The sequence below is a fragment of the Dipodomys merriami genome, unplaced genomic scaffold (assembly GCF_024711535.1).
Source record: "Dipodomys merriami isolate MVZ:Mamm:240054 unplaced genomic scaffold, mDipMer1.0.p SCAF_25, whole genome shotgun sequence".
Lineage (NCBI taxonomy): Eukaryota > Metazoa > Chordata > Mammalia > Rodentia > Heteromyidae > Dipodomys > Dipodomys merriami.
The window spans coordinates 10,022,994-10,167,172 of NW_027203937.1; positions in this window are offsets into that span (position 1 = coordinate 10,022,994).

Genomic DNA, 144,179 nt, shown 5'->3' on the forward strand with positions numbered 1-144,179 from the left:
GATTAAGTCAGGTTTCCAGCCCAACATTTAACTAGGTACTTTGGAGATGGGGTCTAGTATGCTTTTCTATCCAGGTTGTCTTTGAAGAGAAACACTACTGATCTGAGTCACCTGAATAGAATCAGATGACAAGTGTGAGTGGCTGGCACTCTGCTCTAGCCTTGATCTTGTGATTCTTCTGCCTCAGCTGCCCAGGTACCAGGATTACAATAGTACGCTGCCATTCTCAGTTGCAAAAGTTTTTTCATGTCCTTTTGTTTCCCTACATAGATCCACAGAAGCCCTGTTCATTACTGGCTTGATTTTTTTTCCTTAATCAAGTTTAATATGATGAAGATTAAATATTGCATACTTCTTTCTAGAATGTTTTTGCTCAGTGTAATATATTTGTCCTTATTTAGAATGTTTGTTAATATCTGGTCTTTTGTTATTTCTAAGTAGCTTCAATTACTTATCTCTGTCACATATTTTTATCCTTCTAAAGTGTTGATCGACATAAAAGTTGTTCTGTTTATTAAAGTTGTGTTATTATGAATTAAAATTCTGCAAAATAAATTCATAGATGTGTGTTATGTGGATCTGAGCTTTCCTTTCTCCTGAAGTGAAAATGTTAGGTATCTGTCCATAGTAACAAGATAACTACACTTCTACTGTAATTTGCAATGTATTAGGACTTCAACAGTCACTTCTGCTTGATAAAACATGACATTGTTTTATTTAATTTTAGTTATTCCAATACTATATACTAGTAGATATGCTTAATAACTACTCATCTATTATCTTTTGTGACATCTCTGTTCAATTTTTTGAATGGCTTCTTATTTTAAGTCACAAAATTATTATGTATTTTGTATGACTTCATTGCCAGGCAGATATATTGTCATAATTTTTCCACATTATATATTTCTTTTTTAAATTTTTTTTATTTTGAAAATACTGTACAGAGGGGTTACAATTACATGGGCAAGATAATGAGTACATTTCTTATCAAGCATTGTAGCCGTCTCCTTTGTTTCCCCTTCCATCCCCACATTATGTATTTCCACTTTGACACCTTGATAGGTTATAGGATAAAGGAATATTTATTTTGCTGATAGACTTTGAAATGTGTTAGTTATATTATTTTGTTCACTTGTACTCTTCTATTATTTTCTCTTTCATTATTACCTTTAAGTAGTTATAAAAATGAGTTGCCATTTAACAAAGCACTTTTTAAATACAATGCATCTTGATCAGTGCCACTCTTTTAAGTATTTTCACCCCATCTACCCCTTCCCTCACTTCACTTAATTCTGTAGGATATATATGGAAAATTTTTCTGCATTCTCCCTTGCTTCTCCTCTTTATTCATCCCTTGACCACAACTCATCCTTTCTAAGTATTTTCATTTCTCTGGTCAGTTAATTTTATTTCTCTGGGTTAGTAGAGAATGAATTTAGATAGTTTATTTAAAGTCTTTACTTTACCTTGCTTTGTAGAGTTACAGCTAGACATCTAAGCAATTGCCTCTAAGCAATACTTAACTGAATTCTGAAGTGTTTCATATGTTCTATTATCTTCCTTGTGTTAAAAAGATTTTCTTACTGGGTGGTGGTGGCTCATGTCTGTAATAGTAGTAAGCTGAGATCTGAAGATCTCAGTTTGAAGCAAGTCTAGGTAGGAAAACAGTATGAATCCTGTCTCCAAAGCAGAAAATGGAACCGTGGCTCAAGTGGCATAGTGTTAGCCATGAATGAAAATGCTAAAGGACAAGCTCAGAGTTCAAGCTCCAAGTGCAATGCCCAGGATTGGCAGACAGACAGACAGACAGACAGACAGACACACACACACACACACACACACACACTTAAAAAAAAACTAAAAAAAATCTTCTGTATCTGGATACCAGTGGTTTATGCCCCTATACTAGGTTAATCAAAAAGTTGAGCCAGGCTCAACTGGCTCTTGCCTGTCAACTTACCTACTCAGGAGGCTGAGATCTGAGGATTGCTTGGACTAGCTAGTCCAAGCAGAAAAGTCTGTGAAATTCTAATCTGTAATTAATCACAGAAAAAGCCAGAAATGGAGCTGTGGTTTAAATAATAGAACACTAAGCTTAAGCAAATGGACCTCAGGGACAGCGCCAAGGCCGAGTTCAAGCCATGGGACCAACAAAAATAATAATAAAACTACAAAAAAAAGCAAAACTGAGACCTGTAGAATAATGGTTTGAAGATAGCCTGAGCAGAAAAGCCCAAAAGACTCCATCTCCAATTAAATAGCAAGATTTCCAACTAGAAGTGTGATTCAAGTGATAGACTGCCACACATGAACATGTAAGCCAAGTGAATGATCGATGCTCTGAATTCAAGCCCCAGTATCTGCACAAAACAATTATAAAGATACAATAAATACACAGACCTCCTATACTTGGGCTTGTAAGTAAATGATAGAGTATTTACTTTTATATTCAAGCCCAGGGGTTTAATCCTCAGAACTGAAAAAATAAATTGAGTTCTACGTGTTGCTCAGAGATTGTGTGCAAGCTGGGTGTGCATATGGCTCGGGAGTCACATCACAGCAGCAATGAATAAAAAAGAAAGAAAGAAAGAAAGAAGAAAGAAAGAAAGAAAGAAAGAAAGAAAGAAAGAAAGAAAGAAAGAAAGAAAGAAAGGAGGAAAAATGAAAAAGAAAGAAAGGAAAGAAAGAAAGAAAGGAAAGAAAGAAAGAAAGGAAAGAAAGAAAGAAAGAAAGAAATTAAGCCAGCAGTCCTGGAAAAATGTAGCCACCAATAGCTTGTTTATACTGGTTGAGATAAAAGAATGGATGAGTTTGAGTTTAAGTTTAAACTTCTCCTTCCCCTGCAAAAAAAGGTCAACAAGTTTGGCAAGGATAAAAAAATAGATTGTTTTAAACAAAAACTTTAGATAAAAAGATTTTAGGTTCTTGTTAAACATGGAAATTAAATCTTCTCTCTAGCATTGAGCATATGGTGGATGCGCCATCTTGGCATCGTGGTAATTCAGCTGTTGTTTCACACTGACTCAACTTGATTCTGTCACCCTACTTCCCCCCTTGACCTGACCAGTGGCACCATGATGCTATGCCATGTGTCTGTACATGTCTTATCTCCTGTTTGCTAAAAGTTTCTTGTTGTTGGCAAAGTTTTGTATTTTAAACTGACCACATGGTTCCATTATAATTAGGCAAAGTAATACCACTAAAATTCCAAAACTTTCAATAGCTGATTTTAAAATCTAAGCGTGCTCTATAATCTGTGCACAAACATGTGTGTCTGTCTGGCTATTTGTCTATATGTAAACGATTATGGTTTCAAAGTTACCAAGTATTCTGTGTACTAAAAGATCTTTGTCAATAAAAGATGTGATTTAATCTACATTGCTTTAAAACTTTGTGACCTGATTATAAGCCAAAGAAAAAAAAGACAGTTTTAAAAGGCCTTGGGTAAAGAGTTAAAAAATGACAGTTTCCTTTACAAAGTAAATAAAATTGGTCATTAAGTTGGCTGTGTTTTATGTCATTCTTGTATCCATCTATGGTAAGAGTTAAATATTGTACCTCTGACCATGGTTAGTAAACTAAGGCTAAGGTTTTAGTTCTCTGTTTTCTTCCCTGTGTGGTGATCAACTCCCTTTAAGATCAAGGGACCAGAGTAACTCAAGATGCAGTGTGGCCTGTCAATGGGAAATGCCCAGGAATCAAAACAAAGTTGTCATAGCTGCCTAAACCAGTGGCACTAGCTTACAAAAGCCAGAGTAAACCAGGTCTTTATTCAATATATAGAGAATTTTGCAGGTAACCAATGGGAGGTATGACAGGCTATACACACTTGGAGATGCCACAGCCTTGCCCACCTTGCTCCATCACACATGACCGAAAGCCTGCTGATTTGGGGTAACTTAGACTGCAGAACTAAATGACCAGTCTTTCCATTCCTACAACTGCTGCACTGCTCACAGTTGATGCTCCCCTGGCAGGTCACACAGACTGCAGGAAAAAAGTGACCAGTTTAAACTATTGGCCAAGAGGTAAAGGGTGTAGTGTTTCAATGAGGCATTTAAATGCAAATTAAAGTAACCTTACAAAAAGAGATTAAAATGGCATCCCCTTTGTAAAAGAATTTGGGAAGTTGTGGGTAGGGGCTGGCCTCCCAGACAAAAAAGTTTAAAAGAGAAACCATGGGACCTATGTTTCTTTGGGCCTGGCTTAATTCACTTAATATAATTTTTTTCCAAGCAGAAAAGGCCAAAAACCATGTACCATGACCATATAAGATGATATTAAGCAACATGACCCCTAAGATAGGACACAAATGTCTTTTTTCTTTCTTGCTCTTGTTTCTAATGTATTTATAATGTACAATGTGATTTTTTTTTTTGTTGCTTTGTATGTTCCTCTCCCATGATATAACCCCTGTTTTCACTGTTTTTGATGTCGGTGCCCTGCATCTTGTACATACACTTCTCTAATTCAGGAATGGGAAGGCAAAAAAAAAAAAGCTTAAATTAGGATAGAGATTGACCCATTGTAACAATGAGATGTACAAGACACTATGTTGAAAGCGAACTTTACAACATCAGTGGGGGCTGGAGGGTAGTTGTAGAGGTAGGAGGGAAGTGATGGTAGGGGGAAAACAAAGGAGGAGGCAACAATGCTCAATAGGAAATGTACTCATCACCTTGCTTATGTAACAACCCCTCTGTACAACATTTTTACAATAAAAAACTTACAAAAAAAGTTTAAAAGATACAATTGTCCTAAAGGTTTATTTCAAAGTACAAAAAATAATTAGAATTATTCCAGTTTGCCCTTATAGTTTTTGATAACATTTTCCACCAGGACCACAGTAAAAGGACAAGTTTGTTAAAAAAAAAAAAAAAAAAGAATTCCAATTTCAGGTGCAACTTTATTCTCTGCTCAATCTGTTCCATTTGTCAAACATGGATCAAGCCTGGTGATACTTAATGTTTAAATAAACTGTATCTTCAGTGATAGTATGTCTTTTTCTATAGTTAATAGAAAACATAGTAAAAGTAACAAGAAAAAAACTCCCTTAATGAAGAATCTCAAATATATTATGTAGATACATTTCCTGAAAACAGGTAGAGTATAAGGATAAGAATATATAAGAATAAATCAAAATATAAGAATAAATCAAAGAAAGATGAGTAAAAATAAATTTTCCTTCAATATAAGATTTTCACAATTTAATATAAGGTGAAAGTATACATCATATCCACGCCAGGGGACCATGCAGAGGCAGGCAGGCACAAGAGAAAGATTATTACAGGGTTTATTAGAGGAGTCATGTTTGCCCTGGAGAGAGAGTACTTGGCTGCCTCCACTATCTAGATAGCAGCAGGATCTGAGGAGTAGGAAGTGAGGTAAATGGGAGTTCAGGTGGCTTTGGGTAGAGAGAGGGAGGAGCCAACTGTATGGGGGGAACTCCAGGGATGGGAGGAGCTCAGGTTTGGGTGGAGCTGACCACCAAAGGTGGGCATAATGCTGACAAAAAGAACTTCACGTTTTCTGTCATTTTCATCATGTAACACACACACACAACATCTATTTCATGGAAAAAGTGAACCATCAAAGAATTATGGTTGTTTTAGATGATAAGTCTGCCCATAGTTTTAGATAGTATAATAGAGCAATAGAAGTAGACAATATAAATTACAATATGACTATCAGGTCAGATGTGGTACAAAAAAAGAGTCTTCTTCAGCGTGATTAGAAAAGGAGGTAAGATATTAAGGACATAATTTAAGATTCTTCAGACACGCTAAATCTATTAATTATATGATCCAAACACTACACAATTTTTCTTCATGGTATTGTTTGTCCTTTTTAAACTTGATTTCTTTTTTATCCCCTCCAGATTATATAACTGAAGATGAATATATATCATTTATTTAAGCATCTTTGGAAGAAAGTAAAGTAAAATTTAAGACATGAGTCATTGATTATAGTGTAATTATTATTATCCAGAAATCAGAAAGGGAAAGTTCACAGTAAATAAGCTCTTCCAAGTATAAGGGTGTCCCCATAAAATGTGGAAACCTCAATTTCATTAGGTTTCTGAGTTACGGGTTAAATTTTATGCTGGAAGTGTAGCTCAATGATGGACCATTTTCCAGGAAAAAAGTTTGAGTTTCATGCCTGTCCTGTAGATCCCCTTCTAATTTGGGCCTATCCCTAGTTACACAGAATATATTGACAGCAATCTAATGTAAACTGATTGGTATAAATTGATGAAGAATCTCTCATTAAAGTTTCAAAAGTGTTTCTAGGTTACAGACATCCTGGGAGTTTTATCAGATAAATGTCTGTGGAGCCTTAGCAGTTGCAGCTGTTAAGAAAGAAATAGAGTCTGATTTGTAAAGGAAGGGTAAAGGCAGGGAATCATGGGAAAGGTGAGAGGGCAGACAATTGCTCCACATAACCCACAGGCTATTTTTAACACATGCTGTAGAGGCAAATGTAACTTCGCTGAAGCAGAAGTGAAAATCAAAAAGCGTTGTCCTAAATAACATGACAAAATAAAACTTACTTCAACTCATATTTTAGTGCAATTTCTGGGGTAAATTCTTCTTTAATATGAATGCACTGACTGAAGTAAAAATAAATTAAATTTCATATTCTGATATTTCCAATTTCTATTCATGTAGAGTGTAATCAAATACAAATGATGTCCATAAAAAACCTGGGGGTTCTGCAAAATGATTATGTTTTGAGTAAACTATCCAAATAACAGAGTTCAGTTCAATAGAGGATTGATGCTATTACATGGTGTTAATATCTCATTCTATTGCTCTAAATGGGCAACCTGGATCCTCTAGGAACCTGAGCTTATTATTGATCTTCAATTGGTTTAACCAGTGACTTAAAAAGTTTTTAAAGAATGATAATGAGAGTCCACAGAAAGATGGCAGCAGAGGAGAAGGTGGAGGCTAAACAAGCTCTCACATAGAAAGAAGTTTTAATGTTCCAGTGAACAGTTCTAGGCTACAGAATCACACCAAGTGTGCCATCATAGTACAGAGAGTTTGGCCAGAGAGGGAAAATTCAGGAAGCTTGGTTAAGGAGACAGATCTGAGCACTTGCCAGTGTCTGCAGTAGCAGCAGCAGTGGCTGCAGTCACAGCCACCATATCAACTGCCCAATAAATAAGTGGGCTAAAGACTTACAGAGAAACTTCTCTGAAGAGGAAAGAACGATGGCCAATAGACACATGAAGAAATGCTCAACCTCTCTAGCCATAAAAGAAAGCAAATCAAAACAACATTGAGATACCACCTCACCCCAGTTAGAATGGCTATAATCAAGAACTCTAATAACAACAGATGCTGGAGGGGATGTGGCCAGAAGGGAACCTTACTGCATTGTTGGTGGGAGTGTAAACTTGTTCAACCACTTTGGAAAGTAGTTTGGAGGTTCCTCAAAAGACTCCACAGGGAGCTCCCCTATAACCCAGTGATCCCACTTTTGGGCATTTACCCAAATGATCACAAACAAGACCATACTAAAGCTACCAGCACAACTATGTTTATTGCAGCATTATTTACCATAGCTAAGATATGGAACCAACCCAGATGCCCCTCAGTAGACGAATGGATCAAGAAAATGTGATACACACACACACACACACACACACACACACACACACACACACACACACACACACACACAATGGAATTCTATGCCTCCATTAGAAAGAATGGCATTGCCCCATGGGTTAGGAAATGGAAAGATGTGGGAAAAAAAGTATATTAAGTGAAGTAAGCCAGGCCCAAAGAAACATAGTCCTATGGTTTCCCTTATTTGCAATAACTAATATAGGCCTGGGACAAGCAGAAAAGGTCAAAAGCTATGTACATATGACTAGATAAGATGATATTAAGTGAGAACCCCGAGATAGGGACACAAGTGTTTTTTTTTCTGTCTTGCTATTGTTCATAATGTATTTATAATGTACCATATGATTTTTTGTGTCTTTGTATGTTCCTTCCCCATTTTATAACCCCTGTTTTCACTGTGTTTAATGTCGGTACCTTGCATCTTGTATATACTTTTCTGTAGCTTGGGGAAGGGAAGGGAAAAAACAAAATGCTTAAATAGGTATACAGGTTGACCCATTGTAACAATGAGATGTACAAGACACTATGTTGAAAAATGAACTTTATAATTTAGGCAGGGAGGAGGTGAGGGGGGTGAGGGGTGAGTGTAGTTGTGGAGGTGGGAGGGAAGGGGAAAAAGAAAGGAGGCGGTAACAATGTTTGATAGGAAATGTACTCATTAAGTTGCTCATGTAACTGTAACCCCTCTGTACAGTACTTTTACAATAAAAATGTATTAAAAAATTAAAATATGGGGACTGGGAAGGTGGCTCAGTGATAGAGTACTTGCCTTGCATGCCTGAGGCCCTGGGTTCGATTCCTCAGCACCACATGAGCAAAAAGAAAAAAGTCAGAAGTGGCGCTGTGGCTCATGTGGTAGAGCGCTAGCCTTGAGCTGAAGAGCTGAGGGACAGTGCCCAGGCAAAGAATTGAGGCCCCACGACTGGACCAAAAAAAAAAAAAAAATAAAATATGTTCCATGTAAACAAACAAAAAAAGATTCACACCTTACCCCCCCAAAAGAAACATATTGTGAAAGTGAAAGGCTGGAATAAAATCTACCAAGCAAACAACCCCCATAAACAATTGGGAGTTGTAATACTAACATCAGATAAAACAGATTTCAAATTGAAATTAGTGAGAAGAGATAAAGAAGGTCGCTACATACTAATTAAGGGATCTCTCCTTCAGGAGGATATTACAATGCTAAATATCTATTCATCATAAAAAAAAAGCACCCAAATTTATCCAGGAAACAGTACTTTCCCTCAAATCTCACATAGATCCAAAGACATTAATTGTTGGGGACTTTAACACACCACTATCCCTACTAGATAGATCAACTGGGCAAAAACTCAACAGAGAAACCGCAGAGATAAACAACTGCATAGATCAACTAGATTTAACAGACATCTACTCAGTATTTCACCCAGCAGCATCAGAATACATGTTCTTCTCAGCAGCACATAGAACATTTTCCAAAATAGACCATATTTTAGGTCACAAAGCAAACTTGTCCAAATTCAGAAATGTTGAAATTAGGCCCTGCATTTTCTCAGACCACAAGAGAATAAAATTAGAACTCAACACCAAAAGCCACCAAAGAAAGTCCTGTAACACATGGAGGCTGAAAAATGCACTGTTGAACCACCAGTCGGTCATGGAATAGATTAGAAAGGAAATTCAAACGTTCATGATATTCAACAAAAATGAACACACAAATTACCAGCTCCTCTGGGATACAGCAAAGGCAGTACTCAAAGGCAAGTATATAGCTCTGCTTTTCTACATCAACAAATTGGAGAGATCTGAAACCAAGAATTTAATTAGACATCTGAAGCTCCTTGGAAAAGAACAGCAAGCTAAACCCCATCCAGTAGATGGAAACAAAAAATTAAAATTAAATCAGAATTGAATGAATTAGAATCCAAAATATCCATTAAAGAATCAACAAAACAAAGAGTTGGTGAAGTAAGCCATGCCCAAAGACACAAAGGTCTCAGGGTTTCCCTTATTTGCAATAACTAGTACATGTGTAGGACAAGCAGAAAAGGCCATAAGCTATGTACATATGACAATATAAGATGATGTTAAGCGAAATGAACCCTAAGATAGGGACACAAATATCTGTTTTCTTTTTAGCTATTGTTTCTAACCTATTTATAATGTACCATGTGATTTTTTTTTTTGCTTTGTATGATCCTCCCCCACCATATAACCCAATTTTCACTGTATTTACTGTTCAGTGCCCTGCATCTTGTATATACACTTCTCTAATTAGGGGAGGGGAAGGGAAAAGAAACAAAATGCTTAAATAAGGATACAGGTTGACCCATTGTAACAATGATATATACAAAACACTATGCTGAAAACGAACTTTACAACTTTGGGTAGGGGGGTGTAGTTGTGGAGGTGGGAGGGAAGTGATGGTAGGGAGAAAACAAAGGAGGAGGCAACAATGCTTGATAGGAAATGCACTCTTTACCTTGCTCATGTAACTGTAACCCTTCTGTACAACATTTTTACAGTAAAATGAACAAAGAAAGAATCATAATGAGTAAGTAATATAAGTAGGTTACATGCATTATTCATATTAATCCTCATAGTAAGTTAGAATTGATCACCCTTTTTTTCAGAAGAGTAACTGAGGTTCTAGTAACTATTGTTATTAAGAAAATCAAATAGCAAGAGAGTTTCAGGGAGAAGAATTGAATGACTAAATGGGGAAGTGATGGGAAATAGTCTGACACAGAGAAAGAATGCATGCTCTTAAAGAAATGCAAATCAAAACAACATTGAGATTCCACCTCACCCCAGTTAGAATAGCTATAATCAAGAACTCTAATAACAACAGATGCTGGAGGGGATGTGGACAGAAAGGAACCTTACTGCATTGTTGGTGGGAGTGTAAACTTGTTCAACCACTTTGGAAAGTAGTATGGAGGTTCCTCAAAAGACTCCACATAGAGCTCCCCTATGACCCAGCAATCCCACTTTTGGGCATTTACCCAAATGTTCACAAACAAGACCACACTAAAGCTACCAGCACGACTATGCTTATTGCAGCCTTATTTACCATATGGAACCAACCCAGATGCCCCTCAGTAGGTGAATGGGTCAAGAAAATGTGGTATATATACACAATGGAATTCCATGTCTCCATCAGAAAGAATGACATTGCCCCATTTGTTAGGAAATGGAAAGACTTGGAAAAAATTATATTAAGTGAAGTAAGCCAGGCCCAAAGGAACATAGGTCTCATGGTTTCCCTTATTTGCAATAACTAGTATATGTCTGAGTCAAGCAGAAAAGGTCAGATAAGTTGATATTAGGGAAATGAACCCTAAGATATGTATTCAAATGTTTTTTTTTCTTTCATGTGATTGTTTCTAACACATTTGTAAGATTATTTCTTTGTTTCTTTGTATGTCCCTCCCCCACAATATAACCCACTGTATTTGATGTTGTTATAATTTGTGGAAGGGAAGGGAAAAAACAAATCGTTTAAATAGGGATACAGGTGGACCCATTGCAACAATGAGATGTACAATTCGTTATGTCAAAAATGAACTTTACAACTTTGGTGGGTTGGGAGGGGAGTTGGGGGGGAGGCTGGCAGGAGGATGGGAAGGGAAGGGAAGGGGAAGCAAAGGAGGAGGCTACAATGCTTGATAAAAAATGTACTCATTATCTTGCCCATGTAATTGTAACCCCTCGGTACAGTATGCATGCTCTTTTCAAGAGGCAATCTTCACAAGCACCCAGAGTGAGTTAATATATTTTACACCAATGAATATTCTTCAATGAATGTTTCCCCATCCCTTCCATTCAAATGAGAAAACTGGCAAGGATATTTGCACACAAGGCATCATATTTAGTGAAGCTAGCTATCTTTTGGTTCAAATATCAGCTAGCACCAATTTAATAATATATAAAGAAATAGGGCATCGTTTAGTGTGGCTTGTGAATAGTATTTGCAGGAAATTTGAAGACAAGAGAGATACATATATAGAGAGTGTTGATGGCAGTGCTAAAATAAATACATATGTTCACTATGAAAGACTAAATATTTTTATGTATCTGTAAGTCATTTTTATTTGCTAAAAAAACCCTCTCTTTTCTATATTCACAACTTATGGTTTTTTCATGTGATGAAGCATAGAAAATGGGATACAAAGTTAAAAACACCCTGCTCTGAGCTTAGTGTGATTGGCTGTTACATCTGTGAAACTGTATTAACTTGCTTCCTTTAATCTCATGCCCTTCTAATTCATCCTCCACACTGTCTGTGAGCAATCTTCTCAAATGTAAATTGGATAATTTCACTCTTTCCTTAAAGTTATTTTGTGTTCTCCATTTCTCCAAAGATAATTTCAACTTATTTCATATCCTGTGTTCTGGTATTGGTACACAGGCCAAGTTATGCCTTTCATCTCTATTTTTTATGATGCACTTGGCTATGAAATTTTACTGTTAATAATTCTGTGTGTGTGCTATATACTTTGATTTTTTTTTCCTTTACATGCCTAGAATGTCTTTGTTTCAGTATCTACTTACTTCCAGTTACTTGCAATTTCAGTTTTACACACATTTTTTGTTTCTGGAAGACTGGGGTTATCCACTGTTTGATTAGTAATTTCACTATTGGTTTCATGAATATCCTGTGGGCTTTGCCTTATAACCACTGTATATCTTTGCTTGTTGTTATGTATTTGAATGTTACCATTCCATCATTCCCTTGTACTCTGTGCTGTGTATGTGTGTGTGTGTGTGTGTGTGTGTGTGTGTGCTAATACTGGTGCTTAAACTCAGAGTCTCACACATTCACTTATTTTTTCAGCTCAAGGTTAGAGCTCTGCCACATAAGCCACACCTCTATTCCTGGCTCTTGGCTGGTTTATTAGAGATAAGATTCTCTTGGACTTTTTTGTACAGCTCCTTTTGAACTGAGATCTTCAGCTTCAGTCTCCTAAGTAGCTAGGAGGACAGGTGTGAGCTACCACTGCCCAGCATTCTTTGTACATTTTTTTCTGATATATTCCTTATTCTATTATGCTTAAATACTTTTTACTATACATACATAAAGGTCTCCAATGAGTATTTATATAATAAACAAATATCTGAAAAAATTGTCCCAATAAAAACACTAATGCCTTTTCCTCAATATCACAATTTGCATCAGGGGCAGAAACCCTGATGCATACCAACTGAATACAGGTTCTCATACAACATCACTGATAACTAAAGGAGTTTCAGAATTTTTTTTAGTCAATCAATTGGTAAGCAGAATTTAAAGTTTTCTAAATAAATTTAAATTTTCACAAAAATCGAAAAATCATGATCATAGCAAGTATACTTGATGTCAGTCAAAATTAGTAAGATGGAAAGAGAAAATGGAAAAAGAAGGATATAAAGAGAAACCAGAAGCTGGGTGCTGGTGGCTCATACCTGTAATCCTAACTAGTCAGGAGGCTGAGATCTGAGGATCACAGTTCAAAGCCAGCCCAGGCTATTAACCATCAGAAAAACCAAAAGTGGTGCCATGGCTCAAGTGGTAGAGCACTTGCCTTGAGCTGAAGAGCTTAGGGACAGTGCCTAGGCTGAGAGTTCAAGCCCAATGATTGACAAGAAGAAGAAGGAGGAGGAGGAGGAGGAGGAGGAGGAGGAGGAGGAGGAGGAGGAGGAGGAGGAGGAGGAGGAGGAGGAGGAGGAGGAGAGGAAGAAGGAGAGGAAGAAGAAGAGGAAGAAGAAGAGGAAGAAGAGGAAGAAGAGGAAGAAGAGGAAGAAGAGGAAGAAGAAGAAGAAGAAGAAGAAGAAGAAGAAGAAGAAGAAGAAGAAGAAGAAGAAGAAGAAGAAGAAGAAGAAGAAGAAGAAGAAGAAGAAGAAGGAAGAAGAAGAAGAAGAAACCAGAGAGAGGCCATAATATCAATCACACGAAAATGGCCTGTCTCATAAATTACAGGAGCAACCTTGCCATCTTATAAACTCACACATTTCTCAATAAATGTCAAGTACTATTAAAAAAACAATGAAAGAAATAAGTGAAAGATCCTGAGTTCATTTAAAGAACTTATTTTATAAAGTAGAAGTTAGATGATAAAGCTAAATCAATAACAAATTATTTTAAATTAACTCTCTAAAAATAACCTACTTCATATATTGTTCAGATTTAGTCAGATTGCTTTATTAACCTTTACTTGTTTTTATCCTTAAAATGCTATGTATTTTATTAAACAAATAAGACATACATGTTTGAAATTTATTCAAAAATCTAAAAAGGGAGCAAATATGAATATTTTTACCTGAATACTTAATTCAAATGTTTCAGAAGACATGACTTCAAGCATTATTTTTTAGTTTCAGAAATTTGCTTTTAAAAGACACATCCATAGATATACACATTTAGAAACAAAACATAGATATTTTTATAATGTATTGGATCATCTCAAAAGTAAGTGTGGATAATATTTTCAGTAAACACATGTACAACATTCCCTTTTCCTTGCAGTAATTAATTGAATTCTTTTTTCATATTTTTCATTGTCAAGGTGATTTACAGAGGGCTTTCAGTTACATAAGTAAAGTAATAAGTACATTTCTTGTTAACCTTGTTACCTCTTCCCTCAATTTACTCCTACTTTCACTCCTCCCAGCCCCCCGCCCCCACAGTTATACAGATCATTTCCAAACTATTGTCTTGTGTATACCACTGTTGCAATGGTTCCCTCTTGTCCTTTGTCTCACCATTTTGTTCCCCTTCCCTTCCCTAATTCCAATAAACATATATACAATACAAAGTGACTAAAATTAAATACAGTAACAACAGAGGATGTACCATAGGGGGAAGAACATACAAAAGAAACAAAAAAAATCACATAGTACATTAAAAACAACAACATCTAATAAGAGCCTCTTGCCCAATGCCAGTGGTTCATGCCTGCAATCCTAGCCACTCAGGAAGTTGAGATCTGAGGGTAGTGGTACAAAGCCAGCCCAGGCAGGAATGTCCGTGAGACTCATATCTCCAATTAATCACCAGAAAACCGGAAGTGGCCCAGTGGCTCAAGTGGTAGAGCAGTTGCCTTGAGCTGAAGAGCTGATGGACAGCACCCAGGCCCAGAGTTCAAGCCCCACAAGTGACCAAAAAAAAAAAAAAAGCTTCTTGTGTCCATGTCTTGGAGTTCATTTTCTTAGCATCATCTTATGGTCATATGTACATAGCTATTGAGCTACTCTGCTCATCTGCTAAGTTTATCCTACATATATACTATTACAAATAAGGGAAACTATGGGACCTATATTTCTTTGTGTCTGGCTTACTTAATATAATTTTTCAGTCTTTCCATTTCCTTAAGAATGGGGTGGTGAAAAAAAAAAGAATGGGGTGGTGTCATTCTTTCCAATGGATCTATCTATCTATCTATCTATCTATCTATCTATCTATCTATCTATCTATCCATAGATAGATAGATAGATAGATAGATAGATAGATAGATAGATAGATAGATAGATATGTTTTTTGTTGTAAAAATGGTGTACAGAAGGGTTACAGTTACATGGACAAAGTAATGAGTACATTTTCTATAGTGCCACAACACAATGAAATTATACAGAGGCATTGTTTTCATCCTTGACTTTATAGATTTACTATATTTTTTAAAAAAATTTAATTGTCTTAGGGTTCATTTCCCTTGTTTCTAACACATTTATAAGATTATTTCTTTGTTGCTTTGTATGTCCCTCCCCCACAGTATAACCCCTGTTTTCACTGTATTTGATGTTGGTATAATTTGTGGAGGGGAAGGGGAAAAACAAATCATTTAAATAGGGATACAGGTGGACCCATTGCAACAATGTACAAGTCGTTATGTCAAAAAATAAACTTTACAACTTTGGTGGGGGGGCGAGGGGGGATAACGGGGAGGATTGGAGGGTTGGGGGGGTTGGGAGGGATGGGAAGGGGAAACAAAGGAGGAGGCTACACTGCTTGATAAGAAATGTACTCATTATCTTGCCCATGTAATTGTAACCCCTATGTACAGTATTTTCACAATAAAAAAATTAAAATTAAAATTAAAAAATTTAATTGTCAAATGATAACTAGATATATTTATTTGGTACAGTATGATGCATCCTTTGGGGAATGAACCATAAGGTTAATTAATTATTATTACGACTACATACTTCCTTTGAGGGAAAAACAGGTAAGTTCTATTATTTCAGCTATGCTCACCAGTCTACGTGATGAATCTTTGTTCCCTATTCTTTTCATGTAAGTGTAATGTTTTAACCCTTTTGCCCATATCACTCATTTCCTCATTTACCTTGCCAGTCTGTGCCTCTGGTAACTGCCATTCTACATTTTACTTTTACAAACTCAATCTTCATAGATTCTGTACACAAATGAGATCACGCAGTATTTTTCTCTCAGGGCCTATGGATCTATCTAATTGTCTTTATTTTTATTTTAATATCAGGGCTTGAACTCAGGGCCTTTACTCCCACTTCTACTCCCCCTACTTGTGCCACATTTCATTACTGTTTTTTTTCTGGTAACTGGAAATATGAGTCTCATGGACTTTTCTTTGAAATGTGATTCTTGGATCTCAACCTCCTGAGGAGCTAGGATTAGGGGCATGACTCACCATTACATAGCTTTTTTTTTTTTTTTTTTGAGTTGAAAAACATCAGAGTTTTGTATTCCAATATGCAGGCTGAAAGATACTTTTCCTTGAAGTATGTGTTCCCTGTGGATGTTTAGAACGAAGAGAGCTTGCTAGTGTACACACAAGTGTACTTACAGCTTTCCAACTGTTCAGTTTATTGGCTAAAGCAAAGTATGTTACCCAGGAGCATCAAGACAAGCAAGATATAAATAGTAATGTTTACCACAAATGCTTATCAGTGATGTGTTAATTTAACACAATTTTGTTTGACAAATTTTATTGATTCATAATATATGATTGCAATTTACTTATTGCAAACAATGTTTGAGGAAGTAACCTTTTAATTTTGGCTATATGAATGTTTATAAATTTATTTCCAAATGTGGTATTTCTGGGTGTGAATCTAAAGCCATTATTTTGATCTAAGTTATATTTTTGAAGAGGTCGCATTAAATTTACACTTCCATCAGCTATGCATGTCAATGCTTGGTTCTTCACACTCTTTCTCTCCACTCTGTGGAAAAGTGGTAAATTACTATTAATTTGCATATCTGTAGCATTAGTGAGCTTGAACAATTTGACATATGTACAAGTCACCCAGCTTTTCTTTTAGTACAAATTGCCTATGTCTGATTGCTTTTCACTTTCCATTGGATTCTTTTCTTTGTGAAAAAAATAATAATGGTTATTTATATGTGAATATGCAGGCTAGAGCTGATTCATGGAATGTATAAGGTAGAGAGAAGCAAGCCCAGACCTGGTTTAGCCTGAGGCAACACATAGATTGTTACAGTAGTGCAATATATGAAGCTTTACAAATGACTCACCATGGGTCAGAGAGTAGTGATCCAGTGAGACATAGCTGGCTTTCTACCTGACAGGAACCTCAGTGTGCCCGAGATTTTTAGATTCAGGTGTAACCCAATTTCATGTCAAACTGGGTAGCCAAGGAATTTCCTTCACCAATACTATTTCAGCTTTGGGAAGCATAGCATGTATGGATCAAGACTTCCAATCACTGGATGACAGATATGGTAATAATCATAAGACGATAACCCTGATCTTAGTGCTGTACTGGTGAAACCTCACAGTGGGTAGATACTAAGGGATCTCTTTCCAGAACTCCCAGAACTTCCCAGGTTTCAGAACAGCTTCAGGGGTTAGGGAAAGATGCATGGCCTTTATTGATCAGACTTCTATTCCAGCTTACACCTTCTGTGGCTGATTGCATCATTCTTATGCCGTGATTTCTACAGTAGGACTCTGAAGTAGGCATCCCATAGATATCTGGTGTTGTGCTGGTCTTGATGAGTTGTGGAACCAGACTGTAACACAGTGATTAATTTGGTTCTTAAAATGCTTAATGTCTATCATAGCATCCCAGGGAGAGGTGAGTCCCTATTACCTCTCTCTCTCTCTCTTTTTCTCTTTCTAATATATATATATATATATATATATATATATATATATGTATACATACACACATATATATACATATATACACATACACACATATATATCTATATATATATGGACAAAATAATATTTTATCAGGGGAATGAAGAAAACATAATATTATTCAGTAGTACTGGCATTACTGTTTGTTTTACATTTTCAATAGGCTATGGCCACTCTTCAGTGTCTCATGTAAAATGTCAACAATTCCAATAATAAAAATATGATGCATTCAGGACAAATATATACCAAATTTATTGTCTTTCTCAATCTCTGTATGCTTATTAACAGAAAGCAAATGTGCCTAATACCTTCAGAAAGGTTTTTGCTATTGATTTTTTAAATCAAACACAGTGTACACAGATGACTTAAACTCAAAGATAAGATGGACAAATGGAGTTACATCAAAATAAAAAGTTTCTGCACAGCAAATGACAGAGCCACTAAACTAGAAAGGCAGACAATAGATGGAGAGAAAATCTTTACCATCCATACATCCAACAAAGGCTTAATAACCAAAAGGTGCAATGAGCCCAAGAAACTGACTCCTCCTAAAGCTAATAAACCAATCACTAAATGGGCAAAAGAGCTAAGAAGAGACTTCTCAGCAGTAGAGCTAAAGATGCTAAAGAAATGCATGAGAAAACATTCTTTATTCCTGGTCATAAAGAACACGAAAATCAAAACAACTTTGAGATTCCATCTCATCCCAGTTAGATTGGCCAACATAGTGAATTTAAACAAAACAAATGTTGGCAAGGATATGGGGAAAAAGGAACCCTACTGCACTGTTGTAAATGTAAACTAGTACAGCCATCTGACAGCAGTCTGGAGGTTCCTCAAAAATATCTAAACAGAGGGGGCTGGGAACATGGCTTAGTGGTAAAGTGCTTGCCTTGCATGCATGAGGCTCTGGGTTCGATTCCTCAGCACCACATAAGCAGAGAACGTCAGAAGTGGTGCTGTGGCTCAAGTGGTGGAGTGCTAGCCTTGAGCTGAAGAGCTGAAGGAGAGGGCCCAGGCCCAGAGTTCAGGCCCATGACCAACAACAACAAAAATATCTAAACATAGACCTTCCCTATGACCTAGCCATACTACCACTGGTCATCTACAATGAACATCACAAGCCAGGGCAGGGTACCATAAAGACACTTGCACATCAATGCTCACGACTGTACTATTCAAAATAGCGAAGTTGTGGAAACAACCCAGATACCCCACAATAGATGAAGTGAATCCCACCCCGCCCCAATGTAGTACCTATACACAATGGAATTTTTAATCCTTTGCTAATTTCTTTTTTTGTACATTGTTTATTGTAAAAATACTGTACAGAGGGGTTACAGTTACATGAGCAAGGTAATGAGTACATTTCCTATGGAGCATTGTTGCCTCCTCCTTTGTTTTTCCCCTACCATCCCTTCCCTCCCACCTCTACAACTACCCCCCCACACACACACAGCCATTAGGAAGAATAATAGGATGTCATTTGAAGAGAAATGGTAGACCCAAAATAACTCATAGTAAGTGAGGTAAGCCAAGCTCAGAGAGACAAATGGCAAGTGCTTCCTCTTATATGTGGAAGATAGATCAAATATATACCAAGATATGATAAATTATACAGAACTCTAGGCATTTACACACAATGAGACCAAAGGAAGATATTCTTAGGAAAGGAACATGAAGGATCAATTCCTATATACATCTTATCATACAAAATAATATTTATCAAAATGAATTCCAAGAAATAGGAAAAAAGATAAGGTTGTCTTGTGCAAGAGACAGCAAAGTTGACTCGAGTTAAAGAAATTTCATCAGACTTCTATATGTTTAAGAATATAATTTGATCATTATGCCTAGCATTTGATCACTATGCCTACATGTAGCATATGATGATGGGAATTAGATAAGAATCCTGACATAATTAGGGGCTCCTGGAAGCTCTTATATGGCATGTCAAGGTATTTGGGCTTTATTATGATAGCAAAGCTCATCTATTTGAAGAACTTTCCAATATTAGAGGAATTTCTTTGTGCAAATTTATTAAACTAAAGCAACTCTACAAGAAAGATGATCAAACAGAAATACCATGCAGGAATTCAAACTGATCAAAGCAGCTGGATTTGCCCTTACTTGCTTTGTAGTAGACGATGCAGCTTCAGTAGTGTTATATAGCAGGTAATCACAGTCCATATTATTTTGTTTGACTGTAGCTTTCACTGAAATATATCACTACAAGCTGAAAATATAATAAATATTGTATTGATTTACTTTGATTCATGCTTATATGTGAGAAAGAAAATGAGCCAATCTTCATATGATAATTTATCATTGTCTAATTATAGTAGGATTAAATTATTCCCTTTGTGTAAGAAAGTAACTCATTCACACAAGCTGCTGGAATGTGTCTATGTGCTCAGCTGAAAATGTGCATGTGTTCTCAGCTTCTGTTACATCTCAGGTTCATAGTTCTTATGGCCAAGGCCTGGGTTGAAACTCTGTGAGATAACTAAGAGGTACAGATGAAGATTGAGGATGTTACTTTATTGGAATGCATGGGTCTTGAAATGAGAATTGGATGTTCTCCTTTATTGTATCTCTTTCCACAAACAATTGTGAAAATGATATAAATTGTTATTATTCCATGACTTCAGATAGATAAGAAATAGAAATTATGACTTGATTCAAATGGTAGTATAGCTAGTTAATCCTTCCCATCCTCTCTTTGTATGTACAAGGTAACAAAAAAATCAAAGAATTAAGTGAATTACATATGATCATTGTTATTTGAAGTTCCAGTGAACAGTCAGAAAAAAATGGAATTGATCATGTTTTGGGATCATATTTGGTTTTAAAGTAGGACCAAATTTGAATAAAAAATGAGTATCATATCTTATTTGAAGAAATAACTGCTATGTGCATGATTTAATAATTTATGATTTGTACAGAACAATGTGCAAAGTATGCTTAAGATGCATTCTGGTAAGCAGTAGTCAGGTGACATGCCTATTTATTTCAACATCATCATTGTCATCGTTATCATCATCATCATCATCATCATCATCATCATCATCATCATCATCATCATCATCGTTATCCTTACTATTACTTAGAATGTGAATGACTAGATCTTGATGGAAGATGAACTACCTGAGACAAACAAGTGTGAATCAGAGCACTGAGGCGAAGCCAAGAAAGATGAGAAAGATTTGAAGTCACACAGAGGAAACAAATTATTTTACAAAGGCAAGAAAAGACAATACAAGAAAGAAAGATAGAATAAAAAACATTCAGTGGCAACTGAAATGAAATGAAATTAGTAGACACCAAATAACAGTAAAAGGAAGTGCATGTGAGTAGTGGCTGTACTAGTCTTACAGTGCTTGTGCCATCATTTTGTGGATACCATAGTACAGGAAGACTTTTAGCTGTACAGGTCAGTCTATTATTTTATAATCTCCCGAAATCAACATTTAATAACAATAATATTCAATAAATAATAATAATAATCAATATTCAATAAAATCAAATAAGGTTTGAGCAGCACTAATATGACATAAAAGAAAGACAGCAAGCAAGAGAGAATGAAAGTGAAAGATTGAATTCCACAACTTGAAATTTTCAACCTAAAATAAGCATTAACAAAAATTATACAACACTCCTTCAGTAAGATAAAAAACCTTCTGTTATAATGTGCCTCATATTTTTTAATCTGAAATACACTGGAATATAATGAGGTAAATAAAAATAGCTTTTATAGAGAGTTAACTATATTTAAAATGATTCTTAGTGTACAAACATGCAGGAAAACAACATTCTTTTGCTTGTTTGAAGAGAATATGGACTTCATTACGTACACAATATTTGCTTTTGTTGGTATGCAATATTTCCTTATATTATTTTGCTGCACTTTCTTTAGATACCCTTGCACTGAGGAAAATCTAGGCATGATTTCTTTATGCACTATTTAAAAATGAATTTACTCTGAACATATATATATATATATACATATATGCACCTATATTTATACATATATACATATATTTTACATATAAATACATATATGTATAAATTTGTACATATACACATATGTATATATATTTTTTGAGGAGAGCGTGCTTATTTCATTCCTCTGTGGTATATTCTTATTAAAGACTGGAAGTATTAGATAACATGGTAAAAATATTTAAAGCTTGGATGAGTTCTGTTAGACAGTTTCTAAACCAATTGCAACCATGTACAGTCTATCAGCAAAGGATGACAGTTCCATTTGCTCCTTGTTTGCCCACACTTCACAACATGAGTTCCTATTATTAAAGCCATTATAAAGTGTTGTGTTCATCTCTCATTTTAGTTTCAATTTGCATTTCCTGAAGGTTAGTTAATGCAGTGCATCTTTTCATATGGTATTCTCTAGATCACTGCTCAGGTTATTTAGTCTTTTATTAGGTTATTTGTCTTTTTTATAATTGCAGAACACTAATTTCTTGTATCTTATTAAGTTCAGGCATCTGTTAGAGATATAAATTGATACTTGACTTTTAATGTTGTAACTGATGCCATATAGTAAACATATGTTTTAATTTTAAAGAAGGGCTCTGAATTATTTTTGGTCTATACTTAGCAAATTTTGTGATTGCTTTAAAAATTAATGTGTATATAAACTTTGGAATATATTTTTTGCTTTACTTTTTCTAAAATATGATACATTGTCTTTCAAATTTTGATGGATGATCCATTCTACATTTATGTATGTCCTTTGCATTAAGGTCATGATTCATTTTTTTCTGTTTTATATATATTCATATTTCCTAGATAATGGTAACAAATACCATCCATTCTCCTCCCACTAAATTATAGTAGAATCTGCCATAACCAAGTGAAAGTACAATTATAGGTTTGGTTGTGTTCTTTATTTTTCAGTTGGTTCATCTGTCTATCTTTGCTGCACTCTTTAGTTGAAAATAATTGTAGTCCTCTAGTAACAGTTAAAATTCATGACTTTATTACAAATTTATTATTTTATAAGCCCAGAATGTCTAGACATTAACTATCATTTGAAATTTAAATTCACTTTGTTGATTTCCAGAATGTAAGTTTGGAGTTTGATTGCTTCAGATTGTAATGAATTTCCATATAAACTTGCTTAAAATTGATATTTTTCACAATAGAAGTCTTTGTTTTTTGATATTATTTTGTGTAACATTAAAGATATATGTTGGTCTAAAGGTCTTGAAAGTATTTTATAAAATTCGTCATTAAATATGTGTTTTATGATGTTAGGAAAATGAACCCTTAGATATGTATTTTAATGTTTTTTTCTTTCATGCATTTGTTTCTAACACATTTATAAGATTATCTCTTTGTTGCTTTGTATGTCCCTCCCCCACAGTATAACCCCTGCTTTAACTATATTTGATGTCAGTATAACTTGTAGAGGAGATGGGGAAAAACAAGTCGTTTAAGGATACAGGTGGACCTGTTGCAACAATGAGAAGTACAAGTTGGCCTGTCGAAAACGAGCTTTACAACGTTGGTGGGGGGGGGAGGCGGGGAGGATTGGGGGGGGTAGGCTGGGAAGGGATGTGAAGGGTAAACAAAGGAGGAGGTTGCAATGCTTGATAAGAAATGTACGCATTACCCTGCCCATGTAATCGTAACCCCTCTGTACAGTGAGTTCACAAAAAAATATGTGTTTTATGCTACTTAATGTAAAATTATTTAAGATTTTCTCCTGCTATTTGCTTTTTAGCATAAAAAGCACAGATCTTAACAGCATCTGTGTTCTTTTTAATTTCAATTTTATTGTAAAGCTGATGTACAAAAGGGTTACAGTTACACAAGTGAGGTAATGAGTAAATTTCTTTTTCAACAGTGTCACCCTCCTTTATTTTCTCCTAGTTTATCCCCTCCTGACCCTCCCCCTAATTGTATAACTCATTTGCAACATAGTGTCTAGTGAGTATCATTGTTGTATTAGTTTATCCTTTGTCCTGCTGTTTCTGTGGTTCCCTTTGCCTTCCACAGATCAGATAAACTTAAATAATTACAAGCCTCAGAGTACAGAAATATAACCAATGACAATCTCAAAAATCACTCATTGTAAGCACTTTATTTTATAGCTTTTGTGTTTTCCTGAATGAAAAATATCCCATCTGTCGATACTGAAGATTTCCCTTTCCCTTTCCAATGTTTACCATGGTATTGTGTGTGTGTGTGTGTGTGTGTGTGTGTGTGTGTGTGTGTGTGTGTGTGTGTGTGTGTGCATTTGTGTGTGTGTGTGTGTGTGTGTGTGTGTGTGTGTGTGTGTGTGTCTTTCCTAGGGTTTAAATCTAAGGAATGGGCACTATCCCTCAACTTTTTTGCTCAAGGCTAGCACTCTACCACTTGAACTATAGCCTCACTTCTGGCATTTTGGTGGTTAGTTAGAGACAAGATTCTCACAGACATTCCTGCCCAGATAGTTATTTTTATGTTTTTTAATTGTAAAAATACTGTACAGAGGGCTGGGAAGGTGGCTCAGTGGTAGAGCACTTGCCTTGCATGCTCAAGGCCCTGGGTTCAATTCCTCAGCACCACATAAGCAAAAAGAAAAAAGCCGCAAGTGGCGCTGTGGCTCAAGTGGTAGAGTGCTAGCCTTGAGCTGAAGAGCTGAGGGACAGCGCCCAGGCCCAGAGTTCAGGCCCCACGATCGGACCAAAAAAATAAAAAAGTACTGTACAGAGGGGTTACAGTTACATCAGTAAGGTAATGAGTACATTTCCTATTGAGCATTGTTACCTCCTCCTTTGTTTTTCCCCCACCATCCCCTCAACTCCCCCTTCCCCCCCCCGCCCCAGGTGTAAAGTTTGTTTTCAACATAGTGTCTTGTACATCTCATTGTTACAATGGGTCAACCTGTATCCTTGTTTCAGCATTTTGTTGTTTCCCTTCCCCTCCCCAAATTAGAAAAATGTATATACAAAATGCAGGGCACCAACGTCAAATACAATAAAAACAGGGGTTATACAAAAAAATCACATAGTACATTTTAGATAAAATTAATAGCAAGGAAGAAAAAACAAGTTGTGTCCCTATCTTGGGTTTCATTTTACTTAACATCATCTTATATGGTCATATGTACACAGCTTTTGACCTTTTCTGCTTGTCCTCAACTTATACAAGTTATTGCAAATAAGGGAAACCATGTTTTTTTTAAATATATCTTTTATTGTAAAGATACTATACAGAGAGGTTACAGTTACATGAGAAAGGTAATGAGTCCATTTCCTATGGAGCATTGTTATACCCTCCGTTATTTTTCCCCTATGATCCCTTTCCTCTTCACTTTCTTAACCCTCCTTCCACTCCATCTGTCCTCTTGTAAAGTTATAAAATTTGTTTTCAACATACTGTCTTGTACATCTCATTGTTACAATGGGTCATCCTGTATCCTTATTTCAGCATTTTGTTATTTCCCTTCCCCTTCCCAGATTAGAAAAATGTATATACAAGTTGTTGCTGTTCTTTTAAATGTACTTATATGTGATTTTTTTGTTTCTTTGTATCTTCTTCCCCCATGGTATAATCCCTGTTGTCACTGTTTTTGATTTCGGTGTCATGCATTTTGTATATACAGACTGGGTTTTAAACCACAACCTTCAAATTTCAGACAGGAGAGTAGTTAGGATTACAAACATGAGCCATAAGTGACAGGCACAATGTTTACCAGATTTAAGTTTTTTCTGAAGATATTGTATTTGCTAGGATCTATTAGTCAATAAAAGATATTTTAATGAACATCATTTATTATGTGTTTTATCTCAACTAAAGTGTGTCAAGTCACTACTAATGGAGACATTAGCTATATATATATATATATATATATTTAAATTATTATTATAAAGGTGATGTATAAGGGGTTATAGTTATGTAAGTCAGGTAAAGAATACACTTCTTTTTGGGCAATGTTACCTCTTCCCTTGCTCTCTTCCCAGTATTTCCCTCCCATCTGCAATGCACAAGTTGTATAGTTCATTTCAACATGGTGTCATGTTAGTATCACTGCTGCATTTGCTCACCATTTGCCTTAGCTACATTTCTGAACATTGTATATGTGTATGAAAATATTTCTTTAATTTATAACTCTGATGATAGCTTTACCATAAGATGTTATTGATTTTGTCAAATACACTTTTTATTTCTTGATTTCTGATTTGCTGAGTCCCTGTAACTTTACTAAAAAAAAATCTGTCTTTACTAGCAAATTCAGTTTCTTCTACCTCCTGATGCCAATATCCTATTCTACCTACTAGTTTTCTGTTTTCCTCCAAATAATCCCCCTATTATATCAATACATATCCTCAGTCTTTGTTGATCATTGGAATCTCTCCAAGGAAACAATCTTGTCAGCAGTCTTTCACCTAAGTAGAGATGAGATAACATATGAAAGTTTATACAGACTTATAAGTTATCTGGGTGTAAGAACATTACCTAATTTAAATAGATATCCAAGAGGTTAATAATTAGTTGTATAATTAAGACTGTGTAAAATAGGTTACAAACCTCACCTAGACAGAAACATATTATTTGTACATTTCATAAAATAGTTATTGAGCACATACAATGGGTATAGCTCCATTAAAAAAAAGCTATGTAAAAAAAGAAAGACATTGATCTCACTTTAATAAAGATCTGTACTCTTTTAATGGCTAGCATGATGTTTCATGACTGTAATCCCAGCTAGTCTGGAGACAGAGGTAAGGAGGACTATGGTAGGAGGCTCAGCCTGGTTATAAGCAAGTGGTACAATGTTTGCAAAAGTTCAGTTTCTACTATTGAAAGAAAAAAATCACTAGATAAATACAATAAAATAAAATGAGTCAGTCATGGTTATACATACAATAGGAAAACCATGTCACAGGACAGTGTTAAACACTAAAGCCATGTGGATGAATGTGAATATATAAAACAGGTAACACGGTTCCTATTAGTTTCAGTCTGGGTTCTGGTATTTTCTAAAAGAGAAAGATCAATCAGCTGGCGGAAGAGACATCTTACAGAGATGATAGAAAAGACATGTAAAACCACATAGTGTGGAATAACCTTACTTGACTAGGAGTTCTAAGTCACATCACTGTAGTGGGATACTTAGTAGGTCATGAAGTTGGAGATATCAGAAATAACTAGGCCCTTATCCTTTATATCTTATATCTATAACTATAGATTTAACTATTTTAGAAAACCAGAACCCACTGAAAATTTAAATATAAATGTATACAGGGAATGAAGAACAATGACATGATATAAGTATGTAGAAGGAAACTATAGCCAGGTGACAGTGGCTCACATTTGTAATCATAGCTACTCAGGAGACTGAGATATGAGGACTACAGTTGGAAGATTGCCCCGGCTGGAAAGTCCATGAGACTCTTATCTCCAATTAAGGATCAAAAAAGCCAAAAAGTGGAGCTGTGGTTTATGTGGTAGAGTACCAACCATGAACAGAAAAGCTCAGGGATAGCATCCAGGCCTTGAGTTCAAGACCCAGGACTGGCATACACACACACAAAAGGAGTGGTATTCCAGACAGAACAAGTTAATGAAATATGGAAATACAATACAGAAGGGAAAACCTCAACTCACACATTCCTAAACAAAATATGAGTACATAGATTCTGTTCTCTAGAAGCCTATGTCCTACCTGTGGAGAGGACCAATGTGTAAGGGCAGTGAAGAACAGGAGGTTCTGAGGTGTTTGTACCTTGCCTTAAGAACAGTTACGGTCAAATGGGGAAAATAATAATGATTGACACAGTAGAGTAGAATGTATTGACTATCTCATGTAAAAGTACCACAGAGTAAAGATGTTGAATTGACTTAATAATAGAAAGACAAAGTATTTTATTCTTTTTCTTTCTTTCTTTTTATGCCAGTGTTAAGGTTTGAATGTAGGGCCTGGGCATTGTCCCTGAGCATTTTTTCCCCCTCAAGGCTAGTGCTTTACTACCAGTAACCTGCACAAAGTACTTCATTCTTAAGTGATAAATTCTTTGTTTATTTACTCATCCTTAAGTAGTTGTACAAAAATGTTTCAATTCAGCATATGAGTTTATAATTCACCTTGACATATGTCACCCCTTTCATTATTCTCCCTCATCTCTTCCAACATCATGCATGTACGTAGTTCCATTTTCACATATGCACACTGAGAAGTATGATTGCATTTGCCAACCTTCCTCTCTCCATTTATATATCTCTCCTTTTTATCCCCCCAACAACATTTTTCAGCTTCCCCTAGTAGTAATTTTGTTCACCTATAAGTTAGCTGTTCAACAGAAATAAAATAGTGAAGACCTAAACAAGTCAAAATAAACATATTAAAGATTGGGAGAATTAATATTGTTCAATTTTCAGTACAATAAGTTTTTATTGAACAGTTTTGATCTCTGCAATTGCTGCCAAAATGCAGCACTTCTTGAAAAAAAGAGTTGACAAACTTGAAAAAAATATATTTAAAGGGGGACTCATATTTTTCAAGTAGAAAATTCACTACAAAAAATCAGGATGATATGATGTTGGTAACATACACTCAAAGGTCAACGGACAAGAACTCAGAATCAAAAGCTAAACTCTGACATTGATGGTTTGCTGATTTTCCATGAAGTTGCTCCATTATGCAGTTGAGAGAGCAGAGGAAATGGAAACCCTGAATAACAATGAGGAAGTAGAACTATGACAAGCAAAGGAAATCCAACAGAGCACAATGGATCAGTAGATGGTTTCATCATTGAAACAGCTTTAATCCAGTATTTGAGAAGTTCCAATAAATCATTGTACATTAAAAAATGAGACAGAAAGCAGACATAAACAGCATGTGGTTAATGACACCATTATTCCAACTTAGTCTCTTAACTTTATTTCGTACTCTACAATTTACTCTCTACTCACCAAAAGGTAACTGAAAATATGAATCAGACCATATGATTCCCTTGTTTAAATTTCTTTGATGTTTATAATTTAATTAACTATTTCTTTTTTCTTCTTCCTTCCTTCCTTCTTTCTTTCTTTCTTTCTTTCCTTCCTTCCTCCCTTCCTCCCTTCCTTCCTTCCTTCCTTTCCATCCTTCTTTCTTTGGTTCTGGTACTAGGGCTTGAAAAATCTATAGTTTTATATATTCAATAATTATTAAATTATTAATCCTAAAATAGAGTCTGTATCATTTTACATATACTTAAATGTATAAATTTCCTTTTCTTTTTACAGTCCTAGGGATTGGCTTTAGGCCCTTACATATGCTATTGAAGCAATCTACCCAAAGATTAAAGATTCCAATTTACTATAGAATTACAGACCACTTACAGATATTGTTTCTTAACTGCATAAGTTCATTTGCAAATTTATGAACTGTAAAGATACAAACCTGCTTGTCACCAAATTTTTCTCTAAAAGACACTGCTCTTGTTACATGTAAAGCACAACCCTATTTCCATTGTGTCTCTTACCAAGCCTCAAACCAATCTCTAGGAAAGGCAAGGAGGCAGTCTTACTGACCAGAGTGAGTCACAGTGGAGAGATGTGAACAGTGTTGAAATACAGCCAATGCTTCAGTGCAAGGTGGAGGATATAGCTGAGGTGTAGAAGTAACCTTGTCTGCCACAGAAGTGGCTGCAGGGCAGGGAATGCATTGTACAATTGGTATGTCCCTAAGAGACATGGCTATACTTCTCCATTTTTTCTATACTATGGTAAAATGCAAATGTAAATAGATCTGTAGGTTAGTTCAAAAATAACTCTGAAATACAAAAATAATAGATATTCATTTATTACCATTTAAGCATTTCCACTGCAATATAATTATGAGGTAAGAAAAGAAATAATAGAGAATAATTGAGGACAACAATGGAAGAGGTGACATTGATCAAAGTGCATTGTACTCATAAAATGACTATAGAACTGTAACTTCTTTGCCCAACTACTTAATAATAATTTTTAATGTTGACAATCATTTACTTAGGACTCCCCAAAATATAATGCGTATGAATAAACCTGACAACAACGTACATGATTCTTATGAAGAAACTACAAATACTTGTTGAAAAAAAATCAAAGAACTAAGTAAATGGAGAGGGAGTTCATGTTCATAGATTCAAAACTGCCCAATTTTAAGGATTCCATGCAATTCCAGTCAAAACCCTAGCTAGTTATTTCATAGATACTGACTGATTGATTCTAAAGTTTAGAACAGACACTTGGTGTTAAATGGGAAGGACAACATTGGAGGGATAATACTACTGACTTTCAGACTTACCATAAAGCTACAGACATTGAGGCAGTATGATATTTTATACTGACAACACCAAATGCTAGCAAGGATGTGGAGCAACAAGAACTCTCATTGTTGGTAAGAACGCAAACAGCAACCTTAAAAGACAGGCTGGCAATTCCTATACAACTAAACAAAAAATAGTATTTCAGGTTTATAATACAATTTTTCTAACCAGGCATAGTGGCTCATGATTGTAAGCTTAGAGACTCAGGAAGCTGAGATCTGAGGATCATGGTTCAGGAAAATCTGTGAGATTCTCATCTTCACCTAACTACCAAAAAAATAAGCCATAAGTGGAGCTATGGCTGAAATGGTAGAGCACTAGCCTTGAGCACAAAAGCTCACAGACCCTGAGTTCAAGCCCCCAGACCAGCATGAACACACAAAAATAAGATTTTCCTTATAAGAATTTGATATTATCCTCTCTCTCTCTCTCTCTCTCTCTCTCTCTCTCTCTCTCTCTCTCTCTCTCTCTCTCTCTCTCTCTCTCTCTCTCTCTCTCTCAACTCTTCTTTTTTTTTCTTTTTCTTTTCTTTTCTTTTGCCCTGAGTTGAACTCAGGGCAAAGCAGTTGTCTATTAGTCTTTTGGCTTGAGGCTTGAACTCTACCACTTGGGCTAAATGTCTAGGTTTGGTTTGTTTGTTTGTTGTTTGTTGTTGTTTTAGTTTGTTTTTAATTTTCTTTTTATTGTGTTATTTTAGTTTATCGTTAAGGTGCTGTATAGAGGGGTTACAGTTACATGAGTAATGCAGTGAGTACATTACTTGTAGATCATTGTTACCTCTTCCCTTCCTTGTTGTCCCATTATCCCTTCCCTCTCCCACCTACCACACTCAACCCCTCCCCCAACACACCCCCCTCCACGAAATTGTAAAGTTCTTTTGCAATATACTGTCCTGTAGGTATTCTTGTTGTAATGGGTCATCCTGTGTCCTTTATCAGCATTTTGTTATTCCCCTTCCCTTCCCCAGATTAGACATATGTATATACAAGATGCAGGCTATCAAAATTGAGCACAGTGACAACAGGAGATATGCCATAGGGAAAAGAACATACAAAGGAATTAACAACATAAAAATAAATAAAATTACATGGTACATTTAAAACAGTAACAATAAAGACAGACCTCTTGTGTCCATATCTTGAGGTTCATTTCACTTAGCATCATTTTATATGGTCATTTGTACATGATTTTTGAGCGTTTCAACTCAACTGATAAGATTATCCTATATCTATACTAATTATTACAAATAAGGGAAACCATGGGACCTAAATTTCTTTGGGACTGGGTAACTTCACTTAATATGATTTTTCCCAAGTCTTTCCATTTCCTAACAAATGCAGTAATGTCATTCTTTCTGATAGATGCATTGAATTCATATATATATATATATATATATATATATATATGTATCAGATTTTCTTGATCTACTAATCTACTGAGGGGCATCTGGGTTTGTTCCATATATTAGCTATGGTGAATAATGCTGCAATAAACATAGTTGTGCTAGTAGCTTTAGTATGGTCTTGTTTGTGATCATTTGGGTAAATGCCAAGAGGTGGGATTGCTGGGTCATAGGGGAGCTCTAAGAGGAGTCTTTTGAGGAACTTCCATACTGATTTCCAGAGTGGCTGAACAAGTTTATTCTCCCACCAACTATGCAGTAGGGTTTCTTTTTGGCCACATGCCCTCCAGCATCTGTCATTATCAGATTTTTTTATTATAGCAATTTTAACTGGGGTGAGGTGGAATATCAATGTTGTTTTGATTTGCATTTCTTTTATGGCCAGAGAAGTTGAGCATTTCTTCATGTGACTACTGGCCATTCTTATTTCCTCTTCAGAGAAATCTCTCTTTAAATCTTTAGCTCACTTATTTATCAGGTAGTTGTTTCTTTGAGGATTTATTTTTGGGTGACTTAATTTTTTGAGTTGTAAGTATATTTTAGATATGAGGCCCTTGTCTGTTGTATAGCCAGTTAGATTTTTGTATTTAATTGGAAATAAGATACTCATGGACTTTTCCGTTTATGAACTGGCTTTAAACAACAGTTCTCAGAGCTCAGTTCAGCTTCCTGGTAGCTAGGATTATAGGTATAAGCCACTGACACTGCCATGTCATAGATAAATAGACAGACAGAGAAATAGATGGGTAAATAGAGAAAAAGATTTAGAACTTATTTATTTTTGTGGAAGTAATAAAATATTTCCTATGCATATGCTATTGTCTCTGTGGCCAATCCCCATATTTTTATTTATGTCCTATACTGCTCCTATTGAAAAAGACAGCCTATTTTGCATGTTCCTGATCCTTTTGCAGTCTTCTTCAAATCTCCCAGAGGAAGTTGAAAGCCAACACCACTCCTTTTGTTATAATTTATTATAAGCTCTGTGGAAAAAGTTTCATTGGAAACATGTATGTGGAATCCATACATTTTCAATGATTTTTTTCAGTATTTCTTTCAGAAACAATCTCTTCTGGGCACTTATGTCTCATGTCTATAATCCAAGCCATTCAGGAGGACAAGATTTAGAGAATCATAGTTTAAAACTTGTCCAGAAAGAAAATTCCTCAAGACTCCATCTTCTATTAATCAACAACAACCCAATGTGCCAACAAGCGAGCAAGCATTCTCAAAACCTTGAGTTCAAATACTAGTAATGGTAGAACAAATAGAAATGCATCTTAAGACAATAACATTATGAAAGCAAAGGTTTATACACAGGATTTTCACTGTAAGCACTGCAAGGTTATTTACATTAAGGCATAAATTGAAAATGGCCTGACTATATAAAAGTAGAAGATTGGTTAAATAATATATGGCATAGTCATATAAGAGAATATAATACTAATCTTGCTGTATATCAGTATTTAAAGTTATGGAAAATATTCATAGTAAATTGCATGCAAATGCGAGCTATAAGATTGCACAAACAGCACACTTCCAATTTTGTAGATAGAAAATTTGTATGCATGTGTGCTTCTGTGTAAGAGAGAGAGAATGAGGGCAAAATAAAGAATGAGGGAGAATAAATTATTTGAGTGATAATTTGAGTGATATTATAATATTTTTGCATTTTTAAAAAAGTGCCTAATTATTTGTGTGCATGAGTTTATCTATTCATCTATCTATCACCTGTCTATCATCTATCTATCTACCTATCTGACTATCTGTGTACGTTTGTGCCTATAGTGTATTTTCTTTAAAAAGAAAAAGAAACTGACTTGGCTTTAGCAAATATCCTACTTCTCTCTATGAACAAACACTTTATTTCCATATGATGCTACATTATAGTAATTGCATATAAATTGTCTAATGTATTCTGATAAGGAATTTCATATTTGTGGTCACATATAGTGCTACTATTGTCTGCCTTCCATCTCTTTGACCAGTGATGGATGTCATGAACTTTTCTTCTCCATATTCCCATGTAATTGTTTTGAGGCAAATATACAGAGAAAATTCCAGGTTCCAAATTTCATGAATATTTAACGAGGTTATATGTAGTTTCTGGAATAATATATTTGAGATATTATCATATTTAGATGTGTGTTCCACTGGTCATGATCTTTCTTGAGAAAACTACTGCTCCTCTGTCTATAACATCTCTGTCTGCTTCTTTTTTATTGTCTGTCTTTTTTTTTTTTTATCATGAAAGTATTCTTCAGCTTTTCCTGGTAAAATTTTATACTAGTTTATCCATGAAGACTTGTGGTCTGTCTTAAAATAATTACTTTTATTTTTTATATCAATAATCAGCTGTTCAGGAATTAGTCATTGGATATACTTTATCTTCATCCAGGAATAGGAAAATTATAAAGTGGGTTAAGCAGTATTAGAAGCTCATCATTGTTTGTCACAAGTCTTTTGTGTATTCTAAGTACTTAAGCTTCCTTATTAGTTTTGATTCACTTATAACTTCTATCAAAACTCAGCAGTGATTATTAGTGCAATTATATCAAATCTACACAACAAATTTTCCTTGTAACTCATGGAAACTGCATATTTCTATTTTTAGTTTGGTTTAATTTAGCTAATTGTCATTTCATATTTTTTTAAGTTGCCCCTTCTTTGTTAAATTTGTTTTGCTGTGGCTTGTGTATTTTGGAACTATCTTATATTAATTTGTACACACACACAGTTTCCCAAATATTTCTGCTTGTAAAAATACAACTGGTTGGTAATAAATGTGTTTTATTTTGAAACTTTGCAGTTTACTTAATATTTTGTGTATTTTTCTTGATCCTTTAGGATTTTCAATACAATCATGTTTACAACTGGAGATTGTCTTAATACCTCCTTTCTCATCTGTATATTTTAATCTATTTTCTTATTTCTTTTATCCTCCACAGCATTGTTAAATTGAATGGGTGAGAATGAATTAAAATAACCCAGGCCTTTATTAACAGGTGAACAGAAAAAAACAAGTTTGTCCTATAAGCAGACAATAGAGTGCTATTCATGAATGTATGAACAGTTGACATATGCAACAATGTGCTCAAGTCTCATTTTGGTAAGTGAAAATAGCCTGAAAAAGTATATTCTGTATGGATTCGGTTTATAGAAATTTTTGGAAAATGCAAACTTGCTACAGATACCTAATACAGAGTGACAGTTCCCTGGTGCAGGAAGGAGTCTCAGGTGGGAGGAGCAGAATCAGGTGGAAACACACGTGACATGAAGTTGCAGGTAGTGCTGAGTGGTCCCTTAAGGGAGTCAAAGATTTTTCAAGGGCTGGGAAGGTGGCTCAGTGGTAGAGCACTTGCCTTGCATGCATGAGGCCCTGGGTTCAATTCCTCAGCACCACATAAACAACAACAAAAAAAAAAAACTAGAAGTGGTGCTGTGGCTCAAGTGGTAGAGTGCTAGCATTGAGCTAAAGAGCTGAGGGACAGCGCCCAGGCAGAGTTCAGGCCCCACGACCAGACCCCCCCCCCCAAAAAAAAAAGATTTTTCAAACTTCATTCCCTAAATAGAATGTATTATGACTCAATTATGACTTAATGTAGATATAAAATGTTGAAATAATTGAACAGCTTGTAATTTTAAAAGATGCTTAACAATTCAGGTAAAAATGAAAATTTCTATATATAAGGAAAATTATATCAATATCTATAGTTTAGACTTAATGTGGCAGACACAGTTTTGAAGACTTTATATCAATACAATTAAAGAAATAAATGTGTTTTTATCTCATAAAACTATTTGAACTATTTCTTGGTTAAAAAGTTTAGAGCATAGAAGATGAAATGAACATAAGAACCAAATTGAGGAGGAAGCAGATTGGGAAAATAGGTCAAATTAATAATTACAAAATGATTACTTGACATAATTAACAAAGTAAAAAACACTAGCTAAAATGATTAAAAAAAGAAACAGGAAGAAGTGAATTAACTTTTGCAAAGTAGAGAAAATAAGATAACAATATGTATATCTTGAAAATCCAGATAATGAATTAATTCTTGGAAAAATTCTGTTTACTCAAACTAACTGCCTAAAAGACCAATTGTCAGATGAATAATATATAATCATTTAGCTACTATAATCTATATATAATCATTTTAAGCTACTGCTTAAAAAAATCAGGTTTTCACAAAGGAAAAGATAAAATGTTCAAAGAAAAACTGCTTACTTCTTGAGACCAGGTAAGTTACCCAAATTGTTTCAGAGAAGACAAAATAAAAACTCCAGGTGGTGTGTGTGTGTGTGTGTGTGTGTGTGTGTGTGTGTGTGTGTGTGTGTGTGTGTGTGTGTGTGTGTGTACATGTGTGCCCGCATAGGAGCATGTTTGCACTTTGGTGCTATTGTTAAAAACAGATCTCTCACTGAAGATCCAGCTCTAGTCTGCAGTGAAGTTTGAAGATCTATCCAGAAGCCAAAGGGTACACGGAAGTCCCTGTATGCCTGTTCAGGTGCCTGAGTTATTGTTGGCTGGTTTTCATGGAGCAGGGTGAGTGGGAAGACTTTTGTGGCACTATCCAGCTGTTCTCAAGCATTTGCACATTTTCACTGCATGGGTTACACACATTTCCAAAGGGAGGAGGTAAAAATATTTATGGGAGGAAATTTTGTGCATTTTGCATGGACATTTATGATTTTTTTTCCCTAGCACGGAGCTGAGGAATCAATGCCCCTATCCAGTGCTGAATTCAGGAAATGCTGCCACAAATGTCCCTAAATACTGTTGACCAGTGCTTGGGCCAGGCAGCATATCCCCTGACACTTAAGATTGTGACTTTTTTTTTTAATTTTTATTTTTTTATTGTGAAAATACTGTACAGAGGGGTTACAATTACATGGGCAAGATAGTGAGTACATTTCTTATCAAGCATTGTTGCCTCCTCCTTTGTTTCCCCTTCCCATCCCTTCCCATCCTCCCTCCTCCCACCCAATCCTCTCCCCCTCAAGTTGTAAAGTTCATTTTTGACATGACAACTTGTACTTCTCATTGTTGCAACAGGTTCAACTGTATCCTTATTTAAACGACTTGTTTTTCCCCTTCCCCTCCACAAATTATACCAACATCAAATACAGTGAAAGCAGGGGTTATACTGTGGGGGAGGGACATACAAAACAACAAAGAAATAATCATATAAATGCGTTAGAAACAAATGCATGAAAGAAAAATAACATTTAAAATACATATCTTAGGGTTCATTTTCCTATCATCACCTTATCTGACCTTTTCTGCTTGACTCATACATATACTAGATATTGCAAATAAGGGAAATCATGGGACCTATGTTTCTTTGGGCTTGGCTTACTTCACTTAATATATTTTTTCTAAGTCTTTCCATTTCCTAACAAATGGGGCAATGTCATTCTTTCTGATGGAGGCATAGAATTCCATTGTGTATATATACCATATTTTCTTGATCCATTCATCTACTGAGGGCATCTGGGTTGGTTCCATATCGTATCTATGGTAAAGAATGCTGCAATAAACATAGTTGTGTTGGTAGCTTTAGTGTGGTCTTGTTTGTAAACATTTGGGTAAATGCCCAAAAGTGGGACTGCTGGGTCATAGGGGAGTTCTATGTGGAGTCTTTTGAGGAACCTCCATACTACTTTCCAAAGTGGTTGAACAAGTTTACATTCCCACCAACAATGAAGTAAGGTTCCCTTCTGTCCACATCCCCTCCAGCATCTGTTGTTGTTAGAGTTCTTGATTTTTGCCATTCTAACTGGGGTGAGGTGGTATCTCAATGTTGTTTTGATTTGCATTTCTTTTATGGCTAGGGAGGTTGAGCATTTCTTCATGTGTCTATTGGCCATCCTTCTTTCTTCTTCAGAGAAGTTTCTTTTTAAGTCATTAGCCCACTTATTTATTGGGCAGTTGTTTCTTTGGAGATTTGTTCTTGGGGGATTTAATTTTTTGAGTTCCAAGTGTATTTTAGATATGAGACCCCTGTCCGTTGTATGGCTAGTGAAGATCTTCTCCCAATCCGTGGGCTTTCTATTGATCTTGCTAGCTATGTCCTTTGCCATGCAGAAGCTCTGCAACTTCATGCAATCCCATTTGTCCAACTTTTCTTTGATTTGTTGTGTTTCTGGGTAAATTGTGAGACTTTTAAAAATGCTGATCAGCTGAGCTGTAGCCACATGATGGTGTTAATATTTATTTACCTAATCATTGTGAGGTACAGTAATTCTCTTAAATGTTTTGGTATCGTCTATTCCTTACATATCTTTTGAAATTTTAGTTGGCTCATTTTTCTAATAGGTTTGGATATTGTTTTTGCTAGTCCTGGCACTTGAACTCAGGGCCTGGGCACTGTCACTAAGCTTCTTTTGCTCAAGGCTATTACTCTACCACTTGAGCCATAACCCCATATCTGACTTTTTTTGTTTATGTGGTACTGAAGAATCGAATCCAGGGCTTCATGCATGCTAGGCAAGCACTCTGCCACTAAGCCACAGTCCTAGTCCAGGTTTGAATTTTTATGCTGGGTGTGTGTGTGTGTGTGTGTGTGTGTGTAAGATAAAATACCTTGGTAATTAATATATAGCAATCAATTTTTGTGTTATGATTTGCTTTTGTCTCTTGGAATATGTTTTACCAAATCAATAATAGCAGAAAATTTTAGTATTATCTATTTTACTACTTTAGATATATACTCATTAGAAGCAGAATGTTTTACAACAATTAATATATACAAAATATAGGAATTTTAAAATGATATTCAAAAACATAAATGCAAAAGTCTTTAACTGTTTCTTACTGAAGTGGGAAAAAAATATCACCAGCTGGTTTAACCAGAGCATACTTCAACAGCTTCTTGTGTTTTGTTTTCTTTTTTTTTCTGTTATTTTTTTCCTCCATAGTGTTTGGTGTATGTGTGTGTGTGTGTGTGTGTGTGTGTGTGTGTGTGTGTGTGTGTGTGTGTGTTCATGTGTGTGCCTGTCCTGGGACTTGAACTGAGTCCCAGCATTGTTTCTAAGCTTTTTTTGATCAAGGCTAGTGCTTTGCCACTTAAGATTCATTTATAGAAACCTTAAATGCATCCATCCATAGATTTCTCTCCAGTATGCCATCATTATTATTGTATGACACTTTAATTACTGCCTGACACTTTACATAATTTTTAATTTTATTCTAAGTCCTTTTCACTAATTTAAGTCTCAGTTGATGTGTGTGTATGTGTACTCAGAAATTTACCTTACTTTTAAATTGACTAACTAATGTAGTCATTGTATGAAATGTTTTCTTAAAATTATTTTTGCTATCCTAGTTATTTTGACTTTTCCTATACACTTGCAAATAGTCTTTTATATATTTATAAAAAAAAGGAAACCCTGTGTATCAGTTTAGATAGAATTGTCACATACTGAAGCTTCTAGTCTGTGTGTATCTGCCTCTACTTACTTGCATATCTGATTTTGTACATGGTTTCCTGTGCCTATTTTATTAAATATTAATGAAAATGGTACTATATTTTGAGCATCAGTGCCCCCATTTATATTCATAATATATTAAAGTACCTTTACCTTAAGTTTATAGAGATATGTATTGAGAGATTGCTAAATTCACACATAAGACTTTTGCTTCATTTTGTAGATTTATTAGTAATTTTTTGAGTAAGACAATTGTCACTTCAAAATAGGATCAGTTATATGCCCTTATTTCCCCCTGTAGTTTTTATTTCTTTTCCTTCTTTTATTGCATGGGCTGGAATTTCTAAAACTATATTGAGTAAGTATGGTGATATCTGACCTCCTAGCCTTATTGTGATCTTAGGAGGGAATAATCTATTCTATTATCTTAAATATGTTAGTCACATTCTATATAGTTATGTTTTATAATGTTGCAGAAATTATTTTGTACTACTATATTTTCTAAACATCTGTAATATACCTGAGTGATAAAGTTTTTTCAGATAAATTTCTTTTTTGTTTTATATGCTCACTTAAGTTTTCTTCTCATTAATTTGGTGGATTATATAATTAACATGTAAATATTGAATCAGTTTTCCAGCCCTGGAATAAAGTCTTCTTTTTATTATGAAATAAATGATAATAGTACCTAAATCACATATTTTTGAATTCTATTGGCCATTATTTAAATATTTTTCTATTCTATATTAATGAAAAATATCCATACATATATTTTATTCTACCTTGTCTTTGCTGTTTGGTATCAGGTTAATATTAATCTCATTAAAATAAAGTGAAAACTGGTTCACCTATTTTCTCAAGGTGATTATGTAGAATTGGTGTTGATCCTAAAATAAATCTTTTTGATAAAAGTGAGAGAATAAGAAGCAGATAAGCAAAGCAAGACAGGTGGAAATAGAGAATGGGCAGATAGAGGAGTTCTTTGTGAACAATTGAATATTCACTTTGCAATGCATATGGAGAGTATTAGAATGGAAAATTTGTATTGTGGTCCCATCATTCAATCAATAGTTATAACTTATAATAGGAAATTTTGCTTGGATGCAAGATACCTGCATGATCCACCAAGTGCTTTCCATAGGTCACTGAAAATTGGACATAAAAATAGGAAAAGTTGTCTGTGGTTTATCAAGATTAACAGATGGGCCTCATGTGCCTTCATATTAGGTCTTCTGAGAAGAACAAACATGCAAAGAACAGACAAATATACAATCTGAAAATATTTAATCTGAATCTGATCATTAAGAAATATGATACAAGAAATGTACTCATTAACTTACATTTGTAACTGTGACCTCGTTGTTCATCACCTCTATAACCAATAAAAAGAAGAAAAAAAAAGAGAGATGATACAAAAACAAAACCTAAAACATACTATTAAAACCAGGGAAATATATTTAGTAGAAATATTATAAAAATGAAAGAAGAGTAGTGGAGTTTGCAGAAAATGAGAATACATTTAGGGTTGCACATTTTAATTGGATTTCATAGTGATTTTAGGAACAGTTAGAAGTCCAAGTGAAAAATGATTCAAAACATTCACCCCATGATGTAGGCAGACTTGTTTGCAGCCAGAGAAAAGGGAGTGATACATGTAAAATGAAAGAGTAGCAGGGTAACATGATTCACTACATTTTTGTCGGTCTTAATTGGACATGGTTTGAGCATTGGGCAGCTCACATGAGCTTGAGTGCTCACAATGTACATGGGAAACTAAGACAAATATGAAGTATGGAGGCAGCTATAGGCCAAACTTAATACAGACCAGGAGACATGAAAACTAAATGCAGTCCCTCAACACTGGTTATTGACTCCCATAAGTGGAAAGTGCTATAAAGGATATTATTAGTTCAAGTGACAAATTGGAAAATGAACAATAAATGATGTTAGTTTCATACTAATGCTATATTTTCTAATGTTTCTTAAAGATCTAGTTATAGTAAGAAATAGCACTACTCATGTGAAATGTATAATGAAATAATTAGTAAAGGATCGTCATATATGTATAGTGCCTTCAAATGGCTTCCATTTCTCTTAAGAGAAGGAAAATGATAAAGCAAATGGAATGAATGGGAGTACAAATAAATCTTAGTAGCACACACACACACACACAGAGTTTTAATACTGGGACTTCAATTAATATCCTAGGCACTGTCCCTTAGCTTTCTTGCTAAAGGGTGGTACTCTATCACTTGAACTACCGGTCCACTTCTGGCTTTTTTCTGGTTAATTAACGATCGGAGTCTCGCAGACATTCCTGCCTAGGCTGGCTTTGAATTGCAGTCCTCTGATCTCAGGCTTATGAGCTGTTAGTATTATAAACATGAGCCACCAGCTCTAGGCTACCTTCACCCTTCTTTGCCCAAACATTTCAAAAGCTGTAGTTCATAGCCAACACTTTATACTTTTCAATTCATTTATTTCCATGTGGACTTCAATGCCTGGCCCACTTAGAAGTTCCTGCCATTTTATTGATGGAGTACAGAAAGCTCAACAAGTTTCACTGACTTGCTCACCATCATGCATGTAACAATGGTGGTTTCTCCTAAAGATAATTTCAACACAGGCTGAACTCCGTGTTTTTCCACTAATAAGCCTTCAACATTTTTGTCCTTAACATTTCAACTGTCACATGACAGCTCTGGCTTTAAAAAACAACCACAACAAAGAAAACAACAGTTCATTAACTTAAAGCAGCACAACCTGAATCTTACAAATGCAAATCTGCATGTACAGGTGGAATCAATGTTTTGATCCCGCTTCCAGATTAAGATCCTAAACTAGGAAAACAACCTTAAAAAAAGTTTTGGCTTAGAGGCTCATTAATTAGACACTGTGCTCAGGCAGGAGATGAATGCAAAAGATCAACACTAGATGTAAAATGTTGAACCTATTCTTTTTATTTTGTTGCTTATGACGGGGGGACACGTCTCTATCTGAGGCTGAGCCAAGCTCTTTTTTTTATTTTTATTTTTTGACGGATTGCTGACTCTCTTGGGGGATATCAGTTGAGCCAAAATCCCCTGCAGGAAAGTAAGGGGACTATGATTTCTCTGTCCATGGGACTATGGGGGAGGGTGGGGTAGGGTAGGGTGGGAGGGGGGAGAGGTATTTGTGGAGCAGCACTTTCCCTGCAGGAAGATTTGAGTATGCAGAACACATTGCCTGAGCCTGGAGCCTGCAGTTAGTGAGCGCAGGCACACGCACACACACACCGCACACGCACGCGCTTTCCCCTCAAGTGAGGAGGTATTTATTAGTAACTGCAGCTGAAGCTTCCCTGGGCTGAGTTAGCAGCGGCCACCGCTGATTCGTTAGAGCAGCGCGGGAGTCGAGTTTCCAAGGCTCCCAGTAACAAGCAGCTGTCAAAGCTGGTGGCAGACAGCCACTTCTTTCCAGCTGCTCCCAGCTCTGGCAAGAGGACCCCCTACCCTTCCTGCCCCCCCTTCCAGAAGCCAGCCTGCCCGGGGGAAGGACGTTGTCCCCAGCTGAAGGTAAGACAGATTTCCAGTTCCTCTCGTACATAACGTATGCTAGCTACCTCTCCGTCCTCTTCCAGGTAGGTGCTTTCAGAATTCTGGTTATCAGACAACGTCTTAATGACCCACCGACTTTAAACTAAGACTTTTCAGCTAACGGAGAGGACAAGGGAAGACTTAAGAGCTGAGCCGTGGTTTTTCTGATGAAAGTTTTAGCACGGATGGCAACTCTGCTTCACTCCCGACCCTTACACATGCTCTACTCACACAAGCCTCAGCCTCCTTCCTGGCTGAGTGAGTTCTAAGGCGGCTTCGCAGCTAACCCAGGGGTGAGATTCTAACCTTTGAGTTCTGTTGACAATTGTTAAACAACTTTCTCTGTGTCATTGAAAGACCTTTAAATATTCTCTCTGGCTGGGAAGAACATCTATCAGTCTTCTAAAATTAAAAAACAAAAAACGGCGACTGGTGAGGGCTGTGGACAAACTCTTCAGCATTTTAAGAGTGATGTAGATAGGAGTGAAAGTTGCTGAATCACAGAAGTTTAATATTCATGCAAATTGCTGTGTTTGTCAGAGAGAGCTAGGAATCAAATATCTTTCCATCTTCTTTTGACCTCTTAGATGAGGAAGATGTGAATTTGAAGCTGAGATGCTTTTTTGGGGGGGGGGCACTGGGAATCAAAAATTAATCCTTGGTGTGAAGAAGACTTTATTAGCTGGCATCATGTTTTTTCTCAAAATAAACTAGCTTTACCCCCCCCCCAGATTGCCTTGAAAGGTTTTCAAACTTTTTTTTTCTCCAAACAAAAACTATAGCTTGTTGATCTGAGTTTCTGCCTTAATGATTCTAATCTGTATAGCCCCAAACTTTCATTGGCTGCTCAAGTTGTCTTCAAAATTCCTGGTCTAGAAAGAATGATAGAACAAAAAATTAACAACTTTCTAACATGCCCACCCCATAATCATTTATTCCATTTCATGGATGGCATCTGATAAGAAGTTTTTTTTTGAGAGACTAGTGATCATAATTTAGTCAATTGAGATGAAATGATGATAAAATAATGTTTAACAGATCAAGAGGCCAGTGTTGGGGTTAAGATCATTATCTTTCTGCATTACCACTGAGTTAGGAGCAGAGGTTTTCAAGGAGCTGTCAGAAGCAGAAAATTAATGGGTGAATGTAGGTTTTTGTGTCTGTCTTAAAAGCTTCACTTAGGATAACTTCATTTCTGCTTCTGCTAAAGAAATGCTACCAATCCATATGATATCCGACGATGGGGAGAGCTTGGGTTCTCATGTGAGATCCCAGCACATAACTTTAGGTAAGCTTGAAAGTCAAGGCCATATCTGGGTTCAGGCATCTTCTCTGGTACTACAGGGATCCATCCTTTAGCCAAGGTACTCTGTTGGCCAGGCGGAGCTGCCTCTCTAACTTGTCAATGCTAAATGCACCCAGTCTCTCAGAGTCACTCAGGGAGATCCGTCAATAACAAATAATTCAACAGTAATTTAGGTACTGCTTTTGGTTCTCCTAGGATCTGTAGTTTCTACATTGCTATTCACAAAGTTATTTGGGTACAAGATTCTACAGCTTACCATCCACGAACACACATGAGGAAGAGAGAGAGCAGCAGAACAATTTTAGTTTTTGTTACTTGATATTTTGATTCATAGTTAATTTGGAGGAAAAAAAATCTGCTCATTTTACTCTGTCCATGGTACTGTAACAGCTGGTGGCTGAGGGCATGGTATTAACATTGGTCATGGAAAGACCAAGAGTTCTGAAGCAGCACGGTAGATAGAAGTGCATAATGGTTCGTTATATGTTAGATGGGCAGTGTGTATGTGTATGTGTGATGGAGTACTGGGGGAAAAAGGACACTTCTTTTCTATCCTCCCTCTTTTTCTTTTCTTGTCTTCCATGTATTCACTTTTCTCTTTGCTCCCTTTTTCTCTTCTCTGCTTTCTTTTACTTCTTTCATTCTGCTTTGTAGATCGAGCCTCACTCTGTGACCCAGATGGGCAACACTCACTATCTTCCTGCCTCATCTTTCCAACTGCCATGATTTCATGTGCATACCACTCACTTTTTTTGTGTGCTTCTCTTGACAAAGATTTCCAACTCTGCCAGCAACCTGAGAGATCCAAAGATGGGATGTTAACCAATCCTTCTGCACAGGTGAAAGGTAATTGAATTTGACTTTGGAGCTAACTTTCTTATGAAGTCAGCTCCCTCACAATCCACTTATAGGTCTCCTCCTTTTGACTAATGTAGATTTGTAGGTCATGTTAAAGAGGAAGCCAGTTGCTGGCACAGTATGGATTGCCATTCAGGTCTGTTTTTGTTGAGAGGGAATCAATTCTCTTTGTTGGGAACCAAAGAGGAAGACTTTTCTATCATTTTAGGACCCCAAGTCACCAGTATTCTTAGTTTTTAAACTCGAGTTTCCCCTTCCCCCACATCTAGTAGCTTTTTATGGGTAACCTAGTGCATTGTATGGTGTAGAAGGAATTCTTCCTCCTCATTCTTTTCTAGAAAAGCAGGGCAGAGTTGCATACCATGAAATTAAGCAAATGGCTTCTTAATAATCAGTGCTCTGAAATCACATCCATTTCAATACTCTCTGGTGGTATAGGATAGATCATCAGCCCACAGACTGCATTTTGTCTTTGCAGGCCTATGCTGACTGAGCAAAGAAAGGGAAAAGGGAAAAAAAAGATAAAAAAAAGCCAATAAGCTGTATGAAATGCAAACAGGGGCTGCATATGGAGAGAGCCATGTAGTTATGCTCACAAGCTGATTTTCCACAAATTGCCTTGGATTATACACTAGCTCTAACAATGGCATATTGTGTGCACTCTTCAGGGCTGCACTGAGTGATAGCTGTAAATTAGAAGGAAGAGAAGAAAATACTCTGCGGTTTCAATATTGAAGAGAATTAGGATCCAGATGGTGATGCTTTTTATAACAGTGCATTGGATGGTGTGACGAGTCTATGTGGCTACTGTCTATTATATTTGCTCTAGGAAAATGAAATCTGGTGGTGGTGATCACTAAGAATGATCTTACAAACACCCAGGAAGCAAACATCCTCCTATGCTAAACTTTCCATCCTTGCAGCGTTATTTTTATTTCCCTCATCCTTAATTTTTCTCACAGATCAGTTCCAAATTCAGTTCAAATCAGATAATATTGTTACTGTTTTAGTTTAAGGACTTACTTCCCTTTCTGATTCTCCTATCATTTTCTTCTGGGTCTGTAATGTATTGTGAATATATTTGGAAAGAGTGTGAAAAGGTTTAAGCTTAGAGATAGAAAATCATTACTAGACAGGTTCCCAGCTATTTTTCTAAGTGTTTCTAGTATAAAAGCAAGTTTAAAATTTATTCTGACTCTGCGAAGACCTTGTGAAAAGGACTACTAGAAGAGTCTAACTTCTTACTCAGAGGTTGCCTTGTTCAAGACTTCAGTTTGTTTGTTTTTTTTTTCTTTCCCTTGGACAGGATCACTTTACTCCTTTGCACACTTTGGAGTGTGTTAACTGATTTTAACTTCCTGGGCCACAGGTGCATTTAGCTCAGGCGTAGGTATAGAAAGCGAGCCATCTAGTGGTGAAGGAGAGTAATTTTTATATACTTAATTGCTGGACTTGAAGGACATTGCTTATTGTCTGTTACATGGTAGAAAGGTTATTAAGAAAGTGACTTTTACTGCTCCTTTCTGCATTTAAAATCACTGGTTTAGTTGCTAGTAACTACCTGTTTTCCACAGGGTATCAATCCTGATTTTTGAAAAGTGCTTTAAATATGTAGTTTAATGTAGCTGATTGAGCAGACTTGAAACATTTGTGTATCTATAGGATATAAGTATGGGAAGTGAATCAAACAGAATAATACACAAACATGCATGCCTTAATTCTAAATCAAAATGATACATAGATGAATTGCATTTCCTAGTGTTTTTTTAATGATTCTAATATAGTTGATTCCTGGGGCTACAGTAGCCCTTGTCTTAGTTCACTTATTCCTTTCCAAAACACCATTTCTTGGCAATTCAGTTTGGCACTGACAGTGTGAGACTTTCCTCTTGCCTTAAACAGCTCTTGGTAAGTGGGTTTATGGAGATCATGTGCTTATGAACTCTAAAGCAAGTGTGAAGGTCCTGAGTGAACAAAGAGACAATTACTCCTGGTGATTATGTGTACATAGAAGAACTGGGTGCAAGCGAAAGAGAACACATTAAATAAGGACTTGATCAAAGGAAAACAAATTTGTGCAGTCATATGTCAGGTGGTTTGGCTAATTTCTTATTGTACTAGTTAATGACAGAGCTAGTTCATGAACCTACTGGCCTGGACCACATGTGCAGATTTGCTCTTTAGGTCTTGAATTAGCTTTCTAGGGAGCTCCTCACACATGCTGTTCTTCACACGTAGTCGCTTATTTGGGCAATTACCCACACGAACTAGCAACTACACATTCTTATAAAAAATGGTAGAACATTGTATTAACTTACTTTCTTTCCAATAAGCCAATGTGTCCATGGAAGTATGAATGCAAACAGAAATCTACCTTCAGATTGATTTTAGGAAGTTGTCATGGGATGATATGTGTGAGCTATGGATAGTGTCAAGAATCTTAAGTGTCTTGTGATATTTGAAGTTCTTTGAGTAGAATTAGATACAGTAATCTCCTCCTGCTTTTACCACATGCTAGCTCTCCAAAAATTGTGAAGAAAGGAAAACATTAAATGTTATTCATCTCTACTGGTCAAACGTTTGACAAATTACCAGGCAATGTTACATGTTTTTTAAAGTGTCTATGCATTTTCTTTCTTTCTTTTTAACCTATGTCAGCAATTGGGAATACAATCTACCCTTGAGACAATTTTTTTCAGGGAGTATCTTATCTCAGATCACAATCTTTTTCCTTCCCTAGAGCTGGGAAAGGAAATGTGAATCACTACCCTAAATGTATTGATTGAGATGGGTTTTTAAATTCAGCTGACCTAAAGCTACTGTTCTTCTGACTACCTTTTTCATAACTGAGGTTATGAGTAGAAGTCATTTTTTTTCTGCTGGGGATATAGACTAGACTTGAAGTTTAGTTTGATTTTTCACAAGTCTGTGTCCCTTTCCTTTCAAAGTCTCTAAGCAACAAATTGATTTAGATGTGTCTATTTAATCTGCACAGATTTATAATTACTTTAATGTATTTCAAGTTGATGGCCATCAAAATAACAATTATTCAATTACAGAATATTAAAAATAAGACAATAAAAGGGATAAAGCATCCTTTATTGAGTTTAGTGTAGGAATCATGGCAATATACTCCCTACCACATTTACCTCTGCTTCTCTCTTTCCCTCCTCCCTCCTTTATTCTTTCTTTCTTATTATGTATTAATCCTCTGTACTTATTTAACCTCATCCATTCCCATTTAATACTCTAAACTTCTCCAGTCAACATTCACCCTCTAAAATGTGATACATTCAGTTAATTATCTCCCACAATGGCCTTTAAATGTATGTAAATGAGACTTTTGATGAACTGGGTATTTTACAGATTCTCTGCATAAATCACACTCGACTATTAAAAAAATCAACCTGTTTAAGCAGCAAGATATTTTTGGGCCTTCCTCCTCTTTTGCTTGAGAGGCTGAGGGCATTTCAGTGGTACTGCTTTTCAGCAGCTCCAGAAAGCTTCCGGGGGCAGCGTGAACACTTCAGAAAAACACATCCCTCAGTTTATTCCTAGCTTGAGGAGAATTACTTAGCTACAATGGCAGTTGAACATGTGAATGGACAGATAGGCAAAATGAACTCTCCACTTTTCTCTTTTCTCTACCAGTCTTGAAAAATAATAGGCACTTATGAATATATTTACATATTTGATTTTATAATGAGTGCTATTATCATTATTTAATTAGAAACAACCATTTAGAAACCTTTTCTCATCCTCTTTCTCTTCAATAATACTAACTAAAGTATTCTTAAAATGATTATACATTTGGGAAGGACTCATAATACGATAATGCTGAATCATTCTGGATAAATAGTACCATTTCAAACCACTCAAAAAGTTTTCTTTTTATTGAGATGGAATCTTATTTCCTATGGTAATAAAGTATAATTCAGGACACTTGGTCATAAATTTTTTAAATCCTTCCCAGACATATAAGTTACTCATGGATTTCTTTAAATTTAGATTTTAGTCTCAACTACTTTAAAATCCATTATTGGTTTCTCATGAATGAATGGCTTTCAATGATCATTCTTCATTCTAGTAGTGTTTATTTAATTTTTTTTCCTGTTCTCCTAAAAGGTAACATTAAAAGAAAAACATATTTACAATACAAAAAAGAAAATGATGTTGATGTTTCCTCACATTCTAGAGAAACAGCATACAAAATGTTTGCTTGACAAATCCTGATGAAAATGCTGATTTGATGGGATTTTGTACTGGCAATTTTCTATTAGACTTTGCAAGTCTTTGATTCAAGGAATCTCATGTCATACAAGTGAGAGAAAGGTGAAGTCTGCAGCTAATAATGAGAGGAACAAAGAGAATCAATCAGACAAGGAGATCCAGGACATGTTACATCGGCTAACACAACCATCAATATAATTGGTGTGGACTTTTCCTAAGACACCAGGAGAATATTTTCTCAAACATAGAGGCAGGGAGATAAGCACCTTACCTCTTTTTGTCTTTGGCACCATTGGTGCTTGAACTCAGGGCTTCAAAACCTCATTCAGGTTTTTCCCTCAAAGCTGCTTCTCCACTTGAGCCACACCCCCATTTCTGGCTTTTCGCAGGGTAATCAGGGATAAGAATCTCATGGATTGTATTCCTGGCTTAGCTTCAAACCTTGGTCCAGAGATCTCAGACTCTTGATTTTCTAGGATTACAGGCATGAACTATTGACGCCTAGCAACTTACTGCCTTCCTGATATTACTGTCATTGTCCACATTGTCTAGAAGTTCTGATGTTCTCTGAGAGTTTGTTATAAGTTATGGATGTGTACCCAGTCTCTTGGACTCTCCTTACTTTGGGTTTCTCTTTAGCAAACTCAATTCCATTCTCTATCACTGCTTTAGACAAAAAGGAAAACTATCAAGATGGATATCTCCAGCTCACTAGAAAGGTTCTATCTAAAGAGAAAAAAACCCACAATTTTCTACTTTTTAAAAAAATTTCTACTTTTTTAATATATAGTTTTTATTGTAAAGATACTGTAGAAATGGGTTACAGTTATATGAGTAAGGTAATGAGTACATTTTCTATTGAGCATTGTTACCCCTTCCTCTGTTTTTCCCCTACCATCCCTTTCCTCCCCGCCTCCCCAACTTCTCCCTTCCTGCCCCAAGTCTTAAAATTCCTTTTCAACAGTATCTTGTACATTGGGTCAACCTGTATCCTTGTTTCGGCATTTTGTTAATTCCCTTCCCCTCCCCAAATTAGAACAATATATATACAAGATGCAGGGCACTGGAAACAAATACAATTAAAATAGGGGTTATACCACAGGGCGGGGGGGGGGGGGACATAGAAAAGAAACAAAAAAATAACACAGAACATTATAAGTACATTAAAAACAACAGCAACAAAGTTAAAATCTCTTGTGTCCCTGTCTTGGGGTTTATTTTGCTTAGGGTCATTAAAAAAAATAGAGGTATAGGCACTGCTGGCTTATGCCTTCAATCCTAGCTTACATAGGAGGCTGAGATCTAGAAGACTGGGGTTAGCAATCAGCCCAGACAGAAAAGGCAGTGAGACTGTATATCTAGCATAACCAGAAAAGAAGCAGGGCTAGAGGCATGCTCCTCAGCTATCACACAGCCTTGCAAGTGTGAGGTCCTGAGTTCAATCCCCTTACACTCTTTGCAATATAGTTTTATCAATGTCTTGTCTGAGTGAACAGTAAGGAATTTAGTACAATTTCTTTCTTAGATTGAGACTTCTTATTAAAACTTGACAATGATGACAATTACTGAGACACATATTTTTGCTTTTGGTAATAACTTCCCATTAAACTACTATGAAGATTTGTCTGATTTAGGGCTTCTGGTGCTCAAAATGAGTATTGTTTCCTCAGTGGTAACAGAGTTTGAACTTGCAGCCTTACACGGGAGTTGTCTCATTTGCTTGGCTTGCTAGCTGGGCTGGTGCTCTGCTGCCTGAGCCATGTCCTCAGTCTTGCTTTCCGCTGGTTATTTTGGAGATAGAATCTCATGGGCTTTTCTGCTCAGAATGGCCTTAACCTTGATTGTCTATATTTTATCTTTCTGATTAGTTATCATTATAGGCTTGAACAATCAGCACCAAGCTAAGTCTTTTTTAAATAGTGTTAGTTATAATCACAATGAAAAGATATTAGAAAGAAGGAGACAGGCCTTTTTGTGTTATACTGTGCCTCTTGCATAGCTGGTACATTGTTTTATTGAATAATTAAATTCAGCATACTACAGTTTTCCTATTAAAGGCTTTTCAAATCGTGAATATGTAATGCTTCCAAACTAGCTTAGCCAGTCACTCCTGTGTCATTATTGAATTTGATAAAGCAACTTTCTATGTCCTCTGCATTTGCATTTGTGACCTTGAATAGGATAGTTCAGTATTCTGCCAGAAATTCTTCATCCAATTTGACAATGATAGAATAAGTCACCTTCATTTTTGGTGGTATTAGAACTGTGAATCCTGTTATCTATGCATCCTCCATTGGAAGGACTTCATCAAATCGTTATTGAAATTACTGTCACATAAAAGAAAGTCTTCAAAAAAGACATCTGATTTGAAGAAAGTCATGTTGAAAAGATGGCTTCTTATAAATCCAAGTAGGCTTTGAAGTATTATGATTTCTTTTCCTGAAATCTATATATACTCTGTCCTGGGTAATCCATTCTAGAATTTTCTAGTTAGTTATAAAATTCCAAATTTTCTCTTCTGAGTCATTCTACTTCAGGAGGGTGACATTTAGAATTTTTAATAATTACCAACAGCTGTTTTGCCATCAAAATTTGACCAACAAACAGCCTTAACTCAGATGTGTGTGTGTTCTGAAGATATATTCTTGCCTCATCTATTTCAGACTGACTGGTTTGCACATGTGTTACCATTTAAACTGTGAGATGACCTCATTTTTTTCTTACATTTCCCTCTCTTTTTCTTAATACATATTTCCTTGTCCTAAGATGTTATGTTTTCCTATTAGGTTTCCCTCACCACTATGCTTAAGTTCTATTTTTTAAGTAATTTTAGTAGTTTGGAAGTGTCAGCTCAACCTAGGATTTAGCATTAATGGAACAATACGTAATTTTATCTGTTTAAATTTTTATACTAAAATCTGTACAAATGCTGTAAAATTAGACTCATGTAATCCATGTGAAGTTCACATATGACCTTTGATTCAGTGAAATGAATAGAACAAATAGCTTGCAGTAACCTTGATATAAATAGTATATTTAATCAATATATTATTTTATGCAAATGTAGGGATCGTGTATCACTACCAGAACAGCAAATTTGAAACTTGATTTCCTATTAGCTCTGACATTTTTGCACACATAAGCATTTAGGAAGGCTCCATGAGCCATGATGAGAATTGGTCAAGAGGAGACAGAAAAAATATTAAAAAATTGAAACTATCCTTATTCATAATTGAGCACACATCGCAGTAGGTTTTGAATAGGTAAAAGGAATGCCTTTGGAAGTTTTGGGGGGAAAAATGGAAAGTCATGTAAATGAGAATTAGCTGCTAATTCAATATATACCTTTAAAAAGCAAACTAGAAACATTAAAGTTATAACTTACAGGATTCTAGAAAGATAAAGATAACATAAAGTAAATGATTATTATTGTAAATACTGATATATTGGATTGTTGCTAAACAATATTTCCCGCTCCATTTCCCCCTGTGGCTGTTCACTGGGGACAAGTGAGGGATCTTTTTAGGGTGATGAATAGCTGATTTACTTTCAATTGTATTTTCAGTTTGCTGTAGGGAGAGAAGGTCCAGAATATGAGCTAAATTGTATCAAGGGAGTTCAAGCAACTATTATATAAACCTACAGATTGAATATTGTATAAATGTGAGAGTAAACCTTTTTATTTTAACATCTCTTAGCATCAGTCTTTTCCTCTTGAACAACACAATTTAGAGTGACAGAATTAAAGCCAAAGTTTGTTCCTAAGCATTGAAAAGCATATGTTGCTTAAATTTGTTTTATATCAAATACACTCTTTAGAGCTAATTGAAAGACCACCAAAATCTTGATCTTCTTGGCCTCAAATACATTTATATTCCTTAAACCTGCAAGAAAACTCCAATTAGAATCTTTCATTTAAGAAAAGAGAAAGAAAAGATACAAAAGATTCTGAAAAGTTCAATAGTAGGCCCATTATAAAAGATAATAATGAAAAATGTTTTAGGGATTTTTCTGTTTGTTTGGTTTTGCTTCCTTTCATTTTTATGTTTCTGGGTTGTGCATAATTTAGCCTCTGCTTGACTAAGCTTTTGTAGAAGAAAACATAAAATAAAATGGATGGTAATTAAAAACCAAACCAAACCAAATCAGAATCTTAGAGAATGAAAATCAAGTTATGATTCAGACAATCAGTGTTTGAATTGCCTCTCTGTGGTGTGGAAAGTATTGAAATCAAGGTCAGAATTGAGATATATTTTAAATGGTTAGTGTAAAATGTTTTTTCAACAGTCTGAGTTAAAGATTTGAAGTGTGACATATAAAAGTCATATTCAAAGAGAGAGAATTAAGATTCTTCAAGTAATTTATATGACAGTCTGCCACACTCTTGATATTCAAGCTACTATTTTTTTTCTTAAAAACAAAAGAATAAAGTGTGCAGTGTTTCACTTGCCATATCATTCTGTCCTTTCTCAGGGCTGCCACATGAATTCCTCAACAGAGGAAGCTCAGGTTACACACTGATTTATTACATGAAGTTTTGACTGAACCAAATTGCATAGCTCAGTTGATGGGGAAAAACTCTCAGTTGGTTCTATGGTAGCATGAGTTGTGTTTCAGCCATTTTGTGTTCTATTGAATGTGTCCCTGCCCTTATATTTGTGAAAATTTGCATCCACAAAACAATTGGTTTATGGATGGTTATTCTATCTATTCTGGTGGCTGAGACCAGAGGATCACACTTCAGAACCAGCTTGAGTGTACAAAAAAATCTGAGACACTAATCTCCAGTTAACCAGCAGAAAGCTAGAATGAAAGGTGTGGCTCAAGTGGTAAAGCACTAACCTTGAGCAGACATGTAAGGCCTAGAGTTCATGCCTCAATATCAGTGCCAAAAAAAAGCAAATGTCAAATGATTACAGTAATCCCCTCAAGCAAAGTCAACATACAATGTGTTTAAGCGATAAAGAAAAAATAGAATTTAGAATATCTTTAGAATAGATGGATGGCAAAGGAGAAAAATCATATGTCAACATTTTTAATAGAGAGTATGAAATAAGATCTAGTTTTTGGTGCTCAGTATTAATGGATACAAGAATAATTTTGTGACAATGTAGCTTATTCTATCTAATTTCAAGTATGGATACTGTACATTCTATGTAGGCAAGTTTGAATAATCTTTGAGTTCTAGAATCTACGAATTCTGAAAATGTTCTTTAGTGATGGTCTTGCAATTGTATACCTGCAAAGAGAGACAGTCTGTTCTACTGACAGAAATCATGGCAGTCTATTTGTATATATATTGGGTTATGCATTTGGTTGCATATTCCAGTTGTATGGTTTAAACTAGGTATATTATGTGGTAGCCTGTGTACTTCATGAGCAGTTCCCATTTCTATCTTCATGGAAATCAGTGACATTGCATCTGTATTTATTTTCACTACAGAAATGAGAAAATAGAGGATGTGCGAAGTTAAAAATAGTTACAAAGGTCTTAACCAGAAGATATGTAATTTAAACAATATTTGGAAATTTATTTTGATTTAGAATCCAAATGTCTTGTTGGTGTTTGGTATAGCTTCAGCACACACTATAAAACGTGTCACGTAGTGACTGCATGTACCTAAGCTACTCCCTGACATTTTTCCCCTAGAGAAGAAAATTGAGAAAAGAAACTATCAGGTATAGTATTCAAACTCAGCTGTCTGGTTCTTACAAAGTTTTTTTTTTTTGCACAAACTAAGTGAGGCAGAATGTTAATGTTGTTTTGATTTGTATATCTTTTTTGTTTGTATATTATTTTATCTTTTTCTGGCCAGAGATGTTGAACATCTCTTCATGTCTCTATTGGCCATTCATTCTTCTGGTAAAAAAATCTCCCATTATGTGGGCTTTCTATTTATTTATCTGTGTCTTTTGCCATGCAGAAACTTTTCAGTTTGATTCAATCCCATGTATCCAGGCTTTCTTTAATTTGTTGTGATTGTGGATCTTAGAAAGTTTTGGCCCATGTTAGGGAGCCCTAGTGTTTCCCCTTTCCCTTCCTGTAATATTTTCAGGGTATCTGGTCTTATATTGGGGTCTGTGATCCATTTGGCATTGATTCTGGTGTAGTGAGAGATATGTAAGAATTGCATAGTGAAACCAAAAGAGGATATTGTTAGGAGAGGCTCAGAAGGGCTCAATGGCTGGTTGCATATGATCACATAAAATGATGCTTATCAAAACGAACTCCAAGAAAGGGAAACAAGAGGGGTTTTATACTGTTTGTGATTCTTTTTTTTCTGTTTTTTCTTCATTTGATAATCATCTTCTGTAAGTTTATCTGATTTGTGGAGGGAAAGGGGAAACAGAAATGGTGGGACAAAGGGTGAACTATCAGCAGTGATACTGGCTGGACACTATGTTGGAAATGAACTCTAAAACTTGGTTAGTAGGGAGGTTCAGTAGTTAAAAACTGGGAGAAAATGAAGAGGGTGACACTGTTCAAAAAGAAATATACTCAATAACCTCTCTGACTTATGTAACTGTAGCCCCTCTGTACATCACATTACAACAAAATCTATAAAACCAGAACAGAACCGTAATTACAGGAAGCCACAGCCTCCAACACCTATTAACTGGAAGAAGATTTTGCTACACTTACAACTACTGACCTTTGTTGAAAGGGGAAGCCTACAGAGTCAAAGGGATGTTCAGAAGCAATGCTAAGCAATGCTAAGCAATCCTAAGATGAGTAAAGGACATGAGAGATGAGAATGAATGTTTCTCTTACCTCCCTTTTATTTACCTCTTAGAACTAGGCAGAAATTGAATGCAGGACAAATATAGAGACAAGTATATAATATTGGGAAAAGTGGGCAATACCCATGGATCAAGAGCTATCTTTGCCACCTCAAGACTTGTCAGTGAATATTTAGGCCAGGAAGGGTCACCATGTTCAAAGGTATCTCATATCTATGATATACTGTTATATGACATACTTTAAACCTATCATCTTTCTGCAATTACAAATAATTGGGTTTCCTCTTATTGGAAAGAGTAAAGTCCTACGTCATTATATGTATGGATTAAGTTGTGATTCTCTGTGTATGCTCCAGGGATTCCCCACAGGGGAAGGGAAATTATGAAGAGAATAATTTGGGAACTGACACAGAAGACTCCTCCAAGGAGACATTACAAAACTCATCATCATACTTACTCAGAGCCAGTCTGTGCAAGTGATAAATTATTCTATCTTTTTGAAATAGGAGGTTATGCTAATAACATTCCAAGGGATTCAAAATTGTGATATACGCATACTACTTTTTGTAAATTTTTGTTTCTATTTTTCTTTTAAAAATTATATTTATTGAAAAGGTGATATATAGAAGGTTGCAGTTAAATGGGTCAGGTAATGAGTACATTCCTTTCTGAACAGTGTCATCTATTCTCCCATTTTCTCTTTTTTATTCCCCCTTGCAAACCTCTCCAAGTTATATAATTCATTTTTAAGATAGTGTTTAGTGAGTATCATTGCTACATTAGTTCAGCCTCTGTTCAACTATTTCTGTGCTTCCAGTTTTCCCTTCCCAAATCAGAAAATTATTACATACAAGACAAAAAGTATAGATATTTTAAAAAAAACAGTGAAAAGAGGGGATAAATAAAAACAAAACAAAACAAAAATCACAAAAGTGTGTTTCTTGTTAGTAGCATATAGTAATTGTACAGAGTAATGGGTTTCATTTTATGCCACTTTCTCTGTATACATACAATGCACTTTGATCCTATTCACCTCCTTCCTCCCTACATTTGTCCCTTTTTTCTTCCTCCTGGTCCTTCCTTTTCTACATCTGGAGTCATCTTATACTCTCATAATCCCCCCTCCCTCCTACACACAATGTCAACATAGAAGAGAAAATATTGATACTTCTTTGTGGAATGGAACTGGACTCATTAATCAGTCCCACACTACTTTCCAGGGCAATTCAATTCCTTGTGGCCTGGTTTTTAGCATAAGTATTTTAAACTAAAAATCAATCAATAAAAAATAAAGTAATATATTTTAGAAGATTCTGATGCACTGACACTGAAAAGGTAATAGGAGACTATAAAAACAAAATACCACTTTGTATATTTTTGGACTGCTAAAAGTTTCTTTTAAATCTGAAAGTGTTTACATTTTTAGGTTATCAAATTGACTAAACAATTGGATATTCATATGGAGATGTGAAATATTCAATGCGCATGAATATGAATATTTGAAAGTAGTACATTATTTCATATCTCCAGTCTCTTTCTGTCTTTTTACCTTATTCTTTCTCCCTTCAGCAGATCCTATCCTTCTGTGGTTTCTTCCTAAAAGCAAAATGATCTAGGTGAATGGAAAAAAATTACCAGAATGTGATGAATATAAGAAAAAATCAGCTGGGTGACTGTATCCTAGCTACTCCGGAGGTTGAGATCTGAGCAGCATGGTTCAAAGCCAGCCCAGGCAGAAAAGGCTGTGAGACCCTTATCTCCAATACAACACTAAAAAACTGGAAATGGCTCTGTGGCTCAAGTGGTAGAGTGCTTGCCTTGAGCTGAAAAGCACAGGGAGAGTGCCCAAGCCCCATAATTCAAGCCCTATGACTAACAAAAAGAAAAAAAAGAAAAAAATCATAGCCATAATGTATATATTTATTACAATTAGGGAAGGGAAGGGGAACAACAGAATGGTGAGACAAAGAACAAGGGGGAAACAATGCAACAGCAATATACACATACACACACAAAATCATAGCCAGAATATGATCTAGCAATTATTCTCAGCTCCTTCATTGATTTGACACAACTGAAAAGTCACTACAATTTCTTGATTAGCCATTTCCTCACCTACCAATTATAAGCAATGTTTCTCTAATAATTTTGCTCCAAAGGAGAAATAAATAAAATGTCAGTCAACATAATTAATTTACAATGTGAAATATCAGAAGTATCGAAACATTAATTGATTCTGAATATCCCTATCTATGAATTGCTGAAGTGCCCAATGATTGCTATAACTAATCAACATTTATGTTATCTTAGAATTTCTGAATCAATTTATCGTGGGATTGGTTGTTGTAATGAATCCATGAATTTCAAATGTGCTCGTTCATAAAAATTTAATTTATCAGAATAATGAGGTTTGGTTTTTTTTTTTTTTTTTACTAATTTCTTGGACAATGTATTATGCGAGATAGGGGAGCATTGTCTTGCCCATCTTTCAATTTTTCCAGTATGGTGCATTGATCACACACTTAGTAACTGCAAAATGCATGTTGAATGAACTCACAGAGTATTGACTTGCACTTGGACAGTCTTTGGCTTCATTAAGTTATGTAGCACCTAAGCTATTCAATGATCAAAGGAGTTAATATATTTTAAATATGTTCTATCTTCATACCAAAATAAGGTAGATTAAATGTATCATCCTTTTCCATACATTTTTATGAGAATGTCAACCGTAGCTTCATAGAGAAAGTTTTCATTAATCATGGAAAACTATGTTTTTGGTACAGCTCTGCTTTGTTTTGTGTTATTTTCAGACAGGAGACAGACATTTTGTTTGCTGTAGCTTGGGTAACATAAAATTCATCCCTAAACAGAGATCAGATGCTTCACTCTTTAATTCATGGTGGTATAATGAAAAATCAAGATATAACAGAATAGGTTTAACCTCGCTCATTTCTACATAATTTTAATGTAAAAGTTAATGTTAGATATTCCAAAAATGTTCCTAGACGGTGCCATTATAAATTGGCATTATAAAATTGGCATTATAAAATGTAGAATCCTGACTCATGTCCAGAATTATAAACAGAATTATTCAATCACCAAATCTACTTTGTACAATTCAACAAGTATATTTTATCATCCATTCCATGAACATCATGTAGAATAATCATGTGTTTTTTCCTTACACATTCTTTCTTGAACATAGTTGCTATTTTTATTTATTTATAATATTTGATCTCAACAAAATAAGATATTTAAAAAATGTGCAATTATTCTCAAATGTTATGTTCCATATTGTTAAAGTTTGTGATTGTTTTCATTACTTTGAAGTATTTTCATTTTTCTAAAATAAACCTTAAAGTACTGTGTAATATTATTCACCATCTGTTTTATGCCTCATGACGATACATGTCAATCTAATATGTCAGTACCTTTCTTAGTAATCCATTAAAAAATATTTGGTTCCCGGTCTGGGAAGGTGGCTCAGTAATAGGGTGCTTGCCTTGCATGCAAGAGGCCCTGGGTTCGATTCCTCAGCACCACATAAGCAAAAAGAAAAGAGCTGGAAGTGGCACTGTGGCTCAAGTGGTAGAGTACTAGCCTTGAGCTGAAGAGCTGAGGGACAGAGCCCAGGCCCAGAGTTCAGGCCCCATGACCGGACCAAAAAAAAAAAAATTGGTTCCTGATCTTTTTTCACATATGACACCTTACTTATACTTTTAGTGAGCTACATAATATGAGCTATTTATAGAAACAGATAGATAGATAGATAGATAGATAGATAGATAGATAGATAGATAGATAAATAGACAGATAATCTATAGATACCTATAGACTTAGGTCTCTATAGGTATTGGTATCTATAGATATCTATAGAAAAATATCTAAATAGGAGAAACCCTAGGTCTCCTTGGTTCAGGCCGAAATTTTCTTAATAGAGACCCAGAAACACAACAAATCAAAGAAAGGTTGGACAAATGGGATTGCATGAAGTTGCAGAGCTTCTGCATAGCAAAGGACATAGTTAGCAAGATCAATAGAAAGCCCACGGACTGGGAGAAGATCTTCACTAGCCATACAATGGACAAGGGTCTCATATCTAAAATATACTTGAAACTCAAAAAATTAAATCCCCCAAGAACAAATCCTCAAAGAAACAACTGCCCAATAAATAAGTGGGCTAAAGACTTAAAGACAAACTTCTCTGAAGAGGAAAGAAGGATGGCCAATAGATACATGAAGAAATGCTCAACCTCCCTAGCCATAAAAGAAATACAAATCAAAACAACATTGAGATACCAGCTCACTCCAGTTAGAATGGCTAAAATCAAGAACTCTAATAACAACAGATGCTGGAAAGGATGGATAGAAGGGAACCTTACTGCATTGTTGGTGGAAATGTAAACTTGTTCAACCACTTTGGAAAGTAGTATGGAGGTTCCTCAAAAGACTCCACATAGAACTCCCCTATGACCCAGCAATCCCACTTTTGGGAAGCTACCAGCACGACTATGTTTATTTATTGCAGCATTATTTACTATATAGCTACGATATGGAACCAACCCAGATGTCCCTCAGTAGATGAATGGATCAAGAAAATGTGGTATATATACACAATGGAATTCTATGCCTCCATCAGAAAGAATGACATTGCCCCATTTGTTAGGAAATGGAAAGGCTTGGAAAAAATTATATTAAGTGAAGTAAGCCAGGCCCAAAGAAACATAGGTCTCATGGTTTCCCTTATTTGCAATATCTATTATATGTCTGAGTCAAGCAGAAAAGGTCAGATAAATTGATGTTAGGGAAATGAACCATAAGATATGTATTCAAATGTTTTTTTTCTTTCTAACACATTTATAAGATTATTTCTGTGTTGCTGTGTATGTCCCTCCCCCACAGTATAACCCCTGCTTTCACTGTATTTGATGTCGGTATAATTTGTGGATGGGAAGGCGATAAACAAATCGTTTAAATAGGGATACAGGTGGACCCATTGCAACAATGAGAAGTACAAGTCGTTATGTAGAAAATGAACTTTACAACTATGGTGGTGGGGTGGGGGAGGATTGGGTGGGGGGGCAGGGGAGGAGGGGAGAATAGGAAGGTATGGGAAGGGGAAACAAAGGAGGAGGCTACAATGCTTGATAAGAAATATACTCATTATCTTGCCCACGTAATTGTAACCCCTCTGTACAGTATTTTTACAATAAAAAAAGAAAAATAACTGGTTAGTTGAACATGAGTTGAGGGAGCTTAAAAAATAGTTGATAGAACCAGAGTCAACATGTTTGAAAGTATTTCCAGAGAATTCAGTTCAGTGGTTGTCAAACCATTTTGTGCATAGAGAGAAGGTCTTGTTTAAGTATCAATTTCTGGCCCTCCTTCCATATGTTCTGTTTCATGAAGTTTGAAGGTAACTCAGTAATTTTTATTTTTTAGCAAATTCTCAAGTGTTGATGACAATGATGAGAAGACGATGGTTCAGGGCCACATATTAAGAACTATTCCTCTATGTCACCTTTCTTTCTAGGGAGCTGTGATGGTTATCAACATTATATGACAAATTGCCCGAAGTTGTATCCAAATTATTATTCTGGCCCAATGCCGGCCTTCTAAACCACTTGTACTTATGGTACAATCTGTGCATCCCAATTCAGATGGGAATAAAGAATAATTGATGAACCATTGAGTTTCTCTGTCATTCTATTTTCACCAGAACACAGATTCCTTCATTTCTAAATATCTTAATTACAGAGCCTCTGTGAAGTCTTCAATGGTTGCATTCTACAGATCCTTCCTTAGATCATTTTAGTTTTTCTTTTGCTGCTGTGTAATACATTCCATTGATATGCTTCCAAGCTGATTTTAATTCCCCTTTTTCTGCCAGTACTTCTCTCTTAGGTTAATCAGTTTCTAATTGAGAATGTTCAGTTTACAGTGTGTAAGCATGTGTTTACCCCCAAGGGTTCTGATGTCTGGTTAATGCATGAAATTCTTCTCCACAGGTGTCTTCACCTGGCAACAGTAATGTCGGAGTGAGAATTGATTTGATGTTTTAAAAATATATTATGTGGGCTGGGAAGGTGGCTCAGTGGTAGAATGCTTGCCTTGCATGCCTGAGGCCCTGGGTTCGATTCCTCAGCACCACATAAGCAGAAAAAAAAAGCCGGAAAGTGGTGCTGTGGCTCAAGTGGTAGAGTGCTAGCCTTGAGCTGAAGAGCTGAGGGACAGCACCCAGTCCCAGAGTTAAGGCCCCACACTGGACCCCCCAAAAATATATTATGTATTTGTATAACACAAATGAAAACATAGACCATACATATCAGTCAAATAAAAATAATTACTGTATCAATGCAAAGAGAAGGATGACTTGATATGGAGAAGCACCATGCTAGGAGAAAAATCTTCCAATTAATATTTTAGTAAACTCTTCCTTGCTCTAGGCCAAAGAAAGAGAAATGCGAGATGAAGAGAAGGAAGGAACAAAAGGAGAGAAAGAAAGAGAAAAAAAGAGGAAGAAAAAATTGGGGGAAGAAAGTAGGCTTAGTGAGACATGCTTGTTCATAATGCCAGAAACTCAGGAAGCAGGAGGTTCCAGAGTTCAAGGCCAGCCTGGGCAACATAGCAAGACCTTATAAAAAAATAAATTAAACTACACACTACAAATGACTGGGAAATGACAAAGAAGAGCTGCCATCATTCTCTTATTATTTCAATTTGTAATGGATAGGAGGCAACTAGCTCCAATATTCTTACATAGAAAGAAATGAAGAAAGTATGCAGGATTTAAACATTATCAGTCATGCATAAGCCTGTGCTACATAGTGGGGAACACAGATCTTTCTCAAGTAGACAGACCAATATGGGCAAAATACTTTGTATGTGTATTTGCCAATATGTCATGGGCAAAATTATTTAATAGTGTTTTGGATCTTAGTATAGAGATTCAGACTATAAACCAGGCTGTGCCTATTTAAACAATTTGTTTTTTCCCTTCCCCTCCACAAATTATACCAACATCAAATACAGGTGGACCCACTGCAACAATGAGATGTACAAGACATTATGTCAAAAAACGAACTTTACAACTTTGGTGCTGGGGGGGGGATGGGAAGGGATGGGAAGGGGAAACAAAGGAGGAGGCAACAATGCTTGATAAGAAATGTACTCATTACCTTGCTAGTGTAATTGTAACCCCTCTGTATGGTATTTTCACACACAAAACAGGCTGTGTATAGCATGTTCTCTTGGGGTCTGTTTTCTCGGGGTCTAGTATCTCTTCTGGACCTAAGGGGGAATCTGTCTCCTATATGCAAAGTTGAGAATACCAGACACTAAAACCACTTTGTCTGCAGAGATAATCATATCACTCCATAGATGCTAAAGCTAACATGATAACAGATTTTACCACTGAATGCTATTTAAAACCCAGAGTCCAATAAATAACAAAAGTTTAATATATAGAACACTGGGGAAATAATATATATTTTTCGTGGCTCCAAGTCATTTTAAGCATTCTTTTATTTATTTTCTCCTTCTGAAATTGGGTTTTCCACAACCGTTCAGCAGAGAGTGTAGCAGTTAATCTCTTAAGGAATGTCAGCATATGTTCATATGTCTCCTTTCCTATGTAGAAAACTCTTTGAATCTGACAACTTTATTGAGCTACATAATTTTCAGAGGTTTAGTATGATATTCCTCAATGTCTTTTCACACTACTTTTGTCTTCATTTAATGTTCTTCTGTAGTTATTTTGAAGCATAATGGATGGTAGATAAAGGAAGCTGCATGAATTCATGGATTTAGTTGCACAAAAGTTTATGACAAAGCATTTACTGTGTTCATAAGGATTGAAACCTTAGGGTTGTTCTTCAAGCTCTCTGTGCTACCACTCTAGGACATCTGTCTCATGTCAGAGTTCTGCCCACAGAACTGCTTACTCAAGAATATGGCCATCATTGTTGGCAACTTTGCCTCATAACATACCCACATACTCCCTCTCTTTGTGTTTTGGGACCAACTCAGAACCACAACATAGCTACTTATTTTTTGCTCATTGCTACAATCCAAGCTACTTGGGTGGATGAAATCTGAATGAGGATCATGATTCAAAGCCAACCTAAGCACACAAGTCCTGTTATCCTCAATTAATTAGTTATCCTCAATTAATTAGTAAAATGCCAGAAGTGGAGGCATGTCTCAAGTGGTAGAGTGCCAGGCTTGAGCAGAAAAGCCATATAAATACAAGGCCCTGAGTTCAAGCCCCAGGAACAGAACAACAACAAAGGTGATCCAAGTCTAAACATCACAGGTAGAAGACAAGAGGAAAAGGACATATTATGAAATTGTACAATACCTTTGAAACCCTCTGAGAGTATTGACTATGTGCATGGAGTCAGAAATTTCTATAATGTAAACTGAATCAAATGTCCCCATTGCTTTAAATAATTTACTGATACCCCATCCTACTCAGAAGGAACCCTGACCTCTGAGGTTTAACGATTCCTTGTTGACCTTGGTTTTGTTGTTGGTCATGCTTATTTAAAACTACTTTTCCAAAAACATTCTTTCCATGAACATACATGGTCCATAATGGGGAGTTGCCTGAATTTTCTAATATGTTTTCGGTGACTTGCCTTTAAACCTTTAGCTCAGGCAGTTAAAATTTGCCCATGTCTTACTACATCTTAGAAGCATTCTTTGGCTAGAGTTTCCTAGATTAGGTAAGTTGATCTCTGTTTATTACTTTCATGGTGCATAGTTTTGCAGTACCGTATATCATATGTCATTCATCTCTATGTGTTTGGAGATGAATCATGGTATCTCTCACAGAACAAATAGCAAATAAATATGAGAAGGAGAAAATGTCTCTACTCATTCAGAATAAATAATAGTTACCTTCAAAAGTTACTCATGTTCTCTAACTTTATTTTTTTTTTTTTGAGACTACTCCCCTTCTTCTTCTGACAGAAAGGTACGTGCTCAAGTGTGTCTTTGCCATTTGGTGAAACTATTGAATAGACATGACAAAGATGTAATTAGCTGCCAGCTAATCTTCTAAAAATGTCATCTTTACAACTTTTCGGAGAGGGGGAGGAAGGAGTTGGGGAGGTTGGGAGGAAAGGGATGGTAGGGGAAAAACAAAGGAGGGGGTAACAATGCTCGATAAGAAATGGACTCATTACCTGGCTCATGTAACTGTCACCCCTCTGTACAGTATCTTTACAATAAAAAATATATATTTAAAATAAAAAATGTCATCTGATCTTTTAAAAATTGCTTATAGGGAAGATCAGGATGCTGGTTGTTTTCTTATAGTCATGATGTGAGGTCATATTATTTTTATTGGAAAGTATGTGTCTATGAGGGAAAGAAATCTAGATTTTTATCCATTAAAGTTTCAAAATATGTTAGCGTTAATGCTGTTAAATAATTATTGCTTTTCCAAGAACAGTATTCAAATTCAGTAATCTGACACTTTTGCTGACTGGCCAGTACTTTCACCACTTGAGCTATACTTCACTTTACCCCTCACACCCCATACTGTTAAACTATGAGGTGAAAGTAATTATTTACTTTTATAGGCCAGTTTTTATTTACTAAATAATTATAAATCTTAGCTCTTAGGCATTTGGAGAAATTAAAACTGGAATAACGTGTGAGCAAAATTGAGCAATTATAGGGTATATTAGATTTCTTTCTACTTTGTTTCTGAGAATTAAAGTTTTCGTCTTAAGATAAGACTGTTTTCATATATTATTCAATGTTGACACTGAGTTCATACATATTAATGGCCAGAGGAATGAATTCATTGCAAGTGACCATTAACTATCATGTGTTAATATGAATAATTTTGTGTGTACCCAACTATACAATAATATTGTATTGGGATTTTCTTAAGTGGAGTAGATAATTGTTTGCTGAGTAAATTTGCTTTTCTAAGTAATAGTCCGTAGATAATGAAGTAAAGCATAGTTAAAATATATCATCCCTCTTCTCAAAGGGAAGCTATTCTCATGCTTCTACCATTTTTTTGTTTTAAACATTATGCTTTTAATTTTAAAGATATTTAAAAAGAAAAAGAACCAGCAAAGCTTGGAAGGATCACTGGTAAATGTCCAGCCCAGGCAGAAAGTTCTTGAGGCCCATTTCAAGTTGAATTCTTTCAATGGCTGGCTATTTTATCTGTTCAAGAACCACAAGTAGAAGGACTGTGGCTTAGGCTGTGCTGTGTATAAATGTGAAACCCTACTCAAGAAATAATCAAAGCACAAAGGTCTGGGAGCATGGCTCAAGTGATAGAGCATCTCTTTAGCATGTGAGAGACTCTGAGTTCAAATATAAGCACTGCTGAAAACAAAATACAAAGAACAGACAGCCTTGGGAAATAGTAGAGATGTATTTTGGTTTATCTATTTTTAACCATTTTGTTAGTGCTTTGTAGAAATTGTACATATATCAAGATTTTCCTAGAATAAGCAAAATTTAGCATTATGACTTTGCATACTATATTGTAAACATTCATTTATTATTTGTAAGCCTCTCTTTAGTGGTTGTAGACCACTGTAACTATTTTCCTACTTGTGTTAGTTCTATTGAGACTTCCACTCCATTCCTTGTTGTACAAGACTAGCATAACTCTTCAAATAGATGCTTCACAGTATTTTCTAAATTATAAAGATAATTTAACTTGGATTATACTTAACTGTCAACTTGTTTACATGGTAAGTTGTTTACCATGTAATCACAAGACAACCATAACCTGGGCTATCCCCACCTTCCTTGGGAAACTAATTCATTGCTGAGAATTTCTCTATAAATGATGCTCAAAATATTCAAAAATTCAAAGCAGGTTTAACTCACACTTATATAAAATTTGATTGTAATTACCATTGATGTCTCAGGTTCATTTTAAAAAAAGATGGAGTAATCCCAAACTATATTTCTCAGCAGAGAAGCTAGCCCTTTTGGCCTCATTTCGGGGATTATTATCTGAAACCTGAAATAATAATTGATACAGCCAAAAATAAATAAACAAGGAAATAATAATTATTTTATTAAATGAAATACAAAAGTTACTATATTACAGAGAATAAAAATCTACTATATGTGTTATTTTGCATTATTTTCTCACTTGCTTAGATTCACTCACAAACAACACAAGTAAATTCCAGATTAATTGTTTAAGTTACTTGAAAGATATTAGCCAATCACTGTACCTCTCATATTCAGTAAAGTGATGTATTGGTCTAATTGTAATAAAAAATTTACTCTAGTTCAAAGATATTATAATTTTATTTACTCTCATTCTTCCTTTGCTTTTCTGTCTCCTTTTTTCTCTCCTTTCCTTCCTTGCTTTCTTTATTAGGGGTACTCAAGATGAAACTCACAAGCTGTACTTGCCAACCAATTGTTTTCCCACTTGCGCTACACTTCCCCCATTTTTAAATTTAATTTTATTGTCAAGGTTATGTACAGAGGGGTACAGTTACATACATAAGTTGGTAAGTATATTTCTTGTCAAACTTGTTACCCTCTCCTTCATTTTCCCCTCCAAAACCGTTCCCCAAGTTGTACAGTTCACTTACAACATATTGTCTTGTGAGTATTGACGTTGCATTGGTTCACCCCTTGTCCTTTGTCTCACCATATTGTTGTTCCCCTTCCCTTCCCTAATTCAGATAAACATTTATACAATACCCAGGGTACCAAAATCAAATACAGTGACAAAAGGGGATAAGCCATAGGAAAATAAACATAAAAGAAACAAGAAATTGCATAGCACATTGAAAACAACAACAAAGGAAAATCTGTTGTGTCCATTTATTGAAGTTCATTTCGCCTAACATCATCTGTACATATGAACATCATATGTACATAGCTATTGAGATGTTCTGTTCATTGGGTAGGACTATCCTAGAATTTCTATACTAATTGTTACAAATATGGGACTATGGGATCTATGTTTCTACCAGTCTGGCTTATTTAATATGATTTTTTCCAAGTCTTTGCACTTCCTTACAAATGGGGTGATACCATTCTTTCTGATGGAAACATAGAGCTCCATTTTGTATATGCACCACAGTTTCTTGATCCATTCATCTACTGAGGGACATCTGGGTAGGTTCCATATCTTAGCTATAGTAAATAATGCTGCAATAAACATAGTTGTGCTGGTAGCTTTAGTATGGACTTGTTTGTGATCATTGGGGTAAATGCTCAAAAGTGGGATTGCTGGGTCATAGAGGAGTTCTATGTCTAGTCTTTTGAGGAACCTCTACACTGCTTTCCAGAGTGGTTGAACATGTTTACACTCTCACCAACTTTGTAGTAGCATTCCCTTTTGGCCACATCCCCTCCAGCATCTGTTGTTATTAGATTTCTCGATAATGGCCATTCTAACTGGGGTGAGGTGGTATTGCAATGTTTTGATTTGTATTTCTCTTATGGCCAGAGATATTGAGAATGTCTTCATGTGTATATTGGCCGTCCTTCTTTCCTCTTCAGAGAAGTTTATCTTTAAGTCTTTAGCCCACTTATTTATGGGGTGGTTGTTTCTTTGAGGATTTGTTTGGAAGAGTTAATTTTTTGAGTTCTAAGTATATTTTAGATATGAAGCCCTTATCTGTTGTATAGCCAGTGAAGATCTTTTTCAATCTATAGGCTTTCTATTGATCTTGCTAGCTATGTCCTTAGCCATGCAGAAGCTCTGCAGTTTAATGCAATCCCATTTGTCCAACCTATCTTTGATTTGTTGTGTTTCTGAGTCATTAATAAGAACATTTCAACCTGTGCCAAGGAGCTATAGTGTTTTAACTGTTCCTTCCTTCAATGTTTCCAGGGTATCTGCTTTTATATTGAGGTCATCGATCCATTTGGAATTGATTCTGGTGCAGGGTGATATATAAGGATCTATCTTTAATTTTCTACAGATGTTTAATCAATTTTACCAGCACCATTTGGTGAAAAGGCCTTCTTCAATCCTATTTTTTTTGCTCCCTTATTGAAGATTAGGTGTCCATACATCTGCAGGTTCATTTCTTGGTCTTTCAGTTCTACCCCATTGGTCCTCAGACCTGTTCTTTTGCCAGTACCAAGATGTTTTTTTATTACTATAGCTTTGTATTAGAGTTTGGAGTTTGGTATTGATATTCCTCTAGCATTATTCTTTCTGCTAAGGAATTTTTTGCTATTTGGGGTCTTTTTTTATTCCCTATGAATTTTTGGGTTGCTTCTTCTATTTCATTAAAGAATGTTATTTTGATATCAAGAGGCATTATATATGTGTGTATATATATATATATATATATATATATACTAACATATGGAATTCAAATCCCTCATACAACTACCTAATTTTTTTAAGAAGGAAATTAATTAAAATTTGTATTTCAAATAGTTTCTCTTGCTGTTGTAAGAGGCTGCTTTGGTGACCTTCCTCTCTCTGCCTCACAAATAGCTATGGTTAAAGGGTGTGGTGTACCACCCTGTCACTTCCTCTACTGTTTTCTATCATCTATCTAAATATTTATCTATCTAAATATCTATCTAACTAACCATTTATGGCTATCTATCATATCATCTCTTTTTTTTGCCTAGCCTGGGGCTTGAACTCAGTGCTTAGGCATTTGTCCCTGAGCTTCTTTTGCTCAAAGCTGGCACTCTACCACTTAAACAACTGTGTCACTTCCAGCTGTCATCTGAGTCGTTTATTGGAGATAAGGGTCTCATGGACTTTTCTGTGAGGACTGGCTTAGAAATGTCATCTTCAGCTCTCAGCCTCCTGAGTAGATAGAATTACATTGTAAGCTACCAGTGCCCGGCTTTAATCTTTCTTACTTGCTCATGCACTCTCTGCCTATGTCTTTTCTGTATTTCACAGCCGAAGTCTGTGATACACACATATACATAAATATGTACATGAGTATCTGCTTATCTGTTTCTCTGTAGGTATCTTCCTCCCTTGTTTTTCCTCTTTTTCCTCCACAGCTTCAATGAGGCCTTTTTCTTCCTACTCCACTTGCTTAGATTGGGGCTAGCTTTTTGACTTTGGAATTTAACCTCTGTGAACTTCAATGGGTTTTGACTACTGTCTAATCCCAAAGGTAGAATAAACAACTTTATCTACCAAGAAGTCATTGTCCAAATAAGATGGTGAAATAAGGGCTGGCAAAAGGAAATAAGTAGGTTCAATTTGCGTTGCTTGTCTTCTGTCAGTGGGACACTATCAGTCTCATTTCCATGTTTCTAATGCATCTTTTTTTATGTTAATAGGTCTTGTGAGTAAATTTCATCTTTTTCTTTCACTCTCCACTTGTTCCAGCCCCCTTGGCCATAATCAATTCTTAAAAACACCACAAATCTCTTTATATCACAACTATTTACTGTCCCCTTGACAGAGATGGGCCTGACATGATCACTTGGGCAGGCTTCTTCTCAAATTTAGAATTCTAGTCAGAATCATCCATTTCCTGATAATATCCTTCTAACACCTCATAGCCCAGCTCTTGCTTTCCCACCAGAACAGCAATCTGGTACGTTTATAGCAATTTCTAAAAGCTAAAGTCAATCAAGTATTTACCTCCTTGTCTACCTACTTCTACCATAAACACCTGAAAGCAAGATGTGTTTAATTTACCAGCCCACTGCTCTTCACCAGCATGAAGCCATATTTTCTTGGTTCAGAGTGGGTATTAAATAACTATTCAGTGAATGAATCCCTGTATGGACTTCATCTCCATCATCATGTCCACTCACTTGCCTCATTGTAACTTGAGGATTAAGGTGAGGTATGCTCATAAATCCCTGAGCTGGAATCAGGCGATTACCATGATGACTACTATATAACTGACACTGATAAGGTCAGAATGTTGACAAGGCATGGAAACTGAAAGAAACCCAGAGAGGCATAGCCCACAAAATATTTCCTTCTGTTACAACATCTACATCCTCATTCACAAACATAAATCCATAGGTAGCACTTTACAGTGCCTGGTTAGACTCCTGCTCAGCTGTTTGGGTACTCAGTTCTACACACAGGTGGCTCCTGGAAGCAAACCATTGCTATCTAATGATCTTATTGACAGTTAACTGCTCTCTTCCTCCTCCTTCTCCTTCTCCTCCTTCCTCTTCCTTTCATCTCCTTCTTCCTCTTCCTTATTCTCTCTCACCTATGTTTTTAAATAACAATATTCCTATATTTACATAAGATTATTGAGAATATCTACTCTGTCACATATTGTTGATAAGACTCTTTTGACCCCTCAAAGCTTCAATTCCCAAATGTGTCTGGTAGAGTAAAAAGTTCCTCCATAATACTCAGTATACAATCAAAAATCATATATGATATAGATAAAAAATTTCCTGAGAAATTGGACACTTATGTAAGCTATGCGCAGGGTCAGCTACAGGCAGGGAGTTACTTGGATTTGAATATGGATAAGGGAAGCATGAACACAAGATCTCTTGGAATCTAACAGGCAATGGATTTTCACTTTGAGGAGTCAACACCAGTTTTGTCTCTCTTTATTTTTACAACACTATACTTTTGAGTTGTTTGACCCAGAATTTGACCTTGACAAAGTGAATGATTTAGCAAGAACATTCCTACTGCTGAACTGGCATAGAGTAGCCTACTTTTTATCCATATCTCTTTTGAGAATTGAGTAATTAATGTTTGTAAATTAACTAATTAGTATTGCAAGATTTTTCTCCTCAAAGGCACTATAAAATACTAAGTAGTTTCTGAGGGAAAATACGTCAGTCACACTTGGTAAGGAAGTCAGGACAAGACATCTCCCCCAAGAACTTGAAACTGTACATGGACAAAAGTTCTTCCCGCAGCCAAGACAAAGAATGAGCGCTGGAGTGGTGGAAGTCAGGTTCATGAAAAGCACTTTTCTCTTTCCCTGGGACAAACTTATTAGGTTTTCTTTTGTTTTGTCTCCGTAATTGATACTAGGTTCTCAGTGACAACTTACTTATGCTTGAGTAGTAGAAAAGAGGCCTTCTAGCCAGATGGCTATGGCTTAGGCCTGTGGTTGTAACTACACAGGAGGCTGAGATCTGATGATAGAAGTTCAAGGCCAACCCAGGCAGGAAAGTCTGTAAGACTCTTTTCTCCAGTTAACCATCAAAAGGCTGGAAGTGAAACTGTGGCTCAAATGGTAGAATACCAGCCTTAGGTACAAAAGCTAAGGGACAGTGCTCAGGCTATAAGTTCAAGCTTTAGTACCAATGGCGCCCCCCCCCCCCCCCGACATGCCTTCCACGTGATAGAAATAGGAAACAAGAAGAGGTTTGATTCTGAATTGCTGAGTATAACAATGAAGTGAATACTTTCAGCAGAATGGTTGAACAATATCCATGTCAACATAAAAATGTGGAGAGTTGTAGCCTGCTCCTTACAGCAGAAGCATTGAGTATAGAAGAGATGGAGATGGGGGTGAAGGGTGGATAGGTAAGCTAAAGCAGTCTTCATATCATTCAGGAACATGCCCTGAAACAGCATGTGATTGGTTTCTCAGCATCATGGGATGAATTTTCTACTTTGTGGCTGAAAACTGACTTTTCATCTTTACAAACTGAGCAGTGATGTCTTTGTTTGGGAAACAAGGTCCCTATTGTTTACCTCTTGATTGGTTTCAAAAGTAAATATCTGAAAGCACAGATTGTCTGGTTTGTGGAAAATGCAAATTGAGTCTTTTCCTTTATAACCAGTGTGAGATGGACTTACGTAGGTGAACATGGAGACTAGCTACAGAGTGGGGGCTTATCTGACCATCAGCCATACACAGGAACTCAAAAGGGGAGAAGAGTGGACTCAGCACCTGCACAAGGCTACTTTTATGACTGTTTCAGGAAAATAAACTACTATAGTTTGTGTAGCTTGTTTTTAGAAAGATAATTGTAATATGGAAAGTGGAGGTCAGATAGAAGGTACACTGTACCTTAATCAGATTCACGCCTCCAACACTCTCCCTTATCCTTCCCCTACCTTCCCAAACTAATCTCAAAGGGATTCATTGTTCCATTTTCACATATATACGTTAAACCTTTCCCACCTAGCTAACCCTCCCCCACTTCCATGAATACCCACACCATAGGAAGGTCTATTTCAGTCCTCTTTCATATATCAGATGTATGTATTATTTTGAAAATAATGAAAGGATGGGTGTGCCCTTTGCAAAACTCAAGATATAATATAAGATATAATTTAATATACAAAACATATTTCCTATGCACTGTAAAAGAAAACTATAGAAGGGTCATTTTATTCCATCTCTGCCTCTCCAGGATATCATCAGTCAGTCATAGGAGGAGGGGAGGATAGGAAGCTGGTTCTCAATTTTGCTTGTATTCTTGCTATTCAAATAATTTAAAAATACCAAACCACTCAATGGTATTGTCAGGACTTATTATATAATCAACAGAGACCTGATTCTTGAACTCTTCTTCTGTTTTGTCTCTCACTGCAATCCTTCAGGCATGTTTCATTGCTAGTTATGCAGACCCTCCTAAGCTTGCAAACTTGTCTATGTGAATTACCTGGCTCATACATAAAATCATACTTCCATTCATTCAACTCATCAGGAAATGAGTGATGCTGCTTGGTTTTTATTATTTACACCTAAGAGTTTAAACTGGCAATTACATTCTTGAAATAGATCTTTCTGATCTAACAGGTAAGATGTGTTATACAAAAGTATAATTCAATAATTTTATCTTTTTAACTTCAGTGTGGACTTTGACTGTCAATTATTGTTTGATGCACATTTAGCCTAATGAATGTGACTAATTCAGAAAATACCCAAATATGGAAAAGTACATATCAGTGTCTCCAAACAGAAATATGGGAAAACTATTCTTAGAAGTAGATGTGGATGCAACATTGGTTCATTTAGGTTATTAGAAAAATCACCATGCTAAATGACAAAGAAAGATACTTTATTACATAAGACAAGTTATTAAAAATAAGACAGCAAGTGTTACTTATTTGTCTTTTAAACATATTGAAATCCATTAGATTGGATTTAGGTCAAGGAAGTGGACACAAAACTGCAGGGTCCTAAAGATGCCAAGGGAATTGATGCAACGGCACTGTGCTTGCTCTTGTGCCTTGATAGATGCTGGCTTGCTATTACCTTTGGCACAGAATCCCCTGATGACACATCCAAAACATATCCACAAGGCTGCATTCCTTTGGTGGTAACATCCAGAGCCAATCATTTTGTAACTAATGTGAGTAGGTAATGAAGCAAATGATGATAATGGACAGAAGCTTAGTGAAGTTGTTGCTGTATAAAAATTGTGCTACTAGGAGCTGGGTGGTGGTGTTTCAAGCCTGTAAGTCTAGCTCCTTAAGAGGTTAATAGCTGAGAAATGAAGGTTGAAGTCATCCCAAGAAGACAAAACTCTTACCTCCAGCTAATCCACAAAAAGCCAGAAGCAAAGTTGTGGCTCAAGTGGTAAAGTGCCAACCTTGAGTGAATAAGCCAAGCAAGAGGCTGAGTTCAAGCTCCAGTACCATCACACACACACACACACACACACACACACACACACACACACACACACACACACACACACACACACACACACACACACACACACACACACACACACACAGAGTTATCCTACTTTAACAAATAAAATATTCCAAGGAAACATTGATTTATTTTTATGAAAATTTAACATTAAGTGCTCCAAAATTGATATCCTCTAATATTCATAAATGATAGCCACTATCACTAGATCTATTAATCATTCTGCCTCTGTCTCTATAGGATGAGAAAACTCTAAAAACACTCTTTTATAAATGTTACTTTTGAAGTTTCGTATATGCTTGTGTGTAAGCATGCATTGTAAGAGACAAAAGGAAACTGGAGTAATTGCTTGATTTTTTCCTTATTTTTCTTTCTAAAATATTCCTAATTTTATTGTAAAGATGCTTACAGAGGGGTTACAGTTACATGAGTAAGGCAATGAGTACATTTCTTGTCCAACATTGTTACTCTTGTTCTCCCATTGTCCCTTTCTCCCCCCACTTCTCCCCCCTCCCCACTGAAGCTGTGAAGTTTATGTCTGACATTGTATGTATGGTTGTTCCAATAGGTCATCCTTTGTCCTTCTTTCAGCATTTTGTTATTGCTCTTCCCTTCCCCGAATCAGATAAATGTTTATACAGGCAGAGGGTTACAGAATCAAACACAGTGATTGCCAGGGATAAACCATTTAAATAGAAAAATGAAATAAGAAGAGAGAATCAGATCTAGTACATTGGGGACAACAAGGTCAAGAAACAAACAACAACCAAAAAAGACATGTTGTTTTCATGTCTTGGAGTTCATTTCAATTAACCTCATTTTGTATGGTCATATGTACATAGCTATCTGCCAGGACTATTCTAAGCATATATACTAATTATTACAAATGAAGGAAAACATACAGCCTATATTTCTTTGGATCTGTCTTACTTCACTTAATATGATTTTTTTCCAAGTCTTTCCATTTCCTTATGAAAGGGCAATGCCATTCTTCCTGATAGAAGCATTAAATTCCATTGTGTATATATACCACATTTTCTTGATCTATTCATCTATTGAGTGACATCTTTATAAAATGCAAAGATAAATAGCTATAATATAAATATATAAATGAAAGCAACTGCACACTGTTAAGTGTTAGGTGACAATGAATAATCATAATCATAATAATGTCATGATTCCCTCCTGTTGATAATGTTATACCAAAGTCACAGGACCCCCGCAAGAAGACCACCAAGAGTCAGAGTCTACAGCTGTTTTATTTAAACGGGCTGCAGCTCCGGCCTCGTCCTATACTCCAACACAGCGGAGCCTAGGAGGAGAGCCCCGAGCTAAAGATTTGCAGGTCTTATAAAGGTACACAATCAACGAGGTGTTTGGATTACCACCAAGTGTTGCTTTGCTAGACAGAAACAAGCAACAAGTGGTCATTATCTCAAACCTTAACCTTTCAGATAACACCTTGAGCTAACAAATATTTTTCTGAGATATTCAGCTCATGATCCATGCCCAGTGTATCCCAGGGTTCAGTGATCCTCCCTTTTGACAGAGTAGGCCTTGATGGTTTGCACTGACATCTGAAGCTCAGAGCGGCATATCGATTCTGCATGCTGTAAGATATGCCAGTACAATAGGATGAAATTTGCTCATCAAATATCAAGGTTGTCTTCTCTCTCCTCTGCAAATGGTGCTCAAAAATATTGTCATGAGCCATTACAATGGTGTCTCTGCTAGAGGGCACCACTGTCCGGTGAAAAGTGCAGAGGAAGAAAATGTCAGAGCACCATGATTTCTATGATTGTGCTCAAGACACTGGATACTGCAAAAGGTTGAGACAAACTAATATTGGTCCAACATACATAGATGAGGAAGCAAAGACTTAGAATAAGGTGTTCCTAAACTCAGGGTAGTTTCTAACATCTAAAGCACTTACTTGTGTGTTTCTTAATTCTTGTGCTTAAAACAGCTGGGAATAGAGGTGGCTAGAAGAAATAGGTCCTTTTCAGACTACGATTACTGCTAATTGTGTATGATTTAATTGTGCCCAGGGAGGTCAGCAAGCAGATATTGAAAATAAACATCAGATGGACAGTGACCTCACTTTCAGCGCTTTTCACTTAATTTAGAGAATCCATAGTAAAACTTGAATGCTAATTACTTATTATAAATAACTTAGTAGGTAGTCATAATGCAAAGAATTTTGCTTCCATATCTGAGACATCCTGAGGATCTTCTTTATTTCTTATTTTAAATCTTAAAACTTTTTACCCAGGATCGGTCTAAAGGAATGTATACACTGTATCATCCTACAGAACATATATCTTAATATCACCGATTAATTGCTGAATATTAAATACTTAAAGTAGTCAATAGCTCTCTGTTTCCATAATCTCCTCTGAAAAATAGCTATTGAAAACTGCTAGATACTGTTATATTTAAAAAATAATATATTCCATAGTAATGCACATGCATCTACGAAACAAAGAAAATCAGAGAAAAATTTTCCTCTTTTATAAAAATAATATAAAGATTTTTTTTTGTCATTCATGGGGCCTGAACTCTGGGTCTGTGCACTGTCTCTCAGCTCTTCAGCTCAAGGTTAGCACTCTACCACTTGAGCCACAGAACCATTTCCGGCTTATTCTGCTTATGTGGTGCTGAGGATTGGAACCCAGGGCCTCAAGCATGCAAGGCAAGCACTCTACCACTAAGCGACCTTCCCAGCCTAACATAAAGATTTATAAAACCTAAACTATACAAATTCTTATTACTGTACTTTATTTTTAGATGTTTTTGTCTTCTTTTTGAAAAGTGAAATAACTATGAATATATTTTTAAATATAATTCTAAAATATTACATAATTCTTTACTTAAGAAATGAATAGGAAAACATTACAGAGCACATAAAAATCAACATTCAAAAAATGAAAAGATATCATTAAAAACAAACTAAAACCAATATCGTGAGCAACAAATAGACATAAACCTAGAAACAACCATAGAAGTAGTAACAATATATTAAGCCTTGATGGTGCTATATCTGTGCATATATGAGATAAGCCACTTGAGTCGCAGCTCCAATTCTGGTAGGTGTTTTGTTTGTTTTTGTGGTTAATTGGAGATAAGGGTTCCATAGACTTGGGTTTTTCTGCCTGGGCTGGCTTACATCTTCAGAGCTCAAATCTCAGCTTCCCTACTGAGTAGCTAGGATTACAAGCCTGAGCCACTGGCATCCCACAATCACAGTGTTATTGATGGATTATTTTCAGTGAAGATTTCTACTGAAATGTAATAGCCATCTCACAAAAGGTTTTACTTTTGTTATTTGAGATTGATTAAATTTAAGAGTTTTCTCATTTTTCCTCTTTTCCTTTCTTTCTTTTAAAATTCAGTATTTATGCGGCAAGTTTGGGGTCGGCCACACTAGAATGCTCTTTTTAAAGTTGACTGTGAAATAGGATAGTATGAAAAAGGACTCATCTGGTATAAATGGTCTTCACTATTAATTTAAGGTCATATCCAATAACATAATGATATACTTTGCTGAATTTAAATGTGAATAATTCAAGTAAAGCAAAAACAGCTTTTTTAAAAATATGTGTGTTATCTGCCCTTCCTTTTATAAGAGTTGTAGTTGTCAAAACTACAAAATCAGTTACTTAATGCATTCTTTATATACTTCAAAATATAGTTTTCTAAAACAAGATAACCATGTTTCTAGTGACTTAAAGTACATGATTAAGTTTTGGGCAATGTGACAAAACTCAATTTTGTGTGTAATTCCATGTACTTATGGGATCTTTCAGTGTATCTTCTCTCCTACACACATTAAAATATCTTCAGCTTACTAAATGCTGCTGCTAAAGGAATGACACTATTTTGGGAACACCGTTGTCATTATTAGGGTATTATAAATATATCAAATTCTTTCTAATTGTTTTCCCTTTAACATTAGTTTCTTAGATAAATCAAAATAGATACTAATATTGAAGATGCTTTGAATTTCCACACAAGCCAATGTAAGGTGTATCTCAAAACCATTTTCAATCATGAAGATGGTAGATAATCAGTTAAGGAGTTTAAACAGTCATAAGGAAAGGTAAATTTACATTTCAGGTGTAAAATGATCAGTAGTATTGAAAGGGATGACATTAATCAAGATCCATTGTTCTCTGAAACTGACACACTGACTCAAGCAGCTTTGTACAACTACTTAAAGATAGTAAAAAGTAAAGAAATAGTAACCAAGGTGAGCATATGATTATAACATTTATGTTTATCTTCCATAGGCCACAGGTCTCTAAGTCCCAAAACAAATTGCTGCAGAAATTTGGAACGAGATATATACATTCCATGCTAAAATACATTTTAAAAGGTAGGTTAAAATATATACATTTATACAGTAATTTTCAGAAAATGAAAATTAAATAGCAGAAAGTATATGAATTACTTTTTTGTACCCATTTTTACTAATATAGAACATCATTTATGATGTGAATCATTTTATTGATATATTCTCATGACATGACCGTAGAACCTATTTTAATCTTTCAGTAGTATGTATAATGTCACAAAGAATATCTCCATGCAATTGCACTACCAACTGTCTAGGCTTTGTGCTTTGAATTACATTTTATACATTAGAATTGTGCATTTCTAATTCTGGATAATACCTAAAAATTCCCCAAGTGTGGCATAAATTTATCCAAATACCTCATTGAGAGTTAGCATTTAAAGATTTTTTTTAATTTTTATAAATCTAATGAGAATAATTTAGCATACTTCATTATGGTTCAAGCAAATGTTACATAATTGTTATTAAAGCTGCACATTGTTTCATATATTTTGTAGTTTTGAGGTAGTAGCTAGATACTGTCATCCACTATTCTGTTTTACACAATTGTTTTCTCTGAGTTAGGGCTTCACCATATGGCTCCAAATGATAAAATTCACTATTTGTAGTCAAAACTCTCAGCATCCAGGTCATCCTATCTCAGTTCTCTAAAGTGCTGAGATTACATATGTGTCTGGGAATGTTGAGTTACATAATTTAGCCTAGTTTAAAATTTGATTTCCTAGGGTTCTTTTTGAAAATTGTATGTTTCTTTTTTTGAAGTCATTGTACAAAGGTGTTACTTTCAACAAATCTTATAAGTACACTGAACCTTGGTCATTTTCACCCTTTCACCATTATTCCTTACCATCCCAACACAACCCTTCCATTGAATTTTCTAGGTTCAGTGGATATGCACTGAATGTTATGAGTTTCTAGAGTTCTTAATACAATTAGAAAACTAAGAATGTATTGTTATAACTTTCCAAGTAAATTATTGTTCAAATTTATTTAGAATTCTTTTGTATAAATTTTGAGAGTGTGGTGTGTTTCATTATGTGCCTTTTTTATCTATCAATCAGTCTCCATTCATCTATCATCTATATCTATCCATTTGTCTATCATCTATTTTTCTATCTATCTATCTATCTATCTATCTATCTATCTATCTATCTATCTATCTATCTATCTATCTATCTACCTACCTACCAATTTATTCAGGAATCATCATCATCATGCCTCAGTATCACTCACTATTTGCCATGTGAATAAAAAAAAGAGAAAGAAAAGTTGAATGGGAATATGGTAGAAGAGTTAAAATTCTTCCAATGACACCATGGGCATTTATGGAAATACCACAGAAAAACTCCTTCATACTATACCTCTGTGCTAATTCAAAAGTAAAATAATTTTCCAAAAGAAAGTATAGAAATGACAAAAAGATTAAGCTTTGAATGTTGATAATTCCAATTTTATTAGAAAATTATTTGATATATCTTTTCCAAGGGATTGTTTGCTTGCCTTAAGACACATAGACACATCTCTATTTCTAGTGATTCAGGAGCTGAGACCTGATAATTACAGTTTTGTATAATTACAGACAAATCAGAAAGACTTTAATCTCCAATCAGCCAGCAAAAAGCTGGAAGTTGGGATATGGTTCAAGTGTTAGAGAGACATCTTGAACAAGATAGCTAAGCAAGAGTGCACGGTCCTGTGTTCAAGCCATAGTAGTGGCCTATTCAGTAACATTTCCTTTATACATTGTAACATTCTCAACTGTAAATGTCAAATCTTCATCTGAAGTAGGCATTTAATTTAATCATCTATGTACAATTTCATCAACTAAGGGTTAACTTGCTGCTTACTTGATGAAAAGATTTCCTACATTATGTAGGTTATCATCATGTTGCTGAGATCACATTTATGGATTTGAGGTAGGGAGTCAACAATCTCTGAAGCTGAAACAAGAAGTAATTTCCAGAAAAGTTATCATTCTTTCATTGTTTTACCTGCCATCCTTTATTCAAAAGCAAGGACAATTTGATTCTTATTTCTAGTTGTCTGGTCAATTTATATCAACTCAATACTCATTTTAAGGCCTTTGTAATTATATGTAGTGCTAAATAGAATATTTTATTTACTACTTTATAAAGCATACATTATTGTTTTCAGAAATTATATATATGAAGAGATCATGACTCACTGAAAAATACATTGTAGCTAATCCATTTCCTTTTATTTTTTTATTGTGAAAATACCATACAGAGGAGTTACAATTACATGGGCAAGGTAATGAGTACATTTCTTATCAAGCATTGTTGCCTCCTCCTTTGTTTCCCCTTCCTATCCCTTCTGATTCTTCCCTTCATCTCCCTCTCCAAAGTTGTAAAGTTCTTTTGTCAACATAACAACTTGTACATCTCATTGTTGCAATGGGTCCACCTGTATCCCTAGTTAAACGATTTGTTTTTTCCCTTCCCCTCCACAAATTATACCAACATCAAATATAGTGAAAGCAGGGTTTATACCATGGGGGAGGGACATATAAAGCAACAAAGAAATTATCTTATAAATATGTTAGAAACAATCACATGAAAAGAAAAAAAATATTTGAATACTTATCTTGGGGTTCATTTCACCTAACATCAACTTATCTGACCTTTTCTGCTTGACTCAGACATATACAAGTTATTGCAAATAAGGGAAACCATGGGGCCTATGTTTCTTTGGGCCTGGCTTACTTCATTTGATATAATTTTTTCCAAGTCTTTCCATTTCCTAACAAATGGGGCAATGTCATTCTTTCTGATGGAGGCATAGAATTCCATTGTGTATATATAAAATGGAATTCCATTCCATTTTCTTGATCCATTCATCTACTGAGGGACATCTGGGTTGGTTCCATATCTTAGCTTTGGTAAATAATGCTAGACCTCCAAGTCAAAACAGATACTCTGAAAACATTACAGGATAGAATAGGAGAAAACCTAGGTCTCCTTGGCATAGGCTGAAATTTTCTTACTAGAGATTCATTTCCTTTTAAAAATGTGTGCTATTTATTACCAATTAAACTGTTTACCAAAAATGTACCTAGAGTAGAAAATTTGCTAAGTGCTTTATATACTTTATTTTATATACCCTTATGAACAAAATATACTCACTTCTACAATGGCAAATTTGGAAAGAACAAAAGAGGTTAGAATTAAGCTACCCAGTAAAAATTAAAAGAAAATAAATCCCCCAAAATCACATTCTAATGCTCATTTGCTTTCTTTTCCCAGCAGAATTAATTCTACTTTAGACTAATATTTATATTAGACTGGTATTAATTTGCATTAGACTAATACTTTCCCAAGAAAGGTCATACATAAGCAAATATTAAGTAAATACAATCGATGCAAAATCGCTGACAGTCTACAATAAAATAAACTGCATTTACTTCTAGGAAAATGAATGTGTTGTATAATTCAAAACTGTTGGTGTTTGTTACTGTATGTGTTAACATAGACTCTCTTCCTCTTGTCTGCTATTAATATTATTCCATTAGTTCACACTACAGGGACTTGTGAGTGGTGTGGGAATCACACACTAGTTAACTGGTCAGTTATCTGACTAGAGCTTACTCTGGTGGTGACATGTAAGTTAAACCAATCAGTTCTCTCCCATCTATATTTTCTCTGAAAGTGAAGACGAAGGATTATTGGTAGTGTCAACTTGGGAATGGAAATCTTAAAGAGTCATAAAAGGAAGTTTTTTGAAAGCAAAACAAAGCAGAAGCAGAGTGGGTACAGGGAAGAACAGAGTTCTGATGGTATTATTTTTATCTCAATTGTCCATCTGTGGACTTCATATTTATGTTGACTTGTATCTCAAATGAAGCAAACAGAGGTTTGTTTCTGTCCTTTTAAAGTGAAGGAATTCTGCCTGATTTAATTAGTGTTTCGGATAATGACCACATTCCTGTTATGGCACAAGCTTAGTATATATTAGTATAAAACTCCCCAAATGAATATTAATTAATATCAATATTCATATTATTATCACTACATGATTTTTGAATATATAAGAAAATTTAGGTGAAATTGATTATAAGATTAGAAACCACTATTTTGCCTGATGCAGAAGCCCATTTTCCTGGTCCTCTTTGAATTACAAATTGTGTATGAGCACTTTTAAGTAGAGGGCACTGTGACCCACCTCTTAGCTCCTATGGCAATTCAAGGAAGAGGTGAGGGGCTGGGAAGGTGGCTCAGTGGTAGAGCGCTTGCCTTGCATGCCTGAGGCCCTGGGTTCGATTCCTCAGCACCACATAAGCAAAAAAAAGCCGGAAGTGGTGCTGTGGCTCAAGTGGTAGAGTGCTAGCCTTGAGCTGAAGAGCTGAGGGACAGCGCCCACGCCCAGAGTTCAGGCCCCACGACCGGACCCCCCCCCCCAAAAAAAAAGGAAGAGGTCTACTTGTCCTTTGGAGATCGGGGACTATCTTTAAACAGTTCTCCATACGTAATCATTCTTGCCTAAAATTTACCAACTTGACCTGATAACATAGTAATTACAATAGGAATAATACAGAAGTGTCATTATTGAATAACAGAAAAAAAGAGAAAAACAGTTTTCCTAGAGCTTGTGACACTGAACCTGAATCAGACCCACCAGTAAGTACTTATGTGGGTTTTCCAAATTACTTGAGCTTTGTAGTGTGACTTAAGTTTCTCTTACTCATGAAAAATTATTAAGTTGAAATACTGAAACAAATATAGATTCCAAACAAACACCAAAGTTTATCTCCCGAGATATCTCTACAATTTTATAACTTCATTACATTAACTCTTCTATACATTGTCAATTAAATATTTCCATAGTAGAGGGTCATCCACTCATTTATGAGGCAAGGAGAAAACTCATTTTAATCAGCTAAAACTAAGTGCCATAAAATAAAATATTTGCAACCTCAACTCAGTTTTCTTGATGTGATCTTTTGATCTGGTCAACCCAGCCAAAGTATGTTTATGTCTACCCCTCAGTCATGATATGTTATCTCTGAAGAAACAATTTAATAAGCTGATTTCAGTATAGAAAAAATAGAATAAAAACCTCAAGGACTATTTCTATGAGTTTCTAAAGGTCAATGCAATAGCAAATACAGAGTAGCTAGATATTATGCATACAATTGCCCTTTAGAAACCAAGTATATAGCCAATTAAATTGCTTCTGGATGTCAACTAAACTTGCCCATGGTGACATCAGTTGGATGTTGATGAAACTCCAAAAGAAGTATACTTTTTTTCCTCCTGGCTTGATTCCAGTGACAAATTCTATAAAGATGTGTTTCAGGATGTCAGTTCACCTTTAACCGATTTTGTTTCTCACAACTGTAGAAGATTTCATGTCCTATCCTGTGAATTTTAGTGTTCAGATTTTGATTTCCATTGTCCAATTATGCACCTTTTCTATTTGTTTTATTATGAAGATTCCATAGGAAGATGGATACATTTATCTTATGGCTATCTTTCCAAAAGTAGTAACACCTCCAAGGGAAAATAATTTGACAGCTCTTCCAGTGATATGTCAAGCTGGTTCCTTCATTATTATAAGATGAAATCCAAGTTAGCCTCAGTGGGATCAGAATAGTGGCAATGTGGTTTAATATCTCATGTTGCAATATTCATCAGATGGAAAAATTTTCAAATAGGTGTAGTCAACTTTTACACTTCATATATGTGTAAACAAAATCACTATATACATATTGAGAACTCATCAATGCTGAGTATCAAATTTCTAGACAGGGCTCAAATATTTAATTTTGATCTAAAATATGAACTTGCTTCAATAGCAATTATTAAAGGTACTGAAAAGTGGAAGCATATAATATTTAATTTAATCTTCAAAAGAAGAAGAGTGGGATCACAAATGAAGATGTGATGTGGAGGCTCATTTATCTATTGCTTCCTGTCTAGTATTTAAGATAGATTCATTATTAATATACTTTTACAAAGCCCTGCTACAATGCAGACTAAAACTTTTCTCTGTAGTACTAATGTGTAATCTCTGGGACTGTGTGGCTGAGAATAAAAGAGCTATTGTAGAAAGTGACAATTCCTGAGGTTTAGTTTCTAGAACTGCAGAAAAATTGAAAGTGGGGGTTGTGGGTCTAGCCACCAACTCAATCACAGCCTAGACATGGCAACATTTTTTTAACTCTGGGCCTAAATGTTTTACTTTCTCCTCATAATTCTTTTTCTTAGCTCCGATTCTTTCTTACAAATGAGGCTATTTTTATGACCCTGTTATACTATATTCTCAGCATTCCTCCATTTATTTTTTCTTCCTCCTTTTTTAAACCATTATACCCCCATGGATTACTTTTTGAGGTATCAACGAAGAAATCAAATATGTCCTACAAACCTATTTTGATCAAATAGGTTTGTTTTCATAGTCCCCACGGTCCAAAAGCCTGCAGAGAACAAAACTCCATCCTAACACACACAGCTGGAACACATAAAGTTTTCTTACACTCACCAGCAGCATGCTGAGTTCTCTTTAAGAGAAAGTGGTGTTTCCAATGGACTTTTGTTGGATAATTAAAGCCCTCTGCATCCCTGGGCCCTCAGTGGGGTTTTTGGTCTCCTTCATTACATGAAGTTTGGCCTTTCTTTCCTTGCAGGAGAGTGTTCTTTTCTTGGATCCCTCTTTCTTGTAGCTTGCAGGCCGCATGATTGATTCTCAGAGTCAAGTCTGCCTACTTTTTCCTTTCATGCCTTCTCCTATAGTTTGTTCTCATTGGAGGCCTGGAACAATGTCCAGTGAACATTTCCTGCTGTTCCATGCTTCAGCTCAATTCTGACATATTCTAGTTCTTGTCTAGCAGTATTTGTCATGCTGCTCTTGCTGAGTTTCTGTTTATCATTTCATCATGCTAGCTTTCATACATAAGCTCATAGTGTTGTACTCTATATGGACAAGGAAAGACTAAAATTTAAGCTGTGGTATCAGATCCTAGTTTCTAAGTCTGAATCTAATAAATGGTAGCTTTGTGAATTTGAAGAAGTTCAAACATTTTGAGCTTCTGTGTCTCACATCTGTGCAATGAGAAGAATAAAAGCATTTTCCCTAAGACTTGATGAGAATTAAGTGGGAAAAAATCTGGAGTAGACTTTTTTTTACTAACCTTTGTTCTTCCAAATATGAGCTTTATCACAAGACTTTGACATCTTTGGTCACCTCTATTAATTAAAATCATCCTGTATCTTTGACATAAAGAACATTAAGTAGCTTCTTTGCCATTCAGCAGCTATAGTCACTCATTACTGGTTCCAAGCCCATACAAAGCTTTGCTTCTGATTCCATATGTAATGAACTAAACACTTCTTTTTCAGAAGTGAGACTCCTTTTTTCCAAACTTCATTGTCTCTTCTAGCACTTCACAGATTATGTTAAATAGCATAGTTTTCAATATATAAATACATACATACATATATGTATACATATGTATATTCCTTAATTGTGTTGAATGTTTATAGGAGAAAGGATTCCCACCTACATTTCTGAGCCAAATTCAGTAGTTCATGTTTGTCATCCTAGCTACTCAGCAAGTGGAAATCAGGAGGATTTGGTTTAAGGCCAGCTCACACAAGAAGTTCACAAGATTTTAACTCGATGAAGAGTTGTATGTAGTGATGCACCCTGGTCATCTCAGCTACATGGACACATAACTAGAAGGATCGCAGCCTAATCCCACCCAAGTATACATTCCATTACAAAAATAAAGACAAATGAGGGAAAGATTTTAGCTCAGTGGTAATGCACTTGCCTAGCAAACCCCAGTACCAAAAAAAGAAAAGACAACAAAATACATTAAAAAAGAAACAAAGACAAATGAACTGTGCATAGACCAAGTGGTAGAATTCTTGCCTAACAAGTACAAGGCCCATGAGCTCAAATCTTGCCACAAACATTGCATTTCTGATATATTTCAGGTGGTTGTAATGTTTTATTTCAAAATATCTAATAACTATTTTGTAACATAAACTAAGGCATATGTGGGTAAAAGAAGAAAACAAAAGCTACTCTAATTTTAGTGTGCCCCTTTCAAAAATTTTAGGGCCTGTGTCTTTTTTATATTTATTTCCTCAGATACCTTGCCTTATATGTCAAGCTCTGAAAATTTAATTGATTTCTGTTCTTTATTTCCCATGCATATCCCATGTGCTTTTATGCCCATGCTGTTCACTATTCCAATAATGGTTATTTTATGGAAATAACCATCTGTATCAATGGCAGGACACTTGAGAAAAGAGGCTGTGTTTATTCATCTCTGGACTTCGGTGCCCAAAGTAGGCCTCATAGAACAGCTCTCTACAATTTACAGCTACCAGGAAATTTTAGTTATCAAACTCCTGGTGGAGATTCAACACTGGACTGTGTTTCAGATAGGCCATCTGCTCTTTCTGTATGTTCTTTCCTCTCTTCATTACCTGTATCAGTGATGACTTGTTATGCACATTTGAATGATTGAGTGACAGATCCCTGGAAAGATATTTAGTTTATCCAAATCAAAAGGAATACAGGGAAGAACTAAGAAGTGAGCTTGTTGAGTCATGTGTTTCTTTTAATGTTAAATCATACTAATGTTGACCACATTTTAGTATCATTCACTTTGCCCTATACAGTTAGCTAGTGATAATGTATTGCTGAGTATGATTGTGTATTCTTGCTTGTACCATATTTATGATTCTTTACAAGTGCAAGCAGGAAGGCATGATCAACCATACTGAATCCATGTAATAGAAAGTTACTTCAATTTCACACCCTCCTAATAAACATGTCTGAACAATCAGAATGTGACAAACATTTTATCTCAGGAAACATGTATAACATAGTCTAACAAAAACTCCTGGAATGTTCTGGCTCTCATAGTGTCAATGTGTTGTCAGGAAGTACTTACAGCCGAAGAAGCTGATGTGACAAAGTTTGTCACATTGTACACTGAAGGTGACCATGGAAGTGTAAGATTATAAGTAAAGGTAAACATAATTTAAAAATACACGAATTACAATGCTAACTTCTTAGTTGTAGCAAAATAACCAATCTGAGTTGCTTGTCTGATTTATGAAGATTTAAAACTGAAAACATTATTGTGAATAATGGGAGACAGTGAGAATATTATAGTTTGTGAAAAACATGGTTAGAATGAAGTTAAGGCAAAAATAATGAAGACATAATGTTCCATTATATTTCATGCAGTGTGTGATAATAGCTGAAAAAAAATACCATGTGATGGGAAAATATAAAACATTTTGGCTAAGTAAAATTGGGTTTTCAATCTGGTATGTCCACTTCTTAATTGTACAGATCTTGATAATTCTTTGACTTCATTTTATCTAATTTTTTCTCCTATAATATAATCCAAAAAGTCTTACTACATAATGTGCATTTTGACGATCATATGTAATTCATATTATTAGTCAGTGTATCAATAGTAAAGGAACCTCATAAATATTTAATACTTATTTATTGTTAACAATATGTAATTCATATTTAGGATTTTTGTATTAATGTGAAGGAAATAATTATACTACAGTGATTAAATGACAGTTATATCGTATGGCAGCATTATTGCATATACTTATAAGAGAGTTTTTTATCTGCAAAGGATAAACAATTTAAAATGCATCAACACTGATATTCAGAAATTTCATGTTGGGATTTTACTAAACCTGTTTGCTAAGTTTTATTCCTCTCACATTTGTAACAACAATATCCCCAGACATACCAGAAATGAGATCTACCTTTTGCTATTTATAACTGTGTAAAAGAATATTGAAAGCACTCTTTGTCTAATTGTGCAAATAATGTGGGGAAGAAAACATAACAGTAACTTTAGGGTTTAAAATGGTTAAAGAATAAAGGTTTAAAAGATTATTTATCAGTGAAACAAAAGATGACCTTAAAGTAATCCTAAGAACTTGAAATGAAAATAACTGAGCAATGGTTAACATTTAGATATAACCTCCTGGAAAGTGTGACTGTACTCTGTGTAAGACACTATAAGTGAAGTTTTATCTTCCTTGAAAAAATTAACTCACAGTTGGCCAAAATGTTTTAGTATATTTAAGAAATACCTGAACATATTTTCTTTCTCCAAAGTGTATAAATCATGACTTAATTTGTTCCTCATGAGAATAGATATCTCATTTATGAATCAAATAGTTCTGTTTAACTCTGTTTAACTTAATAATATTTTATTAAACATGTCCCCAAGATGGCAAAATATAATAGAGATGGGTAAAAAATCCATGATTATTTTCTAATTAATATTAGTAACAACTATGATGGTTGCTCACAGAAATCAAATAGATAAAACACATTAGGGCTTTTTAAAATTTGTATTATTTTTATTATTGTGTTCATTGCTATATTGTTTACCATAGCCAAGATGCCTCTCAGTGGATGAATGGATCAAGAAGATGTGGTATATATACACAGTGGAATTCTATACAAAGAATGACATTATCCCATTTTTAAGGACATGATTATATTAAGAGAAGTAAGTCAGACTCAAAGAAACAGGTTGAATGGTTTCCCTCATTGGTAGTAATTAGAATGTGCCTACAAATCTACAAGTAAACACAATGGACAGTCAAAGACAAAAAAATTACACTTAGACAGGGTAAATTAAACAGGACTCTAACTATTCACATAGTGAAACTAGAGGATACATTTAGGAGACGATTACAGAGGCTAATAGCTATATGCAATATAAACTGATGTTTATCAAAATGAACTCCAAGAAATGGAAGCAAGAATTTTTGATTATTTTACTCCCCACTTGTTGCTGATTTTGATTTCTCTACAGTTTGTCTTGTATGTAAGTTTATCTGTTTTGGGGACAGTAAGGGGGAGCAAAGAAATGGTGTGAAAAGGGGTGAACAAATACACCAGTGATACTGACTAAGCACTGTACTGAAAATGAACGATATAACTTGGTGGGAAACGAAGTTGGGAGGGGGAAAATGGAGAAAATGAGGGAAGAGGTGACATTGTTCAAAAAGACATGGACTCATTACCTGACTTATGTAACTATAATCCCTCTGTACATTACCTTTACAACAAAACAATAAACAGAATGTTGTTCTAGACACTGGGTGGCTCATACCTGTAATCCTATCTATTCTGGAGGCTGAGATCTAAGGATGGAGATTTAATCCAGCTTGGATAGATGAATCCAATACTTTCACAACCAGTTATGCAGTAAAATATCTTAAGTCTAGAAATGGCTCAATTGCCAGAGTACCAGCCTTGAGCACAAAGGTTTAGCACAATTTCTTGAGTTCAAACCTCAGTACTGTAACAGACAAATAGAAGGGAAGAAGAAAAGAAAGAAGAAAGAAAAGGAAAGAAAATGTTGGGAAGATATTGTAAAATTAATAATGTGAGTCCTTACATTTTTATAATTTTTTATTTCAGCCCTGACAACAACCCTTTAAAGGGGGCTTATTGTCATTTCATGTTTGAGAAAGAAAGCAATGAGTAAAAATAGCTTTACAAGATAAAGCAGGAATTTTATTTACTTATTTTAACCATCAGTCTAATACTCATAAGAATTCCTTCCATGGTACTTGAGAATCTAAATAGGTAACTTCATTATCTGATGGTTGAGTTCAAATGGACCAAAATGTGTCTATTATCAGGAAAAAAACCCACAAGTTTGTAGCTGATATAAATGATGCAAAGATGTAACAATGTTAGTAAAGATAGCCCAGTTCAGCTGGCTTCAGAGTCTCCTAATCTGACTGTGAAATCATAAAAAGGTTGTGTTAGCCATATGCTGGTGCTTCCTATCTGTAATTGTAATTTCTTAGGGTGCTACGATTTTGAGGATCAAGGTTTAAGGGCAGCTGGGGTAAAACGTTCTTGAGATCCTTTCAAAATATATTTGGTGGTACATGCTTATAATGCTGGTTACAACAGGAAGCATAATACAGGCAAATCACACTTAGATGTACACCCAGGCAGAAACCCAGACACTATCTAAAAACATAAATGCCAAAGCAAAGATCACAGCTCCATGGTAAAACCCCTGCCCAGCTAGTGAGAGTCCCAGAGTTCACACCATAATTCCACAAACACAAAAGTAAGTCTATATTTTAGGAGTGCTTTGTAAGTGTATGTTAATATTGAATCTATTTTAAATACTTGAGAAATAGCAATTGGAACATGTTAACAAACACAGTAGCAAATTGAACAGTGGATACAGGAGAGAGTCAAAGAAATAGAGAAGACACCAAAGAAAAGGAAGTTCCAGTGGCAGGGTGATCTTACAAACAAAGGAAATAAGCAGACATATTCTAGGTATTACAACAGCATCATTCCAATCTTAGTGAAGGCCAGATCCTCCCCAGAAACTCAGCTCCAAGTCCCTGTGAGAATTAAAACAACAATGGGATCTAGCTTGGCTTTTAACTCTTCCCACTAAGGATGCACTAGAATTTGAGTTGCGATGGTTAACACTTGATGGGGTTTTATAGCGGTACAGTTTACAGTTTTTTGTTGTTGTCGTTGGTCATGGGGTTTGAAATGTGGGCCTGGGCACTGTCCCTCAGCTCTTCAGCTCAAGGTTAGCACTCTACCACTTGAGCCACAGCTCTACTTCCAGTTTTCTGGTGGTTTATTGGAGGTAAGTGTCTCACAGGCTGGCTTTGAACCTCAGAGTTCAGCCTCCTGAGTAGTTAGGATTACAGGCATGAGCCACTGGCACCTGGCCACAGTATACTTTTGAAACTGGAACAAGGGAGAAGAATCCCTGGGGAAGCAGGGATTCCCTATGCAGCCTGAGGAAATGAAGGGAAAGACTTTCCCTGAATGAGAAAAAAAGTAAAAGGGAAGAAGATGAGTATGCATGGAGGGAACTAACAGTCTTTTTTTTCAGGTAACAAGGTGATGTAAGAACACACTGTGGAAATGAACTGAAAAGTTCAAGGATATGTATATCAAACAGGCTTTCTAGTTTCCTCTGGGAAGACAGAATTCTGAGTCAATGCCTCCATCATCTTAGCAGTGCTGTGCCATGGAGAAATTATAAATAGACAGGCACATGGTGATTTGGAGATGCAGTTGAAATGAGAATATTCAAAGCATAATTATCCATTTAGAGATACTTGAGTTTCAAGATGTTTGGCAAAAATAGGCTGATTTAGGGTCTAAGGAGTAAACAACACCAATTAATCCCTATACATCATTTTCACCCATTTTTGTCTCTCTGAATTGTGCAGTAAAGACATTTGCTCCCATCTTATTAGAGACTCACAGATTTGTGCAAATTAACTAAGAAATCTAAAAATATGCAAACCTTTTGAGCCAACAATCTTAACTCCTGCTTCCAATTTAGGTCAAATTGGAAAGTGTAGTATTGAAACATTGACACAGTGTTTCACAATATTTTATATAACTTCCTTGTTCAGTTCCTTATTATGCATTCCTTGGATATAGAGATTAACTCCATGTTTCAATGCTTACCCTATCTCGTTTTTCTTTCAATTTCTTCCAAAAAGACAATTTTCTTTTTTTTCATTTATTTTAATTGTTAATATATATTTTTATTGTAAAATTACTGTACAGAGGGGTTACAGTTACGTGAGCAAGGTAATGAGTGCATTTCCTATCGAGCATTGTTACCCCCTCCTTTGATTTTCCTCTACCATCCCTTTCCTCCCCACCTCCCTGACTCCTCCCTCCCCCCTCAAAGTTGTAAAGTTTATTTTCAACATAATGTCTTGTACATCTTGTTGTTACAACAGGTCATCCTGTATCCTTATTTCAGCATTTGTTATTTCCTTTACCCTTCCTGCCAAAAGATCACATATTACATTATTACATTTACAAGAACAGCAAGAAAAATAAAATCTCTTGTGTCCCTATCTTGGGGTTCATTTCAGTTAGCATCAGCTTATATGGTCATATGTACATAGCTTTTGCCCTCTTCTGCTTGTCCTAGACATGTACTAGTTATTGCAGATAAAGGAAACCGTGGGACCTATGTGGATCAAGAAAATGTGATTTGTGTGTGTGTATATATATATATATATATATATATATATATATATATATATATATATATAGTGGTATTCTATGGTCTTCTATGGTATTCTATGCCTCCATCAGAAAGAAAGACTAACCTCATTTGTTAGGAAATGGAAAGACTTGGACAAAGACAATTTTCAACATGAAACTTCCCATTTTCCCACCTTATTTTTTCTACCTGAAATAATATTATTTATAAATGTATTTCTTACTAATAAAATAAATATAAGGATATTAATATTTGTCTGGTGCTCATTAGATCATTATGGAAGTGATAATGTGGAACAAATACTTTAGCTGTACTTCAAATATATCTATAGCTACATATATCACACATATATATTTCATATATATGTCACAAAATATATATACACATATACACACACATATATGTAGGTATGTGTACATATACTGAAACTATATACAGATAAACTGAGACTATTCCATGTGTGATCAGTCTCTCGTGAACTGATATTACCTATGGCAAAATGTGGCACATTAAAATTAAACCTGGAGTTGAATATAACACCCCATCTTTCATGTTATACTTGGTATTTGATATATTGCAATGCATTTTAGTATGTTTCATGGATATTTATGAGGTTGTTTATCTGAATGGTTAAAACTGGAGGAAAATCTGTGATTACAATAGTATGCAATTGCACCATGTATAGAAAATTGGATTAAGTTAAACCATATGTGATAGATTTGTCAAAATTGAGATTACAGTGTTGACTGCTAAAGAATTAGATTTAGGTATTTTTTGTTTTGTCAGTTGTAGGGCTTGAACTCTGAGCCTGGACACTGTCCCTGTGCTCTTCATCTCAAAGCTAGCTCTCTACCACTTGGGCCACAGCACCACTTCCATTTTCCTAGTGGTTTTTATTGGAGATAAGAGTCCATGGACTTTCCTGCCCAGGCTGGCTTTGAACCTTGATCCTCAGATCTCAGCCTCCTGAGTAGCTAGGATTACAGGTGTGAGCCACTGGCACCCCGCTATATTTAGGTTTTTTTAAAAAAGGTATGATGTTCATACAATAGCATAAAAATAAGAAGTGCATGCTTTGGGACAAGCAGAAAAGGTCAGATAAGATGATATTAAAGGAAATGAATCCCAAGATAGGGACATAAGTGATTTTTTTCTTCCTTGCTATTGTTTCTAACGTATTTATAAGGTACCATGTGATTTTTTTGTTGGTTTGTATGTCCCTCCCTCACGTTATAACCCCTGTTTTCACTGTATTTGATGTTGGTATAATTTGGGGAGGGGAAAGGAAGAAACAAATTGTTTAAATAGGGATACAGGTGGACCCATTGCAACAATGAGATGTACAAGATGCTATGTCAAAAAATGAACTTTACAATTTAGGGGGGGGTGGGGGCAGGGCGTAGCTGAGGAGGTGGGAGGGAAGGGATGGCAGGGGTAAAACAAAGGAGGAGGCAACAATGCTGGCTAAGAAATGTACTCATTATCTTGCTCATGTAACTGTAACTTCTTTGTACAGTATTTTCACAATAAAAAACAATTTTAAAAAATTTGTATGCATTTATTGTGGCTTTGCAGAGAACCAGAATCAATAATAAACAAAAGAAGAAGAAAAGAAGGAAGGAGGATGGACAGATGATAGATACATTAATAGATGATAATGATAGACACAAATAGATTGTAGGTAGAAGATCGATAGTTTGAAAGACAAATGATTTATTCATAGATAGATAAACAGATAGATGCATTAAAGGAAATGACTCCTAAGGATTGTAGAGGATGAGAAGTCCCACTATTGGCCAGTGGTTTCAAACTGGAAGCTCAAAGAATTTGGCGAGTTGATTCAGTTAATTTTGGAAAGCCTCTGAACTTGAGAACCTGATTTTATGTATATGCTTAAGACTCAAGTACTGTAAACCTGAGAGACCTGAAATGTTTATCCAGGTGTCCTAATGAGAATTTGGAGGTTTAATTTTTTTTTTTGGAACAAAAGAAGAATGTCCCATCCTAAGAAAGACAGAACTCATCTTCCTTTGACTGTTCTGTCTTGGAACCCAATCAGATGGTGCCTTTATTCTGAAGACAGATTTTCTCTATTGTTTACTGTCTCATATGTTCATCCCATTTGCATTCACCTAGAAATAAAGCTTTTCTAAGTCATGTAGGATTACTTTAATCCAGTGAAGATGGCAGCTAAGTAATCATTGCAGTATATGCATTTTTAGAGAAAAGAAATCACATTGGATAGCATTTACCTGTATTAGAAATTAAAGTTATTTTAGTAATCATTGAAATAATCAGAAAATGCATTGGAGTGAAAAACAATATTAGCATACTCTTAAAGAAGCCTAAAAATATCACGAATCAAATTTTTATAAAAATATGGTATAACTTAGGTATAAAATATTTCCTCATAAATTCATGTTGAGGTATGGGACCCCAGTGTAAATTTAAGAGTTTGGGCTTAGGAAGTGATTGGATTCTAAAGGCTCTGATCCAATGACTCTATTAACTTGTTGATGCATTTATAATTTGATGGCATAGCTGGGATTTGGTGAGCAGTAGGAGATGGGCCTTAGTAGATCTACTTAGAGCAACTAGGTTGCTGTGGATGGGCCTTTAAAAGTCATACCATGTCCTCAGTCCCTGCCCTCAGCTCTCTGCCCTTTGGCTGTGTGGAGATGGGCAGGTTTCCTCCATCCTGCTCTTCCACAATGATGCTTCAGCCTTGCCACACCAGATAATTATGGACTGAAACCTCTGGAAAGATAAGTCAAAATAAATATTTATGCCCATTAGGTTGCTAATGTCAAACATTTTTTCATAGTAAAAGGAGCTGATGAAAAGAAAAATATATATTAAGGCAAATTTATAAAGTTTTTCTAATATTAAAATATGTCATTTACATATGCTTGGAATCTTAACCTGTCAGGAGGCTGAGATCCAGAAGATCATGTTTCAAAGTCAGCCATACTCAGAAAACTCTGGAAAACACTTTCTAATTAGCTATCAAAAAGCCAGGCTAAAGGAATACCTCAAGCATTATAGTACCACTATTGAACTAGAAATCTGGGTTTAGGCCCTTAGTACCAGCACACACAAAGAATAGATTCCTCAAATGTATGTGTATATAGTCCAGTCCTCTCATTTAGTATTTTTATATTATGTGCAATGAGTTTAGTATACTATATGACTGAACAGCCCACAAGACTAATACAGAAAAATTCAGGTAAATATGTATTTTATAATTTAATATATGGCAAACATGGCAAAATACCATTTGGAACCCATTGAGAAATGGTAACTAAACCACCATTGGTAGTAAAACAACAAAAACAGCAACAACAACAAAAAACACCTAAATGACAGTTAGTTGGTTTTAAGAAAAATGATCTTGAATATGGACAAAAATTAGAACTATCATTGCTATCATATTAAGGCACTATTTGAAAAAGTAAGAGCCAATTTAATATCTAAAGACATAGTAGTTGTGGAGATGGGAGGGAAGGGATGGTAGGGGAAAACGAAAGGAGGAGGCAACAATGCTTGATAAGAAATGTACTCATTACCTTGCTCATGTAACTGTAACCCCTCTGTACAGTATTCTCACAATAAAAAACTTATTAAAAAAAAGAAAGTAGAAAATAGAGAAAAAGACATAGGAGTAGTAATATACATTAAAACACATGAAATAGTTATATGATGTCAGGTGCTGGTAATCCTGTAATCATACCTGTAAATCATACCTGTAATCCTAGCTATTCAGAAAGGTGAGATCTAAGAATTGTGCTCTAAAGCCAGCCTGGGCAGGAAAGTCAGTGAGACTTTCAAGAAGTGGATCTGTGGCTCAGTGTGGTAGAACAATAGCCCTGAGCAAAAGAAGCTCAGGGATAGTGCTCTAGCCCTGAGTTCAAGCCTCAGGACTAGCACGCGCGCGCGCGCGCACACACACACACACACAGAGTTATATGCCACTTAAACAGTATAAGAAAATAACATCTAAAAATCTTAACAAGCAAACATATCCATGATAAATTTACCTTGAACAATATACAATTAGATCTATCATGCAATGTCACCTATACTGTCATTGTATCTGATTCATGTTCACAAGGATCAAAATAGCATTTTAATAACTGGTCCTTCCATATAGTGAGGATGTCTATGTAGCACTTCAAGCTTTATTGTTATTTTCTGTAACTGTATTTTTTGCTAAATGATCTTGTAACAAAATATATTCCTTGTAAATAAAAAATTAGAGGTTATAGTGTAGGAAGGATTAACACACATCATATGCCTGAATGATTAGCATTTCATCTCTGAAGTTCTATTTCTTAGCCGGGCACCAGTGGCTCAAGCCGGTAATCTTAGCTACTCAGGAGGCTGAGATCTGAGGATCGTGGTTCAAAGCCAGCCCGGGCAGGAAAGACCGTGAGACTCCTATCTCGAATAAACCACCAGAAAAGCAGAAGTGGTGCGGCGAGCGCCTTCTCGGCCAGCGAGGAAGAACGACCACCACACCAGGAGTCTTCTCAGATCACACTTTATTGGAGAGCCTTCTTGTTGATAGGAGAGCTTGAGCGAGAGACCCCGTGCACAAACACATGGCCGCTTATATAGGGAAATAGGAACAAGGGTCGTTCTATCATTGGTCGTCTGCCTTTCACCATCACCAGGTGCCACGGGATTGGCTGGGGACTCTACGTGGCTTGCGCATGCACAAAGCCCAGGACCCACCATCCCGCCAAGCACTGCCTAATATGGAGTTGTTTACCTCAAAGCTGCAAGGAAGTGGGCGGCCTTGTAACTGCTTTCGCCCTGGCTCCCCGCAAAGTGGTGCTGTAGCTCAAGTGGTAGAGTGCTCACCTTGAGCTGAAGAGCTGAGGGACAGCACCCAGGCCCAGAGTTCAGGCCCCACGACTGACCAAAAAAAAAAAGTTCTATTTCTTGTTTCTCTGCTTTTATTTTAGAGAAGGCTGTGAGCAATACATGAAGACCATTCCTTCCTACATAAATCTGGCAGCTGCTCCTGTGCTATTTGCTTTTCTCTTCACAGATTCTCACTGTCGGCTATAGTCAGTCACACACTGTAGAACACCGAAGTGCTAAAAGGCACGATCCCCAGAGAAAAGTAACTTTGTAGGAAAGTTTTTTTTTTTTTTAATGTGCCTTGCTTTCTTTTTCTTCACTCTTCACTTTCTTATCTTTGCTTCCCTTCAGACAAGTATTTCCCCATAGTCTTAAGAAAATTGCATTTCTTTCCCCTCAGAATGTCCTTGAGGGAAGAGTGGACTTATGGGATCCCAGCAAATATCAGCACGGTCCACTTTCGCCCACCACAGGGCACAGTAATATTGACCTGCTACCGGCACTCCTTACGTTGTGAGCACTTGATCAATAAGGTCCAAAGAAGTGGAAAAGTTCCTCTTCTATTTGAGATTGGGACAAGAAGGAACAAATATTTTTGTTCTTTGAGATGATGCTTATGTTATGTTTTGAACAGCAGCCTAAGGACCACTGTGAATGTATAACTGCAGCTTTTTTTTCTTTTTATCTATTTACTTTTTTTTTTTTTTAACAGTCTAATCATTCTGTCCTGTCTTTCAGACAGCCAACTTCTCTCAAGCCAATGGCTTCTTGAGAAGTATGGACAACAAACTTTACTCATTTTTTGTTGTCCTTGCAAAAATATTGACCCTAACTGCCTATAGCAGATCATTGGTTTTGGAAAAACTTCTGTTTCTCATATCTGGAATGTGCAATTTATAATTCTGAAAAGTGTGTAATCCATTAACTGCACCAGCCATTTATACCAAAATACTGGAAGTTGATCTCATGAAGTTTTATTTTAACTCTTCCACTTAGTTTTGGGTCTTGTCAAGATTATATAATAAGTATATTTAAGTGCATCCAACATTATTCTAACCCAATTGCCATGTTGGTAATTGATTTTTTGTTAATTTATTTTTATTAAGAAAATGGTCATAAAATTAGCTTCATTCAATCACATATTTCTAACCCAAATACACACTTGAGTTCTGCCACCAACACAATTGTTTTATATTGTACGGCGTATAATATGTTTCAACATTGCATTGTTTTTAAACCTTGGTTGAAGATATAGATCTAATTAAATATAAAGTATTATTATGGATGTGAAACAAAAATATCTTCCACTAGTCTTGTGAAGGAATGTCTTTGAAAATGCTTCATACAGGGGCTGGGAAGGTGGCTCAGTGGTAGAGTGCTTGCCTTGCATGCATGAGGTCCTGGGTTCAATTCCCCAGCACCACATAAGCAAAAAAAAAAAGAAAAGAAAAGAAAATGCCTCATACAGATGCAGACCTTTCTTTTGAAAGGTCAGGAGCATGCCTTATAAAGGTACATTTGTAAGTTGCAGTCTGTCAGAGAACGAATAGGTCTGAAATAATAGAATAATCAAAACTTTATTCTGCATTCAGAAAATTAAAAGCTCAAGTCTGAGTTACTGCCTACATTCTGTCTTACACAAGATTCATAAGCTTGTTGGGCACCAGTGGCTTATGCCTGTAATACTAGTTACTCAAGAGGTGAAGGATTGGTGTCCAAAGCCACCAGAGAACTGGAAGTGGTACTATAGCTCATAGTGGTAGAGTGCTAGCCTTGAGTGAAAGAGTTTAAGGATACCACCCAAGCCCTTAGTTCAAGCCCCATGAATAACTTAACACAAAAAAGGATTCATAAACTCCCTGAGGCCAGGACCTGGGAGAACAGTATATTAGTTGGACTTTTAGCATTTCTCACATTCATTCACTTTCACTGAATGAATGCAAAATTTATTTTTATTAATATAGGTAAGTGGAAACTTGGGTTACACAAAAGTCTAGGACTCAAATAAATACAATATTTCTTATAAATAGATGAGTTCAACTGGTACTGGGATTTGAACTGATGGTCTTGTACTTGCTTAGTTGGTACTCTACCACTTAGTGGAGCCCTTCTTTTTCTGGTTATTTGGGAAATGGAATCTCTCAGGCATTTCTGCTCTGACTAGCCTCATGTTTGCAATGCTTGGCCTGTTCAGTAGCAAAGATTGCAGACCTGAGCCACTGGTATTTGGGTCAAAAGATTTATTAACAGCTTATTCTGAGTCATACAATATTTCATGTATTTTATATCCATAATATTTTTTAAAGTTTATTGTAAGATAATTGACTGTTTTTAATCATATTGATACACACTATTAGATCTATCCCTCTTTTATAGCTTGAGAGAGTGAGAGGCAAAGAGAAAATAAACATCTTTCTGCAGAAGCCAGACATTTAGGAAATAGTAAAATAAGATTGAAACTCTGCTTGTCAAAGACTTGATAACCTCCATTCTCTGGATTGTGTTGAGAGCCACACAGAAAAGAATTCTTACTGTGGAAGAGAAAAGCATAGAATTTCATTCTGTTCTTAACAAAAATTGAAAGTATTAGTCTTTTTAAAGTTTCTTCATATAACATAGATGATATTGTTCATAAATTCAAGAAAATCTAAATGGTTCTAAAAGACTTGCCTAAAATATAATATATTGCCATTTCCATAAAAGATGGTAAAGAAATTCATTTTACCACTGCAAATCTATCATCTCTAAGTGAGAAAACGAAAGAGAAGTGAGAATTTTGCACCTAAATGAATTATTTCACACCTCTCACTTTGCACTTTAGAAAATACTAGGGGAAAACATTGATTCATCTGGAACAAATTTACAGTTGTGTTTTATTTGATTGGAAACCTGAGTTGGCGGGATGAAGAAAATTTTAATACTTTCTCACTCTGATGTATTTTACATGTGGAGCCTTTAACAATAACATTCTATGTGTAAATTCTTTGACTTTAAAATTTGCTCTAGCATTTGCCAAAAGAATTACAATGACTGAAAGTAGAATTAAGATTGCCTCTGAGTATAACCTACAGATTCTCAGGATATCTTCTGAAAACCTGATGAAAATTAATTTCTCAAAATAAAATATTGAGTATGTTTAATCAAGACATTGGATTAAAAAAGCGTAATTCACTGTGGGACACATCCAGGAAAGTGAGTCATGTTGCTTCAGAAGAATGGAATGAAAGGTGCATAAAAGGGATTGGCCATAGGAAGGAGAGATCTTGAATGACTCTGCACCTCCAAGATTATCATCAATAGATAAAATTGTGTCTTGTATAAATTTTAAGTTCAGTGAATTCTAAAAGTCAAATAATGTTAGAGCATAAAATAGAACATCTCTGTCTGGCATTTTCCATTTCATACTTGGTTCTTGTTTTTACTGCTTCTTGGAGGCCTAACCCATAAAAAAGTTAAGAAAATTGATAGATATTAGAACACACAAGAAACTATGACTGAGCATAATTTGTTTTTGTTATGTGTGATACTTAAACAAAAGTTTTTAATGTTTTCATTATAAATGCTATTGAATAGCCTTTCACTATATTTGATGTCAGTATAACTTGTGGAGGAGATGGAGAAAAACCAGTTGTTCAAGGATACAGGTGGACCTGTTGCAACAATGAGAAGTACAAGTTGTCATGTCCAAAACGAGCTTTACAACGTCGGTGTGGGGGGGGGAAGGGGGGGAAGCAGAAGGATTGGGATTGGGATTGGGGGGGAGGGGGGAGGCTGGGAAGGGATGTGAAGGGTAAACAAAGGAGGAGGCTGCAATGCTTGGTAAGAAATGTACGCATTATCCTGCCCATGTAATTGTAACTCCTCTGTACAGTATGTTCACAAATAAAATTAAATTAAATTTTAAAAAAAGAAATATTTGTCAATTATACAATGGAGTGATAACAAGAACATATATTAAGAACTCCAAAATCTCAATAGCAAAAGGACAACACAACAGACAAATAGGAAATAGTCCTAAATCAATATTTTTTCAAAGAAAGACAATGAATACATGAATGAGCTACATCAATAATAAACACAGAAATGCATACATGTTTATTGCAGCATGATTCACAATAGCTAATAGTGAGAAACAATTTATGTCCATCAATAGATAAACAGATTAAAAGACATTATATAAATACACAGACAAATGCTATGTGATCATTACAAAAATTCTGGTGTGTATGACAACATAGATGGACTATAGAGTTGATTACATTGAGTAGAAGAAGACACACACATGAAGATATAATTTCACTAATAAATGGAATCAAAGGAAATTGAGCTTTATGAAAGCATGGTGTTTGCAGAGGTTACTTTAAATACAGGATAAGGAGGCCTTGGGAAAGTGGAAATGCTGGCATGCTACTGTACAGTATGTTGGGCTAACAGTAATGTACCCTACATTTCATGAGGCAAGAAGAAAACATCTTTGAAAGTTTTCACTTTATATAAATTTTTATAAAATGTTTGAATTTTGTTTGTGTGTGTGTGTGTGTGTGTGTGTGTGTGTGTGTGTGTGTGTGTCGGTAGTGGGGCTTGAACTCTGGGCTTGGGTGCTATCACTCAGCTCTTCAGCTCAAGGTGAGCACTCTACCATTTGAGCCACAGCACCACTTCTGGTTTTCTTAGTGGTTTATTGGAGATAATAGTCTCACCGACTTTCCTGCCTGGGCTGGCTTTGAATCATGATCCTCAGATCTCAGCCTCCTGAGTAGCGAGGATGATAGGCGTGAGACACCAGTGCTGGCCTTGTTTGAAAATACTATGTGTAACCAGAGTCAAACATGACATAATATATACATGTGTCAAAACAGCACATACTGTTCTCTGATGTGTATTATTTTCAAGTTTCGATCATTTGTTCTGTTATTTTGTTCTAGTAACGGATTAGGACACTGTCTCTTAGGTATTTTGCTTAAGTCTAGTAATCTACTACTTGATCCACAGGCCCACTTCTAGCTTTTTGCTGGTTAATTGGAGATAAAAGTTTTACAAACTTTCCTTTCCTGGACAGGCTTTGAACCAAAGAGCCTCACTTCTCAGCCTTCCACATAGCTAGGAATACAGGCATGAGCCACTGATACCCACCTTGTTTCTAACATTGAAAAACACATTTTAATTGTTTAAAAAATATCTTTAAGTTGTGCAAAAGGATTCTAAGTCAACATGTCAGTTTATTAGTGCAATATATCTTGATCAATGTCACCCCTTTCATCATTCCCCCCCTCAAGCCTATCCGTCTCTTTAATTCCACAGGTGAATTTTCAGATACACATATTGAATATTATGACTGCATTTGTCCACCCTTCAGATTTAAAGAATTAAAAAACAAAACAAAACTAGGCTGCTACTGAAATAAAAAAAATGGGCTTATGAAAATTTCTGCATGCTAATTCAGCTGTTGCTTGCCTTTCTCCAATTTATGCTTGAAAGTGAGTTAGTCTCTTAAGAGGTTTGAAGTAGTTTCTTATTAAGGGAGTGAGATGTAAAAATAAATGCTGTTAGAAGAGATTCCCTTTTTGTCATCCCTAACTTTTTGCTATCTGATTGAATCAAGAGCTTTCCAACTGGAGTGCCTACTCCAGATCAAGAGGCTCATGTGTCTGGGCAGGCATTCATTTCTCACTGCACTTACTGCCTTTTGTCTCTAGAAGGGAACCATCTTTTCTTCGGCCCCAGTGAGTGTGACTTAATTCTTTGTTGATGGCTCTTTGTTTAAGCCTTTCAGGAATACACTAAGAAGAAGCAATATTAAAGATGTAATTGAATAGAAAGTTTTCATAGGCTTCTTAGACATATTGACCTTTAGTAGAATATTATTAGCCATTGAATCCTCAGAGCTACTGGAAGTACTTCAGTTGTCACAGTGTTCAACAAAACATGTTCTAAGTGTTTCTGTGTATTTTTCCAGTTTCAGTTCTTTCAGTGTTTGAGATACTAACTCATCCATAGAGCTTAGAAGCCCTGGGTTGGGCCAAACTATAATGACCACATGTGTTCAAGGTTTTCCAAAAGTACCAATGTAGTACAAGTAGAAAACAGGATTTCATTTCGTATCTTTTCACTTAATATCAGTTGTTGAGTCCCTACCATGGATCAAACATTCTCTTATTTAAAGGAATGTAAAATACCTTTTTAATATTCAACTGTCATTGTATAGATAAAAAAGAATGAAGGAGGGTCACAAATGTGCCTTATGGTCTGATGTTATTGAATCTCAAAAGGTAAGGTGCTCAGTGTGGCCAGGAAAGCACAGAAGGAAACACTAGTGCCGAGTCTGGAAGGCCCCTTGGGTGGAGAATCCACAGGTACAAGGCACATGGAACAACATAAGTGACACATGAAATGACTACAAGATGATTAGTTGTTTTCTTCATTTGAATCTAGTGTCAACCTTGCCAGGAGGATAGCTTTAGGTAATGAAGATTATAGTATGAAAATGCACAGTCGTCTGTTGTAAACTAAGGGGGAGGAGAGAGAGAGAGAGAGAGAGAGAGAGAGAGAGAGAGAGAGAGAGAGAGAGAGAGAGAGAGAGAGAGAGAGAGAGAGAGAGAGAGAGAATGTCAGTAAGCATTTAAGGAAGGAATGACACACGGATAACTGTGGAAATGTGATCTGAGGGAGGAGAGATGAGCAGTAAGGAGAGAATTTAGAAGCAATCTTTTAGGAATGATACTTCTTTATTTTTGTTTTCAGTGCTGGTACTGGGGCTTGAACATAAGTGTCTCATACTCTTGGATTTTTCACTCAAGTGTGGCACTCTCCCACATGAAACATACCTCCACTTCCAGTTGTTTTTTTTGTTTTTTGTTTTTTTTTGCTGGAAAATTAGAGATAAGAGCCATATGGACTATTCTGCCAAGGCTGCCTTTAAGCCATGATCCTTAGATCTCAGCCTCCTGAGTAGCTAAAATTAGAGGCATGCACCACCAAGCACCAGGCACAGGACTAACATCTAAATAAATCTAACTGAAGTGTTGAACTGGCCTGCAATAGAAACTGATAAGATGAAAATTAAAGCAATTACTTTCTTGTCCAGTGACCCAGAGCTTTCATTCTTGAAATCTATGCCTCAAGCCAATGTTTCCAACAACAAATGGAAAATGTATTACATCAGAAGCCTTGAGGATGGTGGTGTGAGGGATGGAGAGGTATAATGATTTGTGTGTTAACAGGTCTGATAAGAGATGCTGATGAGGTTTCAGTGCTTCATATCTAGTTTGAAAATTGCTAAATTAAAAACTGATACAAAGTTTTCTAATGAGTTGTTAGGATTTTCTATTCTGTGCTGTTTCTATGTTCATTCACCACATAGTTATTAATGGATTTCACTGATGCTAAGATACTACTAGTTTCAAAACATATTACTACTTCATTAATCATTTAAAACTGCATCTAATTAAAGCAAGCCATTCCATTAATATTAAGATGTACACCAACTACAGAAGTGTTACAAAATTAAAACATACATCTTATACTTATGAAATATCAAAAATCTGACTGAACGAAGATTTCTGTTTTACATTAAACACACACATTTATTTGCTTTTTATCAAATCAAAACTTGAACCAAAACAAGGTAAAAACCTTTTATTTTCATTTCTTTTATCTTTTTACCCAAGCATCATGGTCCTAATCTATTACTTCACTACTAAGTTATGTGAATCTAAAATATTGCAATCTTCCTCTCTTCTGCCCACACAAGTAAAAAAACAAAACACAAAACAACAAGAACAAAGCTTCTGGTGTTAACATTCAGAACTTGTTGATAATTAATTCAAAATTGTTCAGTTTCTTTGGGGAAGTGTGGTTGCCCTTTCAGAACTTATCCTGTCTCTCCCCCAAATAGAATCAGCAAATGTAGGAGTACTTGAGCATGAGACATAGCAGAGACTGAGTCACATTTCACTGAGGTTTCATTTTTAGTAGTCACATAAAATATCTTCTTGAACTACCACACATTAATAAAATGGATGATGCTTGCTCTCCATGCATGCTTATAATTTGGCCCATCTTTCATAATTCTTCCTTGCCCCCATTTTCCATTCATACTTTGTAGATTTGATTATGCTATCTTTCTAAATATATATATATATATATATATATATAGGAATGTTATACACAATACAATATAATATATAGAGAGATAATAAACATAATTTATATGTATATATAACAGTGTGACAATCATATCGTCAACATCATCATCTTCAAATTTTTGTTTTCTCTATTTCCACAAATGAGCAAGAGCATAAAATATTCTGCCTTTGAGTTTGAGTTTGACTTATCTTACTGTGATACACAGATACATCTGTTTTCCTAAAAATAACATACTTTTGTTTTTCTTTATGACTGAGTAATATTCCATACATATATATGTTTATGCATACAAATATATACACATATACATATCACTATATATGCACACACATATGTATACATACACATAGATTTACATCTATCTATCTATTTCTACACTGGAAACAGTAGCCATATATATGTGTGTGTGTGTGTGTGTGTGTGTGCATGTTTATATCCATTTTATCTCCTCACCTGATTATACCCACTTGAGACAATTAAAGCACATTAGCCTCCTGGAAATTCTGGTATTTCTCTACTCCCTAGAAAAGGACAAATGTGTTTTTTTCTTTGACATTTACTCTCTTTGCTCTTTTCCTATCTTTCACTCCCTTTCCATTTTCTGTCCTAACAGTTCTGGAGCAGAAGTAGCCATGCATTTAGACTTTGTGCCATATTTCCCCAGGGTGTGATGGGAAGTGCCCATCCCCAGCCTTTTCTGACTGTGGGAGAGATCAAATTGCTGTGCCTTTTCAAAAGCATACAAACAACAATGTATGGTGTTTGGTCGCTATCTGCCTTGCTAGAACACTGAGTAGTGACTGCTAAATCATGCTACCATGCCCCTTATGACAGGATTTGGTAATGCTCTAAATGTCAACAATATCAAATCTGAAGATTGACTATTAATATCTCCAGTTTATGAATGAAAAAAAATAAGACGCACAGCGAGTTCAGGTAACTTGTCTAAAGTCACTTGGCTTTATAAGTGGAAGAGAAAATAATGAAATCCATGTTTTACTGACTTCAAAACCATTGTGTTTCCTATAGTGCAAACTCATCCTTTCACAAAGAGCTTTCAAGGAAGAGACTGAATTTTTTTCATCAATGACAAGTTACTCTGAATACTTTTACAATTGATTCTTTCATACTTCACCCTGGAAGTAATTATAGTGCAGTAGAATGCTTGGTGTTAGTATCTCCCATACCTTGTAAGGGATGGTTTATTTTCTTTCCTATGAACAGCCATTTTAATTCTGTCCTTAAAATGGGAAATAGGTCAACTTACTTACTTATTGCATTACTTGAATTATCTTCTGGGATTTTGGTAATTTAAAGTTTGTAGGTCTTTTCTGATATCTTCAAAATATCTTAAGAAATCGTAGATATTTCATGCATGTCCTATCAAATATTTATTAAAGAATATCTAATATTACTACAAATTTATGTTAGCCTTTTCCTTCTAAGAAGTTCAGAACCTTATGGCATAAATTCCTTCCTTTATTTTGATATACATCCCCACAGGAAGAACAAAGTAGGATTACCAGCATAGATAAATAAATAAACGGGCAACTATAAGCCAGTTTTGGGATTCTGCAATCACCATGGTGGACAATATTTCTGTTATAGTGCAGAGATATGTTCTGGAAGCAGTAGTTCTGTTCTTGGAAGCAATAGGTCAGAGCAGGTCTGGTCTGGATAAAATCCTAAAATAGTTTGGGAGCACTTCAGTTCACACATTGTAGATAGCCCAGTTCATGATTAAAGAATAGCACTTTATCTTCTTGGCACTTGAGATTTCTTTGTGTCTACCTTACCCTCAGGTTTCAAGGTTCTGTTGAGTCATCTTTATAATTCTAAGGACTATCTTGATCCTCATCAGAGTCCATTGATATAGCACATTGAATAAATAGAGGTAAGGGCATCTTCTCTAAAAGACCAAAAGCTTCCATGGAACAGGAACCAACTTTTAATATCTCTGCCTTCTTTTACAAATTGCAATGTCTAGCACACCATATATTATAAAGATGACTTTGTTAAACAATTTAAGGAACTAGCAAATGCATTTGACTAATGAATATTAGAGCAAAAACTCCCTTGTTTCAGCTAATTTTGAGTTTTGTTTCTATTTAAGTATATGATCAGATGATTGACTTTCTGAATTAAATGACATACATTCAAACATTATTTTTGAGGCTTTCATCTCTGAGCTTTGATTTTTACAAATAGAGGAAGTGTCTAGTGCTAGTGGCTTAGTGGCTCACATCTGTAGTGCTAACTACTCAGGAGGCTGAAATCTAAGGGTCATGGTTGGAAGCCAGCCTGGGTAGGAAAATCCCTGAGACTCTTATCTCCAAGAAACTATTACCCAAAAGCCAGATGTAAGGCTGTGGCTTAAGCGGTAGAATGCTAACCTTGAGTAAAAAAGCTCAAGCACAGTGCCCTGGGCACTAAGTTCAAGCCCTACATCAGGCACAAGAAAAGGAGAGGAGTGGAATTTCTCTATCTCAGAATTTCCACAAGAAACAAATAGAAATGGAAATGATACATTCATATAATTTTGTGAAGATTTTCATAACAAAGTACCACAGAGTAGTTGAAAACCAACAGGGATTTATTTCTTCATATACCTTGAGGTCAGGAATTTAAGATAAAGGTATTAGCAAAGTTGGCTTATTTTAAGGATCTTCCTCATACTTTGGAGATGGGTACCTTTCCTTACTCAGTTGTCTACCTCTGTTTCTGTTAGCTAATCTCCTTATTTTATAAGGGTAAGTACATGCTAGATTAAAGGCTTCCCAACTGACATCATTTTATCTTAATTGCCTTTGATGGTCTTATCTTTAAATGTAAACACATCTTCAAGTTCAGAATTTCAATGTATGTTATTGGATGGGATATAGTTCTGCTCTACCATACATGGAAGTGTTGGTAAAGAGGTGGGACTTACTCACAAACTTAATCATTGCTATTTTATTTAATTGAAATTCTAATAAACCAAAAATTACTTTTTCTTGCTAAATTGTTTATTCAGTCCCTTGCTTAATTGATTGGAGCAGAAAAGCAGCATATAGCCAGGGCCACAGCCAAGCAAACATGAAGGGAGAACAGAAGGTGAACAAAGATAAAAGATCCTGCTAAATGGATAACTAGCCTAAGCCCCTTCACATGTTTAACAAGAAGGTGATATTGTAGCTAGAAAATGTTGAAAGGAAAAAAGTGAAAAACATCTTGCCGTTGGATATGGCATTCTGAAGAAATGTCACTAGGTTGAGATACTGAGAATGGAAGAAAGCACTTGAAAGGAATATTTCCATGAAAACCTCATAGTAAAGTTTGATTGGAAAAGAGTCATTATTCAGAGCCCTATTCTCAACTTTGTGATGAACTTTGAAGCCATCTAGCTACAACTTTCCCATAATCCTTTCCTTCTTCCTCTATTTCTTTCCTCTTTCAGTTTCTTCTGAATGGTTAATTAAAACCTTGTTATATAAATGACAATGTCAAAGTATAATAGTGGATTACAATATGCATAAAATGTACTATATGTTTTAATTTCTATGAGCCATAAATTCTAAAACCACTGTATTCCTGAAGATTCTGTTGTCTTTACTTTGAAAAAGAGAAAATGAAATTCAGAAGAGTTAAGTAAATGTTGTGAGGTCACTTCCATAATAACTAGTGTAGATATTCAGAAAAATCTAAGTTTCTTTTTTTTTTGGGGGGGGGGGGGAGGGGAGGTCCGGTCGTGGGGCCTGAACTCTGGGCCTGAGTGCTGTCTCTCAGCTCTTCAGCTCAAGGCTAGCACTCTACCACTTGAGCCACAGTGCCACTTCTGGCTTTTTTCTTTTTGCTTATGTGGTGCTGAGGAATCGAACCCAGGGCCTCTGGCATGCAAGGCAAGCGCTCTACCACTGAGCCACCTTCCCAACCCCAAATCTAAGTTTCTTGACTCTAGTTCAAGAATATTGTGAAGTGTTTGTGGAATTTGATTGCAAATCAAATTTAACTTCTTTGAATATTGGTCCAGGAAGAGCTCACACACCATCAGGCTATTTTTCAGACAACCACTCTGGTTACAATCCCCACAGGTGATGTATTTGTATGAATAAGCATAATAAGAAGTAATCCTCTTTTCTGAAAAGCTCTTTTTATACATTCAAAACTCATTTACTAGAAATTGATCCAGTACTTATACCTGGCACTTTCCTGGGCATGGGGAAGACCAGAACTAAATAACATTGGTTAATTGGTGTTAAAGCTCAAAAACATGTATATGCACAAAGAACTGAGTATTGCAAGATATTGAGTCAATAATAAAGCTACAAACAGGCCCAGAATATTATGAAAACATTCCAGAACAGAATTGTAGTGTGCCTGGGGAAAGAAGGTCTCATTTCCTTTTTCTCCTCCTTTCTTTTTTCTGGAAGTCAGGCTTGTATCCTGTGGTTCTTCTTGAGCTCCAGTGATGTAGTTCTGAGGGCTGGTTAGCCTTTGATGTGTCTTGAGTCTGTAGTGAACAGACTTCTTAGGTGTCTCCCTCTAGTCAGGTTGTATTTTCTCAGCCTACATTGGCTGCAGGTTTACATGCCACTTTCTGAATTGCTTTTGTCTCTCTACTCAAAGTAAAATCTTCCCAAGACAAGAGCTTTTGTATGTCATAGGCATGTTATTTAACTTACCCTGCCCCAGCCTGTGTGCTTAGCAACAGCTTGGTAAATAAGCAGCACATGAATAAAGTGTGTTCTAATAAAATATGAGCTGTACAAAAATGTCAACCCTTTTAACTGCAGCCGTGAGGTAGCATTCCATTTAATTCTAACAAGAAATGTTTGAAATCAATCAATGCTTGATAAGAAATGTACTCATTACCTTGCTCCTGTAACTGAAACTCCTCTGTGCAGTATTTTTACAATAAAAACTTAATAAATAAAGAGATTTTTTAAAAAGAAATGTTTGAAATCAAGTACCACTTTTATTATCATCATAAAGGCAGTTTCAAAAACTTGTTTTTGCAAAAGCTGGCTGGAAGTATGGAGTGGAGAAGGTAGTTTTCATTTGCAGAAGCAAAGGCAATCTGCACGTGTGTCTACTCTGAACTTTAACTTCATTCCTAAACAACACAACTCCTGATCCAAGAGTACTGATCTGATCCACACACAAATGCAGAAACTACTAACTTAAAGTACTGGACTTTTACATTGAGATTACCAACAGTTTGTCACGTGAACACATTCAGTTTATATCCTCTCTGGATATGTTCAGTATTAAAGATTCAAATGAAAACAATGAAGACTTTTATCTTCTAAAATATTTTTGAGTATTTTCTTTGGTGGAGAGAGGGGGAGGGTAGTCCTGGGGTTTGCACTCAGGGCCTGGGCACTGTGTCTGACATTTTTTTTCTGTTGTTGTTGTTCAAAGCTAGTGCTCTACCATTTCAGCCAAAGCTCCACTTTCTGATTTTTGATGGTTAATTGGAGTTAACAGATTTATGGATTTTGCTGCTATAGCTGGTTTTGAACCATGGTCCTCATATCTCAGCTTCTGTGTAGCTAGAATTACAGATGGGAGCCACTGGCACCAAGCATTGTGTCTATCTTTATAAGACAAAGATAAATTACTCATGTCTTCATAGGTACATAACCTTTGACCTTCTCTGCTTGCCTCAGACATATACTAGTTATTGCAAACAAGGGAAACCATGGGACCTATGTTTCTTTGGGCCTGGCTTACTTCACTTCATATAATTTTTTCCAAGTCTTTCCATTTCCTAACAAATGGGGCAATGTCATTCTTTCTAATGAGGGTATAGAATTCCATTGTGTATATATACCACATCTTCTTGATCCATTCATCTACTAAGGGGCATCAGGGTTGGTTCCATATCTTAGCTATGGTAAATAAAGCAGCGATAAACATGGTTGTGCTGGGAGCTTTACTATGACCTTGTTTGTGATCATTTGGGTAAATACCCAAAAGTGAGATTGCTGGGTCATAAGGGAGCTCTATGTGGAGTGTTTTGAGCTCTACGTGGAGTCTTTTGAGGAACCTCCATACTGCTTTCCAAAGTGGTTGAACACTCCCACCAATAATGCAGTAGGGTTCCTTTTTGGCTACATCCCCCTCCTCTGTTGTTATTAGAGCTCTTGATTCTAGCCATTCTGACTGGGGTAAGGTGGAATCTCAACGTTGTCTTGATTGCATTTCTTTTATGGCTAGAGAAATTGAGCATTTCTTTATGTGTCTATTGGCCATTCTTATTTCCTCCTCAGAGAAGTATCTAAGTCTTTAGCCCATTTATTAACCAGGCAGTTGTTTCTTTGAGGATTTATTTTTGGGGGATTTAGTTTTTTGAGTTCTAAGTATATTTTAGATATGAGACCCTTGTCCATTGTATGGCTAGTGAAGATCTCCCAATCCGTAGGCTTTCTATTGGTCTTGCTAGCTATGTCCTTCGCCATGCAGAAGCTCTGAAATTTCATGCAATCCCATTTGTGCAAACTTTCTTTGATTTGTTGTGCTTCTGTGTCTCTACTAAGAAAAATTCGGCCTGAGATAATTTTAAGCAAAATGTATCCCAAGACAAGGATACAAGTAGTTTTTTTTTCTTTCTTGCTAGTGTTTTTAATGTACTTACAATGCACGATGTGATTCTTTGGTTTCATTTGTATGTTCTTCCCCCACAGTATAACCCCTGTTCTCAAATGGAAAGGTTTGGAAAAAATTATATTAAGTGAAGTAAGCCAGGCCCAAAGAAACATAGGTCCCATGGTTTCCCTTATTTGCAATATCTAGTATATGTCTGAGTCAAGCAGAAAAGGTCAGATTAGGTGATGTTAGGGAAATGAACCCTAAGATATGTATTCAAATGTTTTTTTTTCTTTTATGCGATTGTTTCTAACACATTTATAAGATTATTTTTTTGTTGCTTTGTATATACCTCCCCCACAGTATAACCCCTGCTTTCACGGTATAAGTTGTGGAGGGGAAGGGGAAAAACAAATCGTTTAAATAGGGATACAGGTGGACCCATTGCAACAATGAGATGTACAAGTCGTTATGTTGAAAACGAACTTTACAACTTTGGTGGGGAGCGGAGGATTAGGTGGGGGGGGCGGGGGAGGATGGGAAAGGATGGGAAGGGGAAACAAAGGAGGAGATTACAATGCTTGATAAGAAATGTACTCATTATCTTGCCCATGTAATTGTAACCCCTCTGTACAGTATTTTCACAATAAAAAAAAACCCCTGTTCTCACTGGATTTGATTCCAGTGATCTGCATATTGTATATACATTTTTGTAATTTGGGGAGGGGAAAGGATATGGGGGAACGCTTAAATGGGGATGCAGGCTGACCCATTTTGTCTCTGAGATGTACAGGACAAAAGATTGAAAACAAACTTTACAATGACAGGAGTGGGGGGAAAGGAGTTGGGGAGGTGGGAAGGGAAGTGATAGTAAGGGGAAAACAAAGGAGGAGGTAACAATGCTCACTACGAAATGTACTGATTACCCTACTCATGTAGCTGTAACCCCTGTATACAACATTTTTTACTATATATATATATATATATATATATATATATATATATATAACTTTTTTTAAGATGAATTTCTTTCTAGTCAGTCAGATCTGTTTCTCAACTAGTCAGTGGTCCTGATGAAAAATTATACGTGAAGAGCTGGAGATGATAGTGCCTATCTGAACTTTGCACATGGGAGGCTGAGGATAGAGAATGAAAGGTTTGAAGCCAACCTATATCACAAGTTCCAGGACAGCCAGAGATTACACTCTGAGACTCTGCCTCTAAAATAGATGAAAATAAATGGTAGTGTTAGTAGAAGATTTGGAGAATTTAAAGATATTTAACTGTTTTCTCTTAAAGGAAGATAATATTTAGTACCTTTCTTGCAGCTAGACTCTCTGTACCTTGCTCAAAGTGTAGTGTAGATATAGACCATAGGGAGAGAGAGAAATCTCTTGTTGGCTACTTAGGATGATGCAAGATCAGGCTATTCTGTTCAGAGTTGTTCAATAGCTCTAGATCCTTATAACATTTGTTTTTACAAATTATCTCCAATAGACAACAAAGTATGCACTAAGCTGCAGAGGTTTTGTTCCTTATAAAATATATTTACATGTATATCTTCAGAATAATTTGGAAAATACCATACTTACTATTATTTCCCCTATAGCTTTACCTTTTCTTACTATCAAAACTTTTCTTACCATCAAAACTTAGTCAATGTGTCCATGTAAAAATATTTATCTATTTATTTAACCAATACAAGAGCTAAGTGCCTAGGTACTGTCAGCTTTTTTGATGGAGAGTGGAAATTTTACAGTTGAGCCACAGCTACATTTCCAGAGTTCATTGGAGATAAGAGTATCATGGACTTTCTGTTCAGGCTGTGTTTGATCCATGGTCCTCAGATTTTAGCCTTCTGTAGCTAATTATAGGATTGAGCTACTGATGCAAGAGTCTAAAAAGTTAAATTAAGTGAAGTAAACCAGGCCCAAAGAGACATAGGTTTCCCTTATTTGCAATAACTAGTATATGTCTGGGACAAGCAGAAAAGGTCAAAAACTATGTACATATGACTATATAAGATGATGTTAAGCGAAATGAACCCCAAGACAGGGACACAAGTGGTTTTTTCCTTTCTTGCTATTGTTTTTAACTTACTTATAATGTACTATGTAATTTTTTTGTTTATTTGGTATATTCCTCTCCCACAATATAACACTGTTTTCACTGGTGCCCTGCATCTTGTATATACACTTTTCTTATTTGGGGAGGAGAAGGGAAAAAACAAAATCTTAAATAGGGATAAAAGTTGACCCATTGTAACAAAGATGTACAAGACACAAACTTTACAACTTTTTTTTTGGGGGGGGAAATAATTGGGGAAGTGGGAAGTAAGGAATTGTAGTGGAAAAACAAAGGAGGAGGCTAACAATGCTCAATAGGAAATATACTCATTACCTTACTCATATAACTGTGATCCCTCTGTACAGTATTTTTACAATAAAAAAGTATTTTAAAAGACTTCTTTTTAGCAGTGAACAGCTAAGCAGTGTACAGTAGTTTGAATGAATGTGGGTAACTTTCTTAGTTTATTCCTAACTTGTGATCTTTTTTTTTGATTCCCCAATGTAGTTGTTTTAATAGTTTTAAAATATGACCACCAATCAAAAGTCCACAGATTCCCTACCAATGAAAATGTGGAGTCTTTTTCTTTTCTTCATTCCTGGTGGACTTATGGCTACTGTGACCAAAAGATGACCCTTGGAAGTGACCATTAGTAGTTTTGGAGGACAGACAAGAAATGATATGACATCCTCCTGGATCTCTAGGATTTTGTGGTGTAGCATGACCATGTAAAACATCTTAAAATTTAGTCCCATTCCTATTCAAGTTGAACAGATTTACATCACACTAAAATACTTAGCATCTTACAATTCAGTGCAACCATACGCGAGATGCCACAGGAATCTATGTGCCCAACATAAAAATATGAGTTTCCAGGCCTAACCAAATGTGAACATCCAAAGCCTGCCTTGGTCCTGAGCCCTCTGGGTTGCCCAACCAAAGCCAGCAGCCATCAAATACATCTACTTGTGATCTTTTTAAAGTATGAAAGGAGTGAGCTTATACTTAGACACAGAGGAAAAGTGAAAGAATTTATCTTTTTAATTTTTTACTATCTTTAAGTAGTTGTACAAAGAAGTTCCCATTCTACAGAACAGTATATGAATACAAAGCATCTGATAACATTGTCAACTATCACTCCTTATACTTAGACACAGAGGAAAAGTGCAAGAATTTTACAGGGAAAGTTACAGGGAAGAAATGGTACCAATATTAAGAATGTGGTCACTTTTCACATATATCAAATTGATAAAACATATTTTTCAGGATCAATTAAGTGTTCTTATGTTTCTTGGTCAAAATTGTATTAAGGGGTGGGGAAGTGGCTTAGTGGTAGAGTTCTTGCCATCCATGAAGCCCTGGGTTCGATTCCTCAGTACCACATAAACAGAATAAAACAAAAGTGATGCTGTGGCCCAAGTGGTACAGTGCTTCCCTTGAGCAAAAGAAGCCCCAGACCTGGCAAAAATGTTACAGTTAAATGTGAAGGAACGACCACTTTAATGAGAGATTTCAATAGCTGTCCTTTTAAAAGGTTGGGTACCTGACCATTTGTCCTCATTCAAATGTGTCTAGGTTACATTTAGCCTCACCTTCATCTGTGCAAAATACTCCATCATTTTCTACTTCACAAGTGTTAATAATGCATTCTTGATGAATTATAGCCTGCTTCCTGTTTAATGTGGAAAAATGTTTTTGTAAGTAAAAATCATCATTGTTTATATGCTTCAGTTAATATAATAAATAATGTATCCATTCAGCTTAAACTGAATAAAGCAACTCACATGTTTAAAAATAAAATAAAAACACAGTATGTTCAGAAAACATATTATCTTTCCCCAGATTGTTATTAAGTATATTAATCCAAGATTTCTTACTTACATACACATACTTAGGTGAAAGAGAAAAATAAAATCTCTTCATTGATATAAACTGCTATTCCTTTGTATTTAGAAAATAACGCTTGTCTTCTGTATATTAAATCACATATTAAGTTGTCTGAGAAAATGAAAGGAAATGATCATAGACTGAGATTTTTATCCTCTAGAAAATAAAGAGCAAGGCCCCTATGCTTCAACATCTATAATCATAGCAACTAAGAAGATTGAGAGCTGAGGACTGTGGTTCAATACCAGCCTATGACACATTGAAAACTTATCTGCACTTGTCTAGAAATGGAAATGTGACTCATGTGGCAGAGCACCAGTCATGAGCAGAAAAGCCAAACCAGAGCTCAAAGCCCTAAGCGCAAGCCCTGGCACACAAAAGAGGCAGAAAGAAGAAGGAGGAGGAGGAAGAGGGGGTGGGGAAGAAGAGAGGAGAATAGAGTTTTCATGGGAATAGGGCGAAAGCTGGAAAGTAATGAAAAGATGATTCAGAATTACCCAGGGTTCACAGATATTAGAGACTTAGGCAATTTCAGTGTATAGAATGTTTCAATCCAGCAAGAAGAATGTGTGTGATGGAAGAGAAGTAGGAGAGGAAAAGGAGGAGAAAAGGGAGAATGGGGAGGAGGCGGTAGGGGAGGAGTAGGAGAAATTTTTTTAAAAAGATTCACTACTTCCCTATTTTATATTAGCTAGTATGTTTTGTCTCTCAGGTTACATTATGTGTAACCTTAAATAAATAACAAATAAAGTAAGTAGCTATAAGCGTACAGTAAATAAGTAAGAATTTTTTTACTAGGTATTCTTCAATGAGTTGAAGGATAAAACACAGATAAGTAGCCTTCAGGAGCCCAAGGATCATGCTGGTAATTCTAGCTACTGAAGAGACTGAGATCAGAGGATCCAGGTTTGAAGTCAGCCCAGGCAGGAATGTCTGTGAACTCTTCAATCAACTACAAAAGAGCCAGTTGTGAGCTGTGGCTAATGTGGTAGAGTGCTAGCCTTGAGCAAAGAACCTCAGGAACAGCACCTGGGCCCTGAGTTCAAGTCTGTGGACCAGCACCCCTCCACCAAAGGGGAAAGAAAGCCACAGATAAACAATATAAGATTCAGAACCCGAATGTAGTCTATGAAGAAAAGACCTTGCACCTATAATTTTGTTGCACATACTGAACTTTTAGTGCATAACATGCACCACAAGGAAATAAACATCACATTTGAAGAAGTTTATTCAAGTATCATTGTGATAATTCATCCAAATATACAATCCCTTCAGGTAAACTCACTTTTTCCCTGCACTTAGGATTCCTTTGGGTAACATAGTAGATGATTATGTCAATATTACATGGAAATAGGGGTAAAAATTTGAAGGTAATTAAGACGATAGTAACTGAGAAGTCACAGATATTAGGGACTCTGACAATTTTAGAATATAGAACATTTTAACCCAGCAAGAAAAATATGTGTGATGGAAGAGAAATAGGACAGTGATCTCACAAGAAGTGTTGTCAAAGGTCAAAAAGAAGAGCTGATAGAGTCATTCTTCTATGAGTAATGGAAAGAACTATGAGTCAAAGATACAGAAATGGGCTAGGAAAGCCAGGGGCCTGTGGCTCACGCCTGTAATCCTAGCTACACAGGAGGCTGAGATCTGAGGATTGTGGTTCAAAGCCAGCCCGGGCAGGAAAATCTGTGAGGCTCTTATCTGCAATAAACCAGTAGAAAACCAGAAGTGGAGCTGTGGCTCAAGCAGTAGAGCGCTTGCCTTGAGCTGAAGAGCTGAAGGACAGTGCCCAGGCCCAGAGTTCAAGCCCTACAACCACCCTTCCCCCCAAATAAAAGAAAGAAACAAATGGGCTAGGATACAGTCTAGAGGAAAGTGAAACTTTTTTTTATAAGTATTTGATTGGATCATATACTATTCATCTAGTACAGTGTATATTGATAGACACACACAAATAAGAGATCAGAAGATTAGATCATGAGAAACATTCTGATCTTGTTAAGTTTGGATTTTATACTTAGGCAATACATAATGTCTAATGTCTATCTTTTCTTTGTAGTATCTGATTATTCATGCACTTAATATTTTCTGTGTTGTATAGTAGTAGGTCCTATATTCACTATCTACTCTCTGTCATTTCAAGTAGAATATAGCTGGACATTGTTGGCTCATGTGTATAATCCTAGCTACTCAATCCAAATCTGATTCATTTGGTAGAACAGAACCGTTCATGTTTAATATACAGGACTTCTGTCTCTTTTAACCCCTATCTATGGTTAAAGCATTTGGCAACAATGGACATGCTCTAATATATGACTACGATGTTGCTAAAAGTTGCATAGGCACATAAGCTTTGACTACTTCAATGAGAAATCTAAATTTTAAATATTTTTTTGTTAAAATAAATTTAAATTTTAAGAGCCATTAATGGCTAGTAGTAGACAGTATGCTTCTGTGATATATTGTGGTAATATTTTTATACTCCTTCAAGACTGCATCAGTAAATGTATGTCAAATAATCATATAAGAGTAGTTGATGGGATGTTATATCATTATCCTAAAGATACATGATTCTGTACTTTGAAATTATATATAGATATTTTTTAACTCTCTTACCATGTTTTTGTATTTAGATTTTTTAATGCCCTACTATATTTGACAAAAAATTCTTTATAATAATTGATGTTCCTCCTGAGGACATACTCTTTACAGCTTAATAGTGTTGTTGTAACAGCAATTAAATATGCTTGCGAATGTTTTAATTGTATTGCCTACAGTCAACATAGTTTAACTTTATAATTAGTGGTTTAATTTAATTTAATTGCTACATTTTAAAATGTATTTAAATTAATAAAGTTGATTCTTGAACTTGCATTATCCAATTATTATATTGACTAGTCTAAGTTAGCCAGTGTTTTACAGTTTCCAACATTCTTTGAAAAGTAGTTAAATAAATACATACAAGAGTTATCCGTTTCCTGCTGCCCTGATAATATACTATAGATTGAATAAATTCAACCACAACAAAATTTATTTTTTCATACTTCTCCAGACCCTAAATCCAAGGTCAATTGTTCAACAGGGTTGATTACCTCTGAGGTTCTCCTTGACTTATAGATGGCTACTTTCTTGCTGACACTACAGGGTCCCCTCATGTCTACTGTGTGTCCAAATCTGCTCTTTATCTGTGGCCAACAGTCAGAGGACAGGAGAGCTCCCTGAAGACATCACCATAGCTAAGATATGGAACTAACCCAGATGCCCCTCCATAGATGAATGGATCAAGAAAATGTGATAAACACACACACACACACACACACACACACACACACACACACACACACACACACAATGGAATTCTATGTCTCCATCAGAAAGAATGACATCGCCCCATTTATTAGGAAATTGAAAGAGTTGAAAAAATTATATTAAGTGAAGTAAGTCAGACCCAAAGAAACATAGGTCCTATGGTTTCCCTTATTTGCAATAACTAGTATTTGTCTTATCAGACAAGCAGAAAAGGTCCAAAGCTATGTACATATAACCATATAAGATGATGCTAAGCAAAATGAACACCAAGATAGGGACACAAGAAGTTTTTTCTTTGTCTCTATTGTTTTTAATGTACCATGTGATTTTTTTCCATATATATTTTTATTGTAAAAATACTGAACAGAGGGGTTACAGTTACATGATAAGGTAATGAGTTTTCTTTTTTTTATGTTTTTCCCCCATGGTATAACCCCTGATTCACTGTATTTGATTCTGGTACCCTGAATCTTCTATATCTACTTTTTCTAGTTTGGGGAGGGGTATGGAAATAACAAAATGCTTAAATAGGGAAACAGGTTGACCCATTGTAACAATGAGATGTACAAGACACTATGTTGAAGACAAACTTTACAACTTTGGTGGGGGGAGAGAGGAGTTGGTGAGGGGAAGAGAGAAGGGATAGTAGGGGAAAACAAAGGAGGAGGTAACAACATTTGATAGGAAATGTACTCATTACCTTATTCATGTAACTGTAACCCCTCTGTACAGTATCTTTACAGTGAAAATTTTTGAACACACAAAACCCATCTTGTACTTGCCAATCTTCCATTTTATGTCTCTTCTTCACTAAGACTTCTAAAGAAGATTCTGAGAACTAAAAATTGATAACATGTAATAATAACTATGTTATATGTTAGTATATGTATGTGTGCATGCATAGTCTGATAATAGCAAGGCTTGATGCAGTCAAATCACATCTTCATTTTTGCAACAAAGAAAATTAGTAGAAAATGCCAATGGCCAACCATTAATTTATAACAAACATTTTCAAGTATAATGCCTACAATTTTGTTAGGACTTTTAACCATGATAATCATTTTATTATCTATAATTAAATGTAATTATCATTAAACTTTACCCTGAAGGCTAAAATTTTTAATGTCTTTATTTCTTCCAATTCACTTCTGGTTCTGTTTGTTTCCTTAAAATATGTTACAGTCAACAAAATAACAAAAACTTGACTTAAATGTCAGTAACATCTTATATTATGCTGACAAAAGACACATTTAATAAATAAGACTAAAATGTTATCATTTAATTATGAAGGTGTATCTTTTTTATTGTGAAAATACTGTACAGAGGGGTTACAATTACATGGGAAAGATAATGAGTACATTTCTTATCAAGCATTGTAGCCTCCTCCTTTGTTTCCCCTTCCCATCCCATCCTCCACCCGCCCCCCCCACCCAACCATCCTCCCCACCCCCTACCAAAGTTGTAAACGACTTGTACATCTCATTGTTGAAATGGGTCCACTTGTGTCCCTATTTAAACGATTATTTTCCCTTCCCCTCCACAAATTATAACAACATCAAATACAGTGAAAGCAGGAGTTATACCGTGGGGAAGGGACATACAAAGCAACAAAGAAATAATCTTACAAACGTGTTAGAAACAATTTCATGAAAGAAAAAAAAACATTTGAATACATATCTTAGGTTCATTTCCCTAACATCAACTTATCTGACCTTTTCTGCTTGACTCAGACATATACTAGTTATTGCAAATAAGGGAAACCATGGGAACTGTTTCAATTATATACTTCACTTAAAATAATTTTTTCCAAGTCTTTCCATTTCCTAACAAATGGGGCAATGTCATTATTTCTGATGGAGGCATAGAATTCCATTGTGTATATATACCACATTTTCGGGATCCATTCATCTACTGAGGGGCATCTGGGTTGGTTCCATATCTTAACTATGGTAAATAATGCTGCAATAAAAAATAGTCATGCTGGTAGCTTTAGTGTGGTCTTGTTTGTGAACATTTGGGTAAATGCCCAAAAGTGGGATTGCTGGGTCATAATGGTGCTATATGTAGAGTCTTTTGAGGAACCTCCATACTACTTTCCAAAGTGGTTGAACAAGTTTACACTCCCACCAACAATGCAGTGGTTCCCTTCTGTCCATATCCCCTCCAGCATCTGTTGTTATTAGAGTTCTTCATTATAGCCATTCTAACTGGGGTGAGGTGGTATCTCAATGTTGTTTTGATTCGCTTCTTTTATGGCTAGAGAGGTTGAGCATTTCTTCATGTGTCTATTGGCCATCCTTCTTTCCTCTTCAGAGAAGTTTCTCTTTAAATCTTTAGCACACTTATTTATTGGGCAGTTGTTTCTTTGAAGATTTGTTGTTGAGGGATTTAATTTTTTTAATTCCAGGTATATTTTTTATCTGAGACCCTTGTCTGTTGTATGGCTAAGTGAACATCTCCCAATCTGTGGGCTTTCTATTGATCTTGCTAGCTATGTCCGTTGCCATGCAGAAGCTCTGCAGCTTCATGCAATCCCGTTTGTCCGACCTTTCTTTGATTTGTTGTATTTCTGGGTCTCTATTAAGAAAATTTCGGCCTGTGCCAAGGAGACCTAGGGTTTCTCCTATTCCATCCTGTAATGTTTTTAGGTTGTCTGCTGTGACTCTGAGGTCTTTGATCCATTTGGAGTAGATTCTGGTGCAGGGTGATATGTAAGGGATCTAGCTTTAGTTTTCAACAAGAAGTTAACCAATTTTGCCAGCACCATTTACTGAAGATGCTGTCTTTCTTCCATCCTATTATTTTAGCTCACTTATCAAAGATTAGATAGCTATAGGTCAGTAGGTTCATTTCTGGGTCTTCAATTCTATTCCATTGGTCCTGAGCTCTGTTTTTGTGCCAGTACCAAGCTGTTTTGATTACTATGACTTTGTAGTAGAGTTTGAAATTTGGTATTGATATTCCTCCAGCACTGTTCTTTCTGTTGAGGAGTGTTTTTGCTATTCGGGGTCTTTTATTGTTCCATATGAACTTTTGGATTGCCTCTTCTATTTCCTTGAAGAATGAGGTTGGAATTTTGATTGGTATCACATTGAATTTGTAGATAGCCTTAAGAAGTATTGCCATTTTCACGATGTTGATCATTCCAATCCAGGAGCATGGGAGTTTTTGCCACATTCTAAGTTCTGTTTTGATTTTCTTTTTCAAGTTTTTAAAGTTTTGATCATAGAGGTCCTTCACGTCTTTGGTTAAGTTAATTCCTAGGTATTTTATTTTTTTTGTGGGGCTATTACAAATGGAGTTGCTTTCCACATTTTCAGCCACACTTTTCTCATTATTGGTAACAGAAAAGCCATTGATTTTTGAGGGTTAATTTTATACCCTGCTACTGTGCCAAAGTTTTGAATCAGCTTGAGTAATTTGGGAGTGGAGTCTATGGGATTCTTTAAATACAAGATCATGTCATCTGCATAGAGGGAGAATTTTATTTCATCTTTCTGTATTTGGATCCCCTTTATGTTTGCATCTTGTCTTATTGCTGTAGCAAGGCATTCTAATACTAGATTGAAGAGAAGTGGAGAGAGTGGACATCCTTTTCTTGTTCCTGAGTTAAGAGAAAATGGCTTTAGTTTTTCACCAGTAAGTATAATGCTGGCTGTATATTTGTCATATACAGCCTTTATTGTATTGAGGAGTGTTCCATGGATTCCTAATTTTTCCAGATCCTTCATCATAAAGGTGTGATGGATCTTGTTAAATGCTTTTTCTGAATCTATTGAAATAACCATGTGGTTCTTATACTTGCTCCTGTTGATGTGATGAATTATATTAATTGATTTGCATATATTGAACCAGCTTTGCATCCCTGAAATGAATCGTGTTTGATTGTGGTGTATGATTTTTTGGATGAATTGTTGAAGTCGATTGGTCAAAATTTTGTTGAGAAGTTTTGCACCAATGTTCATCAAAGAATTGGTCTATAGTTCTCTTTCTTTGATGAGTTCCTGCCTGGTTTTTGGATGAGGGTTATGTTGGCTTCATAGAATGTGTTTGGTAGTGAACTTTCTCTTTCAATTTCATTGAAGAATTGGAGGAGTGTTGGTGTGAGCTCTGCTTTGAAGGCCTTGTAGAATTCCAGTGTAAAGCCATCTGGTCCTGGGCTTTTCTTAGATGGGAGGTCTCTTATTGCTCTTTCTATTTCAATGCTTGATATGGGCCTGTTAAGATGGTTTAACTCATGTTGGTATAGTTTCGGCATGTCAATATTTGCTAGGAAAAGGTCCATTTCTGCCACGTTCTCAAACTTATTAGCATAAAGTTTTGAGAAGTATTCCCATATAGTGTTCTGAGTCTTGGTTGTTTCCGTGGTGATGTTTCCATTCTCATCTCTGAGTTAATTTATTTGGGTGTGTTCCCTTCTTTTTCTGATAAGATTTGCTAAGGGTCTGTCAATTTTGTTAATTTTTTCGAAGAACCAACTCTTTGTTTTATTGATTCTTTCTATGGTTTTTTTGGATTCTAATTCATTTAATTCTGATTTAATTTTAATTATTTCTTTCTGTCTACTGGATTGGGGTTTATCTTGCTGCTCTTTTTCAGATGTCTCATTAAATTATTGGTTTCAGATCTCTCCAATCTGTTGATGTAGGAACTTAGAGCTATAAACTTGCCCCTAAGTACTGCCTTTGCTGTGTCCCAGAGGAGCTAGTAATTGGTGTGTTCATTTTTGTTAAATATTATGAACATTTGAATTTCCTTTGTAATCTCTTCCATGACCTACTGGTGATTCAACAGTGTGTTGTTAAGCCTCCATATGTTACAGTACTCTCTTTGGTGGCTTTTGGTGTTGAGTTCTAATTTTGTTTCCTTGTCTAAAAGAATGAAAGGTATGACTTCAATATTTCTGAATTTTGACAAGTTTGCTTTGTGACCTAAAATGTTGTCTATTTTGGAAAATGTTCCATGTGCTGCTGAGAAAAACATATATTCTGATGCTGCTGGGTGAAATATTCGGTAGATATCTGTTAAATCTAGTTGATCTATGCAGTTGTTTAGATCTGTGGTTTCTCTGTTGAGTTTTTGCCAAGTTGATCTAGCTAGTGGGGAAAGTGATGTGTTAAAATCCCCAACAATTAATGTCTTTGGATCTATGTGTGATTTGAGGGAAAGTACTGTTTCTTGGATAAATTAGGTGCTCCATTGTTTGGCAAATAGATATTTAGAATTGTAATATCCTCCTGAAGGAGAGATCCCTTAATTAGTGTGTAGCGACCTTCTTTATCTCTTCTCACAAATTTTAATTTGAAGTCTATTTTATCTGATATTAGGATTGCAACTCCCGCCTGTTTATGGGGGCCGTTTGCTTGGTAGATTTTGTTCCAGCACTTCACATTGAAAATGTGTTTGTTTTTATGGGCAAGATGTGACTCCTGAAGGCAGCAGATAGAAGGATCTTGCTTTTTGATCCTACTAGACAGTATATGTTGCTTAATTGGAGAGTTCAGTCCATTAATGTTAAGAGATAGGACTGAGAGATATTTGGGAGTTCCTGCCATTTTATCCACCTTCTTGGGGGCTGTGGCAACTGGATTCTTCCTATGGTTCTTGGAATCTCAGTGTGGGTGCGGTTTCTTGGCCTTTATTGTGGTCTTGTTGGTTTTCTCTGTGTAGGACATCTTTAAGAATCTTTTGTAGGGCTGGTTTGGTGGAGATGTATTGTTTCAATTTTTCTTTGTTATGGAAGTTTTTTATTTGACCTTCGGTTATGAAGGAGAGTTTAGCTGGGTACAGAATTCTTGGTTGATATTTATTTGTCTTTAGGGCGTGGTATACATCATTCCAGGCTCCTCTTGCTTTGATTGTCTCTGCTGAGAAATCTGAGGTGATTCTAATTGGTTTCCCTTTACAAGTGATTGATCTTTTCTTCTTGACAGCTTTAAGGATCTTTTCCTTGGTCTGAATTGATCCTGTGTGGATTATAAGTGTGGATTATAATGTGAAGGTGGGATGTCCTATTCTGGTCTGGTCTATTTGGAGTTCTAAAAGCTTCTTGTATCTGAATAGGCCTATCTTTTTGCATGTTTGGGAAGTTCTCTGCTAGGATCTTACTAAACAAATTTCCTAGGCCATTAACTTCTGTTTCTAGGTGCTCCTCTACACCCATTATCCTCAGATTAGACCTTCTGATGGTGTCTTCCAAGTGTTGGAGAGATCTATCATATTTCTTGGACTTGTCTTGGATGGTTGTATTTTTTTTCCTATAATATTTAGACTGTCTTCAATCCTCAAAATTCGATCTTCTGCGTGGTCTAACCTACTATCAAGACTTTCTACTTTGTTTTTTATGTCTTTTCCTTCTAGTTGGTCGGCTTTGTTGGCTTCAAATTCTTTGTTGGAGCTTTGTTTTAGATCTTGTATGAAGTTCTTTACTTCCTTTATTTGGTGTTCAGTGTTCATTCTCAAAGTACTTAGTTGATTGGTTTTGGTCCTTGGACTCCTTTTGCTTCTATTGGGTTCCATTCAGCATTCCCTTTGTGGTCTCCGTGACTTCTTTCAGCTCTCTGTTTATGGATTTCATGAATGCCTTTAGTGATCTTTCTGTTTTTTCATCTCACGCTTTCAATTCCTGTGTTACTCTTTGATTATCTTCACATTCACGCAGTTCCTGTAGTTCTCTTTGAGTGTTCTCAGCCTGCTCAGGCCATTCTTGACTTTCTCTTTGACTGATCTCAGCCTGCTCATGGCATTCCTTTATTTATCTTTGAGTGTTCTCAAGCTGCTCACACAATTCCTTTATCAATCTTTGAGTAGCTTCCTCACACTCATGATATTCCTGTATTAAGCTTTGTTTTGCCTCCTCTCTCTCCCTATCATGCTCACAGAGAGTCCTTTGCAGGTTTAAAATCTTTTCATTTACCATGTTTACCAGTAGTGTTTGTAGAGTTTTTTGGGAACTCTCCTCTGTATTATTCATTATCTTTTCTGTCTCCTGATTATCATGAGTGGGAGTTGAGATACCCGGACTTGCCATTTTTCTTGTGTTTTTCCGTGTTGCTCTGCCCATTTGGTGTGAATGTAACACATTTTGTGCTATTACACTATTTTAAGGCAAGCATCAACCAAAGTCTGTTGTTGCACAGTCAAAAATCTGCAGATACAATCTAGTTCAACAGATATACCTATTCATCATCAAAAAACTATGTATTAATGGGCTATGAATCGCAAAGAAAAATTTGGCAAACAGAAATTATTAGGTTTAGGGAGAGATGTGTGTAAAAATAGACATAGAGGGATGTGGAAATGCAGTGGGAGAGTTAACTTAACTAAATCCTCATCTCAAAGTGGGAAATAGGTTGGATAGAATGGTAGTAGAGAGAGAAAAAAATGAAGAAAGAGAAAGAAAAAAAGACAAGAAAAAATAGAAAAACAAAAATTAAAAATTAAGACATGCAACACTTCAAATTATGCAAAATTGAAAATGTAATATTCAAAGAAGAACGTGGATAGAATAAGAGAAGGTCAGGGATAGAAAGGAGATGTGTAAAACTTCAAAATAAAAATGCTTAAAATATAAAGAGGAAGTATAAAGAGGTAGTACTGTTATTAAGGAATTTAAGTCTAAGAAGCTTTAAATTGAATAATAAATTTCTGGATTAAATGTGTACACAAATGGGGGCTAAGGTCTAATAATCAACACGGGCATAATCACCAGCAATTAAGTCATGCAAAGAAGAATGAAAGAGAAGAAAAAGTGAAAAGAATGAGAAGGAAAGAGAAAAAAGGATCAAATAGTCAGTAGAGCTAAACAAAATTTTTTTTTAATTTTAATTTTTTTATTGTGAAAATACCATACAGATGGGTTACAATTACATGGGCAAGATAATGAGTACATTTCTTATCAAGCATTGTAGCCTTCTCCTTTGTTTCCCCTTCCCATCCCTTCCCATCCTCCCCCACCCCCCCAATCCTTCCCATCCCCTCCACCAAAGTTGTAAAGTTTGTTTTTGACATAACGACTTGTACTTCTCATTGATGCAGTGGGTCCACCTGTATCCCTATATAAATGACGTGTTTTTCCCGTTCCCCTCCACAAATTATACCGACATCAAATACAGTGAAAGCACGGGTTATACTGTGGGGGAGGGACATACAAATCAACAAAGAAATTATCTTACAAATGCATTAGAAACAAATGTGTGAAAGAAAAAAATTTGAATACATATCTTAGGGTTCATTTTCCTAACATCACCTTATCTGACCTTTTCTGCTTGACTCAGACATATACTAGTTATTGCAAATAAGGGAAACCATGGGACCTATGTATCTTTGGGCTTGGCTCACTTCACTTAATATAATTTTTTCCAAGTCTTTCCATTTCTTAACAAATGGGGCAATGCCATTCTTTTTGATGGAGGCATAGAATTCCATTGTGTATATATACCACATTTTCTTGATCCATTCATCTACTGAGGGGCATCGGGGTTCGTTCCATATCTTAGCTATAGTAAATAATGCTGCAATAAACATAGTTGTGCTAGTAGCTGTAGTGTAGTCTTGTTTATAAGCATTTGGGTAAATGCCCAAAAATGGGATTGCTGGGTCATAGGGGAGCTCTATGTGGAGTCTTTTGAGGAACCTCCATACTGCTTTCCAAAGTGGTTGAACAAGTTTACACTCCCACCAACAATGCAGTAAGGTTCCCTTCTGTCCACATCCCCTCCAGCATCTGTTGTTATTAGAGTTCTTGATTTTTTAAAAAAAATATTTGTAAACATTTGTAAAAATTTTTAAAAATTTTAAGAAGAAAAAAAAAGAAAAAAGCACACACACATATACCCCTAAAATAAACATTATAAGAGGAAGAAAAAAAGTTAATAGAAAACAAAAAAAAATAAGTTAAAATTTAAAAATTTTAAAAAATTTTAGAAAAAAGATTTTTTTATAAAAGGTACAGAAAAAGTGTTCTTTGATTTTTTTTTGTGGTGGGGGGGGGGATGGGAAGATTCTGTATCTCCCTTGTGTCCCAGCCTTTTACCCCTATTGTCGACGCCCCTTGTCAGCAGGAAGTAGCCAGAGAGAATCCTCGCCCTATTTCATGATTATTAAAAGGCTGGAATGTAAGGTCCGCTCCTGGATGGCGAGCAGACTCCACCCTCCTCGCAGCGAAGTCTCCACCCAGTACCTGCGTTACCTAGGCAACTGGGATACCTGGAAGAGGTCACGTCCGCATCTGCTGAGGTCACATCCTAACCTGATGTGGCCACACCTTTCTCCCACCTGATCCCACTTCCCCTTACCTGGCCACACCTTTCCCCACCCATACCCTACATAAGGGCTAGCCCAGGCCCAGACTCCCTCCCTTTTTCTCTCTCTGTTCGTTTCTAGCTCTTGCTGCTCTTTTCTTGCTCTCTTGCTCTCTCTCTTTCCCAGCCACGTGGAGTGCCAACCTTGCCTGGTCCCAGCAGGTCTTTTGAGTTTTGCCTTTTTTGTTTTGTGTTGTGTATTCTACTACTGACTACGTGATTCTAAAATACTGGGCATATCTATGCTAAAATTTTCATCACATCTAATGAGTTTTGTCATTTCAAAATATTTGTTGGCAATTCTTGATAAGAACCAGGTAAGCTCTACTTATTCTACTTGATCTCCTTGTTGCCTTAATTGGAAATAATAAAGGGCTTTTGTGGCAAAGATTTCAGTTCAAAGCCAGCTCGGGCTAAAAAGTCCCTAAGACTCCGTCTCCCAGCTAAACTCTGCAAGTGGTACTATAACTCAGTGTGGTAGAGTGCTAGCCTTGAGCAGAAGTGCTCAGGGACAGTGCCCAGGCCTTGAGTTCAAACCTCCTTAAATACTAGTGGTACTATAACTCAAAGTGGTTCAGTGCTAGCCTTGAGCGGAAGCGCTCAGGGACAGTGCCCAGGCCTTGAGTTCAAATCTTGAATACCAACTGGGACAAGCCATCCCAGCAACGAGCACCTAGACTCAGCCAGTCTAGGGAACAAGGGAACGTGGAAAGGAGTAAGAGGAGATGATGTCACATCAGCTACTTTGTGCCTGCCCTTTCAAAATTAACCTGAGCTGGGAGGTCAGTAGGAGTAAGAAGCCTGCCCATCCAATGTCTATACCTGTCTACCTATTAACTGAACAGGGATTTATATTCTTGCCTTTGTCACCTGAATTCTCTACCTAGTCGCCAGCTGTCAGAAGTAACTAGGGACATTTCTACCAACATTTTCAGCCCCAAGTCCTTCCTCTTGCCATTTATTTGCTCTCTAGTATTTTTTTTTCCAGCCCCTCAATGCTCATGAGACTTCTCCAGATTTCATCTAAGGACTCACGCAACCAAGGGACAGCTGCTGTTCACTGCCTTCTCTGGGAGGAGACCAAATTCCAGCCTTTTACCCCTATTGTCGACGCCCCTTGTCAGCAGGAAGTAGCCAGAGAGAATCCTCGCCCTATTTCATGATTATTAAAAGGCTGGAATGTAAGGTCCGCTCCTGGATGGCGAGCAGACTCCACCCTCCTCGCAGCGAAGTCTCCACCCAGTACCTGCGTTACCTAGGCAACTGGGATACCTGGAAGAGGTCACGTCCGCATCTGCTGAGGTCACATCCTAACCTGATGTGGCCACACCTTTCTCCCACCTGATCCCACTTCCCCTTACCTGGCCACACCTTTCCCCGCCCATACCCTAGATAAGGGCTAGCCCAGGCCCAGACCTCTCTCTCTTTTTCTCTCTCCCTTTTTTCTCTCTCTGTTCGTTTCTAGCTCTTGCTGCTCTTTTCTTGCTCTCTTGCTCTCTCTCTTTCCCAGCCACGTGGAGTGCCAACCTTGCCTGGTCCCAGCAGGTCTACCCCTTACCTGAATACCACGTGAGTGCTACTGTTCTTACCCCTCTCTCTGCTCTTTTCTCTCTCTTTCCTCTCTTCCCAGCTCTCTCTCATTCCCAGGCCTTTCCCAGCCACATGGAGTGCCACCCTTGCCTGGTCCAAGCAGGTCTACTGAATAAACCTACCCCTTATCTGAATACCACGTGCGTGCTGTTGCAGTTCTTACTCGGACACCTCTTTTTAAAAAACCTAACACCTAACCAGTCTCTTGTTGGAGTATCTGGTCTGCTTGTGGTGTTTGATTTTCCTGTGGCTTTGATGGTTTCTTAAGTCAGTTTGAGCAGGCAGAAAAATACTCTGCTTTACCCAGGATTTTGTGATCCTCCTCCCAAACTAGATGTGCTTTGAGTTTCACAAAAGAGGGAGATGGCTGTTCCCTCTAGTTTGGAGATGCTGTGATGAGGCTAGGTTCTGGGTAGAGTTGAGGCCTTTCAGCAAACAGCAACTTTTCCCTGAGGAGCTAGCTTCTGAGAAACTCACAGAGCCCAGCCTGGAGCCATTCTCTGGGTTTATGTTTACTGAATTTCGTTTGATTGTCAAGGCTGCTGTAGGGAGGGGCAGCCTGTGGCTCTGTTTACCCAGTGAAGAAAGCCACTCCTGGGGCTGGCAGCCCAAGCTGGGTGACTTTTCCCTGGGGGAGCTGAGCCTGGCAGGTCAGATTAGGTTCCTGTGACCTGCTAAATGTCTCTAGTTTTCTTCCAAGGCCTGAGTTGGAGCTAGCTGCTCAGCCAGGCCTTTGTCAATATCAAAGATGGAGATCTCTGGTGGGGGGGGGAGGGATGGCCTTCCCTCTCCTGTTCCCTGAGAAGGAGTGAGTATGTCAGGCTTCTACTCACGCTGAGTCTTGGTTCCTGGGTTGTCTCTGGTCTGTGAACTGCAGGATGACAATATCTGCTCCTTGTTGGTTCTCACTGGTGTTGAGTAGAATCCGCTTGCCTGCTGCCTCTGGCGCCTTTGTCTGGGACTCTCTGTGTTGCAGGTATGGCGGCTAAGGCCACTGCCGCCACCGCAGCTGCAGCTCCAGCTGCTGGCAAATGCTCAGATCTGTCTCCTTGCCTGGATTTTCCCTCTCTAGCCTAACTCTCTGTACTGTGATGGCACACTTGGTGTGATTCTCTGGCTTAGGACTGTTCACTGGAACACTAAAACTGCTTTCTATGTGAGAGCTTGTTTAGCCTCCAGCTTCTCCTCCACCATGTTCCTGGACTCTGAAGCTGTATCTTATGACAATTTTATTTATACTCAAGACAAGATGACAATATGGGGAAGAGAAATAATTCTATAACAATAAGATTTTTAATAACTATCACTTTTAAATGATGAAACAGTGTGGATGTCAGTCATCCAGTTGTAATACCCTTATGACTTTCTAGTTCAGTGATCCTGACCAAGGACATTACACATGCTTTGAGTAAGGTTTTTTTACCTATCTGACAATAGGCAACTAGGTTCATGAACTTTTCTTTTCATTTTTACAGTGGTTTCTACTAGTGAAAATTCTTCCCTCCCTAAACATAATTTAGAAGCAGTGATATATGCAAAAAGCATATCTATTTCCTGGGTAACATAGAAACAGAGAGCAACAACAAATTCCTCTTATTTTGACTAATACAGTAAAATGCCTCTCCCAAACTTCCTGGTTCTTATTGGCTTTAATTCTTTTTACTTTATACTTAATGATACTTAATTTTTGATTGACTGATTTGTAAGAGAGTTCTGTCTCCAGTAACAAAATAATCCCACTGTTTTATATGTTGAAAATACTTTCTCCCAGGGAATGTGGTGTCCTACTTTCCTTATGGGCCTTTTCAAATAAACATAATAATGTGATTTTTTTTTAAAAATCTGAGCCTAAGTGCTGTCCCTCAGCTCTTCAGCTCAAGGCTAGCGCTCTATCACTTGAGCCACAGCACCACTTCTGGTTTTCTGGTTGTTTATTGGAGATAAGAGTTTCATGACTTTCCTGTCCAGGCTGGCTTTGAACTATGATCCTCTGATCTCAGCCTCCTGAGTAACTAGGATTACAGGTGTGAACCACTGGCGCCGGGCTATAATGTGATTTTATACATTGTTGTCAAGTATGAAAATTATCTTTCTTTAGGGTTCTGGGTGCTATATTGTGGTAAGGAAGAATTAGAGAATATGCTTACCAATATTACTGTCATCTCATTGGTAAAGAGTAGTAACTCAAAACCTGGTTTTATGATTGGTGGGATGACTTTTATAGAGTTGAGGTTGTGAGTAAATATTAGCTATCTTAAAATTAATAAATGTAATATATTTCTTCTTTTCTATTGTTGTTATTCCCTTTCTCTTTCCAACCAACATTGCATTTCTCCAGAAAATGCCTCACAATACTCAGTTAGCTAAGTGAGGGTTAAAGTTCAAATATCTTCTCAGGATACACACATATACCAGAAAGCAGAAATCTCTATTTCCTTATACCCGTATTTGGCTTCTTTGCTTCTATATTTCTACTACTAATTTTACTTTTCATAACTGAAAATGTCACTTAAAGATGAAAATTTTCATTTCCCATTTGAAAGTCTAATTTGAAAAAGTAATATATGATCACTGTGAATATTATTTTCAACTGATAGAGGATACACGTAAAGTACTTGTAGAACAGAATGAAATGAACAATTTGGGATAATTTCCTTTAAAAAAGAAAGTAAATGTCACATAGATTCATAATGAATATCTGCCCTACATTTTATTATTGACATCTGTGTTTGTAGGTTTAGGGAGGTGAAAGGGGTCAAGCTCAAGACAGTATCAGTAAATGTCTATCTTTAATAGCAGATCCTAATTTCATTTGCTTAGTTTAACAGGATGATTAGGAAGGCAGCAAGTGAAAAACAAAGCTACAATTTACTGAATGTCCATTCATATTAGGAAATATGCTAAGAATAGCAATTTTATCAGAGAAAATATCTCTTCCCAAGAGGTTCAAATGAATCTATTTTCATGAATAATGTATTTTCATGAGTAGTGTATTTGTAGAGGTGCATGGAGGCAGAGTTAAGGGAAAAAAGAAGTCATAGTGGGGGTAAAGAAAGAAGAAATAGGGCTGGGAATGTGGCTTAATGGTAGAGAGCTTGCCTAGCATGCATGAAGCCCTGGGTTCAATTCCTCAGTACCACATAAACAGAAGAAGACGGAGGAGGAGGAGAAGAAGAAAGAAGAAAGGACATGGAAACTTAGGCTTTGGCTTCAGATCTCTTTTGCTTTCTATATAATGTAATGCCTATATTTTGGATTTAACATTTCTGAACTAACATTTTGTTGTTATATGTATGGCCTTTATTGCTTTCATGAGGCTAAAGTAGAATGACTCTACTTATCTTTAAATCTTCCTTAGCTCTCATCCAGCACTTTTCCCCATAGCAGAGACACAATATGAAACTGAAGAGTGAAGGAAGGAGGAAATGAATAGGATACATTCCCCAAGCAGTTAAATCTCCTCCTGTAAAAAAGATGTTAAGTAAACTCTACTGACAGTCTTCTGTGGAGAACTATGTATAATATGAAATTGAAGCAATGTTTCTACTTTGAATTTTTCCAGAGAAGGCATTTAGAAATAGATAAGAGAAAATTCACTTCTTGTATGTATGAAGCAATCTGAAGTAGTAGTCCCTTTGTAGCTGTCATCTTTTCATAAGCATTAGATCTGCCATTCAGATGTCTTCAGATGCACAGTTTCAATAATTGAATATGTGATTCTTTCCATTATAAATTAATACTGATAATAAGCTCTTCATTTGCAATAAAACAAAAAATTAACTTGGATCATTGTGTATACCATTGAAGCTAATTTTGATCCTTCTTATAAATTAGAAGTCAATGTTACAGGTACAAGAAATGGGTAAAAGACAAAATTCATCCTGTAAAATCTACATTCAAATGTGGAAAGACAGAAGATGAACACATGCAAAAATGAATATAAACTTAATGTCTTGGATTTTATGTGGCATGAAAATAATTTAGAAGCTTGTGTGGACAAGGGTTGATATAAGGTACTATTTTAACTAGGTTAGTTAGACAATGATTCTTTTGAGAGAAAAATTACAGTCAGATCTTGAATACCACAACATAAAGGGATGGGTTGATACCTGAGAAACAAGTATGCAAGCTTCATTAAAAGCATAGTGTTTAAAATAGAGTAACTGTAAAAAAAGATTACTCTGAGGATTAGATTTGATACAATGCATAAAATTTATATCATGATGTTTAAAATAGAGTAACTAAAAAGATTACTCTGAGGATTAAATTTGATACAATGCATAAAAATAATAACCTATAACTGTAGTAAAATCTTACCTTAATTTTTTTTTTTTGCTGGAATAAATGCCCACAAACTCAGTGGCTTAAAATAACAACAATGCATCCTCCCATAAAAGTTGACTTTAGAAGTCTGACATCAAGGTATTGGCACAATACACTTTCTCTGAAACCGATAAAAGGATCATTCCTTTTCTTTTTAAAAATACTTTTCTACCTTATGGTACAAAGGCAGCAGGGCAGATTTAGTATTTCTTGGCATGCAGCTGCAAAAATCTAGACTCCGTATTTCTGGGTACATATCATTGTTATTGTCTGGAATCTTCTCATATGCCATATTTTTATATAACATCTTTAAGGATACCAGGAAACTGGACAAATAATGACATCATCCTAAGCAATGACCATTATTTACAAATAATAGCACATTCAGAGTTTCTTCAATATATTTAATGTTTAGAAGCAAGCACAGCTTAATGGATAGCATAATATTATTGGGAAGAAAATTCTCTTCTTTTCTCTTCTTTAGTTTTCTTCCCTTTCCTTTTGTTTTTTTCTCCCAGCATTGGAGCTTGAACACAGAGCCTAAGAACTGTCCTTTAGCGTTTATGTTTAAGGCTACCTTTCTACTACTACTTGAGTCAAAGCTCCAAGCTTTTGCAGAGTTAATTGGAGATGAGAGCCTCAAGAATTTTCCTATGACTTTGATTTATGATCCTCACATCTCAGCCTTTTTAGTAGCCTGTATTATAGGCTTGAACTAGTGGCACCCAGTCATTTCTTACTTTTGATCATTTTATAGAAGGAAGACAAGAAAAGTTCTGCACTAATTACTGTTTCTCCTTTTGAGGGCAGTAGTTTCATAACACATCTAGAGTTAAAAGCAAAGTTCTCAAAAGTAAAAAAATAAATTCTAGCATTTGAACACTTTCTAATAAAATTCATAAACAATTATTACTTATTGGATTAAAAACCAAGAATAGATACTTTAGTTTTGGACTTGAGGGCCTTAGAAATTTGCCACAGGAAGAAGGAAGACTAGTCATGATTACTTGAAAGAAATATTCTGCTTATGCCTGAGGTCAAAACTGAAGTTTACTAAGTAATGATTTAGTAAATAAAAATGACCAATAACATTAAATGAGATAAAAAATATCCTTTTAAAACAGATCTATGGATATTAACTAATGTGTGTGTGTGTGTGTGTGTGTGTGTGTGTGTGTGTGTGTGTCATGCACACACTGGTCCTGGGGCTTGAACTTGCCTCTGGGCAATGGCTCTGAGCTTTTGTGCCCAAGGCTAGTGCTCTACTACATGAGCTACTTCTGACTTTTAGCTTTTTGGTGCTTATTTGGACATAAGCTGTCCAAGCAAGCTTCAAACTTTGATCATCAGGTCTCAGCCTTGTAAGTAGCTAGGATTATATGCATGAGCCACCAATGCCCAGCTGGCTATCTTGTGGATTATTTTTTTTTTTTGGCAAAAGTGATGTATAGAGAGGTTATAGTTACATAAGTAAGGAAATAAGTACAATTCTTGTCAAATATTGTTACCCCCTCCCTCATTTTCTCCTGCTGTTCCTACCCCTGCCCTATTCCTCACCCCTAAGTTGTAAAGTTCATAGTGTCTTGTGAGTATTACTGTTGTATTGATTCACCCTTTGTTCTTTGTCTCACCATTTCTATGATTCCCCTTCTCATCCCCAAATCAGATAAACTTAGATATAGTACAAAGGATACCAAAATCAAAAACAGTAACAACAGGGGTGATCCAAAGGACCAAAAATAAAGCAAGATAAAAGAAATTGCATACAGTACACTGAGAAAAATAAACAGAAGAAAAACCTCTTGTTTTCCTATCTTGTAGTTAATTTCGATCAGCATAAGGTCATATGTAAATAGCTATTGAGTTATTGCTACTGTTCTAAAGTTTGAATTGATCTCCATTTTACTGCATGTGTGTATATACATTTTTTTATTTCTTTCACCCAAGCAGTGATCATACTTAATCACCTTCTGAAGTCATGACTGCTTCAATACTAAGACTGGGAGATAAGGAAAGGAAAAATATTTGGAACAAAAAGAAAGTGTTATCTGAGGTACCATTCTGTCCTTGGAAAAAATTAACTCACCATCAGTAACTGAGCTATCTATCAAGATTGGTGAGATCACATGAAGAATATTAATTGCTTCTTCCCCTGACAGATAGATCTTTTGTAGCCCATGAATATTCATTATTTTCCTTTGTGTCAGTTTACCATAATTATAAACAAATTGCTATATGAGGAAATACACTCTTAAATCTTGTACAATAATAAAGCCCATTTTATTTATTTATTTATTTATTTATTTATTTATTTATTTATTTATTTATTTATTTATTTGCCAGTTGTGGGGCCTGAAATCTGGGCCTGGGTGCTGTCCCTCAGCTCTTCAGCTCAAGGTGAGCGCTCTACCAATTGAGCCACCCAGCACCACTTCCAGCTTTGTCTGCTTGAGGAATTGAATCCAGGGCCTTATGCATTCAAGGCAAGCACTCTACCACTGATCCACCTTCCCAGCCCTAATCTATCTTTTTATTTCTAACAATAGCTAATAAAATTCTCTACTCAAAAAGTATGTGCTTAATAAAGAACCATTGTTACATGAAATGATGACAGCAAAGATCCTTTCTTCTCTTCCCAATGACTATTACCAACCTATGAGGACTTTTCACACTGTCATATAAGTAACTTTTTCCTACCTTGTCAGAGACAAGGTAGGAAAAAAATTACCCTTCAGGTAATTAATGCTGAATGGAGGACCAGAGGAGACATCTTCACTTCTTTTTACCTACCTCCAAACAATTGCTTTTATTGGATATGGAGTAAAATATTCTTTTCCAAGCATATAAGTTTCTAATAGCTAACCACCCTGTTGTCATTTTTGCTACTCATCCACATGTTAATTGCTCTGTTTCTGTTCCTCAAATCAGTGCTGTCTTTGGTGTTTCTATTCCTCAAATCAGTGCTGTCTTTGGTGTTTTGGTTAACATGGGTTCTTCTTCTAGAGCATTACACAAACTTATCTATCGATTTATCATCTGTCTATCTATCTATCTATCTATCTATCTATCTATCTATCTATCTATCTATCTATCTATCTATCTATCTATCAAGCTATTGATCTATCAATGTATCTACCTATCACTCCAAACATCATTCCATTCATACATTCACCCAATTATTGAACAGATATATATACTGAGTAATTTTTAAGGTTTAGGCATGGTTAAAGGAGTTGAGGATATAATTCTAAATAAAACAGTGCAGACAAAATAGCTGTGTGCTGGTGGCCTTTGCCTGAATTCCAAGCCTCTCAGGAGGCTGAGATTAGAAGATCACAATTCAAAATACACTTTGTGCAGAAAAGTCTGTGAGACTCCATCTCTATCCAACTAAGTAGCACATGGCAAAACTTGAGATGTGGTGCAAGTATTTGAACATACCACCCATGAACAAGAAAGCAAGCTTTGTCTTTTTCTTCTGCTGCCAAGTATTTGTATATCTTTAACATCAAGAATTTAAAATATTTTGAATCATGTATTTATAAATTTAGTAATGAATTTGTTTTTGTTCGTTGTGGGGCTTGAACTCTGGGCCTGGGCACAGTCCCTGAGCTTTTCAGCTCAAAGAGAGGGCTCTACCACTTCCAGTTTTCTGGTGGTTAATTGGAGATAAGAGTCTCAAGGACTTTCCTGACTGGACTCATTTGAACCCTGGTCCTCAGATCTCAGCCTTCTGAGTAGCTAGGATTACAGGCATGAGCCACTGATGCATGGCTAGTAATGCAGTTTTTTTGTTAATATTAAATTTGTAGTTAGACACACAGTTCCCCTACCTTATACATATTTACATGTTTATGGAATCGTAAGCATATTTTATCATTCAGAAATTTTGGAAATAATCACCAGTTCAGCCAGTAGAAATATACATTTGCTTTTTTAATTCCTCTGGCTAATGTTACATACTTTTTTGCTGTTTAACATTGAGATTGTTAAACTTTCATAGTCAAAATTGTATTATTTATCTGGTCTTTTCCTGGTACTATTGTGATAAAGAATTGATACCATGAGTCTGTAATATATGACATTTCAGAAGCTTTGCATTATTCTCCTGTATCATTCTACAAAACTTGATTGTGGCTTGAGCAGCATGTATCACTGTCTCTTATCCATAAGACCTTTAGGACTTCCATGTGCAATCAGTTTTCTCTTCCAAGGGGCAGCAAAATTCATTTTTTGCATGCATTCAGATTTGAACATAAATGATCTTTATCTGCACTGATGTGTCACTTCTCTGTGCTGTCTTTGACAGTTTTCCTCCAGCTTTGGTTTTTGTGCAGAGCATGTATTTTTAACCAGTTCATATTCAATAAGATATTCCTGATTGCACCATTTTACTACTAGAACAATAACATGCCTGATACCAACAAGATGATAATATCTGACGAACTAGCATGACATAAGTTTTATCTGTTACATGATATACTACAGGAAACATGTAAAGTTACATTGAAGCTATCAGAATTCCTGAGACCTACTTTAAATTCCCATTTATATGCCTTAGATATGAAATTATTAACTTATTCAGCCTTCAGTTTTTTAAACTAAAAATGAGGCATTGGGCTTAACTATCTCTAAAGTTGTTTACAGTTCCCTTTGGATTATAATTATATTTCTACATAAAATAATGCTTTGCCCCACCTATATCTGAGCTCTTACTGTCACATAACCATTCTTATTGAGCTTGAAGCCAGGACCATCTGTCTCATTTCTATTCTGTTCTCAGTACTATTTTTGAGTGAGAAGAGATCCACCCTCCAATTATAGGAGCCTGGAGGCTGACACTGTAATCTTTGAAGCTTTGTTATATTCCTAGTCAAGAAATACTTTTTGAAACCTACAAGAGAAGGCGACATGTCTTAGGTTCAAGAAAGTGTGAACTTTAGCACTGAGAATATTATGCTATTCAATTGTACTTCCTGAAGTTTTTACTTAATGTAAGCATGAGGAAGGCATTGTAAAACATGCTTTTGAATCTAGGAAGGAAAAAGGAAATATTTTGATAAAGGTTATTTTGACATAAAGGTATCTATTATAACTAGTACAGCTAGTGAATATATTGGAAGAGCTCTTGAGAGTAGAGAGGTTCTTGGTGTATATTATCCATGCCAGTCAAACAAGTGGAATGGCAGAAAAAAGAACAATCTTCACATGATTTTGTGAACTGTAATAAGAAAATTGAAAAGAAATTCCACAGTATAGAATAAGGTAGTGTTTCTTGTAATCAGCAGACATGATTTCAACTATTTGTAATGTGTACCTGAAAGTGTTTAATGATTTATTATTTAATAAACTTTAATTTAGTAGGAAAATATACTTAATGATTTATTTTTGAAATTGATATTTTATATTATTTGATAATATGATATTATGCAAAAATTGGGAGACCTCTTAATTCAATAATGTCTCTTATGGATATAGCATTTTTGTATGATGTTATCATTATGTCCTTCATATTATTTTGAGGGGATTCCTATATTTCAGATTCCTTATTATGCATACATATATATGTATGAGTATATATATGTATGTATGTGTATGTATATATGGTACTGGAATTGGTCATTTATGAAGATTAGATGAAAGTTTCACAGTTACTGTTGTTAGATTTGAATTAGACATGAGTTTTTCTGAAGTCTGGTCCTTCCTTTCCTTACAACATAAAATGAACTCTCATGAAAATAATGCAGGTATTTCTTGCTCCTATGTTTTCCAGGTGCAATACATATATGTCACTTTTGGTACATATTTAATGTCGGTCTATTTATTCTACAAACCAGACGTTGATATATTTATAATCACAATACTTTATTTCATCTTCAAAATAATCTTTAGATATTGTTATTATTGTGTCTCCTCTAATTTTTATATACTGAGATATGGAGGCACAGAAACATCAAATTACTCTTTCATTCAGTCACAAACAAATGAGATTTCAGTGAAATTTTATTCTTAGCAGCCGGTATCACAGGATACTTTTAGCTAGCGCAATATGTCATTTGTAGCTTGGATTAGCAGGGTTCTTAAATAAAAGCTTCGGATAATATTGAATTAACACATTTTCCCAGTGATTCATCTGGTAAATTTTGCTTCTGCATTCCTAGCAGGCATGGAAATGCTTACACTATTACTAAATGCTAACAGTAGGACAAAAACTAATGTATATAATATAAACACAATTACACGAAAGTAAACATCAGAAAATTATTACCACAGTTAGATTATGGTGATGAATTTTAGCCATATTTATTTTAGGACTCATAATTATACAAGTGTAAAAGACACTATCTTTATGGAGAGTTAAATTAACAAGTAGATGGTCTGGCAACTGGGACACTGGTTAAACATATTATAGTTATGAATGTATGAAGTTAATAGTGTCTGAGCTGAAGTTTACAACATTATTGATCTCAAGCTTTTGTGTCCAAAAGGAACCAATGAACAGTTTAGCCCTATATATATATGATCATTCTCTGGGTGTCTATTCCCTAATTCTAATAGTATGGAAAGATAAGTCAGCAGTATTTAAATTATGTATGAGAATGTAGTCAGAAAAAAATTGATAGTCACATTACAATTATATGAAAAATAATCAAAAATTTTAAACCAGGAGGCAATATGTGGCACAGTAGTACAGTAATAACTGGATTTCACTCTCTAGAACAAGTAAAAAAAATTATAATCATATTTGGATTCAATGTTTATTTTCATTTCTTATCTTACTCTCTAAGCTTGATGTTATGTTATTATAACATGTGGTAATGCAACTATGTTTAAAATTTAACAATATATTTAAATTCCAGACTCCTTATACTTACATATCCAATGCAAAATGATGTATAAACATGCATACTCAAACACACACAATCCTGTACATGTAGGCTAAAACACTAAAACATATTATTACACAATAAATAACAACAGTTTATCTCAAGTATACAAGGAGTTTCAGTGATTAAGTTGTGATAATGGGGCTGGGAAGGTGGCTCAGTGGTAGAGTGCTTGCCTTGCATGCTCAAGGCCTTGGGTTTGATTCCTCAGCACCACATAAGCAAAAAGAAAAAAGTTGGAAGCGGCGCTGTGGCTCAAGTGGTAGAGCGCTAGCCTTAAGCTGAAGAGCTGAGGGAGAGCGCCCAGGCCCAGAGTTCAGGCCCCATGACCGGACCCCCCCCCCAAAAAAAAAAAGTTGTGATAATGTCTTGTACTGTAGAGAAGTTGTTGATTTGAAACAGATTTTTTGGTCAAAATATTTAAACAAAAGATGGCTAACAATAACCCATCTGTAACTGTAGGCTTTATCCTACAAATACAAGGACTCCCTGCTGAGAAATAATTTTATGCTTTCAATAATTAGAGTTCAAATAATTTTTTCCCATTTCCACTGGCAATGTTGAGAGATTGGGAATAAATTTAGGAATTAAATTAGAAACAAGAGCTAGAAAATTTATGACAGACTCCTATTTCCATACATTTCTCTTTCAACTGTTCATTCTCTGCTTTTTTATGTTTTATGATGGATACTTAAGATGAAGCCTGTAAGAACTATCTCTTGAGTATGTCATTATCACTACAAAAATTAGTTAAGAAAACTTTACTGAATCCCTGGGTGTCCTGAGCTAATGATAGAATTTCTAAGCATGTAGAAGAGAGATTAATAAAAGAATGATCTAATTAAGTAATTGTTGTGGTCTAAGTCATGAACATTCAATTAAATGAAATCTAAATTATTCTCTTTGCCTCTGCTAATCAGTGAATTTTGTATCTGCTTCATTTAAGCATGAAGCTAATACTGGTACAGTCTTTTCACCTCAGGACTGCATTTGCAATTTTCCTAGTCTTCTGAGGTTTGATGCAATTAAAATGAAATTGAATCCTTGGTTTAATCCAGATGAGAGAGTTTGCCAGACAGAAAGTCCCACAGCTCTATGAAGTGGAGACTTGAATAAAATGGGATATATTACCACTGTAGCTATATTTATTTACTATCTTTTCCATGAGGTTTTCCTGACCTAGTGATTAGCGTCAATCTCTTAACTTTTTAAAAGTCCTTTGAGAATCTCTGTTTTGCGCTCACAATAATTTATCTTGTTTAGTTATGCCTAATCCTTAATAGATTATAAAGGTCACTTAAATACAATCTTATTAACATTTGCTGCTCTTCAATAACAAATCATTGTGAGTAAGGACAAAGTTTGAGTTATGGTAAGTGCCTAGTAGCTACTTGATCTATGTTCTAACTGGACAGATACTTTCCACTTTGTCTACAAGAGGATACATGTACAGTCCAGTATGTTATTCAGATGAATCTTCTGTTTATATCCCTTGGTCAATTTATGACTAATTCAAAGAACTGAACTTCTAAGACTACTGTCATTAAACATACTTCTATAAAACTAACCTTTCTCTCTTATTACTAATACTTTCTGCTTGTCAGGAATACAAGACACTGTGGTAGAATGAAAGAACAGAGATTGTGTGGAAATATATAGCCATAGGTCACATATTTTCAACATACTTCTTTAAATCTTTTAAGGTCTTAAACAATTTTGAACCACTGTCATCTTTTTCAAAGGCTGACAATATCAATTTTTTTCTTAGATTCTAATGAGCCATTGAATTTAAGGTTTGCATGGAATACTGTAAGGATTATATGACATAGCCTATGTGTATTTAAAGGAAATATTTTCTCCCTTTAAAATTTGTTCTTAGGAAGATCTAAAACTCATTTTTTAATGTGCTCTGTACTGACCTCAAGTTAAGAAACAATAGTGTACAATTAATATGATTTTAGGAAGGACAGAATGTAATCCAATAAGCATATTTATTATCTTGCTATGATGTTACAATTTCATTGAGAAAGAAGTCAGTATTATTTGTTAGTAAAGAATGAGATTTGATATGTTCTTCTGAATTATCTTTGTATAGAAGTGGAAGAAAGAACAGATGGTTTGAAAGACAAGCCCCTCAATAGTGGCTGCTGGGTCCATGCTAAAGGCCTATACCATCTTCATAGAGGGCCTCAGATTGATTCGTCAGTCTCTCATGAGATATCTTGCATAGAGTAGTGTCTGTGTTCATGAAGGGTTTAGAGCAAATATGCTTTCATATGCTTAGTAAATGCAGCGAACAGGCAAAATATTAAGATTTCTATAAGATGCTTTATGGAAATATGGTAACTGTCAAGGAGCCCTAGAATTTCTCCTATTCCTTCCTGTAATGTTTACAGGGTGTCTGCTTTGACTTCCAGGTCTTTGATCCATTTGAAGTTGATTCTGTTGCAGGGTGATATATAAGGATCTACCTTTAGTTTTCTACAGGTGTTAAACCAATTTTTCCTGCACCATTTACTGAGGAGGCTGTCTTTCTTCCAGTCTATTTTTTTTAGCTCTCTTTCTTTGATGAATCCCTGCCTGGTTTTGGGATGAGGGTTCTGATGGCTTATAGAAAGAGTTTGGTAGTGAACTTTCACTTTCAATTTCATTGAAGAGTTGGAGGAGTATTGGTGTAAGTTCTGCTTTGAAGG